This window comes from Pelobates fuscus, chromosome 1, assembly GCF_036172605.1.
Source record: "Pelobates fuscus isolate aPelFus1 chromosome 1, aPelFus1.pri, whole genome shotgun sequence".
NCBI classification, from domain to species: domain Eukaryota; kingdom Metazoa; phylum Chordata; class Amphibia; order Anura; family Pelobatidae; genus Pelobates; species Pelobates fuscus.
In genome coordinates, this window is record NC_086317.1 from 472,474,860 (window position 1) to 472,618,730 (window position 143,871).

The 143,871-nt window shown below is 43.1% G+C and overlaps 2 protein-coding genes and 1 long non-coding RNA gene across 4 annotated transcripts; all 3 read right to left on the reverse strand.

Annotated features, from left to right (window-relative positions):
- Positions 1-434: 434 nt before the first annotated feature.
- Positions 435-15,040, reverse strand: LOC134572745 (mitochondrial uncoupling protein 2-like). The gene is made up of 7 exons (XM_063431895.1): positions 14,941-15,040; positions 9,100-9,274; positions 3,836-4,043; positions 3,204-3,401; positions 2,700-2,801; positions 1,583-1,763; positions 435-1,060 (listed from the first exon to the last, which is right to left on the reverse strand). Exons 2-7 carry the CDS (start codon positions 9,223-9,225, stop codon positions 961-963), a joined length of 915 nt encoding a protein of 304 aa, XP_063287965.1. The 5' UTR covers positions 9,226-9,274; positions 14,941-15,040; the 3' UTR covers positions 435-960.
- A 29,851-nt stretch (positions 15,041-44,891) lies between these two features.
- C2CD3 (C2 domain containing 3 centriole elongation regulator) lies at positions 44,892-117,163 on the reverse strand. The gene is made up of 33 exons (XM_063440822.1): positions 117,080-117,163; positions 114,033-114,302; positions 113,375-113,532; positions 109,871-110,046; positions 108,831-109,006; positions 108,145-108,283; positions 107,918-108,049; positions 107,284-107,428; positions 106,820-106,971; positions 105,392-105,595; positions 104,995-105,101; positions 103,820-103,938; positions 102,332-102,463; positions 99,983-100,426; positions 99,387-99,538; positions 98,450-98,696; positions 97,500-97,674; positions 95,780-95,963; positions 91,049-91,221; positions 88,232-88,355; positions 87,784-88,052; positions 86,140-86,226; positions 84,431-85,057; positions 83,678-83,998; positions 81,961-82,099; positions 81,604-81,668; positions 79,836-80,041; positions 77,962-78,092; positions 73,062-73,217; positions 65,692-65,909; positions 64,585-65,575; positions 64,105-64,213; positions 44,892-46,409 (listed from the first exon to the last, which is right to left on the reverse strand). Exons 1-33 carry the CDS (start codon positions 117,129-117,131, stop codon positions 46,251-46,253), a joined length of 6,939 nt encoding a protein of 2,312 aa, XP_063296892.1. The 5' UTR covers positions 117,132-117,163; the 3' UTR covers positions 44,892-46,250.
- Positions 117,164-137,172: 20,009 nt separating this feature from the next.
- Positions 137,173-138,331, reverse strand: LOC134599724 (uncharacterized). 2 transcript variants are annotated; one of them, XR_010090344.1, is made up of 3 exons: positions 138,274-138,331; positions 137,927-138,117; positions 137,173-137,403 (listed from the first exon to the last, which is right to left on the reverse strand). It is a non-coding gene; the product is annotated as an uncharacterized LOC134599724 (long non-coding RNA). The 2 variants fall into 2 exon arrangements; XR_010090345.1 differs by having other exon boundaries at positions 137,923-138,117.
- Between the last annotated feature and the right edge of the window lie 5,540 nt (positions 138,332-143,871).

A 143,871-nucleotide genomic window follows, 5' to 3' on the forward strand; every position in this document is an offset into this window, starting at 1 on the left:
GCACTGGGTCCAAAACCAGCATCCGCCATCCATAAGGCCCTCGTTCGTTAACAGTAGTGCTGGAGGCAGAGATATATCAGCACCGATGTTTGGTCAGTAAGTAAACATGTTAGTGGAGATTTATAAAATTATAGCTAAAATTGCCAAGAGTCACTATGGAAACCAGTAAATTCAGCACTAACATTCCGCAGTTGTCCATTGCTCCACATTGAGGACGATGTCCTATATTCATGTTTTTTACACTTTTTTAAAAAATCCCCCTTAATGTCTTCAACATTCTCTATTTCGCTTCGATGGATCCACATACCTGTATATCTTATAGAAAGTCTGGGAACAAACCTGATATGTCATTTGGACTCCATTACAGCAGAGACCTTCTAGCAGCATCCTTTTTAGACTTTTTAGTCTACCACATATTGTACCATGGTACCCATATGGCACAGTGTGAAACGACATAATAACTTTTGACTAGATGTTTGCTAGGAATTCATATTATGTCACATGTAGAGATTTTGGAGTCAACATATAACCTGATTATAGAGAGACATGGTGGGTAGTACATAGAGTACCAACAATATTAGTTTATGCCTCCATTTTGAGTATTTTTCAGCTGAGCACCACACAGTAAATGTGTCCTTTGGTTTCAGTACTGGATTCCAAATGTTTTTAAGGCCACAGTTCTCCAGGCGTAGCACCAGTTTAGTTGGAAATATTCACACCCCGAAGAGTTTAAGCCATTCTATATGTAGCAACAAGTATCTGCAGGCTTCCTGTGCTTTCTAGATACTGTGACCATCGTATCATACGATTTCCCAGTGTTGCACACATAGCTGGACCTTGCAGAACCATCTTCAATTTGTTCACACGATGCACTGGACTCAAAGACCAGGTTTTGTTATTTCAGGAGTCACCCTTTAATGTCTCCAACATGAATGCAGAGTACTATACATCAGGAGCCGCTCAGGAACCAAGGCCCATCATCATGGCTCTCTTCAACTGCTCGTAGCTTACAAACATAACAATGTTCCAGGAGCCAAGTCTGAGGAAGGCCGGAACGAAGCTGTGGAGAGGAGAAATCGGTAAATTACCCACAGAAACCATTCTGACGAATGAATTGTTTTGTATTTATAATATGTTTATTGTGTAAACATTAAAACTCAAAAACACGTTCCATTTTTACTGAGATACTGCTCTACTCATCAATGCTACCATTAAAGCCATGACTTTCTTCACGTTCTCTTACCTTTGGACATAACGGGTATGAGCGAGACCAGAATCCTGACCTGGCCTACACTGACCTACACGTTAATACTATGGCTGAGCTGGATACTGGTGCTTGGTTGGACACAAACGATTCTGAGAATCCTCCAGGGTGTTATCCACAGCTGGTTCTAGAGTACAATTATGTGTCTAGTGTTAGCGTAAATTAACATAATATTGTGAAAACTAGTGAGATTTTTCTTATACTTAATTCAGTTTCCTCAATTTATCAGTAAACCTGACAAGATATGCCAACACGATTTGTTCTCTAGTTATTTCATATATAATATCTCATAAACTGAATTCCGAGCTTCTCACTTACCCCTTGTAAAAGGCAGTGCTCCCCTCCTTTACCATCATGGTAAAAGCACAGTTCAAGGCGTTCTTATATTGTCCGGATGTGGAATTCATATACCTTGTCTTCACCACGTCCACCGGGGATGCCACAACAGTTGCGCAGAATCCGGCACCAATGGCCGCCACAAAATGACACGGAAGGGTATCTGAATTAGGAAAGCAGGGGATAATGCTATAAACAGGATGGTTTCATATCAAATGTAAATTGGGTTTTTCTTCTACTCAAAATACAGTATGCGCAAAAACACTTTATGGGCTGTTTATAAATCTCTCCATATACAAAATGGGTCATGAAAAATCAATAATAATATACAATGAAAATCAAAATCAAAATCAATAATATACAATGAAAATATTAAGCTTTTTAATTAGCTTGAGTAATTAAATATTTTGTTAATTGGAACTGAACTAAATTTTTCCATAATTCTCACTAGTCATAAGTCCATCTTGGAGTACCACATGCATTTAGCGATATATGAAATTCTTAGTAAAAATAAAAAAATTTAAAGTAAAAAAAAAAAGAATAATAATTTTAAAAAAATCTCTCTCTTTCTCTCTCTCTCTCTCTATATGTATATATATAAAAAACATCTAAAGTACCACGGACAGCTCCCAGCTGCCACCATTGTGATTTTCAAATATTCTCAGATCATAATAAACACTGCGGGTTCTATTAAGCAAGGCAATTGGAAGGTAAAATTAAAAAAAAAAGTATGGACATTATACGCACTATTATTATTATTAGCATTATTATTAATTATATAGTGCCAACATATTCAGCAGCACTTTCTAATTATTAATGGGATTATAAGACAGCAAGTAATTGAGAAGTTAAAGGGGCACGTCAAGCACCATAACCACCACATCACTCTATAGTGGTTATGGTGCCAGGAGTACATGGGGCGCCCCCTATTGTAAGTAGTAAAATTGTTTTGTACAAACTCGTCCATCTGTATAGTTTTCTGACAGTGGGTGGTACACCGAGATGGTAAATGGAGTCCAACAATAGCCCAAGGTCTGTTGTCCATCACCGTTATTTAAGCTAGATGTGATATCTGAGTGTTTTAGGAATGCCGACTTACCTGTCATTAGGCTCTGCTTTAGGATGGCTTCCTTTATGAGGTCATACGTCACAAGCTCTGCACAGTTGACAATGGCATTACGGGTGATGTTGGGTAGGGTTCCTGGGAATAAAAAGATTTTCAGACAATTAATATCGTGTAACGCATACATATAACCCAGCCGTAGTCTCGTAACAGATATACAAGTATGACATTTTTTTTTTTTTTATGTGTGTAAAGTGCACCAAGCACTCACCGGTTAAACAATAGACCCTGAACCGTTGTCTGGTTTAACTGGAGGTAGAATGTGTGCAGAGGGGTAATAGGAGAACTTTGTCTCTGGCATTACAGACCTCTACCGAGTTTTGTTTTAGCCCATGCCTTATTACTGTAACACGAACCCCTAATGGGGTACTTTGATATAATGGTGTCCCTGACCTGGCACAGCCAGGTGTGTAAATTATAGTTTTATATCACTAAAAATGATCCATAATGTTTAGATTATTTGTATTGAAAATGTCCCACCTTTCCAGAGTCCTTTGAGACCCTCTTCTTTTGCTATAGTCTTGTAAGCGTCCACAGTCCCATTATAGCGCTTGTTACCATCTTCAATCTTGATATGCGCCTGGAATCGTACCTTCACCACGTCCGTTGGCTGAGCAAAGGTGACGGCCAAGGCCCCTGTGGTGCTGCCCGCCAAGAGCCGGCACATGATCCCTGAATCTAGAGCATAATAAAACGTAGATCTGGGTCAATAAAACAACATTCAATCTTGGCTGTGATGTTTGATAGTCCTAACATTTTTATTTATTTGTAATCAAAAAAGTTGATTTAAAAAAAGAGCAAAACAGAGAGGGGCAAAAAGGATTCATTCAAAAACGAAACCCAAAAAGTAACAAAGCTGCTTTAAGAAAAACTACACTCGGCAAACTTAAAATGGTTTGAATTTAATGTTTCTGTATTAAGAAGGAAGAATAGTTTTTACAGGGATTATAAAAAAAGTGAGGTCCCCGGTGTATTTTGAAAGGTGTCTCACAGACAAGTCCTGACCACTCTCAAATTTACTCTCTATAGATCGTATTATGTGAGGACTCGACTAGGGTTTGGGGAGATCTGACGGGTAAACAGGTTTATTAGTTCCTATTCTGAATACTCACTGTCTGACTGCCGGCAGTAAAACTGTTTCACAGAATCATAGAGCCCTATTCGGATGGAAGCGAAGCTCATCTGACGTTGGAGTCCAGCCACCAGTCCATTGTAGAGACTGGCTGCCCCTTCCGTCTTTACCATTGTGGTTATAGTTCCATACACGCCTTTATATTGTACAATCTTCACATTGCTTTCAGGCAAGCTCTCTCCTTGGATCTAGAAAAAACAAAGGGAGAGGTGAGCTGGTAGATGGTGAATAGTAATGTTGCCATCTATGCCATCATATCTATGTATGTTCTGTACAAAATAATCTTTAAAGGGACACCCAGAACACTTCAGCTCTTGGAGGGGGAAGCTATGGTGTCAGGAAAAAGAGTTTGTTTTCCTGGCACCATAGTTTCCCTTTAAAGAACTATTTTTTTTTAGAAATTCATGTATTAGTTATTTATTTTTATTGTGCTAGGAAGCCATCATTGTGAGACAGACTGTGGGCTGTGATTAGCTTATTATCACTAATGGTTTCTCTGTGTGTGTAGCATTATTTAAATGTTCTCAGATAAGGTATTCCACCTGGCCGAAATCACCAGACGGACAATCAGAACACAGCTTTGAATTCAAATGGTTCCATTTGTTTCATAAAAATGCATCTTTGCTGCCTCAGTGCAGCGACATACAACGAAAGGACGTGGCGTTTGCTGGTAGTCACTTCTAGGGGAGCTGTGCACAAAGAATGGCTTTTCCTCAACCAGCTCCTATAGTAACTGTGCCAGAAGTACACGGTCGGACATCAGATACCCTCCCTCTTCCTAGTGTGTGCCGTGTCAGCCATGTTAGTTGGATGTGTATATCACCAGAGGGAGTCAACATGCCCAATATGTGAACAATAAATACATGCTGATTAAGAGACGGTATTCTGTTGTAACCCAGCTATCGTTGCAATAGAAGCACGCAGTACTTGGGTCATAAGCTAAAACCAAGTCAGGCAAACAGAAGTTTCTGATAAATATTTAGCCTGAAGGTCCAAAGTGGAATTTAAAAAGTGATGGTTGGGCCGCACTCAATCCCAGCAGCCACCCGGTGCTCCGGAGCAGGACCAGCAATCCCACAATGATAAGGCAACAAAAGAAATTCCCAGACACTCAAGGTGTTGCAGCCGCAGGCAGTTTTAATGAAACAAAAAAGAACAGCAACGTTTCCACCTGCTAAGAGGTCTCAGCAGGTCAAAGTGGAATTAAAGACAACACTGGTGGCCAAAGAAAGAGCATTTTCATTCTGCTTGAAGAGCGTCAGTGGACGCAATGAAACGCAGAGAGGATGATGGGAATCTATCTGTTGTTGTCTATTGTCACGTTTACATAGATTGAGATGGAGCTCAACTGCAGATTTCTTAGGATTGAATTGATGATTTAGAATTTTAGAGAATAATATAGGAACTGGCAATTCAATATAGGAAAATACTGGTACTGTATCTTTAATTATTTGGTTGTAGGAGAATACAGGTACTGTATCTTTAAATACTTCAATGTTGGTAAGCAGCTTCCTAATTGCAATCTAGTACATTTGCTGTTGCAAGAATTAAGTTAATGAAGGAAGCTATAATGAAGTTAAAACAACAGTGATTTGTTTTAAGTTTAAAGTTAGCAGGATACGTTATCAGCTGGAGCCTGAAAGTTTAACGAGCAGGCTGCAGCAGAATTGATTGGAAAACTTGAGAGCAGACCAAAGAATGAATGCTCAGGAGTCCTTGAGAGAAAAAGTTCGTATAACAGATGAAACGATTAACTTAGCTTCCAGAGGGTGAAGTTCAGGTTCCAGAGTTCCCCTTCGGGGAGGTTCTTTAGGAGACAGGATGAGAGAAGTCCAGATAATAGCCGTGGTCGAGGAGAGGAGAAGGCGGTTAGATGAGTTCCAGTCCGGTTCGGTACACAGGTATGTTGTAGAGAGAACTTTCAGCCGGTTTGATTTCGCGGTAACGCTGTTCATTAATCCAGCGTCTTGTATCTGGCGCGGTCGCATTATGTAGCGTGATGAGACCGCGTCAGAGAGGGGGTGTGGCTAAACTCCGTCAACCCGGAAGAGACAGGAATTACTGGTAACTGGGCATGACATCTATGGGATCAGAGGTCTGCATTTGCATAATTGACCAGTACCTGTACCAGGGCCAAATGAGCTGTTACTGAAGATGGGTTCTGTCGGAATATGTGGTTCAGTTATCCATTTCTGGCAACATTGTTGCACTGGAATTTTTTTGGAAAAAAACAATGGTTTTAGGACACAAAGCTTCTAGAACAGTGATCGAAGTTGATTCTTCTGTTACTCACCTTATAACCTGGTGACAAAGTGGTTATAGAGCCCGGAGGTCTTCAGGATGCAGGCTGCTACAATTTGTCTCCTACCATTTTTTTCTGTGCTACACTCGTGATGATGGCAACCTATGTAGAAATTACACGCACAATGTGAAAAAGAGAGAGATTTCTGGCGCTTGCTTTTTGTATCTGTAGAAGCTCGAACTTCCCGAAGCAGAGTCTCTTCCTTCTGGTCGTAGATGAGAACAAATAAGAGAATGACGGGAAGCAGCGCTTTCAACTGAAGTCCTTAGTTCCAATGGAGCAATGTGTAGTATTTTAGGGTATAATATGGCAAATAAAGAAGATTGCACTTACAATTTTATGGAGCTCATGATCAGCTCCAGATCACTGCGCCTGGACGGTACAATACCAGTCTGTGGATATGTAGATGGTCCTGGTCCTATATATGAGGAGGTGTCTTTAGGCCAGTGGTTAGCGATGTAAGGTCAGCAGCGGTGCTCACATTCAATGTATTCTGGTTTGCCAGTACATAGTGCTCAAAGGAAGAGCAAATAAGTATTGCTCAATCCTAAACAGCATAGGTGGTATGTTCCCCACCAAGGAATATGGAGTCCTCCAGGTAAAATCCTCAAGGATGCAGATAAGAAGGTCCAGAAATTAATAGAAAGCTAGTTTTATTAATAAAAAAATTATAACATTAAAAAGTAACTTAAAATATTAATAACATATTTCACCTGTATAAAGGCTTTTTCAAAATGACACGCACAATTCCAACTACTGCTACAAGCTTCCCGACATGTTACATTTGAAGAAGGCGTATTTATTGAACCTGCAGAAGAACTGGAATGACTCTTGGTAGCACAGTCTTCATCTGTTGTGCAGGGCCTATTGGGCTGGTATCTCTTCTTGTAGCAAAATTTATGGGTGCTTCACAAGTAGTGACAAATGATTTATCTTCCACCCGACTGGAGAAGGCCAGAGTAGTTGAGGCAGAGTTTGATCTATAAGTCACCAACGATTTGACCCCAAGAGATAGCACAGAAAGTGAAGCCTTGATAGGTTGCATGCCAGAGGTTACAATTGAGTGCATAGAGGAACAAACGTATTCCAGCCGCAATTTATACAACACGCTTTGGCAGGACTTCAGTTCTTGTTGGTCTCGGTCCTGCAATGGTAAATGTGCCAATTGCAAGAGCAGTTGTGCAAGAAGTAGATATCAGAGGCGTTAGCAGATACAATACGTGGCCAATCACTGTTTCTATGCTGTCATCCAAGAGAGTGAATGTCGCTCCATTGGTTACCACCGCTTTCCTTTGGAGAAGGCTCTTGAGATCTTTGAAATTACTCAGCAAGGCCTGGGAGTGTAATTGGTGTAAAGGTGTGATAAGAATGACCAAAATTCCTGAATGTTGAAATGTATTCTTATGTTTTTTTACATTTTTTTTATTTATTTTTCTGTGCATCAAAGCAGGAACATAAGCACTTGCAATGCCACGACAGCATGGTCGAGTTATTCAATGACATACATAGTGATGTAAAGCATGGCATGTATAAACGTTGCACATTTTTTATAAATGGTGAGTCGTAGTAACAAGAGAGCCAGAAGTGTCTAGCTGTTAGGCTAAAGATCACTTTGCTTATTGAGATTAAAGTCTCGCGTATTGGGCTCCCGTGTCTCTATGGCGTCTAGGTTTAGTGCCCTCGAAGGGGATTTATAGTCGAATGTTAGGAGCCAGTCTGGTCACTCTAAGGCCTGTATGTATGTTTTCTTATTGTAATGTTTAATATTCACATTTTGTATTCATTAATAAATGTATTCACCTTATATCACATTCACTTATCACCTGTATTTAAGAAATACGTGTTCGTTAAGTCTAAAAAATTCATTTATATTTAGGACCCGCCACCTCTGGATTTCCTTCTGTCCTGGACTCTCCGTCAATCATTGTTACGGAGAAACAGACACATTTCTTGTTCTTTACTAAATCGAGAATGTCTGGCATTCAAAGTCAATTTAAAATTTAGGTTCAAAGTAGCCGAACGGGAAAAATTCTCCAAGTCAGCCCTGCTTCCAATTCAGTGACCTACGCCTTAAATTTGAAATTCACTTTGAATTTGTGACAATATTGTGACAATATATAACCAAATATTTCTGGTTTATGTCTGTTATTTATCCTCATTTGCAATGTTTACCTGGACTTAACTCGATTGCGATGTCAATTGTTAGATTTTTTATATAAATTTAAAGGAAAACAGAGTATCACACGAAAAAAGGTTAACACAAGTTATAGGTGTTTTTAAATGTTTAATAGTCGTTCGTGGGATGATAGTAGTACACAGGGTACAACTTTTATTAATTCAATATGCGTTATCAATATTATTATTATATTAATATTATCAATATTATTGTGTTTCTCTTTTTTCGTCCCACATTGCTTATTGCCTATTTGTAAGGGATATGTGATTTTTTTAAATTTCACACTCAGTAAATTTTGGGTCCAGTTACACATTAGATATGTTTTTGATCTATCTGGTTTCGTGATTAGTTGTAGGATATCGTGAAGACTAACGTCTAATGTTTTGTTACACAATATTTTAATGCTTTTGACTGTCCCTTTAATATTCTTTGCAGCTATTTATATACTGAGCAGCCTATACATTCAATCCACCGGATTTATTTGTTTTTAGACAATCTCGCTACAATTTATGTTTAATTGTATTGTACACAGATCATTAAAGAAATAATGGAAAATATTATCTTAAATGCACTTTACAATACATGACGCATTGATACGGCTATCTTGCTAATGGAACTTTGAAATCTTGGCTTCTATGAATGTCACACTAATTTCAACGTCACACACCATCTGTTTCCCAGTAACCGGTATTTCTAATATTGCTTTAATTATCCCTCCCCACATTTTGTATTAAGATCAGGAGAGTCCGCCCAGTAACACTCATACCTGTAGTCTGACTTTGGCGGTGTCCAGTGGGAAAGTGAATAGGTCAGCGATACAGGCTGCAGTGCCAGCCCCAATAAATTTAACCGTGGCGGTAGGAGGGAGATCTGTAGGCTTTAGTCCAACCATCTTTCTTTAGTATCACGGACTGTCACTCTCAGACCACTCAGCCGGTGCCCTGAATGGGAAAATAAATGTCATACGTTGATTTGTGAAAAGGCACAATCCCTTTTCCAGTTCAAATAAACACTAAAAGTACTCTGTAAGACACTTGTTTTGCTTCAGCACAGGTAGATTATATTAAAGAATGTATTTTGGTGGTTCCTTTCCTTTGTGACGTTTACGCATACCCAACATTCAGGGGTGGGGAGTAGGCAAAGGACAGGGCTGTTCTGAAAAAATGTAGTTGACATTCTAATAACAATTCATACAAGAACAATGTGTCTTATTCACACAGACTGATTTCTAAACACATTTATTGTAGTTTAAAGATACATTACTGGGAGTATTATCGCGGTGGAGCTCTGTGATACACTCAGACACATTACGGGGAGTATTATCGCTGTGGAGCTCTGTTATACACTCAGACACATTACTGGGAGTATTATTGCTGTGGAGCTCTGTTACACACTCAGACACATTACTGGGAGAGTATTATTGCTGTGGAGCTCTGTTACACACTCAGACACATTACTGGGAGTATTATTGCTGTGGAGCTCTGTTATACACTCAGACACATTACTGGGAGTATTATTGCTGATGAGCTCTGTTACACACTCAGACACATTACTGGGACTATTATTGCTGATGAGCTCTGTTACACACTCAGACACATTACTGGGAGAGTATTATTGCTGTGGAGCTCTGTTATACACTCAGACACATTACTGGGAGTATTATTGCTGTGGAGCTCTGTTATACACTCAGACACATTACTGGGCGTATTATTGCTGTGGGGCTCTGTTATACACTCAGACACATTACTGGGAGTATTATTGCTGTGAAGCTCTGTTATACACTCAGACACATTACTGGGAGTATTATTGCTGATGAGCTCTGTTACACACTCAGACACATTACTGGGAGAGTATTATTGCTGTGGAGCTCTGTTATACACTCAGACACATTACTGGGAGTATTATTGCTGATGAGCTCTGTTACACACTCAGACACATTACTGGGAGAGTATTATTGCTGTGGAGCTCTGTTATACACTCAGACACATTACTGGGAGTATTATTGCTGTGGAGCTCTGTTATACACTCAGACACATTATTGGGAGTATTATTGCTGTGGAGCTCTGTTGTACACTCAGACACATTACTGGGAGTATTATTGCTGTGGAGCTCTGTTATACACTCAGACACATTACTGGGAGTATTATTGCTGTGAAGCTCTGTTATACACTCAGACACGTTACTGGGAGTATTATTGCTGTGAAGCTCTGTTATACACTCAGACACATTACTGGGAGTATTATTGCTGTGAAGCTCTGTTATACACTCAGACACATTACTGGGAGTATTATTGCTGTGAAGCTCTGTTATACACTCAGACACATTACTGGGAGTATTATTGCTGTGGAGCTCTGTTATACATTCAGACACATTTCCGGGAGTATTATTGTTGTGGAGCTCTGTTATACACTCAGACACATTACTGGGAGTATTATTGCTGTGGAGCTCTGTTGTACACTCAGGCACAAACAATATTGAGCTCCTAGAAAAGAGGGACATTAGGTTAAAAAGAAAAGAGGGATTTGTGTCAAAAAAAGGGACTGTTACCCGTATTCTTAGAGACTTGAGATTGGATTTGATACACGCTCCTACACCGAACTCATAGATATGAGAGATGACACACACCTCTGGCATACAGCTCCGCACCTCGTAGACTTATATCATACACACCTTGCACTAACACCACTACACACGATAAGGACATAAAGGAGAAACCTACACCAGACAATACCGCTGTCAGCAACAACAACATGCACCGCTAGACTGGGACCACTCGCGAACCGGGTATCCTGCCGAATTAGCTAGTGCCCTCGACCTTGGCCGAACGCACCACCGAGAAAGGGTCGGGGTAGTCCCTCATACGGGCTCACGACCACCACTTAGAAACTAACCCGCACGACTGTAGCCCTGAGGGGATCTCAACACAAACCCAGCTGCACAGATACTCGATAGCATACCAGATGACTGCGACTTTAGCAACGACCCATGTCCCGATCACATTACACCACTCCCACACAATAGAGGATACGTGATCACCCTAGGGTGGATCGCAAACCCGCCTACACCGCGGGCCTGTGACCCGCTTCACCTACAACCACTCTGATTTCTGTTCACCATATACAATAAGGGTATATCCGGGCTGTTCACGTTTTATTATCATGGAGACTTACATGCCTCACTGCCACACCCAGATAATTCTTGCACATCGAACCCAATTCTGTTGCTGATGATACTGTACGCAACTCCTGTGTTCATCCATACAATGTCACTGATTGGTAAGGCCGTGTAACAGAAAATATATATCCATGCCTCCTAAAACTATTCACTAAACGTCTTTGCCCGAAGATGCGATATTTAACACACGATACGCAAATAGTGTTCTTGGTATAATGGTATACATGTCAGGAAGAGAAGACACTGGTTCATCACGTAATAATTTGGGTACACGGTTATGCTGTTGAACCTGGGGATGGTGGACACGTTTCTCCCCCCATGACTAATCTACTGTATGTTCTCATGCTTGTTTATGTTATTATGCGTATATCATAGAGACCTGCGCGTCTCCCCTTCTTGACAACAGCTGTTTCAGGTCCTGCATGACCTATACTGTCGTTATCTTGCATTATTGAAAGGTTTCTTCAATAAAAATATATTTACAAAAAAATAAAAAATAGGGACTGTCCCTCCTAAACAGGGATACTTGGGAGGTATGGTGTACGTCTTTGTCAGTGTGAAGATGTCAAGTCTTTAATGACCAGTGACCACACCATTTTATTGATCGAAACAACTACAGAATATTAATCAATATTGCATTCTATATTTTCAGAATTTATTACAGTTCATTTTATTCCGAGGGGAATCAGGGTCAATGAAACACCACTGGATCTGGGGCAAAGGGGAAATCTGTTTATAAATGTATCCCAGCTGTGCGCTGTGACTGTATCTGATGTCTTCCAGGTATTTGGGCCGCTGCGGTATGGGGTGAAGAGTCGTGGAAATCAATTTGAATATGAGAAAGTAATCGGATAGAAGATCGTATCAGTCTGCCAACCTCCTACATCATCAGCCGGCCAGCCTGCCAACCCCATGAGCCTGCCAAATTGGTACCCTTCCAGACTTTTAGCAGACTTTTACACTGCACCCTACAGGCCAAACTGATAATCACGCTTATATGCCAATAACTATCAATTCTACCAGTCTGCTACCCTAACAGCTCACTGATCTCGTGCTTTATATGAAAACATATATTTTAACCAGTATTATTATACACCAGCTGAAGGTTTGCAGGGAAATCTGAGCATTGTAGCGTAACGTTGAAGTCTATAAACTGACAGCCATATTCACTAAACAAATTGTGAAGAATTAAAAGTCACATTGTTTAGTAAAATGACCGGTATGTAACTGGAGCAAGATAATTTTTCCAAATGTGCAATTTTTACTAAAATTTGCTGTTTAGTGAATAAGCCTCACTGGTCTAAGAGCTGCAGGGCTGCGGGTTCCATGTTTTGTGAAGGAGCTTACAGGCCCTCATCGTGTTCCCATAATGTTATGACAACGCGTGTTGAGCCAAATAAAATTAGGATAATATTACCTCACAGCCGCTCAGCTCTCAAAGAACAATAACATTTGTAACACAAACAAAGACCTCGCACACAACAAGGTAATCAGAGAGAGACGCTATGTTCTGATATTACGTCCAGCTCTGAGACCACGTGATATCAACAGTCACCTCACTCGCCCAGCTATAAATATTGCACGGCTGCCATCTTGGATTAAACAGCCTTTTGCCCCATTTTTTTTCAGTTAAAAAAAAAATTAATTGTTACAATTTGGCATTTGGCGAATAAACTCCAAAGTGACTTGCTATCGATAATGCACGTAAAGTCCCCCAAGTGCTATAAATAAACTCTGACTCTGACTAGGAATGCAGGACCCCAGACATAAATATATCAATAGGGGTGCTGTGGTAATAAATAAACAATTATGGAAAGAGCATTTAATAGAAAAAATAAATAAATTGGTAAAAAAAAAACAACTCTCAGGTGAAGGCTTGTATATTTAGTCAGATATTATTATTATTTTATTATTTATATTGCGCCATCAGATTCCGTAGCGCTGTACAATGGATATTTGACTAATTACGATCCATCTGAGATAAATGCTTGTATGCAGTTTAATTGAATTATAGTTTGGATAACGTGTAATAAGAGAGTCCATTCCAGACGTCGCAGCAAGTTACGTGTTAGTAATGAGAAGTAACAATCCCAATCAAGTCGGTAGACAGTGAATTTACAATTTGGCTTTCAGTTCTTTACAATTTTGTGTTTAGTGAGTACCGGTAAACTCCGCAGGATTATATATTGAGCCAGAAACTGTCATAAATTGAACATGGAATGGCAAGGTTTAAGTCAAAATGGAAACGTAATTTGAGAATATTCCAATGTGTCTATTTTGACCTTAAAATGCAGTTATTTGGACAATTCAATGCTGTTTACAATCTTCATCTCCTATTACAGGTAAATCCCATATAATGGGTGAACCGCGTAGATCCAAGCTGTCTCCAAAGTGGTAGGACTCTATTAGGGTCCTGGTAAGTCCAATTTGTCATCTCACCAGCTTGGTGTCTCCTATGAACTGGAGAACTGCTTTAGTCATAACCATGCAATAACTTCCTCTATTATTCCGTACTTCTGGTAGAACCTAACTATGAGGTCTCACAATAACAGGGTGTAAGAGTCTTTTTGAGTTTAATGAGATATCTTTGCTGAGAGGTGAAATGATTATATCAAATTTTTTTTATGTGCAGCCATGTTACATTGGGTAGTGCTACGGAATCTGTAAAGACGTTAAGATTGAAAGATTTTGGTAATCTTTAGACAACATAAAAAAATGAATATATTTTAAAGGAAGGTGGGTGTCTGATGTATAATGTGACATCTTCACCTGAGTATAAAGTTCAGTGAAAAGATGGAACCGTAGGGCTGATAAATGCATGCTGAATTTGAACGTCAGAAAAAAATGATTTAGAAGAAAGAAAACCACAGTTTGTTTAAAAGGTAACACCATTGTATTTGATATAAATGCTGAAAGGTTAGGAATTACCAGAAGCAGGTTATAGAGCGCAGTCTCCTGTCTCCTGACATACATGTATTCACATCCTACTGCAGGGATCAATGTCTGATAAGAAAATGATTACATTAAGGGGACTATCATATAAGGGTCATTTAAAGAGGCTTTATTAACTAAACTGCGAGCATTAACTGAGAATTTAATTACACATTTTTGGTACAATGGCTTAGCTGAAAAAAATATTTAAATTGGAGAACTTTGGCCTAAAACTTGCATTTTTCTTCACAATTCTCCTCAATTCCTAGTTCAATCAATAAACCCCATTAATCTACAGCTGTTCCAACAGACACATGCATATTTTTGGCATGCAAATATTATTAAATGGAGAATTATGAAACAAAAATATAAATTTCTAAGTCAATAAGCGGTTGTATTTTTAGGTGCAAAATTAAATTTAAGAACAACATTTTTTCCCAGTAAAAATAAGATGCTTTTTGTCAGATAAATAAACCATGTGCCTGTTTGATGACACCCCTACCTTTTCTGCTGGTCTTATGATCCCTCCACAGAACCCAAGAGATGCAGCCAGCTACGTCCAGTGCTGATGGACTGAGCTGGTCCTTGGGTATTTATACCCAGTCACCTTATCCCTCACTGGGATCAAAACAAGAATCACTTGACTATATAGAACACTGTTGTCCCCTCCTGGTCAGACCCCTTAGGTCAGTCGTGTAAATCACAGGGGGTGACAGAAGGATTGAAAATGAAACTTGACAATTGTCCTTATATATAATTAGCCCTTTCACTGAAAGTATTTACCGCAATTACATCTATGCTTGTAGCAGGGCTATACAGGTTACCCAGCAGGAATGCACACCACCCAAGTGCCCCTGTTTAGGAAGACCAGTCCCTATTTTCTATTCTGTCTGCCTTTTTAAGGAATGCGTTTAATAGAATTATTCACTAAACTCCAAATTGTAGCAAAGTAAAATCAGAATGGCAAAAGTTAAAGGGACACTATAGTCACCTGAACAACTTTAGCTTAATGAAGCAGTTTTGGTGTATAGAACATGCCCCTGCAGCCTCACTGCTCAATCCTCTGCCATTTAGGAGTTAAATCCCTTTGTTTATGAACCCTAGTCACACCTCCCTGCATGTGACTTGCACAGCCTTCCATAAACACTTCCTGTATAGAGAGCCCTATTTAGGCTTTCTTTATTGCAAGTTCTGTTTAATTAAGATTTTCTTATCCCCTGCTATGTTAATAGCTTGCTAGACCCTGCAAGAGCCTCCTGTATGTGATTAAAGTTCAATTTAGAGATTGAGATACAATTATTTAAGGTAAATTACATCTGTTTGAAAGTGAAACCAGTTTTTTTCATGCAGGCTCTGTCAATCATAGCCAGGGGAGGTGTGGCTAGGGCTGCATAAACAGAAACAAAGTGATTTAACTCCTAAATGACAGTGAATTGGGCAGTGAAATTGCAGGGGAATGATCTACACACTAAAACTGCTTTATTTAGCTAAAGTCATTTAGGTGACTATAGTGTTCCTTTAAGCAACAATTGCTTATTTTGGAAATAATTCTTCAACTTAGCTTTAGGCCCAGCCTGGTTAATTACCATAGCCCAAATTGTGACACTCTGATTTTCATTTGCTACCGTTTGAAATTTTGTGCATAAATCGGTATTAGTATAATAGATCTCCACATATAAAAACTCTCTTTAAACTACAATAAATGTGTTTAGAGATTAGTCTAAATAAATCAGACACTTTGTTTTGGTTTTAAATTACATTTTCAGATACATAAATATTTCACAGTTTATCATGAAGTCACGTAAAGTGTTCTGGATTAGCGTAAACCCCAGCTGCGCTCCTGAAATGGAAGTGCCCCTCTTTGGCCATGTGAAATATTGAGAGTTATTATAATGTGTCTTAACCCTTTAAGGACCAATGAAGGAATAATTCCATCATAACGTGGCAGCCGCGATCCTGAGTCAAATTACAATTTCCCACTAATTTAAAAATAACACGTCTGTAACGCAGACATTGATTCCTATAGAATGTAAGCTCGATTGAGCAGGGTCCTCTTCAACCTATCGTTCCTATAAGTTTACTTGTAATTGTCCTATTTATAGTTAAATCCCCTCTCATAATATTGTAAAGCGCTACGGAATCTGTTGGCGCTATATAAATGGCCACAATAATAATAATAATTTCCATATTAGCCGTGTGCCAGGCCAGGGATTGGGCTGTTAGTGCCTGGTGGTGCTCTGGTACTTAGACGGTTAATTCTGTCGAGTTCTGTGTTTATTCTAAGAATGCCATTAACAGCACAGGAACATTTTTCACTCCATAATAAACAGGACGTGCTCATTGGCTAGTCAGCGACTTGCTCGTCCAATGAGAGCTGGGGGCTGGAGGAAGGCTTGGACTAGAAACATAATGTTTGGATGTAGAACAGCTTGTTTACAGCAGGATGTGGGGACGGAAACCTGAGCCGGCCGTTGCTAGTGAACATTATCTGTCCTTGTCCTAAAACAAAGTGCGGAACGCAGAGTCCTACGGGCGGCCTACATCCAGCACAATCTACTATACGGCAACATGAAGTCTGCCAATGCTGTACAGTGAAATTATATCCGCTTTCATAACCTGCCCTGAAAGAAATCAACTGTTACATTTAAATCTGTCTGTCAATCTGTCTGTCTGTCTGTCTGTCAATAGTCAGCAGACGAGAAACATATCTTTGTAATCTAACTCGCCTGTTTTGTTAGACAGGCGGCTACAATGTTTTTTTTTGTTGTTGTTTTTTTTTTAAATTCTTTATTTTCAGTTTTGGTGCAACATTTTGATCTTTACAGACAATTAAGAAATCATGGTTCTGTGTCGCTCTTGGTTCGCACCATTTTGGGTCAGGCAATAACAGTAGTGAACAATAGTAACATGTTAAACAAAACATAGTGATCAGCATCCAGATAATATGATGTTTTGTGCATCTTAGTGTTTGAGATGGGACTTCGTTGAGGCGGCTACAATGTTAAGTAATTAGAGAGTGATAGTAAAATCACTGAAAAGGTAACATAACAATACTTCTAAAATAATCAACAAGCAAGCTGGAAACAAATATTAAATCCCGTATCACGTAACGTTTGTTTACACGTTTCAATAGCGACCTGTTCTGTCAGCGCACACAGGATGGTAGAAAGGATTTATTTGTTTTGGTCTCCTGTTACTTCCACGGGGGTATTTTTGGAGCTTAATGAATAAACATTAAAGGGTTTGAAATCACAATTTGTCCTCTAAGTAAATTCATATCTACCAGGTTAACCTGACCATTCCAGCCGTATCACTGGGTGCGTGGATTGTGTTTTCCTGGAAGCCAGAACAAAATGTAGAATACTTTGCTGGTTAGAAGAAGGGCAGACGCGCATGTGCTCGGTCTAAAATTATTAGAAGAATTCTGGGATCAGCGGAATAAGTCGTCATAATAATAATAATAATTAGTAAAAGTGTATTCATTTTAAAAATGTCAACTTAAAAAAGGTGGGTGCATTATAGCAAAAATAATGTAACATTGGAACGAAATTGCACTAGGCATTAATGCACATAGAATGCAAGACAGATATTATCTTGCCTCGGAACGTCTTTTAATGTCAATCTTACTGTCAACCAAACACAGAACGCGGGCTGCATGGTCATCGGGCTGCAAATTTTATTTCATCTAAGAATCTTGGCATGGATTTTGCTATTATTATTAATAAAGAAGATACATTAGTTTTTACATAAATAAAATTTGTCTTGGCTCTTGTATTCCTGAGTCCTTAAAGGGACACTCCACATACCAAAACAACTTACAGGGACACTGTAGACACTGTAATGGCTTCATTTCATTGCAGTGACAATAGTGTCCGGAGTCCTTTAGCACCGTCCTTCCATTCAGAGTTAAAACTATTTGAATTGGAGAACTTTGGCCTAAAACTTGCATTTTTCTTCACAATTCTCCTCAATTCCTAGTTTAATCAATAAACCCCATTAATCTACAGCTGTTCCAACAGACACATGCATATTTTTGGCATGCAAATATTATTAAATGGAGAATTATGAAACAAAAATCTGAATTTCTAAGTCAATAAGCGGTTGTATTTTTAAGTGTAAAATTAAATTTAAGAACAACATTTTTTCCCAGTAAAAATAAGATGCTTTTTGTCAGATAAATAAACCATGTGCCTGTTCGATGACACCCCTACCTTTTCTGCTGGTCTTATGATCCCTCCACAGAACCCATTTTCCTGGCACTGCAGGTCCCCTCTCCCTCCCACCTCCCATCCCCGGTTGCTGAAGGTGTGAAAACCCTTTCAGTCACTTACCAGAGGCAGCGACATGTCCCACGTCGCTGCTTCTTCCTCCGCCACGGCTCCTCCCCTTCATTACGTCAGCCGGGGGAAACTGATCGCGCCCGCCGGCTGGGGAGACCTAATGCACATGCGCATTAGACCTCTCCGTAGGAAAGCATTTCAATGCTTTCCTATGGGGATTTTAGCATGAGGACGTCCAGCGACGCTATAGCACAAATAATCTGTGCTATGATCCCGGAAGTTCCCTCTAGTCGCTGTCTAGTAGACAGCCACTAGGGGAGGACTTAACCCTGAAAGGTAATTATTGCAGTTTATGAAAACTGCAATAATTACACTTGCAGGGTTAATGGTAGTAGGAGTTGGCACCCAGACCACTCCAATGGGCAGAATTGGTCTGGGTGCCTGGAGTGTCCCTTTAATCTGCTTTTAATGCAGTCCCAGCATCCTTTATGCCTTCTGTGATTCTTGGACTAATGAAGAGGCATTAGCCTGAGAAGAATCAGAAGGCTATGGTTGGCTATGAGTGTTGGATGATGATTTTTAACCTATCACAGTGGCCATTGCTGGTATGAATTGGTATGGCTAGAAAGAAGTGTGTAATCTCTGCTTTAGCCATACCTCCAGTAGGGGGTGGGTTATAGAAAGCCAGGGACCCTCATTCAGTGTTAAACAGCTCCAAATGGTTTAACACTGAATGGAGAGACAGCGCTAGGTGACTCCAGGAACTATACCAAAATCAATAAGACAGAATGGTTATAGTGCCTGCAGTGTCAATTTATTGAAGCAGTTTTAGTTCTTTTTCAGGAAGCGTGCAGTGAGGCTGTCTAAGTTGCATGCAGGGAGGTGTGCCTAGGGCTGCATAAAAAAAGTGAATTAACTCCTAAATGGCAGAGGATTGAGCAGTGAGGCTGCAGCGGCATGTTCTATACACCAAAACTGCTTCATTAAGCTAAAGATGTCTTTGTGCTTCACAAAGTTATCATATAATAGAATATGTCAACACTGTGACGGAGCTCCAGTACTCCAACCGAGAACCTCCACCAAGTCTGCTTCCTTGTAGCGATCAGGGACCCTGGAGCACTTCAGACCCCGCTGCCGAGACTTGACTTGGATCACTGAGGGCCTTTTCCACCCTGGACCAAACACCAGACGACACTTGGTGAAAATAAAATAGACATAGCACACATATTTTAAGCCTCCTTTACATACAATATAGCACTATAGTACAAGGAAGGGTGAGGTCGGCAGTGAGGAGGCAGGATTTAAAGCAGCAAGCCACTGGCTCAGTTACACAGATTTCATTGTGCAGTTCTTCAGAATGTCGCTAGTGGAGGGATCAGAGAGGGATGTTGATGAGAACAGAAAAAGACAGAAAAAAAGGAAGAAAGAACAGAAAAACAATGGAGAAAAAAAAATAAACAAATAAAAAAATAATATTAGATATACATATATACAAAGCAAATAAAAGTAAGGGCTGCGCCTGGTAAAACTAGGTGACTAGTCCAGATAAAATAAGTAGGTAAAAAGAGGTAAAAAAGGTCTCATCTAGAGACGTCTATTGAGGTCGTGTTGTATGGCAGTATTCAGTCCAGAACAATTTGTCCTTGTTATGTTCTTCCTTATGGATCAGCTCATATGCAAGAGATAAAAGATACATAGAGAACCAAATAGTGTAGTATATTTTGATAGTAGAGGTGATGATATAAAAAATCTTGAATGCAAACTCACATTTAAAAGAACTAAAACCCGCTCTGGTGTGAAAGGCGTGCAGCGGTATTAATCCCCGCTTATAGGATATGAGGTGAATTTCCTTCGTCTGTGGTTTGTTCCCTCCGTCCGTGATATAGTAAACACTCGGGTAGAAAGAAACAGCCAATAGTGTTCACTGTGTAAAACACTTTAAAATAAAATAATAAGATAAAATGGGTACTCACAAGATAGGAGCAGATCTACTGCTCCTTGATGATAGCGTTGGTGGTATGATCCCCACCTAGGATTACTTGGAGTCCGGAGTGATAAAAGGATGCCAGGTAAAAAGTAGATTAATGTGTATTAAAAGATAAATAGTACAATTAAAAGTAACCAAATATACTTTAATATTATAAAATACACAATATAATAACCATAAACGCGTTTCACCAATACAGCGTTATCAATATCAAAAACTGAGCTCCTTGTCTTTCCTCCTCCTAATACTGATCCTCCTCTTTCGCTCTCCCTCCAAGTTTGTGGTACCAACATCAGTCCATCCTTGCAAGCGCGCTGTCTTGGCGTCATACTTGACTCTGGTCTCACCTTTGAGCCTCACATCCAGCATGTTGCCAAATCCTGTAGATTCCATCTTAAAAACATAGCCCGCATCCGCCCCTTTCTTGCACCAGATACTACCAAGGAGCTTGTCCATGCTCTAGTAATTTCCCGCATGGATTATTGTAACCCTCTCCTGATTGGTCTCCCCAATAGCCGTACTGCACCCTTACAGTCCGTAATGAATGCTGCTGCTAGATTGATTTTCCTCTCTAGTCGTTTCTCTCACACCTCACCCCTCTGCCAGTCCTTACATTGGCTTCCTGTATGCTATAGGAGTCAATTCAAGGTACTAACTCACACCTATAAAGCACTGAACAACTCTAGCCCCTCTTATATCTCCTCACAGATCCATGGGTATGTCCCTTCTCGGTCTCTCCGTTCTGCCCGTGACCACCTCCTGTCCGTTGTCCGCACTCGTACGGCCAACTCGCGCTTGCAGGACTTCTCGCGGGCGGCTCCCTTCCTATGGAATAGCCTGCCTACCGCCATCAGACTCTCCCCTAGTCTTGCATCTTTTAAGAAGTGCCTTAAAACCCATCTCTTTAGGAAAGCTTATGGCCTCCAAGACTAACCCTTACCTCACATACCTGTCTCTTGCCCTCTCCTAAAGGGCAGCCCACCTTATTTGATTGTAAATTCCTGTCCTAATGTGTCTTACACCCCACCTCCTATAGAATGTAAGCTCGTTTGAGCAGGGTCCTCTTCAACCTATTGTTCCTGTAAGTTTATTTGTAATTGTCCTATTTATATTTAAATCCCCCTCTCATAATATTGTAAAGCGCTACGGAATCTGTTGGCGCTATATAAATGGCAATAATAATAATAATAATAATCAATATGGGGAAAGAACCGGATACCTGGCAGAAGAATCAATAAATAGCAAACCCAATCCTTTGAAATGCGCCAAAATGCAGGTGACTAATCACAAAAAGGGTTAAGGTTGATATAATAAAACCATAATAAAAACAGGAAATATACAATATATCAGAATAGAAATACATAATAGTAGCTTAGATATATACATATATATATATATATATATATATATATATATATATATATAAAACAAACAAGATATGTGCATAAAATGGGAAATAAAATTATTTTGAGCGCGATCACGTGACCGGCATAGGAATCGCAGGGATTGCTGGGAAAAGTACATATATATTTTAAGACTGGTGGGAAGGAGAAGGGATAGAGAGAATTAAACATTACTTCCAGCATTTTCCAATGGGATTTTTTGTTGTTGTTCTAAATTGTTAACTTAACTCTGAATTCCAGTTCACATTGTAGTGCATAGCTCTGCAGGAGAGAACACAAACGTGTTTACACCAAATGAAAAACACCTTTAAGTACGTTAATTGCTACAATTATTTCTTGTAATGAAAGATGACAGTCCATTTAAAGTGACAGCAACACATTTTTCACTGCAAATTCTCTAACTTCATAGAGTAAACAAATGTCCCCTTAAATTATCTAATTGAATGGAACTAATTCGGTCTGGGGGTCTGATTATGGGGGAATATATGTGGGTTACAAAATAACTTCAAACAGGAAGACATCATTCTGTAATTATCCTCAGACTCTCAGCTGGGTATGTCTGGTCAGCCAATCAGAATGCTCGGGCAGGGAGGTGTGTTCTCTCCTGTTATTTGGAGGCCAGGTGGGGCCCCGTCAGTTTAAGTAAACATGTTTATCTAACATAGGATCGTCCTTTTTTAGATCATCTGTTTCCGCCTGTGTGTTGACTATGCTACGTTAGGAACAAGCCTAGAATATGGCAGCTAAAGATAAAAATGAGCAAAAAGTAAAACTAAACTTTTGCATAAATTTATAAAATATTTTAACAATTGTATCTAAAGGCATGCATTGTCGCTGTACCCTTTGGAACATAAAATTCTGAGATTTGTTCTTTGGTATGGAAATGATTTCGATGTTTCTGTAGGGAGTGCGAGATATGAAATCCCCAGGTCGATTTTACATTTAATTTTATCCCCAAAGACTTTTCGTAGATTATTTGAATTTTAACAGAATAAACAGAAGATTTCCGTTCACATTGGTCTTCTGTAACCTTTGGATCAGAGAAGACATCATTACACCAATAGTAACATAGGCTGGGAAACAGACTCAGCTCCATCAAGTTCAATATTTAATGGATCAGTTTTTACTGTTGATTCAACAGTCAAAAAAACAAAGAGAGCTTGATGCCCTTTTCAAAAGTGCAAAAAATAAAATGTATTTTCTGACTCTAAAGATAGATTTCAATTCGGATTAACAAGCTATCATCATATTAGCTATTATAATGGTGAATATCATGTTTTGTCACCTAAAAACAGAATTGTTTGCTTAAAAATAACGGCTGAGGAATCTAAGCCCGAGGTGAGCTAGACCCAGTAGGTGACCTCCTGCCGACCCACAATACTACCCCAACGAACACGGGGAGACGCACTCAAAAAACACAGCCCGGCCCGTCGGCGGAGCAACCCGACATCGGAGCCCTACTGCAGAGGCAGGCGCAATCCAAAATGGCCGCGGAGGCCCCACAGGCCCCCGACACCGTCACGCTCTCAACCCCAAACGCCTGTACAAACAGAGGCGGACGGAGAGCACACCCTGACAACAACACAGGCGCCACCAGATAACACACTGGCCACTAAACAGGACCTACACAACTGGGTACAAGATATTAAAAAAACGCTGGCCACGGATGTGGGCATACTTAAAGGGGACTTACAAAACGTAACAGAACGAGTACGGGTGACAGAGGAGGGTCTCTCCCTACAAATGTCGACTCATGAAGACCGTGCCAGTCGCAACCACATTAAAATACGCGGGTTACCCGCCGACGTCACTACTGACAAACTGCCTCACTATGTGAGGAGGCTCCTTGCCACCATCCTACCACCTATGACAGCCAGAAAAACCACCCTTGATGGGATGTACAGACTCCCACCTTCGCCCAACATAAACCCGAGGGATGTCATCCTACGCTGTGCCACCTCACTGGACAAAACCAACATCATGTCATAAATACGGGGTAAAACTCCCCTGGACTTTGAAAATGCACTGTTACTATTTTTTCAGGACCTGACTAGAGCCACACTCCAATGGCGCCGAACACTGACCCATCTCACAAGCCAATTGCGCACCGCTGGGGTGCAGTATCGTTGGGGCACACCCAGATCCCTCTTGATCACCCACAACGGGACAACACACAGGATCTCAACGGACAAAGAAGCCCCTGCAGTACTTGCCAAGCTGGGACTACCAGACAGGAACCACACTGCAAGAACCCCTGCACAGACATGGGACCCGGACAACATAGTACCATTCACCCCGCAAACAATGGAACCAGTAAACCGGGCCACCTGATTGGCAAAGGCGCGAGAGAACTTTCCTAAACTCCACACGGATCCTGAGGAAGGGCAGCGCTAACGACTGCTTATGATACTTATGACATTTTTTTTTTTTTTTTAACTTTTTTCTCACGTTCATAGCTACTGTTTTGCTATCCTTACAGTTAAGCACTTATTGATAAGTTTCACACACCTGACAGCCTACACAACAGCGGGGCGAGAATCCCCCCCCCCGCCACCCTCTTGGTCAGGGGCAAACCAACTCCTTTGGGGACCGGTCTCCCAAAGCTCCACCACCTGAACCCACCACGACCCACTCACTCACCTAAAGCCTGGCTGAGATATCTTGCTACAAGACCTATCCCATGAGTTAGTCTGCGCAACCTTATTTCATCTTAGTATAACAGCACCTTAGCTCATATAATACCTTGAACCACCACAAGCCTGGAGACACACTACATCTGAGCACAGTTACCGTATAGCTCTCCAGACTAACATAACTACTTGTCTCTCCTCTACAATACCACCCATAACTAAACTCAGCATGTATACACCTGAAATGCCAAATCTGGCAATCTTGAAATACAGCACTGACACCCCCATATCTTGTTGACATACACATTCTCATTGAATGCCTTATCACAAAAAAAAATCTAAATGTGCGCAAACCTCAAAATGCCATAATGTTGTATTACTTGAACCGCTTGAATATTTTCATGCCTGCTGTTGTGGCAGAACAAACATGTGTGTAACCATAAGCACAACGCAAAAATAAAGAATAAAAAAATTAAAATAACTGCTGAATCTAAAAAGAGCAGTGAATTCCAAGTGTTTATTATTTCGTATTATTTTGTTTGCTGTAGGTAAAATCTCCTTTGTTCAAGTTTCGATGGATGACCACTTGTCTAAAATATCTCAATGATCTACAGAGAGGTGACATTTTCTAATTACCGTATTTATCGGCGTATAACACGCACTTTTTTCCCCTGAAAATAGGGGAAAAATCGTGGGTGCGTGTTATACGCCGATATCCCATAATTACTTACCTGTCCTGAAGCGTGGGCCGGCTTCACAGCGCGCACCGCGGTACAGGAACTTTTGTTATGGTACTTTTTAGAAGTAAACCAAAATGTTTAAATGTCTATCTGTTCCTGTCCAAATTAATAAAATTGAATTGCGTATATACGCTGAAGTAATTAAGTCTGACACACAAGGTTCAGGTTAAAATAACTTCGAGAAAGTTTATTGGCAAGTGAGTAAAAAGCGGGCGCGGGGGGGCGGAGCCAACTACCGAGCTGCTCAGACGCCATTTCTGACGGCTCTGATCTCGACTCTACAATCTCGTCTAAATCAGGAGTACCGACTCAAACTCCATCACCAAAGTCACATACCTCAACTCAGGAAGGTGCACTGCATCGATAGATGCCCTTCTTGGCGAAAAAGACGGTACCGAAGCGGAAACGCAAATCCGGGGCCTACCCCATACATACCCTGCCCGCCCTGGAGGCGCTCTTCGGCGGAGCCTACCAAGGCATCTTACACAGCCCGGACATTGGATCCTCTCCCAACCCAGGGACTCATATGCCTGCCATGGGACGACGTTCCCAGAAAGCTGGAACCCAGATGGAAGGGAGAGATATCGGGGCCATGCTCCAGCGGCCCACTAGGCCCAAACAGGCCTTGGAGGAACGCCAGCCCTCCCCAACACACACAGGACAGGCTGAGCAAGCAGAGGGTGGCAGCCTTTGTACAGCACCACCAGCACCCCCAGAGGGATCGCCACCAGCGACTAAGCATGACCTGCAAATCCTTTTACACGACTTCCACAAAATTCTCTCAAAAGAATTGGCAGGACTCACGGCAGACCTACAAAGCACAAAAGACAAAGTGCAGGCCATGGAGACTGACGTGGCAGAAGTCTCAACCAACCTGACTCATATACAAGACTCGGTACAAGAGCTCCAGAAATCACACCATAATATGGCCCTACACCTAAATGCCCTCGAAAACAGCCACAGACGCAACAACATAAAAGTAAGAGGCATCCCTATCAAGGTCACTGCGGAAGAGCTGCCGCATTACATAAGGCGATTACTAGCAACTATTTTACCTCCAGCGACAGCCCGCAAATTGGTAATCGACGGAATATACAGGGTCGCAGGTCCCCCACGAACATCACCACAAACCGCCAGGGACGTTATCCTGCGATGCACATCCTCCTCTGAAAAAGGACAAATCATGGCGGCACTGCGGGGCAAGACCCCACTATCTTTTGAGGACTCAAATCTTTCCTTTTACCAGGACTTAACAAGGGCCACCCTACAGTGGCGCCGATCACTCCACACAGTGACCCAACGATTACGAGCCGCCAACATAACCTACAGGTGGGGAGCACCGGGCTCACTACTGTCAACCCACAACGGGACTACCCATACACTGACCTCGATCACAGAAGCCTCATCCTTCCTGGAAATGCTGGGACTGACAACAGCAGACACACAAGTATCGGAGGGACGGGAGGAACCCGATGCCAGTGCTCCCTCGGCTTCCAGATCTGGCCTGACCCACCGCCCGGCCACTTGATAACAAAAACGTGACTGTTTTGCCTTGCTTTGTTTTGTTTTGTTTCCATGTTTATAAGTTAGACGTCATATTTACAAGCCTGTATGTTGCACAAAGTATCGCAAGTCCCACCCCCACCCTAGGTGACAAGGGACCTTACCTGAACTGCCCAAACTACCTGGGATCCCCCATAAGGGCGCCCAGACCTGCTTCGGCATCACCCACTGACCAGCCAATCACGAGATCACAACCCCCCCCCCCCGTAAACCCCCTTGGTAAGGGGTACAACCAACACATTGACAGCTAGTAGCAGGGGACTGGACCACCAACGACACAATGACACAAACTCACTGTGACTCCAATCCTAGTCTCAGACCCGTAGTCCGAAGCTTAAACACCTTCCATGAGTACTGACATGCTCAAGTTAACTTGAATGACATCCAATTACCCTTTGACATGTCTTATCACATGCTGTAGATACATCAAAATACGTGCGGTATCACCGATAGAAAATAATATTGTTACACGATCTTTACCTATGTTACACAAATGTATGCCTGTTTTATCGCACCACTCTGCTGTTGTGGCAGGAGGGGTGCGCCTGTTTAAAATGCGCACGACTAAATAAAGAATTAAAAAAAAAAAAAAAAAAAGCGGGCGCGCAGGCCCTTTTAAGAGGCATTTTGCGTCATCATTGATTATTAGAATATCAGCAAATAAACATCATCAATTGGATTAATTGTTAAGTGTCGGGGTTAGTGTCTTACTTATTGGTTCAAAAAATTAAGAGGTTAGTCCCGTGCCCACCCACCAGAGGTGGGATTGTTCTGGACACGGGTGGGGATAAGGGGGTCTTGAGCGTCATTTTACACGGTCAGTGATATCAGGCCTCGTGTCCAGGTGCAAGGTCTCTTATGAATAGAACATTTCATTACTACTGTGTTCTTATGGCCTTCAAACTATACTATCTTACAAGTTTAAGGAGTAGTCAGCAACTCCTGTGTTAATCATGTCTTTGCAGGAAATACAGTCTTTGTCTATTATACTAATTGGGTTGGGAAATTCAGTCACGTAAGGTGGTTTTAAAATGAACAAGTTAAGTTATGAGGACAAAATGGAGGATTGAAGAAGTCAGGTTAGGAGGACAAAATGGAGGATTGAAGAAGTCAGGTTAGGAGGACAAAATGGAGGATTTTCACAGTATAAAGTTAAAATGGAGTTAGTACAATAATTCAATACAAGTACAATAAAGATTTTTAATAATCCCACATCAGTCCCCCCTATGAAATGTTAGATTCTAAGAGATAAAACTTTATTTGTTAGTATCAGAAGACGTGTTAACCCAAAGGCACAGAAACCCCGTGGCCACTAGCTAGGTGTTAATGCAAAGTGCAAGTCTGTCCCTAGAGCTGACCCTAATAGGCTAACTCATCCGTCAGTATGGTTCTCGAACACTTCACACCCATGGGTGTCCCATGGCAGCTAACCCACCACTTCTCCACACGGGCCTTTACCATTCACTGACAGATGCTGTCCCTAAGCTAGTCCCTTCTTAGAATTCCTGCACTTTATCAACAAAAGGGATTGTTTGCAGCGGCAGACAGGGTGAGTTGATGTCTTGGAATTCTTGGTCATCAACTTCGAGATGGGTGAAAGTGGGTGCCGCTTGGTCAACAGTCTTCATGAGGGATTTTCTCAGACATGGGAGGATACAACAAAAGAGAAGAGCAAAGATAAAAAGGAAAATTAGTATAGCCATACCAATATGCATTAAAGCCTTTTGCCATCCTGTCATCCAACCAAACCATCTTTCCCAGGGATCTTTTATCCCAGAATTCCTTTTTAATTCTTCAGACAGGTCATTTAATTTCTCTATGGCTAATGTAACTTTACCATTAGGGCCTGTGTTTTCTGGGATATAGGTACAACATGTCATGGTGTCGGGCAAAATTTTACAAACCCCTCCTTTTTCGGCTAAGATCATATCTAGGGCCATTCTATTCTGGAAAGCCATTTGGGATGTGGCCTGCAGCTGTTCGGCCAACCCCTGGAGGGCGTCTCTGGTATAATTAACAAAACGCTGTTGATTATAATAAATGTAATTTATCCAATTTAAATTCTTGTTTGCGGTAACTATGGTAAAAATTGATTCAAATCCTGCAGCAACTTCATCCCTTGCTTTAAACTCATTGGGCACCCCCCTAGGCACTCCAATGGCATCAATATACACATGAGGATCAAAACTTCCTTTCACTGGGGCGTCACGCTTATCCTTAGTGTGCTTGGACCCATGGGTGACGAGGTGTGTGTCAGAGATGATATGTATAGGCATAATGGCTTTAGCCAGAGTACACTCCCCCCACCACTGCTTGTCCATTCTGGATCTTAGCTGTAAATCCCCACACAACCAGTAAATATCCCCTAATGACCTGGTGTGAAACTGCAACAAGTCCATAGAGACATTTCTGTAGGTAGCACAATACCCCTTAGAGAAGTTACCCAAGAATTTACCCATTCCATCGTAATTAGCATAACAAGTGTAATTACCTTTATACACGGTAATACCATCTGGGGGTTTGACATCCTGGGTTAGGAGAGGATACTCTTTTGTCCATGCAATACATATGGACCTGTTAAAGTTATAGTGATAGGCAAAAAGGCTTAAAACACATTCTTCTATATCTACTGGCAGGATTAAAGGCACAGTACCCAGGTGAGGCCGGGCACCGCCACACACATAGCATGCGGTCTTATTATGCTTATTAGCATTATATTTCATCCATTCTAACCATAGATTTACATTGTTAAAACCTGTTTCAGCGGCCATGGTATCTTCAAAGGTGGGGTTAGCAATGGCCATCATGTCTTGAAAGGTCTGGATATGAGGTTTTAATGGGTTAGGGACCATATGGGTGGCCCCTTGCCACTCAGAAGAGTTGCACATATCTTTGAGGTAGAAATGCCCTAATTTACGGTAGGTACCCTTTTTCCAATACATTCCCATCACATACTGGTCTGCATCTGTTGGGCTTGGATGCTCTATGTTAAGGATTAATTTCATTGGTGTACTCCCCCCAGGCTTTCTCAAAGTCATTCTCTGGAGAAGGGATCTACCATGATCATCTACTTTAGATACGGCACTTTTTGGTTTGTAACCCCAGGCAGGCCCGGCATTCCATCCCGCCGCCCCCCAATGGTCACAATTGTGCCCCCATTGCTTGTCAACTACACAAACATATGGGTCTTTTGAATGAGGGATATCTCTATAGATGCTCTGGATTTGTGGTGTGGGAAATGGGCATTCTACAATATCACAGTAGTCAAATGTATAAGTAGCCACCTGGGTGCACGATGAATTATACCAGAAGGTGTACCCACTAACATCTTTGGTAATGGCTACTTGCTGGGCCTTTATGAGGCTAATTAAGGAGAAGGTGTACCAGAGGTACATGCTTGTGCGGTATCCGCTTCCTCTGGGGCAGGAGATTTCTTGCAGTGGGAAGCGTGGATCCAATTTGGCCTACCGGCCAGTTTGACGGAGGTTGCGGTAATCAGGAGAACTTGGAATGGACCGTCAAATCTTGGTTCCAGAGTATTTTTCCGCACAAACTTCTTGACCAGGACCCAATCTCCGGGAAGCAGGTTATGGGTACCTGTATCCAATTCGGGATCTGGAATTGAAGAGAAAACTTGGGCATGTATTTTGTTTAAAGCACTTGCAAGTTCAATTACATAGTCTACTAAAACATCTGATTGGAGCTGCAACTGCTGTGGATAATAACAACCTAGTCTGGGTGCTGTCCCAAATAGAATCTCATATGGGGACAGCGAATGCTTCCCTCTAGGTGTGTGCCTAACACTAAATAAAGCTATTGGCAGGCTTTCTGGCCAGGGCATCTTTGTTTCTTGTGACATTTTTAACATTCTAGCTCATGGGTCGTCAACCTGGTCCCTACCGCCCACTAGTGGGCGTTTCGGGATTCCAGGTGGGCGGTAGGGATTTTCACATTTTTTTATGGATTGGGTGAGCGGGCGGGCGGGTGTGAGCCGGCGGTACCCCTGCGATCGGGTACCGCCATCACCACTTGCGGCCCCGGCGGCAATCCGCCGGGGCCGCATATAGAGGGGTCCATCGGGTGGCCCATGCTGTCAGGGCCACCCGATGGATGTGGATTGTGAGGGGGCCCGGTCAGCGCTGGGCGCTTTAACAGCGCGACCGGCCCCCTGTGATGACATCATCTCTGCTGGGAGGAAGTGATTCCCCGGTCACTCCTCCCAGCATACTGAGAGCCCGCGCGGGAGGAAGGAAGAGGAGGGAGTCAGAGTGGGAACTCTGACTCCCATCCACCTGAGCCACCACTGGACCCCAGGGAAAGTCACCGTCCTGCACCTTAAAGGTAGGAAACAGGAGGGTGACTTAAATATAATGTGTGTTTGTTTGTGTATGTGTCTTTGTATGTATGTCTTGTGTGTGTCTGTATGTGTGTCTTGTTTTTGTATGTATGTCTTGTGTGTGTATGTGTCTTTGTATGTGTCTGTATATATGTGTCTTGTTTTTGTATGTATGTCTTGTGTTTGTATGTATGTCTTGTGTGTGTGTGTCTGTATATATGTGTCTTGTTTTTGTATGTATGTCTTGTGTGTGTGTCTGTGTGTGTGTCTTGTTTTTGTATGTATGTCTTGTGTGTGTGTCTGTGTATGTGTCGTGTGTCTGTCTGTATATATGTGTGTATGTATGTGTGTCTTGTCTTTGTATGTATATGTTTCTTGTGTCTGTCTGTATGTGTGTGTGCCTGTCTGTATGTATGTGTGCCTGTCTGTATGTATGTGTGCCTGTCTGTATGTATGTGTGCCTGTCTGTATGTATGTATGTATGTATGTATGCCAGCAGGGCCGCCATCAGAAATTTTGGGGCCCCTAACACAGCTCATGTTCTTGGCCCCCCTTCAAGCCCGCCTCCGAATACACACACACACACTAACAGATACAAATACTGAAACAGACATACACACATGCATACACACTGGCATACACACAGTGCATACGCATACACTGACATACACTGGCATATACACATACACTGGCATACATACACACACACATACACTGGCATACATACACACACACATACACTGGCATACACATACACTGGCATACATACATACACACACTGGCATACACATACACTGGCATACACACACACTGGCACACACACACACTGGCATACACACACACTGGCATACACACATACACCTCATTTTCAGCCACCCTCCTCTCCCCTTATCGTCGCAGGAGGGAGGCTGGGGATGATGCGAGTCGGCTGCCTCTCCTCGCGGCCTTTCTCTCCTCCTTCCCGCGCGGAGTAAACTGGGAGGAAGTGACCGGACGTCACTTCCTCCCAGCAGCACTTGCTTCCGGCTGCATTTTTTTTTTTTAAAGGGGCCCGGTCGCGCTGACCGGGCCCCTGAAGATAATAGGGCCCATTTGGTGGCCCTAAATGCTTGGGACACCTGATGGGCCCCATAAGCGTGTGGGCCCCGGTGCAGATGCACCGGCGGCAGTTCCGCTGATACACGTGGGGCCCCCAGGGCCGCCAGGCCCGTGACAATTGTCACGGTTGTCATGCCCTGATGGCGGCCCTGTGTGCCAATCTGTTATACTGGGATACCTAGCTCAGCCTTCCTTCTGGGCATTTCTATAAGGAAGGTTAAAAAAGGGGGGGGAAAAAAGGTGGGGAGGGGAATTGAGGAGGGATAAGAGGGGAGATGACGCACAGATGAGAAATCCTATTATGCGCAAACAGAGAAGTCGTCTGAATATCACCGAAAGAGGAGACCTTTGTTTGTTCCTTACGAAAATCGAACCAGATATCAAATATTTAGTCTTGCATCATCAACCTCAAGGATCTCATTAATCACTAGTAAAGGTAATTTCAATTTACTTTATTGTTTTCTCATTAAACTTTATAAAGTTAAAAACATTATAAACATGCATTAATTGGAAATAAAAAGATAAATGAACGTACACGCTCCTTTCGAAAAACATTCCGCACTTGCGCGAAAACTGGTGGGCGGTAAGGGAAATTTTTCAACCAAAAAGATGCATTAGTGGGCGGTAGTTAGAAAAAGGTTGACTACCACTGTTCTAGCTTTTAGAGTGCCATTCATGCGCTCTACTTTACCACTACTTTGTGGGTGGTAAGGGGTGTGGAAGGCTAGAGTCACCCCTAGAGCAGTCCAAATTTCTTTATTCACTGTCGCTGTGAAAGCTGGGCCTTGATCACTTTCAATGACTTCTGGGAGTCCGAACCTACATACTATCTCTGTAAGTAGGCGTCTTGCGGTTGTTTTTGCAGTGATATTGGCCACTGGGTAGGCCTCTGGCCATCCTGAGAACATGTCCACTATGACTAGTGCATATTCATGGGGCCCACTCTTGGGCATTTGGATGTGGTCAATTTGAATTCGCTGGAAGGGGTACATGGGCTTTGCCAGGTGTTTTGCAGGCACCTTGATTGGTCTTCCTGGATTGCATTTTGCACAAATGACACAGGCCTTACAGAAGCTGCTGATCAATGTTGTGATTCCGGGTGCCTCATAATACTTCTGTATGAGGGCGGCCATCAATTCCTTTGACAGGTGCGCAGGCCCATGTGCCCATTGGACAACTGCTGGATACAAATTTCTGGGAAGACAAAATTTGAAGTTGTTGTAATATATTCCGTCCTTTGGACAGCTCCTTTCTTTTTCCATTTCTGGATTTCTTCAGGAGTGACTGCAGCTTGCTGTTCTCGTAAAATTCGCAAATCAGTAGGAAGAGTTTGCAGAGCAAAAATAGGGACTTCTTCTTCTTCTTGTCCGGACACTTCTTCATCCACTTCCTGCAGATCCCTGGCTGCTAGCTTAGCAGCCTGATCAGCCAAATGGTTGCCCTTTGCTTCATCTGTATCCAATTTCCCATGGGCCTTTACCTTCAAAACGGCCACTTCTTTAGGGAGTAGGAGGGCATCCATTAGCTCCTTGATCGCAGTATTATGCTTGACTGGTGTACCGGCGGTGGTGAGAAATCCTCTTGTCTTCCAAATTAGGCCGAAGTCATGTGCCACGCCCAGAGCATATCTTGAATCTGTATAGATGTTGGCACGTTTTCCTTCGGAAATTTTGCATGCTGAAGTCAGAGCCTGTAATTCAGCTTCTTGCGCAGACATTGCTGGTGGTAAAGATGATGATTTGATAACTTCATCTGTTGTGGTTACGGCATATCCTGTATGGTATCTTCCTTCTTCATCAGCATATCTTGAACCGTCCACAAACAGGGTAAAATCCGGATCTGGTAATGGATTCTCATGTACAGTTGGTAAGTGCACTGTTTCCATTTTCATCTGTTCGAAACAGTCATGAGGTGTTTCTGGGTCATAATCATTTTTTATGACCAGATCTTGAAATTCCTTTTCCAGGAAATGGCGTGGCCATGCTTCTAGAAGGTCAGTTGTTGAGTATTTGGCAACACCATTTTCCTGTAGTTGTTCTTCATTCATGGTGGCCCATAGCTTGGCCATGGGCCCAAGATCATTCCATGACCTTGTCTTCAACTTGGTAACAGGAATATGTGGGATAGCAATATCCCAATGGCGGTAGAGGTAGTTAAGTTGTTGAGGTAGTTGGACCAAGACCATGCTATTGCCTTCAGAGTCACAATAGAAATCTTGTGCAGTGAGCTTTACATCGGTCCAGTGGTAAAGCTCATCTTCATAGCAAGGTTCAGGAGTAATGTTCGGCTTGTACCACATGGTACAGAAGGCGTAATCCGGGCCTTCACAAAGAGGTGTCTCATCTTCATAAAATGACAAATGTGGATGCATGACTTTCTTGATACATCCACAGAGCAGGTAAATGTAGGTTTCATCCGTGATAAATCCATAATAGATACCCCCCTCAGGGAGTGGAAGAAGAGTGGACGGATTAAGCACTTGACATCTCTGGATGGAAATGTTGTCAGGCAAAAGAAGATGACACTGTAGGCGCAGGTGTCTGGCTGGAGACACGTGCTTGAGCTGGACTTGGTTGATGATGGCAGAAATGTCATGAGGGGCCAAAACAACCAGAGGGTGGCCAAGGACCAGGTCTGAGGTTCTTTCTATGAGCTCTCTTGCAGCAAAAACGGCCCTGAGGCAGGAAGGGGTCCCTCTGGCCACAATGTCCAGTTGACATAAGAAATATCCAATAGGCCTCTGGCGGCCTCTTAAGTCATTAGTTTGGGTGAGAACTCCTGTTGCATGGCCTTGTCTTTCAGAGACAAATAATTTGAAAGGTTTGGTGTAGTCAGGTAGGCCCAAGGCAGGAGCAGAAGCAATGGCACGTTTGAGAGCATTGAAATTGTCCAGAGCTTCATTGGTCAAACAGAACGGGTCAGACTTAAGAGCATCATAGAGAGGTTGCATAAGCAGAGAGGCTTCTGGGATCCATGCTCTGCAGTAGGAAATGAGGCCTAGGAAGGCATGAAGAGACTTTGAAGTCCTTGGAGGTGGAATGTCCAGTACAGCTCTTACCCGGTCCCGAGTAAGGTGTCTGGTGCCTTGGGATAGGCAATGTCCAAGGAAAATCACTGAAGATTGGCAGAATTGCAGCTTGATGAGTGAAGCTTTGCATCCTTGTTCTGCCAAATAGGAAAGAAGACTAATTGAACACCTTTCAGTAGTGGGTATATCATCTCCACAGAGCAGGAGATCATCCACATACTGGAGCAAGACAACTTCTGGGTGCTCAGCTTGCCATGGGTCAAGGATGGTACCCATGGCCTTTGCAAATTGACTTGGAGAATTTTGTGCTCCTTGGGGCATGACAGTCCAGGTATACTGTTGCATCTCATGAGTGAAAGCAAACAGGTATTGACAGGCATTGTCCAGTGGGACACTGAAAAAGGCATTGGCCAGGTCAATGACTGTGAAAAATTTTGCAGATGGTGGGACTCCAGAGAGCAGAGTATGGGGATTTGGTACAAGAGGGGTGTCCAGGACGGTAGCTTCATTAACAGCACGGAGATCCTGGACCATCCTGTACTTCTCTGGCTCACCTTTTGGAGTTTTCTTTTTCACAGGAAATAATGGGGTGTTGCATTCAGATTTACATTTTACCAGGGCACCCTTCTCTAAGAGTGCCTTGATGTGGATAGAAATGGCAGCAGACTGTGCTGGTTTTAATGGATATTGTGGCTTTCTTGGTAATTTAGCTCCTGGAATAAGCTTTACCACCACAGGGGGAACATTTAGGTGACCTATGTCCTCTGGGCCTGAGGACCATAACTTGGCGGGCACCTGTGTTTTCAATTCCTCTGGGAAATTGGACCTTAATTCTGCTGCTTCCTCACGGGGCTTTTCTAAATGCAGCATCAGAGGCAAGGAGCACAGGGCTGAGGTGTCTGATACAGATAGAGGTGTAGACATTTCTACCTGCCCGTCTGGGGTGAAGGTGATGGATGCTTGCAGGCGTGAGAGAACATCAGCACCTAACAGGTTAATTGGGCATGTGGAGGATACCACAAAGCGAGCAAGCAGGCTAGAGCCAACTCGTAGTGGAGTTGTTAAAGGGCTATGGCTTGGCTGGCCATCCACTCCAACACAAGAGACATCAATATTTGACAGGAAGGATGGGTCTGGCAGGTCTTGTTCTCGCAGAACACTACGGGCTGCACCTGTGTCAACTAGAAACGTGGTAGGGTGGCCTTCAATGGGCAAAGTCACTGTGGCAAGTGGCCCCCCCTTATCCCCTGTAGACACTGCCATGACAGGGGTTATGGACACAGGCTTGCCAATCTCCTAGTCATCGGGTTCCTCAACTATTGGAACCTGTTTGGTGGCTTTGGGAGCCGGGGCAGGCTTGGGTGGCTTTCTGGGTTCCCTTGGCTCCTTTTTTGGTTCTGGACAGTCACTTCTAAAGTGCCCTTTTGCTCCACAATTAAAGCAATGTCCCCCCTCCTCCGGTCTGGTACCTCTTGGGACTGGAGTGGAGCGGGATACCATGAGAGGAGCTGAAGAGGGTCTTCTTGGGGTCTGAGCAGATTCCAAACCTCTAGCAACTAAAAGCAGGGTATCCAGGGGAACAACCTTATATTCAGGGCGTGCAGCAATGATTCCCTTGCGTATAGAGTCTTTAACACCTTGGACAAACGCACCTGACAGCATTTGTGAATGAATTTTGTCAGTAAGATCAAACCCCAAATCTGTAAACATTTGATATAGTCTTGCATGAAACCTTTCCACTGATTCTCCTTTATCTTGAATAACATCAGTAAGGCCAGCAGCCTGATCTGCAAGTTTGTCCTTAGCCCATTCCCTTAATTGGGTGCAAAAGGTTACCCCGGAGGGGTAATCAACATCACTGGAAAGCAGATCTGTACTGAGGTGACGGGCCATGCTCGGCCAATATGCGTCCCCTGCTTTAATAGCACAAATGCTCAGTAAATCACGCCATGCGGCGGAATAAGTCTTTTGAATTTGAACTATCCCTCGGTAAAAAGGCATAGGTTGTTTTTCTGGGTCAGGGAGCGATTTCATTAATGCACTAGCTTGAGTGGGGTTAAAGGCAACATACTTAGGAGGGGTCCGTTCTCCCCGACCCTTGTGTCCAAAGGGATCATCGATAGAACGATGAGCTGAGGCTCCTGCAGCGGCTCCTGCAGCCTCCAATGAGTCCTGGGATAGCCTATCCTCCTCTTCCTCATCTAATTCTATGATCTGGGCTCTCTTGCGTGCAGGGCCCGGGTGAGGTGACAGGACCGGGGGATGAGAGGGGATCCCAGATGCAGGGGAGGTTAGCGGGTCATAACCAGATAGGTAGTCATCGGGGATTACCGGCATCAGGGCTGTACTGGGGGCCGCCATATTGGTGGCCGGAAAAGGTACTGCATTAGGGTTAAGGGAAGAAGTGGTGGCCATGTTGGATGTGGGCACATCCGGGGCAGACTGTGCCGGACTGGGCATGACCGGAACCTGGGGAGTGGCTTGGGGAAGGGGTAGTGGATACCCGGGATAGGGCAGGGCCATGGGATATGGGAAGGGGTAGGGCCAGGCTGGGGAGGGGAAGGAGGTGGGGTATTGGACTGGGGTGGAGATGGGAGGGGACGGAGAGGGATTGGTAGAGGTGGGTGTAGAGGGAGGAGCCGGGGCAAGGGTGGAGGAGGTGGTTAGCTGGGCGGATGAAGAGGGGAGGGGATCATTAACGGAGAGAGAATGTAGGGAAGGAATGGCAGATGAAATGTTAGGAGGAGGTACAGCAGGTAGCGTAGGGATGGATGAGGATGATGGGAATGTTAGAGACGGGGAAGGGGAAAAGAAAGATCCATCAGAATTCAGGACCGGGCAGACAGGGGAGGTGACGGGATGGGTGTTAGGAGGATTGGGAGTGGGGAACATAGACATTCCCTGGGCGCCATTTTGGGGCGCTGGCTGAGGGTAAACCCCAGCAACACAATTATTATGATACACAAACACTTTCACACCTTTGTGATTTATTTCTTCCTCAACCCAACCTTCTAGCTGAATAGCCTTCGCTACTCTGTACCATGCTTCAGCAGTCTTTAATAAACCATTATCTGTAAGTTTGCCTTTCTTTTCTGTCAGTAACCTACGCACACTTTCTGGTTGCAATCTTCCACATGTCGGTACGGCAATTTTACATACTTTTGCAATCTTTTCAACACCTTTAACCATCTCCTCGCCCTCTCTGTCCTCAACTAAATCACATGCTAACCAGCCCTTACTGGGCTTGCTTAAATCCTGCCCCATAATCCCTTTCCCCCTATACCAGCGTCCTAGATACAGGGAGAGAGAAGGAAAACTGAACAAGAACGTCTACAATGCTCGACTGCCACCCGAGAACCGTGGGACTTTCTCAGGTGCGTCTTCCCAAAACGTAGACTAGTCACTGAATCCGCCTACCCGGGGTGGTAGACACGGATTGGAGCGAGGTGAGAAGTGTGTGACCAATCACTTCTCTTTTAAGAGAAATAGGAGTGGATAGTATAATAATATAGGAAGTGTAGAAAAGATGAAAGGCAAGGAAAATCCTTAGAGACAGACACAGGAGTGCATGAGACTCCTAATTAGACAAACAAGACAACAATACAATTGAAATACAGTGCATGCATCACAGTTCAAATGAAATCAACAATAATCCCTTTCCTTTACTCGTGTGCTTACTCCAAAGTCACCTCCCTCAACCCCGTAGTGTCTCCGCTCGGAGAACGACTTTCATAAGTCTCACTACCAGCGGCCACGGAAAACAACTGACACCGGTCCGAATTCCGTCAGCCTCCCTCTACACAGCAGTCCACAAGAATGTGGCCACCTCTATCCTCACTCCCGTAGTGCCCCTATAAAACCCACTTATAAGTCTCACTACCTCGTGATGCGGAAAACAAGCAATGCCTACTTGAATCCCCCCAGGAAACAGAGTCCCCTGCCACAAGACTAAGTCCCCTACCACAAATAAACAGAAAAACTGGAATTCCACCAGCCCCAGCGCTCGGGGTTGTGGTTACCAAAAGAAAACTGGAATTCCCTCAGCCTCCACACTTGAAGCTGCGGGTTACCACGTGCACAAAGAAGCTAGCTAGGCTCTCAAAGTGACACAAGAAGGATCACAGGAAATTATGAGTCTACACAAAATCCACAGTTCCAACAATCCTCTTTTTCCTTACAGCCACAGCCACGAGGCTCCTAAAAGAGGTAAACAGGCAAAGAAGACCCCCAGGAACGCATCCACAGGTCAACCCCCCTTTTTCCCTACAACCACAGCACCGTGGTTCCTAAAAGGAGTAAAACAGGCAACAGAAGACCCCTAGGAACGCATCCACAGGTCCACCCCCCTTTATCCCAAAAGGGGTAAGATACAAACAGATAGACAGACAAACTGAAGACCCAGGCAAATCCCCTCAGGTCCACCCCCCTTTATCCCAAAAAGGGGAAAACAAGCAAAACAGAGAACCCCAGGCAAATCCCCTGCAGGTCCACCCCCCTTTATCTCAAAATGGGGAAACAGGCAAACAATTCAAACACACCCAGGCAACAGATAGACTAAAATGCAGGTAAACAAGTGAGTAACGAGACACCGGGCAAGATATTACCTGTCTTTGATGTCCTCCCGGGAAGCAGTCACAGACACGTGGACGGGTCAATCAAAGGGGCCGGAACATACCGGTGGCTCTGCAGAAGTCTCTACCGTGTACCTGGAGGTGATCAATCTCCTTTCCTTCCCCCTGGATTCCTCCGTCCACCCTTGTCTTCCTTGGGACGGCTCACCGGCCGGACATAGCCCGATGCCCCACGTTGGGCGCCAAGTTGTTATGGTACTTTTTAGAAGTAAACCAAAATGTTTAAATGTCTATCTGTTCCTGTCCAAATTAATAAAATTGAATTGCGTATATACGCTGAAGTAATTAAGTCTGACACACAAGGTTCAGGTTAAAATAACTTCGAGAAAGTTTATTGGCAAGTGAGTAAAAAGCGGACGCGCAGGCCCTTTTAAGAGGCATTTTGCGTCATCATTGATTATTAGAATATCAGCAAATAAACATCATCAATTGGATTAATTGTTAAGTGTCGGGGTTAGTGTCTTACTTATTGGTTCAAAAAATTAAGAGGTTAGTCCCGTGCCCACCCACCAGAGGTGGGATTGTTCTGGACACGGGTGGGGATAAGGGGGTCTTGAGCGTCATTTTACACGGTCAGTGATATCAGGCCTCGTGTCCAGGTGCAAGGTCTCTTATGAATAGAACATTTCATTACTACTGTGTTCTTATGGCCTTCAAACTATACTATCTTACAAGTTTAAGGAGTAGTCAGCAACTCCTGTGTTAATCATGTCTTTGCAGGAAATACAGTCTTTGTCTATTATACTAATTGGGTTGGGAAATTCAGTCACGTAAGGTGGTTTTAAAATGAACAAGTTAAGTTATGAGGACAAAATGGAGGATTGAAGAAGTCAGGTTAGGAGGACAAAATGGAGGATTGAAGAAGTCAGGTTAGGAGGACAAAATGGAGGATTTTCACAGTATAAAGTTAAAATGGAGTTAGTACAATAATTCAATACAAGTACAATAAAGATTTTTAATAATCCCACATCACTTTAATTTAAGGTTCCGGTTTCCGGCGGGACTGAAAGGAAGTGTGCACACTATTGTGCACACTTCCTTTCAGTCCCGCCGGAAACCGGAACCTTAAATTAAAGTTCCTGTACCGCGGTGCGCGCTGTGAAGCCGGCCCACGCTTCAGGGCAGGTAAGTAATTATGGGAGGGGAGGGGGAGGAAAGTACACTATGGGAGGGGAGGGGGGGAAGTACACTATGGGAGGGGAGGGGGAGGAAAGTACACTATGGGAGGGGAGGGAAGTACACTATGGGAGGGTAATGGGGGAAGTACACTATGGGAGGGGAGGGGGAGGAAAGTACACTATGGGAGGGGAGGGGGGAAAGTACACTATGGGAGGGGAGGGGGGGGGAAGTACACTATGGGAGGGGAGGGGGGGAAGTACACTATGGGAGGGGAGGGGGAGGAAAGTACACTATGGGAGGGGAGGGAAGTACACTATGGGAGGGTAATGGGGGAAGTACACTATGGGAGGGGAGGGGGAGGAAAGTACACTATGGGAGGGGAGGGGGGGAAAGTACACTATGGGAGGGGAGGGGGGGGGAAGTACACTATGGGAGGGGAGGGGGGGGAAGTGCACTATTGGAGGGGAGGGGGGGAAATACTATGGGAGGGGAGGGGGGGAGAATACTATGGGAGGGGAGGGGGGGAGAATACTATGGGAGGGGAGGGGGGAGAATACTATGGGAGGGGAGGGGGGGAGAATACTATGGGAGGGGAGGGGGGGAGAATACTATGGGAGGGGAGGGGGGAGAATACTATGGGAGGGGAGGGGGGAGAATACTATGGGAGGGGGGAGAATACTATGGGAGGAGGGGGGAGAATACTATGGGAGGAGGGGGGGAATACTATGGGAGGAGGGGGGGAATACTATGGGAGGAGGGGGGGAATACTATGGGAGGAGGGGGGGAATACTATGGGAGGAGGGGGGGAATACTATGGGAGGGGGGGGAGAATACTATGGAAAGGGGGGGGGACACTATGGGATGAGGGGGGAATACTATGGCATGAGGGGGGGGAATACTATGGCATGAGGGGGGAAATTTCCTGGAATTTCTTTCTAAAAATGAGGTGCATGTTATACGCCTGTGCGTGTTATACGCCGATAAATACGGTAATTTGTTTTAAAATGGAACAATAATCCAAGAACCATTGCTGTAGAACAGGTGTAGACAAATGTTGACCCCTCCTTGTTTGCAGAATATAGTGCCCACAAACCTTTGCTACATGCGGTTTTGTGAGTTGTAAGTAGTCTAGTATCAGCTGAGGGGTGACTAGTTATGATGTGAGTTATGCTTCATAAAATAAACTATAATGTAAAACAATGGATAATATAAAAGTGTCATACAGACAGGCATTATGAGATCACCATTGCAAAATACAGAAAAATTATAAAAATCATTGATTTTTTTTATCCCATTAATATAACTTAGCCCTTACCCTGGAATAATTAGTTGGTTATATGCATGGACTCATGCTATAGATAGAATTGATTGATAATGGATAGCAGAATAGACCTCCCACAGGCGGTTCTTCTGCTCTACACCCATAGTAACTACAGCACATGCTTTGTGGTTGCCATGGAAACTCCCTAGCGGACGTTGCAGTGCCGGCAAGGGAGCATAGGAATACAGTGACATACCGTCAGATGCTGGCAATGAAGTCAATGTGTCGGAGTCACTGAGAAGGTTTGCCCTATTTGGGGAATTGCCTCCAAGAAGGGCAAATCAGTGAACTGCAGAGGAGGTGCATGGGCAGAATGGAAAAGTGTAACACCCACCTCTCTAATAAGAAAGCAGTGGGGAGGGGAGGGGCCAAGGTAGGGGGTTACAGGTTCCCTTTAAACGAAAACTATAGGGTCAGGAACACAAACATGTATTCCTGACCCTGTAGTGTTAAAAACACCATCTAGTCCTCCTGCGACCCTAAATATTACAAAATCGTACCTTTATTGCAGTCTGCTGCTGCTGCTGCCTCTGACCTGCCTGCTTGGCTGACATCATCAGAAGTTGTGTTCTCAATGCTTTCCCATTGGATTGGCTGAGCTTGTCAAGGAGGCAGATCGGGGCAGAGCCAGCACAAGCCAATCAGAGCCCTGGCTAATCAGCATCTCCTCATAGAGATAAACTGAATCAATAAATCTCTATGAGGAAAGTTCAGTGTCTCCATGCAGGGGGTGGAGACACTGAATGTCAGTCACACTGTGAAGCACTGCCCCAAGAAGCACCTCTAGCAGCCATCTGAGGAGTGGCCAGTGGAGGTATTCCTAGTTTATAATATATAAACACTGCATTTCCTCTGAAAAAACAGTGTTTACGGCAAAAAATCTGAAGGGAATGATTCTACTCACCAGAACAAATTCAAAACTTAAATCCCAAAACTCCAGCTAACCGGTTACAATTCCTAAAAAAAAAAAAAAAAAAAATCTGACAGCCCCAAACACACAAGTAGAGTAATGAGTTACAGAAGTTGCAGTCTAACAGACAGATGTCTTATTTCTGATTTCCTATTAAGATCCCGTAACTCTCATTGAGCCCTCTGGCAGTAATGAAATCAAGCTGTGGCAATTTTATAAGATTTGTAAAGTCATGCTGACCTGGAATATTTCTTGGTCCTGCTTCCAGTGTCTAGTGACTAGTCTATAGCTCCATGTGTCTCTTGGGCCAAGTTTGGAGACTCTTCCTATGTAGTAAACACTCCAATACTCTGAGTGTTATGGATATCTTCGAAAGAATCTAGGCGACAGTCGTGGTGGGGTAGACAGGTAGATGTTGGCGTACATCGCATAGCATAGCTCACACGGTCAATCACTTGTAGCTTTGATAGTGTATCTAATGAGACCTTAAAACCAGGGGCGTAGTGGGAGGTGACAGTGACAACCATGTTTGTGATAAATACTGAATTCAGGGAACAAAAACACAGAACAGAATGAAGCATAAAATGGCAGAGGTAGCACTCCATATAGCTCAGGCTCCTAATGTACAGTCAGATGTACAAACAGACCATAGGGCACAATAGCTAGAAAATATATTACTGTTTTCTTTGCTTAACTATCTTATAGCACAACAAATAGCATATTTCATAGAAAAACACTAGCCAAAACCACCCAAAACGTATATGATGAAATAGCGCTTCAGCCCAAAGTAAATGGCAATATTATGATAGAAACCAGCCATTTCATGCTCTGGGTATTTGAAATAAAATAAAAAAAATAATAATAATTATAATGTGTTTGATTCCTGGGTTTCTTGATCAAGAACTGGATTGGACTTTTTCAATGTTCTCCGAATTCCATGTTGAAGTGCTCACAGCTGAAATGGGTTTTTCTATGATGCCCCCTTACATTCATACACCGTTATTATTAACTAAAATGAGAACTGTTTGCCTTGATGCACATTAGATCTTAATTTATTTTATACAAAGTGCTACAAGTTATTAGATTAGAGTCCGATGCCGTGGGTCTCTACCAGTATGTTTCCTATATACAGACCTCAGACTAGGGTTATTTTCCGATCTACGTACAGTGCCCAGGATAGGAACGCTACATAAGAATTGTTTAGTAAATAAATAAAGGCAAACGAGTCACTGAAACAGTTTTTAATAAATAATACAGAATACAAACATACAAAAACAGTAAAAAGTATTTTCACCCGTCATACCAAGGAGGAGAAAAAGCACTGAAATAAGTTAATTATAAAAATACTTTATATAAAAAGATTTGGTTTGACATTATTTGACAAGTCAGGTACAATGTAAGTTTGTATATTGTCTATCACAGGTTACATGTTGGAATAGCAAGGAGGAGTCATTTATGGTGTGTAGATGTGGATTGAAGTTACTATGTAGAGGTCACAGAGAAACGACAAGGAGTTATTCACTAAACCGAACTTTACATTTTCAGTTCTAGTAAAAAAAAAGAATAAAAAAAAAAGAATGTTCTATTGCACTATAATTGTGTCTGGTGTTCCCTGAATGTTGCAGATTACTAGGGTTGGGGGCTTTACAAAGATGTATTAATCAGAGTGCACACAAGACTTTCACCTGCCAAGAATTGCTGCTTTGGGTATCTGCTCATTTCATTCTGGTAAATCCTTGCAGAACCCCTACAGCCAGGCTGAATGACACGTGCTATAAGCTGCTCTGTAGAATCTCTCCTCTAACTCGGTAGCAGTGAGGATCCCACTGCGCAAGGCATTCACCAGTTAGTTCAAAGAGTATGCTGTCAATCAAACTACAAAATGGTCATTGTAAACATTTTCAAGGGAATTCCAAATTTAGCACAAAATGGATAAGCTGGAAAATGTTTACAATTTGCCTATCCTGGACCAACGTTCAAATTGCCATGGCAAATCCACACAATTCCTTCTTAGTACATAAACATCTCCGAGAATTGCCCCATCATGACATGAAGACAAACAACGAAGGTTTATGTTGGCTCCGCAGATGTTTTTCCACTACTGTTCCCACAATGCTCAGCTTTTTGAATTTTAACCCCCGGAGACCCAGATTAAGTCACTCCTCTAACACATCATGGATCTAGACTGCTCTTCTAAGACAGCTATTGGGGCAATTCAATAATCAACACAATTCGGTATAATGCAAACACGTTGCAGCAAACCCAGTGTGTGCAATAGACATCATGGAACAGAGTCTGTATGTGATGGAGTATTCACATGGAGCTGTTACAAGAGATGAGGAGCACTTCGCTAAAATCGGCCTCAGTTCACATTTCTATTTTTACTCCAAGACTGCTCATAGTTCTTAATGTTTTTGGTTGTTGTTGTTTTTTTTCAATTGCTATGGGAGCTTTGCAGGATAATGTTGTAACGTCCCATGATTTGGATTTTTAACTAATAATTATTTTATAATTTTCACTGTAAATGTCACAGTTTAAGACGATTCAAGGCACGGTAAGGGCATTCATTTGGGTTACCAGAATTCTAAAACCAGAATGCTACAGTGATAACATTTTGGTAATTCCTCTCCAAAGTGTGTCCACGATTTTCCAAAGTTATGGAAGCAGCACGTGTCTCACCATACACACTTATTCTCAGAATATTTTCCTGAGACTAGCAGAGAAGTATAATACAGATTACAAGCTAAACCTTGCCTAAATGGAGTATCACACGGATGGGTCCTTCGGTTTAGAAAACTTTGCAGCAAAGATTCTTGCGATCCGACTGGTCTCTTCCTTTGGAAGGTCGGCAGCTGTGAACTTGGGCTTCTGGCGAGGATGCCTTCGAAAGGGAATTCCCTTTGTGATCGGAGAGTTGGTTTCATCCTAAAAGAAATAAAATAAAAAAATAATGTTGAATGGCATTGTATCAGAGCCCAGGTTTGTTATACTTGAACCAGTACTTAAAGCTACAGTGATTATGAAGCTTAGGATGTTTCTTTAAAACGGAAAATAAATGGAAAACCAAAAAGATAAGATTTTCAGCTACAGTTACAGTCAGAGTTCAAGGACCCATTTCCTATTTTTCCTGCACAGTGGAATGTTGTGAGCTTCTCTGCAAATCACAGACTCTGATTGTTCACAGCACATGATTTCCGCAGAATAATTTATTGTAGTTGTTCTGGTGAGTATAGCATGTCCTTGCATGATTTTCAGAAAAAAAGGCAGTGTTTACATTACAGCGTAGGAACATCTCCAGTGTCCCCTCCTCAGACAGCAACTAGAGGTGCTTCATGGGTCAATGCTGCACAGCGTGCATCACTGAGGTTCAACGACTCCACGCTCTGTATGAAGACGCTGAACTTTCGTAATAGAGATGCACTGAATCAATGCATCTATATGAGAAAATGCTGATTGGCTGGAGTGGCGTCTGGCTCCGCCTCCTGGAATATTTAATTGGCTGAGAACATCAGAATTGACGATCTCAGCCAATCCAATGCTTTCCTATGGAAAAGCATTGCGATTGGCTAAGATCATCTATTCTGATGTCAGCCAAGGAGGTGGATTGGGGGCAGAGCCACCGCCGGTGGACCTGTGCAGCTCTGGAAATAAGGCGAGTTTTTACTATAGTTAAGGAGACTCAAAGGGAGGCCAGGGACCTAAATAGTTTTTATTTTTTAACACTATAGGGTCAGGAATACACATTTGTATTATTTTTTACCAGTAACAGTCACTGAGGGTTTGAAAACTGTGATGCAATTGGAAGATGGCCATTCCAGGTAGCTGTCTGGAACACTTTATTGTATTGACATGCGGTTATAACAAACAATTCAGCTCAGTAATCTGTCAACAGGACACTTCCTGGGATATTTTTACTACTCTCCTTATTGAAGAAAAATGTATATTGTAAGGTGTGAAAAATAAACTTAAAAATAGAAATCCACATATCTCTACCCTGCAGCCAGGTGCCTCCATCTTAGCTATTTGTTATAAACTATTTCTACTCTTCATTTGCAATTAGTGCCCTGGCTGTGCCTGCACCGAACTGGATTGTGATGTAATTTGCCATTATAAATGTAAAAGTCAAAGGCTAATACAAGTTAAAGGTGGTTTTCAATGTTTTATTTACGGTGTCATTTCCCTTGAAGAATACATTTAAAAACAATTCTATTTTCTAACAGAGACAAATAGACTGTAGTGTGCAAAATAACGGGATACTGTCCTTAAAAAAACTTAAGTTTTGCAAAAAAAATGAGTTTAGTAGGCTGTTTTATTTCCTTATTTGTGAAAGACAGTATTAAAGCACAAATATTTTCAACACGTTCAAGGCCCATATGGAGAACTCTCACGAGAATATCTCAGTCAGGCGCATGTAAACAGACACGTTCCCATGAGAATACAGTAAGACAAGTCAAGCCGACAAACTATAAAACTATACAACTATGGATTTCCCAGTAGGAACAATAAAGAGATTGGGCAATATGTTTTCAAGCTAGACTCGATTAAAATAATTCATTTGAAATTTCTCCTGGGAGAAATGCGATCTATCATTTCTTACGAAAAGAAAATACAAGATCACATTTCTCCCTGGAGAAGTTTAGTGTTAATTATTGAGGAGGAGACAGATAGCCGCACAATGCAAAACGAAAGCACAATAAATGTTTCATTATAGTAATATTCGTTCTATCCTCCTCAGCATTCTCCACGCTTGGACCTCCACCCGAGAGTTCATGGGTAAACACAGGGCTGTCACAGAACTCGTCCGCACAGACACACACAGATCGTTGTCATTACATCTGCCACACAAATCTTTGTGTATATAGGGAAATAAATAAATAAATAAAAGCCAGACATTCTCAAACATTGCAACGGTCTTGTTATAAATAAATACATTTCTAACATTAGTGTTTCTCTTTTTGAATTTAAATGGTGCCACAACCCCACCCCCTTGCCGCATCCCAAAAGGTTAAAATAGCGGAAGACTCGCGTTTTCTCCAATGTCGTTATGGTCTCTGTGCTGCAGTCCCTCCTCCTGACTGATGATCTCAAGTCACTCCAAAGCAGCTCATAGAGAAGCACTGGGGCCCTACAGGTCATTCGCAGGAATTGACAAGCTCAGCCAATTGGATGCTTCTCTTGAATCCAATGTTTCTCTGTGAGAAGCATTCAAAGCGCTCCAGTGCGTCATGATATGTGTAATGATAACAAATGTTAAGACTCTATAACAGGGGTAGGTTAGCTTCGGCACTCCCAATGTGGACTACATCTCCTACAATGCTTACAGCCATAAGGCTGGCATAGCATCCAGGGAGACGTACTCCACAACATCTGGAGTTGGCTGCCTACCTATACTGCAGTGGCTACCTGACTGGATGATTGACAGCCACCAGAAACACAATGATTACATTAGTCAGCCTGCAGGCACAGTATGTAGGCACCAAGACCGATACATTGAGCTGTAGTGGTTTTGGTGCTTAGTGTCCCTTTAAGATCACAGACTTAATAAACACATCACGTATACAGAAATGTGTTTTTAATATAAATCAAATGATAACGTCAGTCAGTTCTCTACTGGCTAGCATTGAGCACAGTGACAGTTATTCACACATTTATGAGTGAAAAACATCAAGTCCTTGACGGAAACTTTAGATGAACGCCTGTCTCCGGTTTATTGAGGTCTGCAGCCTAGGATATGGTTATATTTAGTAAGGACGGTGAAGATGTGGAATGAACTGCCAAGAAAGGCTGCACAGTAATACCAAGTGCAACATGAATGATGTAAACTGGTCAGTCAGGCCCTCTGAAACTGAGGACGTCATTATCAATCATTGAAAGACACTAGTGCAATAAAACAGGACCTGTAGGCTTTCCAGGTGTAAGATTCTCATATAAAAACAATGCAATCCATGGACCTTCAATTCTACAGATATATAGGGATCATAGCAGCCAGGATTTACAAACGGTTTAGTTGTGTATATATTAACCGCATAAAGTGTTTGATGGCTAGTTCGAGAAGTTCGGATCTTTATAAAACCATCAGTGTGCACATTTATATTTACTAGTCCATTACCAAGGGCCCCTCTAATGACTATTAAAAATATAATCTGTGCATATTCCAAACCCCAAGCAAAACATCATAATTTACTTACATTCCCATTTAACTGGTAAATATTCTGAATTTTGAAATCTTTACTAGAAACAGGATTATTCGTTAATATCCACATTTTTGCAAATTAAATTGGAACGCCAATACACAGGCAAAAACAGTAAAGCCAAGCAGAGTGTGAAATTTTTTATTAGACCCCAATTACCGTATATACTCGAGTATAAGCCGACCCGAATATAAGCCGAGGCCCCTATTTTTAACCCAAAAAACTGGGAAAACTTATTGACTCGAGTATAAGACTATAGTGGGAAATGCAGCAGCTACTGGTAAATTTCTAAATAAAATTAGATCCTAAAAAAAATTATATTAATTGAATATTTATTTACAGTGTGTGTATATAATGAATGCAGTGTGTGTATATAATGAATGCAGTGTGTGTGTATGACTGCAGTGTGTGTGTATGAGTGCAGTGTGTGTGTATGAATGCAGTGTGTATGTGTGTGATGCAGAGCCTTGGTGGGGGGTGGGAATTTTTAATAAATTTTTTATTATTATTTTATTTTTTTTCATTATTATTATTTTTTTAATATTATTATTATTATTTAATATTATTATTATACAGCGTTTTCATCCACACATTTCAATTTTTTTGCTGTGGATGGCAAATGAAGTGGAAATTATGAACTCTGTTAAAGTAAATCTGAGCGAGTTAAGACAGAATTATCAGATCCATTTGCAAATAAATAAGGTTATTAGCCAAGCTTTTCCAAGGAACAGTAGAAAACGTGTGGTAAAACATACATCTTCCCACTCTTAGGCTTATTAGTGGAAACAAAATGATTCTTTATGAGAATCTACATTTGGTGATGTCAACATATATGTCTTCCAAAGCAAAGGAAATCCTTCAACCGGACTGTATGCATAAAAGTTATGATGGCGAAATCACAAATGCAGAGCCAAAAAAATTTCCGTCCCCCCCTCCCTGCTTGATACATGGCAGGGAGGGGGGCTCTCCTTCCCTGGTGGCCCAGTGGCATTGGTAGTTCAGTGGGGGGGAAGAGGGGGGCTGGCAGAGTTTACTTACCTCTCCTGCCGCTCCTGTTAGCTCCCTTCTCCTCCGCGCCGGTCCGTGCAGCTCCTCTGTCAGCTCACACTGTAAGTCTCGCGAGAGCCGCACTATGACCCCGCGGCTCTCGCGAGACTTACACTGGGAGCTGACCGAGGTGCTGAACAGACCGGCGCGGAGGAGGAGAGAGGTGACAGGAGCTGCAGGAGAGGTAAGTAAACTCTCTGCAGCCCCCTGTCTGTATTATGGCAATGTAAATTGCCATAATACAGACACTGACTCGAGTATAAGCCGAGTTGGGGTTTTTCAGCACAAAAAATGTGCTGAAAAACTCGGCTTATACTCGAGTATATACGGTATATACCAGGGAGTATATCAGTCCAGACTCTGGCACTCAAACCCAAAATGTTTTTTATTATGTGTAAGTATATTACCAGGGTGCCTCCAGGCCCGTAGATATGAAGGTAGAAACAGGAGCACTCACTTGGATTTTTCAAATGTGTATTAACAGTCTTAACACAAATCTACATCAACGTTTCGACCCTTCAGGGTCTTTATCAAGACGTTTGAAAAATCCAAGTGAGTGCTCCTGTTTCTACCTTCATATATAAATATATATAAAAGAGAAAATGTTCTTGCACTCACGCATGAAATCCCTTAATGACCGGGTGCTAGCAAACCATGGCTAGTAGTATCCATCTTTGTAAATAGGAATCAGCACTCTCGGATTATAAAAGTCCAAACTTTATTTAGTTCAAAAATAAAAACCATCAACGTTTCAGTCCTACATAGAGGACTTTCATCAGGATCAAAATACCAATTTTATAGATTACTCCAATTCATGGAATTTGTCCTAATTGTGGGAAGTGTTCCACTTTAAAATAAGTGCTAAACGGAAATAAATCAACATGACACAATGTTTATACAGGAAGCAAACTGCTAATTGGGGATAAACCTACCGATTGATAACAGGGAGTAGATAAACAATGACTCACATACGGTAATTGATCACAAAATCTATTCCTACAGACTATAGTTCTAATCAGAATGTCACCTTTCACCCAATTAGTCTGTTTACCTGTCCCTGGGTGTACAGCATTTATGGAAACTCCACCACACACACCGTATTGTGTATTCTGGGGCACAGACCGTCCTCACACAATGGATGGCAGTTGTTGTTGACTTAGTGGAAAGTAATAATTATGTAGAAATGTTCTATACTGCATAGAAATACCTGGTGAGAAAACCTGCTAGCGTAAAGATGAGAGGGAATTACTCCTCTAGCAATGAAAGGGGTATAATGCATAATGCGAAACTGGAGCTAGCTGTCCATCGTGGCTCTGCTTCTTTTTATGGACGTTTTAAGGAGGTTCTGCAAAAGCTGGAAGATTTATTGTACTATACAGAGTACAGGGATCCTAATAATAACAAGCAGAGTGCAATAAACAACATACATGACAAGAAATATTACCCAATCTCAGCAATGTTCTATTCTGATACTATGTGCTATGAACTCCTTAAAGGACCACAATAGGCACCCAGACCACTTCAGTTCAATGAAAATCACAGTGAGAAGACGCTGACGTCCATAGGAAAGCATTGAGAAATGCTTTTCTATGGACTGACTGAATGTGCACACGGCTCTTGCCGAGCGTGCACATCCGGCGGATGACGTCTGAAGAGGAAGGAGAGTCCCCAGCCCGGCGCTGGAGAAAGGTAAGAATTTACCGGGAGGGGGACCCAAAGACCCTTTAGAGGCAGGAAAACAAGTTTGTTTTCCTGGCACTATAGTGGTCCTTTAAGGACGGAGCCAATTTTACAAGTTCGAATCAACACAAAACCTAGAATTTGCACTATATGTCTGTTCAGCCACAATTCACAAATTTCATATTAAGTTCACCCACACTTATTATTATATCATTTTGTTTAGGAGAAACAGGGCTTTCATATAACATTATATATTTATATAGGAAACATAATTCAATATGAATAAGACCTAAAAGAAATTGAGAATTTTTTTTAATTTTTTTTAAATTTCTTAAGTTCTGCGCGGCAGTTTAACTGTGAATGTCATAATACTGTTAGCTTATCTGCAATATAATACACATATTTGTGTTCATCAATGTCTCACAAGCACAACAGTACCCCCATGTACAGATTTTCTAGAGTTTTGGAAAGTCACAGGGTTACAGTCCGTAGAAGCTAATTACAGCGGAGGTAAGTACCGCGGACCTCCTGGTGCTGAATCCCTGAAAGCTCATTAATATGGGGACGGCATGGAATGCCGTAACGGCGGGAAGGGGTTAATAAGAGGAAGGTATGCTATTCAGGTGATGATATGACAAAGAAGAAATAAAATAAAGTGTTCTTACATGAGCCAATAACACAGATTTCGTGTGTGGACAATAGATGCTAACAAAGGTTGTGACAATGTTACTTCTAGTAGCAGGTCCGTCCAATAAGTATCCCACCTCCCCTTATTTATGACCTTCTGTATTCCTCCTGGTGGTTCATTGTTACTTCCACACACTGCTGTCTGAACTACATGTGGCGGTGCTATGAGCTACATAGAAACATAGAATGTGACGGCAGATAAGAACCATTCGGCCCATCTAATCTGACCAATTTTCTAAATACTTTCATTAGTCCCTGGCCTTATCTTATAGTTAGGATAGCCTTATGCCTATCCCACACAGGCTTAAACTCCCTCACTGTGTTAACCTCTACCACTTCAGCTGGAAGGCTATTCCATGCATCCCCTACCCTCTCAGTAAAGTAATACTTCCGGATATTATTTTTAAACCTTTGTCCCTCTAATTTAAGACTATGTCCTCATGTGGCGACTCTATGAGCTACATGTGGCGACGCTATGAGCTACATGTGGCGACGCTATGAGCTACATGTGGCGACGCTATGAGCTACATGTGGCGACGCTATGAGCTACATGTGGCGACGCTATGAGCTACATGTGGCGACGCTATGAGCTACATGTGGCGACGCTATGAGCTACATGTGGCGACGCTATGAGCTACATGTGGCGACGCTATGAGCTACATGTGGCGACGCTATGAGCTACATGTGGCGACGCTATGAGCTACATGTGGCGACGCTATGAGCTACATGTGGCGACGCTATGAGCTACATGTGGCGACGCTATGAGCTACATGTGGCGGTCTTTATGAGAATTCCATAAAGATAAAACTTTATGACGGTGTTGGAATTTCAGTCAAATGATATACTGAGACAAAGTAGGGACTATTTTGTTTTTGTATATTTACTTCACTTGACAAAAGGCGGAGGTACTTCTGTCAGGTTGTTTTGGGGGGGGGGGGGGGGGAGGAAGGGGAGAGGATCCTATATAGACCTCAGATTTGTACTCATGACAAAACTAACGTGGGCCCCTGAGAGATAATGCGCCAGGAACTGAAGACCAGCAGGAAGACCATAATTGAAACTCACCTTCCCCTGCACCTAGTGGCCAACAGACACCCAGTGGAGCAAAATATGCAAAGACCCCAGATGGTGACAGAGTCACTTATGTAGATTAGACAGGCCATGAAAGACCACCAAGGTCCAGCAGTTATGTGTGTCCCAACAGAAATCAATATTTCTTAAAGAGACACTGTGTTGAACCATGGTTAATGAGAGTTCTCGGCATCCCATCTGTCCTGCTCAGGCCAATAGTGAAGCATTAGCCTTCGTAGCAAAAGGTGGTGTTGATTGGATGAGATTGTCAGCTGACCACTTCCAGCCTATCACAACCACCCATTGCTGGTGTGAATTGTGTAATCTTTACATTGGTGATAAAAGTGCAATAAGTGAATGATTGGCACCAATTATTTTTATATGTATACAAATATATATATTTCGAAAATAGAAGCAAGCAACCCAACATTAAAACCCTCTCATTAAAACCAATACAAAAAAAATATTTATATTGTATTGTCCCGTCCCCCACCCATGAGCGGCGGGTGGGGCCCTAGTGGTACAAGGGGGGGACCTATTCCCCTCCCCCTCTATTGTCCTGTCCCCCACCCATGGGCGGCGGGTGGGAGTCCTAGTGACAATAACTCTTAACCAATAAGAGTGCTCGGATAGGTAATTCTTGAGCCTTGCAAGTGACCAATCAGGCCAGGCTAAAGAGTTATCAGAGCACTCTTATTATTTGGTTGAAACCAAATGTCTTTTAAAAAAAAAAAAATATATATTGCACTTTATAACATAATAGGATATATGTTTAAATGCACAGCGAAGCTAATTTTTCTGTAATCTCTGCCTTAGCCATACCTCCAGTGGGCATCCAAGGACCCTAAATACAGTTATTAAACTACTCAACACAGTTTAACACCGAGTAAAAGGAATGCCAGAAGACTCCATGCACAATAACTAAATTAATCAGATATGATGGTCATAGTGTCTATGGTGTCCCATGAAATCCTGGATTAAGAACCATTAGCCGTATAGCCAGGACACACAATATAATAAGCACATGGCATACACAAAAACCACGTCAGTTTGTATGAAACCACCTCTGAGCTTTGGCAGCAGAATCCATCACTTTGCTGGGAATGTTTGCAATTGATCTGAATGTTATAAAAACAGATCACTGGTCGTATTCCAGCCAGCTTCCGAACTGTAATCATAATATGAAAAGACTATGGGGGAACCCAGCAATGAAGGTGTTAATGTCACATTACAGAAGGAGGCTGCCATTGAGTAACATTCGCAGGAACTCTCAAGGCTACAGTAACACAGTTAATTTCAGCCCGGGATTAATCAGCAAAGTCAGCAAGACTGAACCAGTTCTTGTTTATCGCTGCCAATGAACTTTGTACGCAGTAACGGACGGTCTTATATCGAAGTACAATCTAATGAGAACATGATCCGTCTGGAAAACTTGTGTCATCAGGCAGCAAAGCAATTTACCAACTCTGAACCAATAACACAAGGGTATTTTGTCTAAAGAGCTCACACTCTTGATACATTAATCTATGTGGCATCCAAGTCAGTAAGAATAGCTAGTAGAACTGTGTGTTATTCAGAGACAGAAAGAATTCTTTGTAACATATAGCCCTGCCAGCATCCTATGTGTCTGATTAGACATGTTGTTGTTTTTTTTCTCCCCTATCGCAGGCACCTGATGGGAGTTTAGTCTTTACACTAGATCAAGCCACTTCAATAGTTTAAAAGAACACTATTGTCACCTAAATGACTTTAGCTAAATAAAGCAGTTTTAGTGTATAGATCATTCCCCTGCAATTTCACTGCTCAATTCACTGTCATTTAGGAGTTAAATCACTTTGTTTCTGTTTATGCAGCCCTTGCCACACCTCCCCTGGCTATGATTGACAGATAACTTACAAGTATATCTCAAACAATGTACAAACAAATAACAATATAAAAAGCAATAGTACTTAGTTTATAAAGATGCGTGACAGCCTACCTAGGTCGCTACCCAAACAAGCGACCTATGTCATACATAGTGTAAACCAAAAAAGAGGATTCGGGATATGGTTATAAAACACAATATTTCATGCGCAGCAATCTTTTGCACTCACAAGATGTAGACGATAAAAGCGCTCTTAGGGTGCCTTCCCTGATGTAATGGGGGGCTAGCTGGTATTTCTTATCACCTCTGGATCCTTGTTTCACCAAAAGACATCCACAGGTCAGGGTTCAGTAATAAAAAATGTATTCAAATAAAAAGTGTAGTCACCATTTCAGCATAGCATAGAAGTAACAAAAAGTTGTCCTACGCGTTTCGTTCTGTAAGAACTTCTTCAGGGACCTAAGGAAGTTCTTACAGAACGAAACGCGTAGGACAACTTTTTGTTACTTATATAAAAAAAAAAACTTTTCTAGGGTGCATAACAAAGTGATTTAACTCCTAGATGGCAGAGGATTGAGCAGTGAGGATGCAGGGACATGATCTACACACCAAAACTGCTTCATTAAGCTAAAGTTGTTTTGGTGACTATAGTGTCCCTTTAACACATCCCCTCTAGTTACCGCCATTAGAAAATCTAAGACCAATTTTACAAATGTGATCTTTGGGACATCTTCACGATGCACACCCCATTCTACTATTCCCTTACTATGTTAGCCTTCATTGCCTCCACTGGAAGGTCATTCCAGGTATCTACTACCTTTTCTGGATCACATTTACAGAGTAATGCTTCCCCTCAAAGGCCTTTCCATCTATCACTGCAGTATTTATATCAGATGGACGCTGATCCAGACACACAAAACCTTTTTGTAAATCGAAAATCAAGCTCTCCTTTTTAATTCCAAGGCCAACAATGCCACTGCAAAATGATCCTCCATAACTCTGTTTACCTGACTTTTGTTCCTAGACATCCGTGTTAAAGTCCAGATCATAAAACAATATAGCCGTTTTTTAAACCCATTTTCTCTGCAACTTGATAAGAACGTAAGGTTACAATGCTTCAAAATCCCTGCTGTAATTACAGTAATAAATTCCTACAAAATATGGAATGAGATCAAAGACTATTTCCAACAGGCATTGCGTGAAAACAAGAGAAATACCTTATTTTTCCAGGTAAATTATTTCATAAATAGACAGAAAAAAATAGTCATTAATCAAAATTCAATTATAAGAGTGGGCCCACACCACTCATTCTCTTTAGCCGTTTCGGCAACTTTCGCTTCACTTAAAACTCAGGCTTCCCCAAACTCCGGCCCTCCAGATGTTGCTGAACTACAACTCCCATGATTCTCAGCCTATCTAGTTCATTCATAGAATCATGGGAGTTGTAGTTCAGCAACATCTGGAGGACCGGAGTTTGGGGAACCTTGACTTAAATGGTCAACTTGCAAGGCAACCCTAACACTGCTTGCATTGGTTTTCTTTTTGAAACAAAGTGGTAATTCAGTAATCACGTCTCTTTAAATGGGATTCATTTAAATAGAGTGGTGATGTTCAAGGCAGTATCATAGCTAATTAATGGGGGGGGAGGAGAAAGGTAATATGAAGCACACATGCATGCCCCATTAAATAGAGGGGACGATGTGGAGGATACATGCAAGACCCTTAAAATAGAGGGGTGATATACAGAGGACACATCCATTCCCCTTTAAACAGGGGTAATTTGGACAATGGTGTGGCATGAATAATAAATAAGAGGAGGTGATGTGGATGTGATTACATTTTTCCTATAATAGTGTTTTTGGTGAACAGCAAAATGAAAACTGAAGCAAATCTATGCAATTACAGGCAGACAGAGGTATCACTAGAACTGGATGAGTAACCATGGAGTTACACGACCCTGGGCCGAAACGCAGAGGGGAATAGTGTGAAACGCATTGTATACAGGTAAATGGGTGCTGTGCCCAGTCCGCCATGTCTCACCCAACCAAGCAAAGCCAGGCTGCTAGACATTTGTTTATGTCAATATTAGAACCATTTTTATTGTACATTTTCATATTTACTATCAACAACTGTCTAGAACCATACGGGGAAAGTTTCCGAACATTATACTGCGGCTGCCTGGTCTTATACGGTTTGTTTCTTGTATCTCAGCTTTCTAATGAAAACTACTAAATCTTTATCGCACTGAGATTTGCAATGAAGAAAATAATACCTGTGAAATATCCCCTAGTCATTAGAATATAGATGTTCCTTAAACACACATCACAAACCGAGAGCTAGCCAGGGGGATTGCCAACCAATAAGTAAAAAGTAACCCACAGGAGGAATGTCTAGGCCAGGGGTCCTCAAACTCCGGCCCCCCAGATGTTGCTGAACTACAACTCCCATGATTCTTTGAGTTACAGAGATAGCCAGAGAATCATGGGAGTTGTAGTTCAGCAACATCTGGGGGCCCAGAGTTTGAGGACCCCTGGTCTAGGCAGACCATCCATCGCGGCTCACAAAACAGGCCGCAGTGTTGTTTGTAACAGAAAATAACCCCCCCAAAACAGTGACATCACTGCTGTGCATATTACAGGGCAAGACCACTCTGCCTCTAAACACTGAACTGTAACCTAAACTGCAAAATGTAGAATAAAAACAATTAATAGCGGCTCTGTGACTATAGCATTCTATAATACTCTGTACTTTCCATTTGTTCCAAATTCTATGATATAGGACATGTTCTACCCAGGATGTTGCTGTTTGAATGGAAGTGTCACAAGTATCTCATCATGTCTCCAGACTGATCAGCTGTCAGAGTAACAGATCAGGTAATGGCAACAATTCTCTCCAAACCAGAAAAACACTTATTCTTTTGCTAATGACACTTTAAATTAACTTTTTTCAATGTGTACAAAAATGGAGATAAAAGGACAGCAGGGCGCAGCCGCTGTTTGTGACTTTTACTGTGTCGAGCCTGTTCAGGAAACAATAGCATAAAAAAACATGTTTACAAAACTAAGAATAGGTGCAGCTCCTATCCTGCAGGGTTAACAAGCAAGGAGGCCTCATCGCAAGCCACATGTCAGCTCCCTGAATATCACACATGTTTACTGCATTCTTGGACAGAGAAACCGCCCAAAGCCAGCGCAAGCCTCAGGCACCAGCTGGGACATTTGTTATCAAGGAGGGGGGCTGAGATTCCACATATTAACGCCTGGCATACAGCAGCTGCACTGTCATAGTTACCCAGGGCTTCTACGTCAAAGTACATCACTAGGACTCACAGTCCATGCTAGTGCGTGAGATACGGATACAATTACATTTTACACCAACATAAACAAATTCACAAACTTAGCATCTTTGGCCATCTCTTACTGATTCCTGCACCAGTCATAAAATAAATGGAAAGTTTTACATTATTATTATTTCTATAGCGCCATCAGATTCCATGATGGCAATAAGAAGCCAATCAGAATAAGATAATATGCACAATGGGGAATAATACTTTGTCCTGTGTGGCTTCTCCCAAGTGAGATCTGCAACTGGCTGACACAGCCCTCCTGACCCCTCTACTGCCACCATGTTGGCGGGTTTACAAAGAAATGCTTTCTATACGTTCTAGTAATCTCTTTAATGTAACTGCAGAACTATACCAAGGGAAATCCACATAACCTAAAGTTGTATACCAGTTATGCCTACTCCTTGGCACGGCAGACATTTGAGATCTACATTTCCCATCATGCTCAGCCAGCCTTTTGGCCATCAGTGAAATATACTGTCCATCCTAGGATAACAACCACTGAAGGATCAAGTTGGAGTAAAATAATTTAACAATAAAAATAACTTGGGGGGGGGGGGGGGGGAATAAATAAATGTCTTGCCCTGTGATTATATAGATCATTCGGGGTTTGCATTGTAATAAAAAAAGCTTCATAGGAAGTAATAGACATTAATGACAGGTGATAAGTGGTTTTCTAATCTGTACTCTAGTGTATAGCGTAGGTATTGCAAGCTTTGATGGCACACTGCTGACACCTAGTGGAACAAGGCTGCCACACTCATGCTATTCGACACCAGTAGGACAGATTGGGACCTATGCTGGGGTGCTAGAAGAATTATGGAGCAGGTGTGTTGCGGACACTGGACAGAGGCGGCTCATATAGATAGACCATTGTTTGAAAAGATGCTGGCGGCAGTTTTTGGTTACAACGTTTCAAGGTCTTGTGGAAGACATTTTATTGTGTGGAGATATTTTCACCTCAATGGCAGAAATGATTACAATAAAAATAGTTTAACACCCAAAATAGATGGCGACAAACAGCCTGTGTTGTTCTTCTAATCAGATAAGTCAGTGATTGTTTACAGCAGGGGCCCAAATATCCCATCATTCTCAGCCAGTATTTTAGAATGATTACATTTCCCATCATTCTCAGCCATTATTTTAGAATGATTACATTTCCCATCATTCTCAGCCAGTATTTTAGAATGATTACATTTCCCATCATGCTCAGCCATTATTTTAGAATGATTACATTTCCCATCATTCTCAGCCATTATTTTAGAATGATTACATTTCCCATCATTCTCAGCCATTATTTTAGAATGATTACATTTCCCATCATTCTCAGCCAGTATTTTAGAATGATTTCCCATCATTCTCAGCCATTATTTTAGAATGATTACATTTCCCATCATTCTCAGCCATTATTTTAGAATGATTACATTTCCCATCATTCTCAGCCATTATTTTAGAATGATTACATTTCCCATCATTCTCAGCCATTATTTCAGAATGATTACATTTCCCATCATTCTCAGCCATTATTTTAGAATTATTACATTTCCCATCATTCTCAGCCATTATTTTAGAATTATTACATTTCCCATCATTCTCAGCCATTATTTTAGAATTACTGCTGTTTTAGTGTCGGGTTTATCGTCCTTTCTCGCTTGCTCTGAGTGCTTCTCATAGAGAGGCATTGCTGGCGGATCGTGGTAATGGCTGCTCATGCATCGTATGAGCCAATGCTGGACTGGCCGAGAGACCATCACTAGACCATCTCCAGAGGTGGAGTTGCTGTTCGGTTTCATTTAGCAAATGATTTTACTGGAGCAATGAGGATCATTTTGAAAATAGCAGAGATCCATGCACCTCATTGTGGTTTTAAAGTCCGTGAATAAAATGAAGCTCAGAGGAATTTCAGCAGCTGAATTCAAGATAACTGAAAAACATGGCCGAGCCGCTTTTTAAAATATCATTTTGTTTTATCAGCTAAATGGAATGCTCACAAATCTTACCTTTTATATGTTATAATTATTTCTTTCTTCGGGTCTGCTTCTATTTAGTGACAAAGGCTTTCTCTAAGAGCAGCAATTAACAGATACGTGAAACAGAGCATCATGGGAGGTGTCGTAAATGCAGGTGGAATGCAGACACTAATTACACCTGATCAGAATGGATAGATTTTGTGAACAGAAATAGTTCAGCCAATTAAAACCTATGTATTTAGGACAAGCATGGAAAAGTGTACTTCTTTAACCACAACTCACCATGACTGGCCCTTATCGGAATATCACCACCAATGAGGGTTAGATAGTCTTTTCCAGGAGTCAGTGTGACATTAACCGGACAATGCATGCAACAGATGATGATTTGTTTTAATGAGTCAATCAGCATCATATAATGAATTGGAAGCTATGGGAAACGTTTAAACCTTAGTTGACTGCCGGCATAGATTCTGATGGAATGTGGTAAACATGTACTGTACTCAGCTGGTATGGCAAGCATGAGGACATGAGTTCTCTTTGTACCATCTCTTAAACAGGTTTATCATATTGTTCGCACGAACTGTGTGTAAACAGTGAAAACGGAAAACAGTTGAAAGACAACACATTTCAGAAGGCAAAGACGATAATGTCAATCTCATCGAATATTATATTGCCATATAATAGGACAGCACGACCGCTTAAAGTTGTGATGGTAATCTTGTCAGAGCTTTATGAGAAAGGTAATTCAGTAATGTCTGGAAGTGGGATGACAAGGTTAGACATCACTGTCCTGATGGCTTACACTCTCTCTAGAAACAAACAATCAATGTATTTAAATAACCGATGCAGACACATTTACCATGGTGAAAATCCAGTTTTCCACTATATAATTAACAACAAGTACAAAATGTATAAATGAATTCCATCTCTGCCATCTGTTCCCTCATCACTCCTTCCTAAACTTCTCACATATTCCAGACTCACACTTCCTTACCACCTCTGGTGACGGCTGCAGAGATATTAGTGGTGTCTATGGAGGATCCGGCAGTCTACGCCATAGACGTCAATGCCGTACTCTCGCACATGCACAAGTGTACAGCAGTGATGTTGGCTCCTGGCCTGACTGAGGAAGACGGCGGCGCCCGCAAGGGACAGGTTCAGGTAATAAATGTTCCCATTTCTGAGATGTTGGTGACAGTGCCGCTTTAAACTACTCATCCATCTGCACGGGAGAAAGATTTAGGCCATTTGCAAGCCCCCTCCGAGTGGTAGGCTATAATATGTTGTAATACAAAGCCTTGCATGTGCATAATTCACAAAACACTATTCCGCTGGTATATCATTCCTTTAAAGCTTTAGAAGGTGCACCGGAAAACTACAGATCTATTTGAAAGGATTGCAGCAGACGTGTACTGACATCCACTGCTAGTGGCTAAACTGCAGCCCCTCTAGAAGGCAGTCTCCTCACTACCATAACTAAATCGTTTCGCTTGATCTGTTGTCACAGGTAATTTACATAAACCAGTCAATACACTGGAAAAGCTTCTTTAACCCCTTAAGGACTGAGCCAAATGTACACATTTTGATCAAAACAAAACGTAAATATAACTTGGAATTTGACTATATGTCTGTTCAACCATAATTCATATTAAATGCACCCATCCTTATTATATATCATTTTATTCAGGAGAAATAGGGCTTTCATTTAACATCAAATATTTAGCTATGAAATATGAATAAAATATAAATAAATGGGGGAAATTAAGACATTTTGTTATTTTTTCTTAGTTCTGCAAGGTATTTTAACTGTGAATGTCATAATACTGTTTGCTGTTACTGCAATAAAATACACATATTTGTATTCAGCAATGTCTCACGTGTAAAACAGTACCCCCTATGTACAGGTTTTATGGTGTTTTGGGAAGTTACAGGGTCAAATATAGCATGTTACATTTTTCAGTTTTTTCACATTGAAATTTGCCAGACCGCTTATGTGGCCTTTGAGACCAGGAATGAGAAATAACCCCATGATGGCATACCATTTGCAATAATAGACAACCCAAGGTATTGCAAATGGGGTATGTCCAGTCTTTTTTAGTAGCCACTTAGTCACAAACACTGACCAAAGTTAGCGTTCACATTTGTTGTGTGTGAAAAATGCAAAAAACTAATTTGAACGCCAATTTGGCCAGTGTTTGTGACTAAGTGGCTACTAAAAAAGACTGGACATACCCCATTTGCAATACCTTGGGTTGTCTACTTTTGCAAATGGTATGTCATCATGGGGGTAATTCTAATTCTTGGACTACCATATGCTCTCAAAGGCAACATAACCAATCTGGCAAATTTCAATGTGAAAAAACTGAAACACAAGCCTTATATTTGACTCCGTAACTTTTGAAAACACCATAAATCCTGTACATGAGGGGTACTGTTATACTCGGGAGACTTCGCTGAACACAAATATTAGTTTTATTTTAAAAAAGTAAAACGTATCACAACATGTTAGCAAGTAAGAAAAAAAGAAAAAAAAGGAGAAGTTTTCATCCCCAAAGATTAGAGTTTCACCCCGCTTACCAAAGAAAACATACATCAAGTTCAGGAGCAGGCAACCTTCAGGACTCCAAATGTTGTGAACTACATCTCCCAGAATACTCTGACAGCCAGATTGCTGGCAAAGCATCATGGTAGATGTAGTCCACAAAATCTGGAGTACCGAAGGTTGCCTACTCCTCATCCAGGAAGTGTAGGAATAGGGCTCACTTACCTTCAGAGCTGCAGAGGACTGACGAGCAGGCAACTGGCTCAGGAATCTCATGGAGGCCTCCAAATGCTGGGGTGGAAGGAAGAAATTTGGAACAAGAACAGGATCCGATCTACACAAGACAAGTTAAGAATAGAAACAATATACTGTGCTATAACAGTTTAAATGTTGATCTTCTTTCTACCAAGTGCTGATGGTCAATGTTTCTGCAAGGTACAGAATGTGTGAACCTCCCGCTAGATTCATTACCACACTCACCTCCATAATTAGATACATAAATTGCAATTAAAACTTGATTGATGGCTGAAGTTAGCCAACAGTCAAGTTACACACTGCCATATTAATTCTCTCCACTTCACACACACGTCCTGTTCAGCACTAATAGTTTAGATGATAAAATAGCGCCAGCCATGTGCTTACAGGAAAAGAGGGTATGACACATGGAAACTTATCAAGTGTTGGAAGCCAACAAGAAAAGGATACAGCAAGTCACTGGATTTGGCATTTGAACTTGATGGCAAGTTAGACAGCTCTGTAGCGCCCTCATCAGATGGACCAGTGTGAAGTGAAAGTGAAGGTACACATAGAGTATCTGACTCGGAATCACCTGGCTCAGGAGTAATAGAGGAGTCAGATCTACTGGTAGAACTTAAACCAACAGGTTCAGTCTTCTCAGGGTCACTACTACTGCCCGATGTTGAATCAGTGCGATCCGTACAAAGTACAGGGAGCGGTTTAATGCATTCCTCTACGTTATTATCCACATTTCTTTCCAGTTCTTCCTCTACCCTTTGCACCCCAGTTGAAAGTAGTTGAATGTCATCTGGCGCAGTGGATTCTTGATTAATATTTGATGGACTTGCGTCTTTGACTATGGAATGTTTTTGATCAAACTCAGATTCATCACAGCCAGCACTAGGGCTGCTGATTTCCTCTACAGGGTAGAATGAAGATCTAATATCAGTTTCATTTCTGTAACTGTCACTGGACCAAATACCAATAGGTTGTCCACGACCAGCTGTTTTAATGGGATCTTCGTCAGGATCCGTGTCTGATAAGATGCTGGACCAGGGGCTGGTCCTATCAGTCATGGTTGTAATTTCATTGAGAGTTCTTGGTTCAATAAAGTCTACCTCAAATTCTTCATCGCTGACATATTGAAGCTCTCGTTCATCTAAATATTCTTGTGGTTCTTCTTCAAGTAATTGATCTTCTTCACTTGTACATTTTTCTTTCATTAGATCATGTATGTCTTCCTGAGGTGGTGGTGTATCCCTCGGGGAGAATGGTGGAGAAGCAATATTGGGGGATTTACTTTCAAAAAGCTGTGTATGTCCAAGACCTAAAGAACTTCCATCTTTATTCTGAGAGGAATGCAGGTATTCTGGACCTTTTGTATCTAGATGCTGAATATTAGGACTCTCTTCAAGTATGCTGGATGTTGATCTTGCACTTTTAGGTAATTGCTGGAGATCTAATTGAAACAAAATTATGTATTTGATACTTTAATCACTTCATCTAAAGCAAACGTAACCCTCTAGATTTAACATGTTTCCCCTGAGGTCTTCTCCTAAAGACTTTTACTATTACCTGTAATAAAGCTGCTGACTTGGGAAACCAAAAGGCTGGACTTCCTCAGCAGAAGCTTGGTATCGGACTCATCTTGATTTTGGGCAAGGCTTGGATGCGTCTCCTGGACCCTCTCACTCTGACAGGAAGAGCTCTCTTGGGTGTTTTGACTTGAAAGAGATCTGTACAGCTTCTGGTTGAAGTATTTCTGAATATCATCAAGCTCACTTAGATTTTTCCTGCAGGAAAATGCAAATATAACGGTTTGTTGGAATACTTTAGAACATGCATCACTTGACCTAAAATTGTAGCAAGGCAATAGGTTGTAAAACAAACACCATTCCTAAATGCTTGGGGAAGGGCGTTCATTTGTGAAACAATATAGAATTCCATGAGTGGAAAGTAAAAGAAATAACAGTAGTGATGTCCCGAACGGTTCGCTGGCGAATAGTTCCCGGCGAACATAGCTTGTTCGAGTTCGCCACGGACGGCGAACATATGCGATGTTCGGTCCGCCCCCTATTCGTCATCATTGAGTAAACTTTGACCATGTACCTTACAGTCAGCAGACACATTCCAACCAATCAGCAGCAGACCCTCCCTCCCAGACCTTCCCACCTCCTAGACAGCATACAATTTAGATTAATTCTGAAGCTGCATTCTTTTTTTTTGTGTGTGTTTGTGTTTATTATACATTATCCCCCCATAGCCAGTAAGCTATGTTTATTATACATTAATCTCCCATAGCCAGTAACCTGTTTTTATTATACATTATCCCCCCATAGCCAGTAACCTGTGTTTATTATACATTATCCCCCCATAGCCAGTAACCCGTGTTTATTATACATTATCCCTCCCATAGCCAGTAACCTGTGCTTATTATACATTATCCTCCCATAGCCAGTAACCTGTGTTTATTATACATTATCCTCCCCATAGCCAGTAACCTGTGTTTATTATACATTATCCTCCCATAGCCAGTAACCTGTGCTTATTATATATTATCCCTCCCATAGCCAGTAACCTGTGCTTATTATACATTATCCCTCCCATAGCCAGTAACCTGTGTTTATTATACATTATCCCTCCCATAGCCAGTAACTTGTGTTTATTATACATTATCCCCCCCATAGCCAGTAACCTGTGTTTATTATACATTATCCCTCCCATAGCCAGTAACCTGTGTTTATTATACATTATCCCCCCCATAGCCAGTAACCTGTGTTTATTATACATTATCCTCCCATAGCCAGTAACCTGTGTTTATTATACATTATCCCCCCATAGCCAGTAACCTGTGTTTATTATACATTATCCCCCATAGTCATTTATCGTTGGACCTAGGCAGCATGATGTCTTAGGCTGGCCCAGAGAGTGAGTGAGTGAGTGAGTGAATAATATAATATATATGTTCAGAAACATATTAGTAATATATGTAAATCGGGTTCATGCAAAGAGGGTGAAAAGGTATTAAAGAAAAACACACTTATTGCATCAAATTTACAAAGCCACATTTTTAAAAGCTTTCCTCATTTCTTTCTCGGGATGAGGAATATATTGGTTGTAGACTGAGGATTTCCATCTGCCCAATCTTTTAATAATATGCACTGGAGTGTCAGTGTTGAAGGAGACCGAAGCTGCCCCTATTCTAACTGAAAGACCCGAGACATGGATACAACCCAATCTTAGGAGTAGTGTTCTGATGTAGAAGATGAATTTAGCCGTAGTCCGAGGGATTCAGTGAGAGTAGTGGTGAAATGTTGTGGCATGACTGAGTGTGGGTAAGTAAGAGTCAAGTATTTTAACTGGGCACTAGTTCTAGGTGGGATAAAGTGGTATAGCGGATGGATGAGTAGTTTGGTTAGTTTTAGAGGTTTGTAGAGAAAGTATATAGTGATCATGATTTTTTGCGATATCCAATATTTTTAAGGTGGTCTCAAACAAACATAAAATGCTATATAGAATTTGTGGGAATATCGAATAGTCGTGTACAGTAAATCAGAGAGGGCTCCGAATATCGAACCATCGATCGGTAACCTGGATGAAGTAGGGGGTCTATCTGTTTTATTAAATACACGGTAATATGCTTTTAACGGCATAGGACGTTAGGAAAGGTGTGTGATTGGGATAAGTGGTTGTGGCTGTATTTACCTTATCCTGGGACCGACCTGGCTCCTAAGCTTGAGCCGCGCGTGGCTGGATCACTCCTGCCTCCACACGAGCCGCATGCGGCTTGATCTCCTCTTCTGACTTAGCTGCGTGCACTGACCGCAGTAATCGGTCACGTGGCCCGCCTGGCACTAGGAGCACGGCTCGAGTCACGAGCTTGCTCTTAAAGGTACAGTGGGAGCCATAAGTTGATTCAGGCTCCCATTGGTCAAACGTCATTCCAGCACCCCCACACACGAACGTTTTGGGGGCGTAGGCATGACGTGGGCAAATCAAATGTTAAAGGATATTTAAACTTCCCTAGCCCTATCCACTTTGTCCTATCGTGGTTTCTGTGTCAGTACCCTTTAGTGCGTTCCTTGATCTATTTTATTTATTTTGGTATTGACCATGGCTTTGTTCTTGACTCTGAATTTATCTTTAACCCTTTCCTGTCTTGTTTGCCCGTGTGACTGATTACCATCTACCTGACTCTGGCTTGTTCTCGTTTTCGTAGTCTCTCTGTTACCATGACCTCGTCTCGTTTCTGATTACGCTTTATCTCTGTCTGACGTTTAGTCTGGCCATTCTAAGTCCAGGTAATAAGTTATATCCTAGTATTGTCCCTTGCTATCCTAAACTCTGCGTGTTGGGGTATTACATCATGACATTATGATAGGACCATGGGCCCTGCAGGTTTAGGACAGCAAATGGCCTCCTATGAGGCAAGATTTTAAGAACAGGCTCACCGTATGGACCAGATTGCCCAGGCCAATCAGACACTTTTGTCCAGAAATGCTTATTTGGCCCCTGAGACACTGGTATGCGTACCATCTCAACCAGTACCTCCCATTCTAGAGGCATCTATCCTGACTAGAGATGTCCCGAATAGAGATGTCCCGAATAGAGAATAGTTCGCCGGCGAATAGTTCCAGGCGAACATAGCTTGTTCGCGTTCGCCACAGACGGCGAACATATGCAATGTTCAGTCCGCCCCCTATTCGTCATCACTGAGTAAACTTTGACCCTGTACCTCACAGTCAGCAGACACATTCCAGCCAATCAGCAGCAGACCCTCCCTCCCAGACCCTCCCACCTCCTGGACAGCATCCATTTTAGATTCATTTGGAAGCAGCATTCTTTTTTTTTTGTATTATTATTATTATTTTTTTGACAGAAGTGTGTTATATTTGAGCATGCTAGGCTGAACATGCGTATATTATGACTAGTTGCACTGAGGGTATGAGTATGTAGCAGTACATTGTTGTGAAAGATGGCTGTCATGTTTAGGGTGTAGCTTGCACGTTATCAACTGTGTATTTATATCAGCAGCTCCACCACTAGTTATAAATCAAGTGTGAGTCGCCCCATGAGATGAGACTAGTGAATAACATAATACATGAACGGTTAAGGTAAAGGCATGTAAGGAACTACGACAATAAACTCTTTAGGAGGTGAAATAATGACATGTTTAAACGCTTGCTACTTTACGATTAGTTATTGTGCAGAGAGCAGTTCATGTGATCAAAGGCATGGTGTGGAGGATCGGCTATAGTGGGACATGCTTGGCAGGCTGCTGTTTACTGCTTGTGCTTATCCGATCCCTTCTGGGCGCCAGTTGCAGACCCTGGGAGTCCCTGATACCTGGAACAACAAAGGCAAGTCTCTGACTGAGTGCCGGGTTTGCAGCATGAGGTGGTGGAAGCTTGTTTTGTCGGGTGGCCGGATCTGTCCCGGTGGTGCTTCACGTCCGGTGCGGGATTGTGGTGGCTTAAGGTGGAGGCGAGTGCTTGACGTGGGGCAGGCTCTGCATTTCTGTTTGTGCCTCTGGTCCAGTCTTCGACACCTTTTGCGTTGGTGGATTTTAATGGGGACTGCTTCGCTTAGCTATGGTGGAGCTTGTTGGGGCTGTGGTGGAGCTTGTTGGGGCTTCCTGCTTGTTATTTGATTCCAAAATTGATTAAAGAGTCTGTCCAGCTTAGACTCAATATCCTGCCATGCTTTGCTGGTACCAGGAGGACACGCGGCTGCCGCCATATTGGGAGAGTCGCAGATGAGTATGTCAGCCTGGGCGGTTGTGCTCTGTGCGTCCATTAGCTCCCAACAGCCTCTCAGGGGTGGAACATCAGTCTGCTTTTTTTTTTTTGTCTAATCTAATTGCAGTTGCCTGCCTGCCAGCGTGTGTGTCAGGCTCACAGCGTATACTGTGCCCACTTGCCCAGTGCCACCACTCATATCTGGTGTCACAATAGCTTGCATTAAAAAAAAAAAAAAAAAAAAAAAAATCTTTTTTGACTGTAATATAATAGCAGTCAGTTTCCTTCACACGTGTGCGTTTCAGGGCCTGCCAGGGCACAGTGTCACACCAGTGCAACTCATATCTGGTGTACATTTAAAAAAAAAAAAAAAAAATACAGGGGGCTTGTTGTCACCTTTCGGGGACCCTTGATGTTGTACGTGGCTGGGTGGAGGAAGAGACCTTCAATGACATCAGTGAGGACAAGGAACGGGACATGCTAGCTTGGTATCCAACCTTGTGCAAATGGGGAGTTTGCGGTTGTGCAAATGGACTGTTTGCGGTGCGTTAAACAGGGAGTTTAGTCTGTCACTGTGAAGCGGGCGTAACCCTTACACTACCTGAAAGCACGTTATTCCAAACAATTTAGGAATGTTAGGTGATTTATGCCCTTTATGGATTAAAACCAGACTCTGCATCAACTATGTAATTTTCCATGGGAGTTTTGCCATGGATCCCCCTCCGGCATGCCACAGTCCAGGTGTTAGTCCCCTTGAAACAACTTTTCCATCACTATTGTGGCCAGAAAGAGTCCCTGTGGGTTTTAAAATTCGCCTGCCTATTGAAGTCTATTGCGGTTTGCGAACATTTGCGGAAGTTTGAAAATGCAAATGTTATGTTCGCGACATCACTAAATAACAGCTATTACGTAGAATGCAATACAGCTGATCAGCTTCTCTGGAGGATTTCTGTAATTAAAAGGTGTTAACGTTTGAGTAAGAAGGACAATTTGGAACCTGCACCTGGCTCTTTTGGTACCATCATAAATCAGAGCAGATTATTAGTCTAAAAAAAAAAAAAAGACAACACCATGACACAAGGTGTGTGTGTGTGTGTGTGTATATATATATATATATATATATATATATGTGTGTATATAATACACACACACACAGTATCTCACAAACGTGAGTACACCCCTCACATTTTTGCAAGTATTTTATTATATCTTTTCATGTGACAACACTGAAGAAATGACACTCTACTACAATGTAAAGTAGTAAGTGTACAGCCCGTATAACTGTAAATTTGCGGTCACCTCGAAATAACTCAACACAAAGCCATTAAATGTCTTAACCGTTGGCAACAAAAGTGAGTACACCCCTAAGTGGAAATATCCAAATTGTGGTTTATTTCAGGATATGAATGCTCCCCCCGTTCGGTAGTTCATATTTCCCAAACGTTGTTCGTGTAGGTGGTTGGGAACTGGAACGGGCAGTTGTTTAAGGTTTACCGGCCTTCACACGAGTGCCTAGCGGAAAAGGGTTCCAGGCACTCGACGACCAAGTAACGCTGCCCACGTTTGGGAGACAAGATGGCTGCCATGCTCTCTGCCACATGTTTGGTTATACGAAATGGCGGCCACCCAGGGGAAGCACTTAATTGTTTCCCTTGCGGTTTCGTACTTAAGTAGTTGGGGTCAACATTCTAATAGTTCACAGGGGTGGCCCTCATTCGGGAGACGAAGGGATTCCATTCGTATGCCAATCACCTCCTCATTCCCTTTACATGCGATCAGCTGCTGCAGTTATACTATTAACTCTCTCTGCTATCACATACAAATCTCTCTGCTACCTCTTGTCTCATCTCCCCAGTTTAACCTTTAGATTGTAAGCTCACGGGCAGGGTCCTCTACCTGTTGTATCGGTCTGTTCTTATTGTGTTTGTCTTTTTCCCCAATTGTACAGCACTGCGGAATTTATTGGCGCTTTATAAATGCCAGTAATAATAATAAATAATAATAAGAATGAAGTCCTCCGAATGGCCAAAGAGGAACCACACAAAATAACAGGGGGAAAACACACAAAAGGTGGAAGTTCTGTTAAAGGGGGAACGGACAGCCGAAAAAGGGGATAAAAAAGGGTCTAGCAAGCGTCCATTCCGCTACATGTGTATTTGTGTTTAGCAATGTATTAACTATATCTATATTAACAGTATTTAAAAACTGACAGTCTCTATGGTCTTCCCCGCTTCTGTGCAGGGAGTAAAACAGAGAAGACCATAGAGACTACATGTCGGCTTTCAAACACTGTCTGACCCAAGGTGCATTTATATGGCTGAATGATCTTCTCAGATACTAAAAGTATTTTATTGATTTATTTTTACATATACTTCATTGAAAAAAATGATAGATTTCCTTTCAGTACTTGATGACAGGATTCTTATATTGAAGTCGTTTTGAGGTGACTATTGTCCTTTAAGGATTAAGAAAGTCTGCATTTTATAGCCGACTGGGGACTGCCATGACTTCATTCTTGTCTGTGCATGTTTCTGGTTACTGACCAGGACTTAAATTCTAGCATGGTAAAAACAAAAAAGGGAATAGGGGGCACACCCGGAACCGGCATCAGATTTTATATGTTTTTCATTGAATTTATCACATTAATTTTGCATTATATTTATTCACAATGCTCTTACAAACAGATTATTTAAATACACTGCAGTTTATTTAGCACTATTTGTCTCCCACGTTTGGCATTAGTGTAGGACCCATCGATATTGGGGTACTGTGAAGTAGTGGTGGGCTTAACACAATATTGCCATATGGTGGAGCAGAATCCCCACATCGGTTTGCTGAGATTAGAGATTTTAGGTAGCTTTATAGAATTTAGAATGTATTTTATGAGCGCACTGTTCCTTAATCTGTATTATGGAATTCTAGTGTGATCCTAAATGGATGAAAGGCAGCCAATACGGATACAGATTTGTTTGGAAATAAGCAAGTCACGAGTCTTTTCTCATGTGTATTTTTACAGCTCTCTGTATCTGTCAAGTCTGCTAAATACTGAAACGAAGACTGTTACTGCAACGTTTCCTGAGCAGTTGGTAAATGATTTATTTAAGTAAAGGAAATACATTTGTTGCACTTTATCTTAAGGAGTTCTAATCAAAGTGACAAAAAGAAGAAACTCGTTAAACCTCAATTCTGAGTGAGCGATTCCCTCACCTGAGAGTGGCTAGCAGTGATGTACGAGAGGACTGGCTGAGCAAATCCAGATGTGCAGCGCAGTGGGTGTTGCGTTCGGCCTGCTGCAATGACTCATGGAACCGCCGCACGTTATTCATGTGCTCCTCATGACGCAGAGGACTAGACACCTCATACCTACAAACAAAACAATTTCACTTTAAAACAACTCACAATAGCGTGGGATTGCAACCCACTACTGACAAAAAGGGTTTTGTGATAGCAGTCACTACAATCCTTTAGAATTTTACATCACAGACAGATTTTTTTCTTGAGGTCTTTTTACTAAGGAGACAAAAAAACATTTGTGCAATCATCAAATAATAGAATGTATATGCCTCCTGGCAAAAAGATTAATTATATACGAATTGTGACTATACTCTGTCTAGATATTATTACAGACAATTGAATATATTTAGACAAAAAATGGAATTTGATCTTAGTCTAGACCAGCCCTCTATTTACTAGAAATATATAGAGTTCTACCGATTATTATTAGCACAAACTGATCAAAGTCATAAAAATACAATGCATATCATGCGACACATTTTAAAAGTTTATTTGTGACACTCTGGATTTGTGAAATTCACACATATACAGGTAAATGTACAGAAAAACAGAATCCTATTTCAGTTCAAAACGTTTAATGTGCATTTATGTACATTCGTGTGATATACCCACTTGGCAAAGGTTTAATACGTGAACTGGGAAAAGCCTGGGATGATAAGTGTGACAATGACATAAAAATAAGATAGGATCAGATCCCAGCACTGGCAATGGAGCAGATCACGGACTAGTTTGTGAAATCACAGGATCTGCGCAATGCTACAGCTCAAATTAAAGGACTGAAGGGTCTGCCTCCTAGCTGACCATACCCATTGTCAATTTAAACAACGCACTGTGTAAGTCGAAATGTTTCGCACATTTAGTTGTACAACGTCTCTTTGGCCTTCAAAGTCTCCACTCACAAACTATTCGGTTAGAACATTTTAAAGAAACACTATAGCATTAGGAATACAAACATGTATTTCTAAAGTTATACTGTTCTACTAAGGATTTGTGGGTTTAAATCTGTGACCGTTAAATCTAATAATACAGCAATGTTTTACATTGCAGGACTAAAACTAAAGGAGCACTTCATTAAGTGGTCTGGGTGCTTTTAGTGATCCTTTACGGCATGGCCTTTATTCAGAAGGGTTATTCCCTAAACTGAGATTACGGCATGGCCTTTATTCCGAAGGGTTATTCCCTAAACTGAGATTACGGCATGGCCTTTATTCAGAAGGGTTATTCCCTAAACTGAGATTACTGCATGGCCTTTATTCAGAAGGGTTATTCCCTAAACTGAGATTACGGCATGGCCTTTATTCCGAAGGGTTATTCCCTAAACTGAGATTACGGCATGGCCTTTATTCAGAAGGGTTATTCCCTAAACTGAGATTACGGCATGGCCTTTATTCAGAAGGGTTATTCCCTAAACTGAGATTACGGCATGGCCTTTATTCAGAAGGGTTATTCCCTAAACTGAGATTACGGCATGGCCTTTATTCAGGAGGGTTATTCCCTAAACTGAGATTACGGCATGGCCTTTATTCAGAAGGGTTATTCCCTAAACTAAGATTACGGCATGGCCTTTATTCAGAAGGGTTATTCCCTAAACTGAGATTACGGCATGGCCTTTATTCAGAAGGGTTATTCCCTAAACTGAGATTACTGCATGGCCTTTATTCAGAAGGGTTATTCCCTAAACTGAGATTACGGCATGGCCTTTATTCAGAAGGGTTATTCCCTAAACTGAGATTACGGCATGGCCTTTATTCAGGAGGGTTATTCCCTAAACTGAGATTACGACATGGCCTTTATTCAGAAGGGTTATTCCCTAAACTGAGATTACGGCATGGCCTTTATTCAGGAGGGTTATTCCCTAAACTGAGATTACGGCATGGCCTTTATTCAGGAGGGTTATTCCCTAAACTGAGATTACGGCATGGCCTTTATTCAGAAGGGTTATTCCCTAAACTGAGATTACGGCATGGCCTTTATTCAGAAGGGTTATTCCCTAAACTGAGATTACGGCATGGCCTTTATTCAGAAGGGTTATTCCCTAAACTGAGATTACAGCATGGCCTTTATTCAGAAGGGTTATTCCCTAAACTGAGATTACTGCATGGCCTTTATTCAGAAGGGTTATTCCCTAAACTGAGATTACGGCATGGCCTTTATTCAGAAGGGTTATTCCCTAAACTGAGATTACGGCATGGCCTTTATTCAGGAGGGTTATTCCCTAAACTGAGATTACGACATGGCCTTTATTCAGGAGGGTTATTCCCTAAACTGAGATTACAGCATGGCCTTTATTCAGAAGGGTTATTCCCTAAACTGAGATTACGACATGGCCTTTATTCAGAAGGGTTATTCCCTAAACTGAGATTACAGCATGGCCTTTATTCAGAAGGGTTATTCCCTAAACTGAGATTACGACATGGCCTTTATTCAGAAGGGTTATTCCCTAAACTGAGATTACGGCATGGCCTTTATTCAGAAGGGTTATTCCCTAAACTGAGATTACGGCATGGCCTTTATTCAGGAGGGTTATTCCCTAAACTGAGATTACGACATGGCCTTTATTCAGGAGGGTTATTCCCTAAACTGAGATTACGGCATGGCCTTTATTCAGAAGGGTTATTCCCTAAACTGAGATTACGACATGGCCTTTATTCAGGAGGGTTATTCCCTAAACTGAGATTACGACATGGCCTTTATTCAGGAGGGTTATTCCCTAAACTGAGATTACGACATGGCCTTTATTCAGGAGGGTTATTCCCTAAACTGAGATTACGGCATGGCCTTTATTCAGAAGGGCTATTCCCTAAACTGAGATTACGGCATGGCCTTTATTCCGAAGGGTTATTCCCTAAACTGAGATTACGGCATGGCCTTTATTCAGAAGGGTTATTCCCTAAACTGAGATTACGGCATGGCCTTTATTCAGAAGGGTTATTCCCTAAACTGAGATTACTGCATGGCCTTTATTCAGAAGGGTTATTCCCTAAACTGAGATTACGGCATGGCCTTTATTCAGAAGGGCTATTCCCTAAACTGAGATTACGGCATGGCCTTTATTCAGAAGGGCTATTCCCTAAACTGAGATTACGGCATGGCCTTTATTCAGGAGGGTTATTCCCTAAACTGAGATTACGGCATGGCCTTTATTCAGAAGGGCTATTCCCTAAACTGAGATTACGGCATGGCCTTTATTCAGGAGGGTTATTCCCTAAACTGAGATTACGGCATGGCCTTTATTCCGAAGGGTTATTCCCTAAACCGAGATTACGGCATGGCCTTTATTCAGAAGGGTTATTCCCTAAACTGAGATTACGGCATGGCCTTTATTCAGAAGGGTTATTCCCTAAACTGAGATTACGGCATGGCCTTTATTCAGAAGGGCTATTCCCTAAACTGAGATTACGGCATGGCCTTTATTCAGAAGGGTTATTCCCTAAACTGAGATTACGGCATGGCCTTTATTCAGAAGGGTTATTCCCTAAACTGAGATTACGGCATGGCCTTTATTCAGGAGGGTTATTCCCTAAACTGAGATTACGGCATGGCCTTTATTCAGAAGGGCTATTCCCTAAACTGAGATTACGGCATGGCCTTTATTCAGGAGGGTTATTCCCTAAACTGAGATTACGGCATGGCCTTTATTCAGAAGGGCTATTCCCTAAACTGAGATTACGGCATGGCCTTTATTCAGAAGGGCTATTCCCTAAACTGAGATTACGGCATGGCCTTTATTCAGAAGGGTCATTCCCTAAACTGAGATTACGGCATGGCCTTTATTCCGAAGGGTTATTCCCTAAACTGAGATTACGGCATGGCCTTTATTCAGAAGGGTCATTCCCTAAACTGAGATTACGGCATGGCCTTTATTCAGAAGGGTTATTCCCTAAACTGAGATTACGGCATGGCCTTTATTCAGAAGGGTTATTCCCTAAACTGAGATTACGGCATGGCCTTTATTCAGAAGGGTTATTCCCTAAACTGAGATTACGGCATGGCCTTTATTCAGAAGGGTTATTCCCTAAACTGAGATTACGGCATGGCCTTTATTCAGAAGGGTTATTCCCTAAACTGAGATTACGGCATGGCCTTTATTCAGAAGGGTTATTCCCTAAACTGAGATTACGGCATGGCCTTTATTCAGAAGGGTTATTCCCTAAACTGAGATTACGGCATGGCCTTTATTCAGAAGGGCTATTCCCTAAACTGAGATTACGGCATGGCATTTATTCAGAAGGGTTATTCCCTAAACTGAGATTACGGCATGGCCTTTATTCAGAAGGGTTATTCCCTAAACTGAGATTACGGCATGGCCTTTATTCAGAAGGGTTATTCCCTAAACTGAGATTACGGCATGGCCTTTATTCAGAAGGGTTATTCCCTAAACTGAGATTACGGCATGGCCTTTATTCAGAAGGGTTATTCCCTAAACTGAGATTACGACATGGCCTTTATTCAGAAGGGTTATTCCCTAAACTGAGATTACGGCATGGCCTTTATTCAGAAGGGTTATTCCCTAAACTGAGATTACGGCATGGCCTTTATTCAGAAGGGTTATTCCCTAAACTGAGATTACTGCATGGCCTTTATTCAGAAGGGTTATTCCCTAAACTGAGATTCATGGTAAAGGGAGAAGAAATGTAAGGTCAAAAACATTGAATTGGAAGACATTTTTCAATTATTGTGGCAAATTAACAGTAATTTCCCTCAATTCTCCGCAATGCCTGGTTTAATAAATCAGCCCATATTATCTGTGATGCTTTATTCGTGAGATCATTCTCACATTTAATACGTATTCATATGATATAAAGCAGTTTACCTGGGATGAGCATGGGATCCACTAATCAGATTAACGGAGGGATTGACCAGGTCCTCTGTATGGCTTGCGGTGTAGCTGGAGAAAGCATCACAGACCAGATTGGGGTAAATGAAAGATCCATGTGATGGCACCTGACAAAACGAGGGAAAGTAAATTAATGTTCTGACATTACAGTATTAGGTATAGCAAAACTATCAAACCTGTGACATTAAAGTATGTGCAGCAGATTCACAGATCTTATAATAGGATGCACAATGGCTATACAGAAATGAAAGTTTCATACCTATAACAGATATTTTCTTATTTAGTTCTTGCACACGGGATAAATCTAAGGTGGATCATTACATAATTAAATGGAATTACAGCATTTAACACACAGCACCAGGAAGTAGCAGAACAGGGACCAGCCGGCAGCATGTCCAGGGCTTATAACAGTCAGTAACATGACCAGAGATTATAACAGTCAGTAACATGATCATGGATTAGAGTAGCTGGTAACATGACCAGGGATTACAACAGTCGGTAACATGATCATGAATTAGAGTAGCTGGTAACATGACCAGAGATTATAACAGTCAGTAACATGATCATGGATTAGAGTAGCTGGTAACATGACCACGTAATATAACAGTCGGTAACATGATCATGGATTAGAGTAGCTGGTAACATGACCAGAGATTATAACAGTCGGTAACATGATCATGGATTAGAGTAGCTGGTAACATGACCAGAGATTATAACAGTCGGTAACATGATCATGGATTAGAGTAGCTGGTAACATGACCAGAGATTATAACAGTCGGTAACATGATCATGGATTAGAGTAGCTGGTAACATGACCAGGTAATATAACAGTCGGTAACATGATCATGGATTAGAGTAGCTGGTAACATGACCAGGGATTACAACAGTCGGTAACATGATCATGAATTAGAGTAGCTGGTAACATGACCATGGATTATAATAGTCGGTAACATGATCATGGATTAGAGTAGCTGGTAACATGACCAGAGATTATAACAGTCGGTAACATGATCATGGATTAGAGTAGCTGGTAACATGACCAGGGATTATAACAGTCGGTAACATGATCGTGGATTAGAGTAGCTGGTAACATGACCAGGGATTACAACAGTCGGTAACATGATCGTGGATTAGAGTAGCTGGTAACATGACCATGGATTATAATAGTCGGTAACATGATCATGGATTAGAGTAGCTGGTAACATGACCAGGGATTATAACAGTCGGTAACATGATCGTGGATTAGAGTAGCTGGTAACATGACCAGGGATTACAACAGTCGGTAACATGATCGTGGATTAGAGTAGCTGGTAACATGACCAGGGATTACAACAGTCGGTAACATGATCATGGATTAGAGTAGCTGGTAACATGACCAGGGATTATAACAGTCGGTAACATGATCGTGGATTAGAGTAGCTGGTAACATGACCAGGGATTACAACAGTCGGTAACATGATCATGGATTAGAGTAGCTGGTAACATGACCAGGGATTACAACAGTCGGTAACATGATCATGAATTAGAGTAGATGGTAACATGATCAGGGATTATAATAGTCGGTAACATGACCAGGGATTACAACAACTGGCAACATGACCAGGGATTATAGCAGCCTATTACAGTGATATGTGCAGTGTATTATAACAGTCACATGACTATAATATCCAGTCATCTGATCAGGGAATTACAGCAGCAGGTCAGATGAGAGTTATAATTAAATTCACCTTTTAACCCCTTAAGGACACATGACGTGTCTGACACGTCATGATTCCCTTTTATTCCAGAAGTTTGGTCCTTAAGGGGTTAAAGTAGCAAGTTAACTGTTGCATTGTTTAAATCTCACTAACCTGCGTGCGTGCAGTGGTGGTCTCCTTCTTGGCTCGTCTTTCCTCTTTTAGTTGTGCAATGCTCTCCAGAGGGGTGATAGATACTTTAATTTGGCCTTGGCATTGTCCAGTGAAGTCCCCAATATTATACCAGCCACAAACTGATTGGAAACCAGACAGTAGGGGCGAAAGGTCTACAGAGGCGAATCCCAGGACTCGCTCCACATCTAAAGAAAGACACACACATTCTCGATCTTCATGGTAGTGTCAGGTAATGCATTAGCAACAGGTTAAACTCAGGCCCTTCATGGTTTATTATGCCATTATACCGTTTATATTCAGTAGTGACAGAAATTGTGCTGTGACATCGTTAATTATATAACCTGATTACAGATTCTATGCCCCTAATTGAGCCGTTTTCATGGTCTTATTCTACGTGCCAAATACATAGGTTACATTGTTTATATTTTAGGGCTAAATCAGTTAGTGCTATAAAGGTAAAAGTAAAAAAAAAAAAAAAAAAGTATATACAGGATTTAAAAAAAAAAAAAAAGATTTTGTAAAAACATTTTTTTAAATAATACATAACTCACTGGCAATACAAATCTTTGCGTTGTCTTAATGCACTTAAAAAGGACTTGCAGTGACAGCTATTATATTGGAGACCGTTTTCTGATTTGACACTTAAATAGCCTAAATGCAGAGGCTTGCAATATATATTTGTTTTACATTATAATTCAATTATTATTATTTATTATTCATTAAACAGGCCATTGGATTAGATTGAATTGACCTTGGCTTGTTTGCCCATCATGGGAACTGAAGTTCAAAATTAATCTAATAATCTAGCCAGGATTTCCAGGCCTCAATTACATTGAACACAGACAGCATAAAGATCCAATTTCTATGTTCTAGCACAGCTTAATGTATTCCGAGCACTTCTTTATCTACATGAAACGTGTGCTAGATCATATTAAGGCTGCTAGGACTGGATATTAGTAAATCGGTCCATTTAAGGCTTTTCCTGTGCTCACAGAATATAATAATGTGTGTGGTTCTACATACACATAGGATGCTGATGGTAAGACTGTGGCCAGGTACATTTATATTCAGCCGATAATCACACGGCCTGTCAGCCATCTTTTACAATTGTATAAGGAATGACAATCCATGGATTGTACCAACTGGGGGTAAGGAGATTGTCATCAGTTTCCTTGCAAATCACTCCGTGATATAGAGTGTCCAACTGGCCACACCAACCACAGCTCATCACTTAAGATGTGCTATACGTATCCAATGTTAGATCCAAATAATTATTGAACAGTAGGCTGCTATGAATACAAGTTGTATCTGGATAATAGCTCTAAACAAGATATGTTAAATAAATTTTTAAACTGAAAGAGGCAGAGAAAGGATAATCACAAAAAAATGCCTGTATTTATACAAATACACAGAAACATAAAACTGCCCATACACAATAGGATTCAGAATAAAGAATGCCAACAGTCACCTTTGTTTGTGGACAATGTATAATGCAGACCTCTCAAACAAAGTTTTAAAATGCACAGTGTATGTGACCACGCCTGCGTCTGCTTTAGACATAATACGAATGATCTGCTATGTTTAACTTTCTACACAAAACCACTTTTCTTTTTTTAGTAAATACCCCACCAAACCAGCCCAGGAGATGTCGGATCTCAGGGTGTTTTGATTGCTGGGATTAACCAAGATCATGCGGCTTATACAAAGATCACAAACAGGAGGAGTTATATGCAGAAATCAGATTTACCGGTTTTGTGCCAGACTTTGAAGACTAAGCTTTGCTGTGGGTCCAGGAGAAGTTCATTAGGCAGGCTGTGGAAATGATGAGAGATGGTTAAAAGGTTTTTTTGTTTACCTCATTAAATTTCATTACATTTCCATGTGAGGGTCAGTAAAGAGAAATTTCAGAGCCCACTCTACCTTGCGTCTAGTGAAAGTCAATGATGATATTCCTCTTGCTTTTGTGGCTCTATGACTGACAGATCCAGTCTGTGATATTATGTGTGGCTCATTCATTTTACCTGTTACATGTGGGCTCGATGCCGGCAGTGCGCAATGTTTATGTTGCCCTTACGTCTCAATAGGCAAAGAAAACTGGACTTACCGCGTCTGGTTTTGGAAGCTCCATATTGGAGAATCTGTGTTCTCAATTACAGGGGTACTGACAGGGGTGGCACTTCCTGCCACAGGAAATGACACGCAGCAACTAGGTGTGGACACTTCTCGCTCAGTTAAAGGTGTCCCTGTAATAAAGAAAGGAAATGTCATTGATTCATAGACAGTACTGTAAATGCCAACTCCCATAATGTTCCTTATAAGGTAACGTTCTTTATAAGACCACGTTTCACAGTCAGAGGGCTGCACGCTTTATGAACAAAACCAAAAATGTTAGACAGGTCTTCTCAAGGTGTTCTTGCACCAATGGCTATCTGCTACTTAATATCCAATTATCACATATACAAAGCACTACAAAAGAACCCTGCCGAAAAGTGAGATAGGATCTGAGAAAGTGACGCTTAATTAATTCTTTATTTCTCATCTCCTGCCCCGTCTGCTAGACCCTGCAGGATCCTCCCGAGTGTGATTAAAGGAACACTATAGGGTCAGGAACACAAACATGTATTTCTGACCCTATAGTGTTAAAAACACTCACTATCTAGCCACCCTGGTCTCCACTTGCCCCCCTAAATATAGTAAAATATTACCTTTATTCCAGTCTGCTGCTGCTGGCTCTGTCTCACATGTGCCAGCTTGACTGACTTCATCAGAAGTATTGATCTGAACCAATCACAATGCTTTCCCATAGGAAAGCATTGGATTGGCTGAGACTGTCAAGGAGGAAGAGCAGAGCCAGCACAATTCAAACATAGCCCTGGCCAATCAGCATCTCTTCAGAGAGATTCATTGAATCAATGCATCTCTATGAGGAAAGTTCAGTGTCCCATGCAGAGGAAGGAAACACTGAATGTCAGTACTGCACAGTGTGCAGCACTGCCCCAGGAAGCACCTCTAGTAGCCATCTAAAGAGTGGGCAGTGGAGGTGTCACTGGGCTGTAATGTAAACACTGCCTTTTCTTTGAAAAGATAGTGTTTACTGCAAAAAGCCTAAAGGGACGGATTATACTCACCATAGCAAATACAATAAGCTGTAGTTGTTTGGGTGACTATAGTGTACTTTAAAGTTCAATCTACAGAGCAGGTGATAAAAACGTCTAAAGCAAAGTAACATTTAATTGGAAATTTTACAAATTTTCATGCAGGCTGTGTGAGTCACAGCCTGCATAAACAGAAATGAAAGTAATTTAACTTCTAAATGACAGAGGATTGAGCAGTGAGTCTGCAGAGGCATGATCTATACACTAAAACTGCTTCATTAAGCTAAAGTTGTTTTGATGCCAATAGAAAGCCTTTATACACATTGTACGAACTTTAATTCATCGTTCTAAAAAGTCACTACCTGACAACTCTATATGTTTATAATACTTTGCGTAATGGCTTAACACTGAATGAGAGTTCTCGAGTGCATGCAGCCCATCCTATCTCTGCTGCTCGGTCTTACGCTCCCAAATTAGCAAGAGCAGGATGGGTAGCAGTGACTGGCGGAGAGTGTCTGCTGACTACTCTCACTATCACTGCCACTCGTGCTAGTATGAGCAGTGGTGTAGCCAATGGGGGCCAGGACTGTGGGCAAAGACTGTTTAACACCAAACAGTGCTAGGGGATTCCAGGCAACATAACCACTAAAATGAGATTAAGTGGTTGTGGTACCCAGAGTGGCCCTTTAATACGTGAGGTAAAGCATCTTTTGGGTTGATTCTTACCTTTTAAGCTTAAATGCATTGCCCTTTCAATCACTATGTTCACAGCAAATGTATTTTCCAAGTCTTCACCCAGAGAATGGCTGTCTGGACTTTTCAGTGGGACATTAGGTGAGGTTAATATCTGGTGACTCTTCATGGAAAGATCAGGTTTTTCTTCACTGTGGTCTATGGAATCCTCTTCTTCACTTGGACTCATCTCCTCAGTGTAGCTCAATCTCCGGGCTGCCACAGATGGGTGATAAGCCGAACTCAGAGCAAGATGAACTCTTACTGCTGCCCCCCAAAGGTTTGATACGTTGCGTTTAAAAAGTGGGTAAACTCCTATGAATGTAAACAGCAGAGTGAATGTAAAGTACTTGCTCCATCTATGTATGAACAATCTACAAGAGAGTTGGGCAACAAGCAGGGATTCAGAATCTGATTGGGCTATAACAGGATCTCAAAGACCTCCAGTGGGGCAGAATCATCTCACACAGATCTCTCATTGGCTGAGCTTTGTATGCACTCAGAGTACTTCTAATAAGGTAGCTGCATTGTGAAAGAGGTGTGACCAAGGGGCCATGGGTTACATTGCAGCAAAGTGCAGAACTATTTTTCCCCAGAGTGCCCTTTTAATCATTTCGGGACACGTAGTTTGGCCTAAACCTTGATATAGGAGATACTATGCTCCTTGATTAGAAAATCCAAACCATGGAGAGAGCTAGCATGTATTTGCAATTAAATTGTCAATATATTTTCTGTTTAAACACTTACCACTGATAGTGAGAGTACGAGAAGTGTTTTCTGAAAGTGTGCCAAGAGCCACGTAAGCACATCCAAGAAGACGGTCTGAATCTTGAGGTCTTGGACCACTGGTGTCTTTTCCATAGGAGCGCCAGACCTGTATTTCCAGCCTCTCCTCCCTCAGGTACCACACGAGTGGCTGATGCTTCATAAGCTCCATGCTTTTGGTCTGCTCAAACATGACAGTGGCCTGCTGCCCATCTTCTGACAGCTTTGGCCTGACAAGGGTGGAGCAGAATGCTTCTCTATCATAGAACTTGTATCTAAGGTAACAGTAAGTGCTTCTGTGAATGTGGTTTTGCCCAGCCAGCAGCAGGCAGTGGACTGGAAGCCAAATCTTTGGAATTGTGACAGACAGTGTAATCAGATCTTCTTTTTGCTGCCACTCATCCTCTCCACAAACACTGACTTCATGGGTGTCTTTTTCACTCTCGGTCCACCCAAGACCTCGAGCAACTTCCAGGACACGCTCCCTGTCTGAGTGGTGGGAAAAGCCAATAGAAAGCTCTAGGCCTCCCACAATAGTTTGTAGTATGGATGGAGCGTCAGCAAGTTTAGCATCCTCTTCTATAGTTATTGGGTACCAGCCACTGACACCTAACAAGTAAGCACACAGTCACATTAAACAGACTATATAGGGAGTGGGAAATAGAGCCTAACAAAAGTATATAAATGGTGTAGTGGGTCCTGGGTAACCCGGCTGGTTACCCCCCGTTATTAGTGTATTAAGAGACCAATTGGAGAGGGGGTTTGCCGCCCAATCAGGAGAAATGGCATAAAAACCCTGTTGGCACGGTTGCATTTGCTCTGACTGGGTGCTGGCTCCTTGCAGCAACCAGTCAGCGCTCCCTCGAGTTGACCAACCAGGAGAATGGTGCAAACCCAGTTTGAAGGGGCGTTCCTTCTCCCATTGGTCGGCACAGACTTCCACACGGCCATCGGGGCCCTATGGCCGGAGTGCCCCTGTGTGGTTAAAAAGTAGTTTGCATGATTTAATGTGAAAATTACAGAAAGGGGGGAAATTAAAAAGGGAAAAATATACATTCCAGGAGAGCACATCCACACATAGGAGAGGGCAATTCACAGTTAGGCAGTGGTCCTGCCACAAATGGCTTCTCCCAGGCACAGAGACTTGCTCAAGCTTAAACCCATCATGATAGCTTAGTTAGATGAAATTACAATTTATTTCCTGGTAGTACTACTTTAAAACTGATAAATTAGATCATCTTCACATTTCGGGCGAGTGGAGGTGACCCTGGGCTACACCTTGGAGGCTTTCCTGTTGCAACAGGGTTACAGCGCACTACTGCCAGATTATTTGGAAGATAGGCTGATCTGGGTTCTAAGACCAGGGCTTACTCTAGCATCAGTCACTTCTACTACCCAATAGAAGTAATGATTAAAACATGGTTTAATTTGTTGAATTTTAGGTTTCCTAATCCTGCCTCTCTCTATTGTTTCCTCTGGGTATCTGCTCACTATATGAATATTCCAGGGGCCTACTGGTTGGATTGCTCTTTTGGTTACAAGATTGTTTTTCTTCCTCTATACCTTAAAATGTGCAGCACATAGTCATGTTATAATGTTATACCTAAAACCTACTGTATGTCACGGGATAACGTGGAACTGATTTTACCTTTGCACAACAACAATAAAAATCTATAATGACGAATGATTACCTGATCGCCTGGTAAGAAGTTCTTTAGCTGGAATCCTCACTACACCCAAGTGGTAATCGCGGGCTGGTTGGGTTCTACTTGAAGTATCTGTAACAGTCATCAAAACCAGTATTTTTCATTTACAGTCATGAGAACACCAGATTGTTTCTTGATCAGAAATACTATCCAAGTTCAAATAGTGGCAAAAATATTGGCAGTAAAACAGAGACATCTGTGGCATAACTAAATTTTGAAGGCTTTGCCCCAGCCCAAGTACAACATCCTTGTTGAATTAGATTCTATATGAAGTTACAGCTACAGTTCCAAAAAAAAAAAAAAAAAAAGGATATCCAAATCCTATTTTTCATCAATGATATAATTACAGTTAGATCTGTTGATTGGTAATTGTGTAGACAGCAGAATGTATGACAAACTATAGATATCATTTTGGCATTTTCAGTACTCTTATCTTCTGCCACAACAAACGTTTATATGAATATTCTGCCAGTATACACGTTATACAGCTGTGAATCTGCCAGTATACACATTCATACAGCTACGGTTCTGCCAGTATACACATTCATACAGCTGTGAATCTGCCAGTATACACATTCATACAGCTACGGTTCTGCCAGTATACACATTCATACAGCTGTGAATCTGCCAGTATACACATTCATACAGCTGTGAATCTGCCAGTATACACATTCATACAGCTACGGTTCTGCCAGTATACACATTCATACAGCTACGGTTCTGCCAGTATACACATTCATACAGCTACGGTTCTGCCAGTATACACATTCATACAGCTACGGTTCTGCCAGTATACACATTCATACAGCTGTGATTCTGCCAGTATACACATTCATTCAGCTACGGTTCTGCCAGTATACACATTCATACAGCTGTGAATCTGCCAGTATACACAGTCATACAGCTGTGAATCTGCCAGTATACACATTCATACAGCTACGGTTCTGCCAGTATACACATTCATACAGCTACGAATCTGCCAGTATACACAGTCATACAGCTGTGAATCTGCCAGTATACACATTCATACAGCTGTGAATCTGCCAGTATACACAGTCATACAGCTGTGAATCTGCCAGTATACACATTCATACAGCTACGGTTCTGCCAGTATACACAGTCATACAGCTACGAATCTGCCAGTATACACAGTCATACAGCTGTGAATCTGCCAGTATACACATTCATACAGCTGTGAATCTGCCAGTATACACAGTCATACAGCTGTGAATCTGCCAGTATACACATTCATACAGCTACGGTTCTGCCAGTATACACAGTCATACAGCTATGGTTCTGCTAGTATACACATTCATACAGCTGTGATTCAGTCAATGCAGACTCATACTGATTTAATTCTGCCATTACACATATTAATGCAGATGTGATTGCGTCTTAAGTTGAAGCATGATCACTTTTGCTGTCATGATGAAGTTTAGCAGTTCTGAATCTAATTCTATGAGATCCTATCTGCTGATACAGATCTAATTTCAAGGCAGAAGCGACAATCGTTCCAGGTAAAAGACTAGGTGAATCTATCTAGATGTGCAAAGCCCACACAGCAGTATCCATAGCGCCAAACAGATCTCTTACTGAACACAACTAAAACCTGAGCCTATTTCCCCTCACCTGACATTACACTCTGGTGATGGACAGAAAACACGATGTCCGAGAAACTCAGGACCTCGGCCAAGCTGCTTGCCTCCCCGTTGCTCCTTTGGATAACCAGGTTACAAGGGAACTCGGAGTGGTGGTCAAACTCTGGGGAAAACGTCCGTGCCACAGTCCGAGTAATGCGCCTCTCTGCATCTGGCAGGAAAGACGGCTGAATCGTGACGAAGGCATTCACCCCAACATCTGCGTTGTATTGAAATGAAACATCACGCATTGCAACCGCTCTAAGAAAGGAGGGGGAAAAAGGATTAATTGTGAATTAGTTTAATCTGACTCCCTCTATATTTTAGAAGCACATTATTGAAGACAGGAATAGACAAATAAACAGTCTGACTATACTCGGTTTGGGCAGGTTACTGCATTGTAAGAACAGATGAACAGTAAATGGAATAATTGGTTCTACCTGGCAGCCGCCTGCAGACCTGAGGCTCGATGTATTTGCACTGAAATGGACGCCATCTTTGTAGCCAACATTCCTATGGCATTCCTGACAGAGCGTCTGTAGGTCACATTCACATTCAGCAAACCTAAACACAATGTTCTGTTAATTAAAAAGGACACAATAAAAACAGTAATTTCTAACTTTAAGTAGCTAACACCAATGGAAAATAATCCCATGTCCAATTCCAAATAAATGCGATGTCAATTCTTTGCCATTCACAGACATATCCGCAAACAAATAGCCCCAATAATTTGGAGGGATTAAACAGATCTATATTTTTCTCCACACCATGGGACAGGTAGAAACACTGAAATCTTTTTCTGTCAGCTTGTGCAATAGAACGTCAGTGTTTCATGGCTTATATACTGGTCCAGTTGTGGGTGGTTACACCAAGGAATGCATGGAATAGCCTTCCAGCTGGTAGAGGTTAACACAGTGAGGGAGTTTAAGCCTGCGTGGGATAGGCATAAGGCTATCCTAGCTATAAGATAAGGCCGGGGTGTCACGGCAAGGGTGCAGAATTTAGTATTACATTATGAAATATTATCCTTTAATGCCATTTGTGTAGTAAATGGCACAAAAGGATGCCATTGCTGAGGTCAACAGGGGTTACATCTTTTGAAGCTGGGACCCCCACAGAGGTCGGATGACAGAAGGGGAAGTGTGGATGGCATAGCAAGGTTGAAAGGGTTTTACTAATATGGATGTGAAGTAATCAAGGCTCTGCAAGGTGTGAGGTTCTACACTTGGGAAAAGTCTGAATGTCTCTTCATCCATTTGGCCTGTACCATTAAGTGCTGAGTAAAACTCTTTGAAATGTAAATACCATTTTAGCTTTGCTCCAGTATCATACCCAAAGGAAGGACAAAAACATTCATATTTACCCCACAGAATAATAATAAAGCCTAATTTTTTATTATATTTGGAATGGGACAAGCCCAATCTTTTAATTAAGCCTAAACATGAGTTGCACAACTTAAACCGTGTGGCAGGAATTGTGATGTCTGTCCTATTGGATCGCAGGTGGGGCGTGCAACGTGTCTATGGAATGGGAAAACAGTAACAAATTCATAGAGGCAATTATTATTTCTATGGCAGGTACAGTAGAGGAGATAAAACCAAAAAGTTTATATTTGGCTTGCTGTTTCTGGAACAAAGGAGGTGGTCACTTGGAATCACTATAGGTACGCCCCTGGGTGGGGTGTGATAATTCCACAGGGTATATCTCCTGTAATCCGGAAGGGTGGTTTGTACTTGCTTGGGGCCAAGATCTAATTTTGAGTGAGTCACCATCTTTCCTTGCCAGAGACCCCCTGGACAGAAGTTGTACTTTGAAAAACCTAAGTGAGTAATTAGGACTTCTGTTATTTTATCCTTTTTGTTTTTATCTGTTGTTGGTGTAAATAACTTGTTTATTATATATTGTTATATGCACTGTGACTATTTTTGCTCATAATAAACATTCATTTATTAAGTTCTACCTTTGTCTGGTTAAGAATCACGTTACCTGAAGAGACTAGTTAGTATTTTTGTAATTACATAGATATTGTGCTAAGTAATATTTGGTGGGTTTTATTGTTGATTTACCTGGGGGACCAAGGCACCCCATTTATAAATTGTCTTGGTGGTGGCAGCGTTAAGATAGTAATAGTTACATAATTATGTTTAAGTGTGGGTGGTGTTAAAAGGGGGATTTTGTCATTATTTCCGGTCTAGTGCAGACAAATAGTGTACTTTAACCCTTTCACCACCACAGCTACGTCACGCACACTCTTGGAGTAGGGTGCGTTTGTGACACAGGGACTAATGAAAGTATTTAGAAAATTGGGCAGACTAGATGGGCCGAATGGTTCTTATCTGCCGTCACATTCTATGTTTTACGGTTTTCCTAAGGGATGGCCTGTGAAAGTTTGGATCCACAGAAGCCCTAATGAGAAAGCTGGGAGCAATGTGCAAACGCAGAAGAATAATATAATATACAGGGGGTTCCTGTAGCCCTTTGTATAGAAGAAAAAGGCTTATTATGGCATGGAAGGTAATTATACGAGTCAGGCGTTGTGGGTTTTGCCCCTGACACATTTGCTAAAACATTTAGATTGAAGTAAAAATCTCTTGAAATCCCCCCCTTTTCTTCTTTCTTTGCTTTCTAATCCCTTTCTAATCCCCCCGTTTCGGTAAATGGAGACGGGGAGAACACGGAAGGTCTACATACACATTCCAAAACAACGGTGCACAATCACACAACATGAACCAAAACACACCCTACACTCAAATCGAGTTGCAAGATAGGTACACGGAAAGGTACGCCAGGGTAAACCCCCTATATTAAGGGACGAGGCAACACTATCAGGTTACAATGCATAAGGTTATATGTTATATTTAATATTTAACATTGTTTTTTCCAATGGTTACGCCAGCACAATGTAATGTGGACTTCTAAAAAGAAAAACCCCCTGGAGGACCGAGACAATGATGACATCAAGCCTCGTGAGAACTAGTTAAAGTTTTTATGTACAGTTAACGTGGATGTTATTCCTTTATCTATGTTTCGTGGCTTCTGCGTAAGCCCGTGCAATGTTATCATATCACCTCGTCCGGCAGGATGCAAAAATAAAGTACTTAAAAAAAAAAAAAAAAAATCTCTTGAAATCCCCTGCCCAATGCAAAGACCCAATTATTAATGATATCACACCCCGGTTTTCCAAGTCCTAACTGATTCCCCACACATTTCTGTGGACTGACTGTGTCCATTACACCAGGACTGTAGATGCTGGCTACCTGAAGATTGTGAGTGTTTGTCTCCAGGGCTCTGGCTCCTTGGAGTAAGTGGCAGACTGAATGCTTGGATGCCCACATCCTCTCGGTGCTGCATGGTCACCATGGCACAGAGACGTGACAAGGGTAAAACTCCTGTTGCAACCATCTGATCCCTGACATTGGGGTAATAGTACCTGCAACAACAGAGTGCAAATAAGTAAGAAAAATGTTCATCCTGGAGAAACAGCTGTATGGAAAGGAACTCTTCATATGAAAAGGAAATATGGAATGCAAGTATAGTCTGAATTACCAACAGAAACCGTGACAATCGCACGACAGGTACATGTTTCCCTGCTATACCCAGGTGATCAGGATACAGCAGAACAGGATGCTTCTGGGAAATCTGTGTAACCAAACGGAATGTCTCCGGTATCATCCATCTAGATAGGCTATTCACCAAATAGCCAAACTGGAAAATTCTCCAAATCATCTATGTTTCCAATATGACAATGTTTGGCTTAAAATGAAGTGAATAAAACACTTTAATAAAGTGAGTGGGCAATATATTTTTGACCAAATGGCTACTAAAAAAGACTGAACATACCCCATTTGCAATACCTTGGGTTGTCTACTATTGCAAATGGTATGCCATTATGGGTGTAAATTTTATTCCTGGGCTACTATACAGTCCCAAAGGCAACGTAACCAATCTGGCGAATTTCAATTTCAAATGTAACGTGCTATATTTGACCCTGTAACTTCCCAAAACACCATAAAACCTGTACTGTTTTACACGTGAGACTTTGCTGAATACAAATATGTGTATTTTATTGCAGTAAAAGCAAACAGTATTATGACATTGACAGTTAAAATGTCATGTAGACCTCGGACACCTTGAGTGCCATCGTCACCGTCCTCCCAAAAGAAGGCAAGGACCCCACCAACTGCGCTAGCTACCGCCCCATCTCGTTACTGAATGCCGACTTGAAGATATTCGCTAAGGCAATGGCGCTCCGAATCACCCAAGTCCTACCTGGTCTGGTACACCCAGATTAGGTTGGTTTCATTCCAGGGAGGGAGGCTAGGGACAACACCATCAGAGCCCTCAACATAATCCACACGGCCAAGCCTGGCAAGCGGGAGGTAATGCTCTTGTCAACAGACGCTGAAAAAGCGTTTGACCGGGTGGACTGGGCCTTCCTCGCGGAAACACTACGCCATACGGGATTCGGCCCCAACTTACGAACATGGGTGGCCGCCCTATACACCAACCCAACGGCACGCATCCGGGTCAACGGAGCCCTGACAAAACCGTTCAGCATCCATAACGGCACCCGCCAGGGCTGCCCCCTGTCACCCCTTCTGTTTGCCCTCACTCTCGAACCATTTCTGGAGGCGGTCAGACAGGACGGGGGCATAGTGGGGATCCGGGTGGGCGGAGCGGAGCACCGAGTCGCGGCATATGCTGACGACATGCTCTTCTTTATAGAACAACCAAGAATCTCGGCTCCAAACTCCCTGGAGGCGTTCAAGCAATATAACATAGTCTCTAACTTAAAGCTTAACTTGGAGAAGTCGGAGGCAATGCCATTAACGCAGGACAGAGCCCTAACACAACATATCGAAGCACACTTCCCTTTCAAAATTTGCACGACAAAGCTCCGGTACCTGGGGATCTGGCTGCCGAAAGATCTAACGCAGATATACCTATTGAATTTCGCACCTCTACTGCTGACGCTACAACAGGACTTAAAACGATGGACGTCCAAGTACATATCGTGGTTTGGCCATATAAGCGCTATAAAAATGAACATAATGCCACGTATCCTATACTTGTTTCAAACACTGCCTACCACCATCCCCCAAGTCTTTTTCCAGACGCTAAAAACAAACGTCAGACAGTTCGTTTGGAGCCAACGGCCTACACGAGTCCGGAGAACAATACTGGAACGCCCAAAAAGCGAAGGGGGAATGGGACTCCCCTCCGCACTCATGTACTACCAGGCGACACATCTACATAGGCTGGTCAACTGGCACGCCAATCCAAACACCAAGCAATGGGCGGACATGAAGCTTCAACAGGCACAGGGGAAGATCCCGGCACTCTTATGGCTGGGCGAGGCTACACTCAAAGATATGAGCACGGGCAACCCGATGATAGACGCTACTCTTAGGTTCTGGTGCGGGATACGGTACGCCAAACAGCTCACCACGTCACCCAACCCGCTCACACCTATAAACCAACAACCCGAAACTAGCGGGCGGCTTAACCCCTGCAGCCCTCAAAAATCTCCAGGCGACGGACTGGGTACACCTACACCAATGGTGCAGCGGCCGGAACCTTAAACCCCTGAGAGACTTGATACAGGACCGTGCAGTGACCGGGCTGGATGAATTCCATTACCACCAAATCAAAACCTACTATAACGCAATCAAGGGTAAGGACCATGTACACCGCCCACTCCTACACCTGGAACAACTATGCGCAACCAGGCAACACCTCTCGCACGGCGTATCAACGTTATACTCGGCACTAATGAGTAGCGGAGACAAGGGCGCCCTAGGCTTCACGGAACGAAGGGAGAAGGATCTTTCAACTGACGCACAAAGGGACCATCAGCTCTAAGTACCAAGAGTGCAACTATAAAATCCTGACGCACTGGTACAGGACCCCGGACATCTTAAAGCACATCCATGACACGATTCCCGGCGACTGTTGGAGATGCGGAACCGAGAAGGGCACGGCCTACCACATCTGGTGGACTTGCCCACGCATAGCCCCGTACTGGCAAAAGATACATCGCATAATAAAAGAAATCACGGGCACCGAGCTACCTCTGCAACCCCTGCCGATGTTACTTAACCATACGCATACGCCTCTAAAGGCATACAAAAAAGTGCTCACTATACACCTGCTCAGGGCGGCCAAAACGCTTATCCCCACACACTGGAAAAACACGACAGTGCCCTCCCTTGGGCAGTGGATCGCTAGGGTGGAAGACATTTACAACATGGAAATGATGACGGCCCCGCTGCAGGGACGAGCTGACAAGTGTGCGCTGACCTGGTACCCGTGGCTGGACTACGTTGCTAAGGGAGCTGCGGCGACTGGACCGGGCAGGGGGGCGGGGGCTGCGCGTGTCCCGGTGGGGCCGGAGGCTGGAGACTAATACGGATCAGGCTTACACGAACAGGAGGACGACTCACAGGTGACAACATGACTCAGGTCCCTGCCCGACCAGCCTGCAGATGGGCACAGACCAGGCACACCACAAATAGAGACGGCTGACACCCTACCATGATTGTGGCCTGACACAGAGCCGAATCCGAACCTCAGGGGACACAGGCCCCACTTGCCAAGGAACAAAACGCTGCACGCAACCGAGGGGGCATCCCAGCCACACACGACAACTGACACAACAGACTAACCGAACTCTATACTCAGCGCCCACATAGGGAAACCCGTGAACGACCGGCAGCCGATACTCACCGAACATGATACACCTCCACAGGGGGTACTGGGGTGGGGGCCGGTAGGAGACAGGGACAGGGGCACATGGACCGACAAAGGACTACAAACAGCCCATGACGGTGAGGATGCGCACCAGACAGACAAAGGATCCAGGGTCACAACGGATCCAGGGTCACAATAGAGGCCCAGCTCGGGAAACAGAGAACCCGCACACACACGACACACGATAGAAGAACGAGGTAGACAAACCAAATCACAAGCTCAACACAATAGCTACCAGGTAACACGAGATAAGGACGCACAGTTCTACACTCAATGGGGCTTCCCCATAACCCTCATCCGCATGACCAGGACAATAACGACAGAAACTGGGGATGCTGGGGGGGGAAATCCACACGACCACACGCGCCTAATCTGGGACGGGGGCACAGACACCCCAATACAGGGGGGTACTTAGACCTCAATTATCCTAGAAGCCTAGCCTCAAAACACCTGAGGCCATCTCACTGATCAGTTACATACGACCAACGTCAGGTCTAACCCAGACGATGCTCCCAGACACGCGGAGCATGCACTAACTATTATAACACCTAGCATCAGCAATACCATTAGAACAGGGACAAACAAGCGGAATTTTGACACGTAATATGATAACACTACTTTGTCCGATTGTCAAGACACTTCCTGTCCGATGTATCATTCAAACTGCATGTAACACATCTTTACTTTTCAATAAAAATTTGATTGACAAAAAAAAAAAAAAAAAAAAATGTCATGTAGAACTAAAAAAATAAAATTTCTTATTTTCTCCCATTTTTTCATATTAAATTATGTTTCATAGCTAAATATTTGATATTAAATGAAAGCCCCGTTTCCCCTGAATAAAATGATATATAATAAGGGGGGGTGCATTTAATATGAAAGAGGTGGATTACGGTTGGACAGACATATAGCGCAAATGCCAGGTTTTGTTTACGTTTTGTTTTGTTCACAACTTGTACATTTGGCTCAGTCCTTAAGGGGTTAAGCAGTAAGACAGTGATATGGAAACACAGTCAGCTCGGAGACTAGTACCAGCATAATCAAATAATAACTGATCTGTTAGACCAAGGGATTGCCGAACACAGATCTCAGGGCGTTATGTTTTAATGCTTGAAGAGTATCCTGGGAGGGGGATTTCTCCAGCAGCTAGGGATCTAAGTTTTGCCTTCCTTTAAACCTGCAATCCTTGTAAAATAATCTTCACAGTTTTGAGCAAAAAGAGAGTCGCTTGTTCTCACCTGCACCAGATTTCAAATGTCACCCCTCCTCCTCCAGATAAGCCCTGCTTGGAGTAGGCATTGAGCAGTAACCTCTGCACGGGGGTATCAGCTGGAGCCACCAGGGAATGGCTCTGCCGGTCATTGAACACAGGATCCGGCACACACAGGGTTGTGGATGTACGTACAGGCTTCAGACTAATACCTGAGATAAGAGCAGAGAGAATGGAGCCTTTACTAATAATATGATTAAAATCTACATTGATAGTAGTTTGTGGCAAATATTCTCCCAGGCTGCAGTACACGCTGTATTTATAGTCTCCCAAGCTGCAGTACACGCTGTATTTATAGTCTCCCAGGATGCAGTACACGCTGTATTTATAGTCTCCCAAGCTGCAGTACACACTGTATTTCTAGTCTCCCAAGCTGCAGTACACACTGTATTTCTAGTCTCCCAAGCTGCAGTACACACTGTATTTCTAGTCTCCCAAGCTGCAGTACACGCTGTATTTATAGTCTCCCAGGTTGCAGTACACGCTGTATTTATAGTCTCCCAGGATGCAGTACATGCTGTATTTATAGTCTCCCAGGCTGCAGTACATGCTGTATTTATAGTCTCCCAGGCTGCAGTACACGCTGTATTTATAGTCTCCCAAGCTGCAGTACATGCTGTATTTATAGTCTCCCAGGATGCAGTACATGCTGTATTTATAGTCTCCCAGGATGCAGTACATGCTGTATTTATAGTCTCCCAGGATGCAGTACATGCTGTATTTATAGTCTCCCAAGCTGCAGTACATGCTGTATTTATAGTCTCCCAGGATGCAGTACATGCTGTATTTATAGTCTCCCAGGCTGCAGTACATGCTGTATTTATAGTCTCCCAAGCTGCAGTACATGCTGTATTTATAGTCTCCCAGGATGCAGTACATGCTGTATTTATAGTCTCCCAGGCTGCAGTACATGCTGTATTTATAGTCTCCCAAGCTGCAGTACATGCTGTATTTATAGTCTCCCAGGATGCAGTACATGCTGTATTTATAGTCTCCCAAGCTGCAGTACACGCTGTATTTATAGTCTCCCAGGATGCAGTACATGCTGTATTTATAGTCTCCCAGGATGCAGTACATGCTGTATTTATAGTCTCCCAGGCTGCAGTACATGCTGTATTTATAGTCTCCCAAGCTGCAGTACATGCTGTATTTATAGTCTCCCAAGCTGCAGTACATGCTGTATTTAGGGCTGTGAGCTGTCGTAACACAGAGATCGGTCTATTACACCTGTATCTTTACCTGGTATGTGTTACCCAGTAATACATACTACTGACCAATATGTACTGTTATACTTAAAGAGCCCATATGGTTGTGCTGTTGGCCAACCTCTCAATGTCCTTACCAATGACCACTTCACCTATTCAATTCTCTCCTGAGTTAAACATTTTTTTCTCCTATCATTTAGGCCCAGTGTTAACTTTGCAGCATGACCTTAATCTGGTAATAAAATTCCTTCAGTTCCTTTAAAGTGAATTTCAATTGTAGCGTCTAAATAGCCAAACTGAAAGCATAACTGTCTTTTTTCTAATTTGGCTATTTTGACTTTAAATTTTCATTTTAGTGAATAATCCTGATTATTAATTATTCGAGATCTGGGGTGGCAAAAAGGTGGCTATCTGGTTGTTCTTTTTGCCACCCCTAAAGTAGATTGTAGAACAGCAATTGGTACAGCAAAAGGTTCAACATACCACCCTCAGGCAAGTCTACTCCCGGGCCGGAGTTTGGAGAGTACATGGGAAAATAGTACTGGACGAAACAATCAGCTTCTCCCCATACGGTAGACTGCAGAGGAGTGAGACCTCTCACATTCTCCACGTGGACTTCAAAAATGTGGTCCATCAATCCTTCCTGTGGACGAGACGTCTGAGAAGAAAACAAATGAACATTACCCCAAGATTTGAGAGGAAGAGCAGTGTTTCCCCATGAAAGCGAGTCAGCGCCAAAGCACTGCCAGTCTTCATAGGTTGCTCCTAGGTTTGCCATTGCTTTTTTTTACAGGAATGCATTTTTCTTAACAATAGTTATTTTCAGATATTAAAGGGTCACTCCAAGCACCATAAGCTAGGCAGTGGTTATGATACTAGGGGTACCTGGCGCTCTGATACTCTGCCAGACTGTTTACCAACGGTTTTACAATTACCTGGCTCTGTTACCCACAGTCCTTCAGTCAGCCAAAACTCTCAACCAATAAGGGTGTGATAACTCAGAAGTATGAACTTTCACTTTACCATATTTCATCATGGAATCAGCAAAGGTGCCTGACAGAGCCTGGTAAGTGTCAAACATTAATAAACAATAAACAGCAATGTAGTGGTTATGGTGCTTAACTTGCATCTTTCATTGTGGGCAGATTTAGGACATAACTTATATCAACATTGCTAAACAAATTAGCTGAAGCCACCAGGGGATTTCTATATTCCATTATATCATGACAGCCTTGGAAGACATTGGTCATGAAAAGGTGGATTTTCCATAATATAGGATTTTGGTTCAAAACAGCTGTATCGTTTCTAAACGGAGTTCATACTGTTAGGTCCTTAATGTTTAACCTTGTAAAATCTGATTAATTGAACACCCGCAGATACATCATTTCTCTGTAATTGTTACCAATATCTGCCATTTCTGGTTCAGGGGGTACCTGTACGGAGGACTGCGGTGAATCCAAAAAATGAGCTGGCCTTGAAATTTGTTTTTTCAATGGTGTTTCCCCATCCTCGTGTTTTAAACGCTGCAATGCCACAACCTGGTCACCTGATCCCATGGCAAGTAAAACTTTGATCCTGCCCTTCTCGCTGCCGCTGAAAACATCCGTAATCGGCACATAACTGTCTACAGCGACCACAGGATACTGAGCCTGAAGCAGCAGCAGGGAAATCTTGGGGTCTCTGAGTAAATAGGGACATATGTCAATGTACATACCGATATAAATTGGTAATAACATTTTAATGTTGCAGCAAACTAATTACCAATAATTCATTCTTAGTCTTGGAGGACACTTTCTTCTTTGTTTTACCCTTTCTGCTTGTCAATCAAATCCCAATCCAGCATGCAGAAAAGTTTCAATTTACTTCGCAATGAAAACAAGATTTTAAAATAAATAAATAAATATATAAATATATATATATATATATATATATATATATATATGCCCCAACAGAATTGTGGTGGGGAAAAAAAACCCTTCCACCTGTAGTAATGGATAGTGAATACATTGCTAAACACAAATACACACACATTTCCAAGATTATGGATACAATGTAACCACTAATAATCTATATTGGTAATCTGGCTGGTGAGAATATTAGGACTATATAGCAGGTAAAGATCATGATGTTGAGTAAGGGATCACGCTGACTGACAGCAATGCAAAGACCAGGATAGAACACAAAATTTCATTCATTTCTTATTCTTTGTGAAGGTCGTTAAATAAAGCAGTGGGTGCTCTGGATAAACTCAGATGGTATTATTTCTAGAATACATTGTCTCTATCAGATGTCCAGGTTATTGAGCTGAAGGCTGCAGGATAAGATAGATACAGCACTCCCAATGCTCAGGCACAGTGCTGAGCTCATTACCTGAATGACATGTAGAACTGGTTCAGGGGAAGTTTTGCAAGTCCGAGAAGCTGGTCCCGGCCAGGCCCGGACACCTTATTCCAGACCTCAATAACCATCACGTTGTTATTCAGTCTCTCTAGGAGTTGGTTTGTCAGAGAGACTGGAGCCACCTGAATGAGCACACAGTACAGTTACATATAAACCCGCCCAATGACCCTGTGCAAAAGGGCATTATACAGTACTGTATAATATAACAAGGGGGATTCGGAGTATCAAACTCATACATCTTGGGTTTATTTACTGGGGGGTCGCACTAATCCCAGTATAGACATACAGATCCTGGTTCATATTTACTGTATAGTCCTTTATAATAATACAAATGGGGGTGTCAGCATAAAGTTCCCATTTACTGTACAATCCTTTATATTCATACAAATGAGGTGGGGGGGTCGCACTAATCCCAGAATAGACATGCAGATCCTGGTTCATATTTACTGTACAGTCCTTTATAATAATACAAATGGTTGGTGGGGAATAAATAAGGTTTCCATTTACTGTACAGTCCTTTATATTAATACAATCAGGGAGTGGGGAATAATTAAGGCTCCCATTACCTGTGTAAAGTTAAAGATGGGCTGCGTGGTGCCCCACACTACAGCAGAACGAGTGGCTTCTGGAGAGGAGAAGAGTTTGCAGTTCAGGTAGGAATTGCAAGAGGCGAGTGAATCATTGCCAGCAGGAATTAACCCCCTCCCTTCCTGAACCATTAGTACAACATGCAGCAATAGCCCACTCTCCTCGATTGCTTGCTGCTGGGATAATGGTACTCGTGGTCCTTCAGCTGCAATATGAGGGGGGGCATTGACCTTGGCTGCTGGGATGTGGGATATTGGCTGAGTCTGTGAAGAATGCTCACTGGCCAAAACTGCAGGAATTTCTGGTTCTGCGAAAGTCACGCTATGATTGACTGAGGATTGTGGGGTTTGTTTTGTAGATTCATTGTTCCCCGAAGCGGCACGTGTAAGTTCTTTGCTTTCACCAGCAAGCTCTACAGAAATCTGTGGCATTGGAAGACAAACACCATAAGGGAACAATCGACACTGACGAGTTTCTGACAAACCATATTAAATAAATGTAAATGACCAAAGACAGTGCATGCCATAATAACAATATTTTCTTTAAATAGATCCTATTCCAAAACAGAACCGCCCATTAAATTAAAGCAGGGCTGTCACTTTCAGGGGTCTTTGCATATTTAGAAAATACCCCTGAAGGTGACATCTCTAGTTAAGTTAAGGTGGCCATGGGTAAAAGGTAGGTTTACTTACCTAAAGCCGCCATCTTCTTTCTGCAAACCTGCTTTAGCTCATGGTGCTTCACCTGCCAGGCGCTGTGTGCCGGTGCGTTTCACTTTAGCACGCACGAGAGGACAACCGCGGAGGGCCATGGAGTCTCCATAGATCATCTCATGATGAGCGAGACGATATCTGAATACCATAGCTGTCACTTGTGACACCTGCCTGGACTGGAGAAGCATGTATTCCTAACGCTATGGTGATTTCCCCCCCACCCCCCCCAATATGAAGATTACCTCTACTCAAAACAACAGCAAAATAACTGCACGCAGACCACTTCATTGAAATAAGTGATCTGGGTGACTTAATGGTCCTTCAAGTTACTAGACTCCTCCGTCGTTATTTATGGGGTGAGCTGACAAAATATAGTGTGATACAATAAGAACATGCCAGACAGACAGTGTAAGCACATCTGTAGGCTGGGATATATCTCTCTCTCACGTGTGAAACATATGTAAATGTAGCCTGGCTATTACATTGCTTTGTATTAGGAATGTGTGAGATACATAATGAGGTTGTTGATGTCTAATTCTTTTTTTATGTCGATGAAAAAGTCAATTAAAAAAAATTGAAACATAAAACACATAGAGCGGATATTAAAGTAGTATAGAAGGATATCGCACACTCTGTCTTTCCAGTTTATGATTTCCATATACTAAAGGTTAATATTCTACAAAGGTGACATTCTACCTGCTAAACACACAGTCCTAACAGTTAGAGCCAATCCACTGCGGGGTTCCATGAAATGTGAGTATTTAATATTCACAAGATTACCGCATCCACCTATAATACATACCGTATCACACAATATTTTATTTTGTTATTTGTGCCTCCTTTTATCAGTTACCAAATAGTCAATAAACCCTTTAAATAAGGAGGAGCAGGTGTAAAATCGTTTTACAGCTACTTCACTGTATTTAATACAGCATGATTTTTGACGAGTTAACTTGTGGTGTTGTAGCTGCTGACAATAAGTCTGTTTTTTAGTACAATAAGACTGTTTTTAGTACATTTAAAACACCTGTCTCACAAATTTCACCTAGTTTTACAATTGCTTTCATTTAGAGAAAATGACCAAAAAGCAGCACCGTCACCTTAGAACTATTCACAAAGATGGAATTCCCAATATGATCACTAGATATACATTGTACAAAGTAGCAATTACTTTGTCTCATGTAGGATGCACTATTTGGCAAATTGTGAGAAAATGCGAGAACATCCACAGACAGTCTAATGAGATCTTCTATAGACCCCCTTTATGTACTCAGTCTCCTGCAAGAACAATCAAGTGATGTGCTTCTAGCAAGTGAAACCATCAGGAACTGAAAAAGATATGTGGGTGCCAAATAAGGTCAATATTAGGTCATCAGAACCTAAACTAATTAGGGCCACCGTAGAAGCAGACATGTCAGCCTGGGGAAGACTTAGCTATAAGAAACCATTGTGGAACATTCAATAAGCATCTTTATAATAAAAAGGAAAACCAAATCTAGAGGTCCCATTTCCAGAACTACAGATTAAAATACTTAAATTACATTACATAACAAATTATCCTGGGGTAAGTGACAGTAACACTATAATAAAACCCCCATTCAGAGTTAGTGATACCTGCAATGGTCCCACGTCTGAGGTCTCCTGTTGTGGCTCTGTTTCGTGCACATCAAGATTGCAGCTTACAGAAAGACCCTGAGACAGCAGAACGTCACGTAGAGGAAGGTTAGCGGAGCCCACAAGTCCTGGCTGGAAAGGAAAAGACACAGGATGTTACACTCCAGAGTCATAATCAGCAAAAATAAATAAATAAATGAATGAAAAGTATGTAACCATCATCGAGTAATATATAATATATAACCATCTCTGGGAGCTACATGTGGTTTCAACTGTGCCAGATTGTCCAAGCTGGACGTCTTTGAATGGATAATACAGAAGTAAAATTGCTGCATGATCTGAGTGCCTGTATTGACGATAATTGTGGGATCTGGAATAACTTTAGTTTTTGAAAGCCAGCTAAAAATGACAGATACCTTTGAAATACTATTGATTATAGGCAATACAATGTGCTGCCTCTTTAAGATCTAGTTTTGATATTTATCTTTAAATGCTCCAAAGTGCCAAAATGCATTCATATAGTATAGGAATTTGAAGCCTTGCGTTTTGCCTGTTTTCTCCAACTAGAGTTACTTACGCACTAACCAAAATCATGATGCACATTTAAATAACGGGAGGTTTATTGGCATCGCTCCAATGGCCATTTAAGTGTAATCTCACTTGCCAGGGTCAAGTCAAACCTCTCAGGTGAGTCCTACGCTAACAATTGACCTTGCTGTTTCTAGCTAAAAGGTAAAATCTCCAACGAGACAGAGAGGGATATTTTAATAAACAGCTGGTGTGGCCGCCCACACCATACCCATGTGTACCTTATTAATAATCAGTGTGTAGAGGTTTATAAAACATATCTATATAGATATATTTACATTATATGTATACACTATATATATATATATATATATATATATATATAAATATAAATATATACACACACGTGTCAAATAACATAAAATTGGGACTTGGGAAAACCTCCCTTTCTCCATCACTGGACTATTACGGGTACAACCTCTACTCTAACACTATATATATATATATATCCTCTGTTCTAAAAGAAGAAACAGAACAAGAAAACAGACACGTGGATGTGGCAGTACCCAGTGGTTAGAACATCAGGAAGAAGGAACATGAGAAGATGGACATATAGCAAGGACTGAAAAAAGAGCTAGAAAGGATGTGGAAAGTGAAGGCAGTATTAGTCTCAGTTGTGGTAGGAGCACTCGGGGCGGTCACTCCCAAGTTAGGAGAGTGGCTTCAACAGGTTCCAGGTGGAACATCTGAGATCGCTGTCCAGAAGAGAGCAGTTCTAGGAACAGCTAAGAAACTGCGCAGAACCCTCAAGAAGGAGGAATAAAAACAAACCACCCAGGAGGGGTGAGAGAATCGAGAAAACACACACACACTCACACACACACACACACACACTCACACACACACACACACACACACACACACACACACACACTAACTGTGGCTGTGAGAGTCTCTCACCTTTTTCTGGGCTCCGTTACGTAGGAAAATTTTGAATATTAGGTCTGTGTTCCACCAATGCTCAATCATCCTTCCACTGAATAGGACTGGAAACACGAATCGCTGCTGGAACTTCACAACTGGAGCAACAGAAAGACACTGTATTACACTGTGTGAACTGGTTATTGCTGTGATTAAAATGTTCACAGGTTGTTACAATGAGTGCTGCGTATTACTTGGTAAAAACTAGGCAGCACTTAGCAAGGACTACAAAATGAGAAAAATATTACAAACTACAATAGATAAAACAGGTCATCGCATAAAGCTGTATGTTTATATCCCCCACATATGAGTACAAACACCAGTACATCAATATATAACGAACCTTCTGTGTATTATTATTAATTAGTATTAAAGGGCCGCTAAAGTCGCTCAGACCACCTCATCATCAGAACGTGTTCTGGGTGCAGTGATCCGGAAGGTTTAACTCTGCAGGGTTAAACTGCAGTCTTCCAGTAAAACTCGGTCACATGAGGTTGCAGTTCACAGGAAAGCATTGAATTCAATGCTTTCCCATGAGAATCATTTGGATGCACGAGCGGTACTTGTCACGCATTGCCATCAGTGTCCAATGCTCCTCTATAAGGAGCATTGGATTAGCCATCATAGAGAGTGATGGATGATATTGTGGGTAAAGTCTCGGCACTAGAGAAATGGTATGAAAAAAAACCCTGTTTTTTCTTCATGGTTTTAATTAAAATGTGTGTGTGTGTGTGTGTGTGTGTGTGGGGGAGAGGGGGAATGTATTCCCAATGCTAATGTGTTCGTTAACAAAATGCCAACACAATCTGCATAGCTGTACTACCTGGGAAGCAGACAATACAATATACACATACCAATACAAGTAACAGAGCACTCTACTTATGAGCTTAACTTGAGTTTACACCACTTTTAAAATAACTTAGCAAGATAGTTTGTGAGCTATGGGACAATACTAGCCACGTCTACCTTCTGAAAGCCCTGTTGAAGTGTTGAAGTGATATGAAACTGTCTGACAGGTTTTGTATGTCAGCCGAAAAGAGAGCTGCGGTATATTAGAGCAGTTCAGAGGTAAAACATGGAGTAGCCCTGCCTGCTCTTACTCTCATGCATTGCAATACAGAGAGCAGGTGACAAGGTGATTAATGAGCACTTACATCCGCTAACAATCTTGTTTGAGACCAGTCGAGTAATTTCATTTGCCAGGGTAATGTCTCCTTTTGTTTTCGAAGAAACTGGGAAATGGAATTCCACAAAAAATGTTCTGTGGACAAAAATATACAAGAAATAACAGTTCCATTTGAATTCTATGATATGCAGGTTACTTTAACCTCAGACAGCAAACTGTGGCTCTACCATTCCCTGCAACTCAAATCAGCTTTACAATAACACAAGATTTCTGCGATCGGTAAATCACCACACCATGGAGCAGTTCTATTTATGGTAATGGCTGGAGAGATGGATAAAGCGGTGCACAATCCTGCCATCGCTGTATGGTTGTAGAACACCTTTTACTGCCAAGGTAAGATCTAATTCACTGATAGTCCGTCTTACCGTTTGATGGATGTCGCTGGGCGAGGTGGTTTCCCTTTGCTGTTTATCTTGCTCTCTATAGCCCATTTGTCTGGATGAATCTTTAATGTGTCCACAACAACTCGAGCAACATGCATCCGACCTAACTGCGCCAATCGGTCCACTGTTAAATCCACAGAATTAGATTTTACAGAGTTCTTCAATGACCGCTCAGGAACCGTGAGACTGGCAATGAAAGGTTAAAAAAAAAATTTTTTTAACTTAATAATAAACAAAAGAAGACTGTATTACCTTCATTTAGCTAAAGAATAAGTATTGCATACTTCATGCAGCTAGATGGAAAATGCTTCATGGTTTTTGCAAGTGCCCAGCTAATACCCTCTCTGTGTTATCTGGAGATACACAGACATAATTTTCTTTCAGTCAAAGAGAAGCTGCCATCCGACAAAATATTACAGTAACCCAAGCTGTAGAAATTATATATATATATATATATATATATATATATATATATATATATATATATATATATGAACAAAATGTATTGCGGTCATTATTTTAACTTTTAATACCGTTATCACATTTTCATCTGAAGTTCAGAAAGATGATAAGTACAGAGCACCAGCACTTTACCATTGATCCAGCTACCTTGGAGATTTTGTTGATGGGCTCTTTACTATCAATGATTTTGTAAGTGTGTCTAATGAAGCACTCTTGTTCAGTAGTTAACAGTGTTGCCCTATATTTTTATATATTTTTCCACTGCTTTTTTCTTACATGTGCTTTCGAGAAAACTGAAGAGTCTTGACTACCGATACCACCACTAATTTGTGATGAGCCTGTATTTTATCATACACCTGTGAGTCTAACCTTGAATTTTAGTTACCAAGTGTATTTTACATACTACCCTATTTTTGGTCCCTGTCTTTTTATATTTTGTAGATACATTTTGTTCATGTATTTGTATTTTTGAGGAGTTCTAGAGGAATCCTTAGGTTTTCTACAATATTTTAATTGGATACTTACATTTATGTACTGTTTTATAAGGTGAATATAATGCTTTGGTTTTTCATTCTTAGAAACTATATATACACCTGTGGAATCCAATGTTATCATTACAGCTGTTTTTGCACTACATTTCCCATAATTCTTTGCCCATTGACAGATAGGAAATATTTTCGAAGAGGCTAAATGATGGTGACTGGGTGACTATAGACCCTGAGGGTGAGGGTCCCCCAAGGATGACAGTGTCCGGAAAACAAGTTTGTTTTCCTGACACTATAGTGATCCTTTAACTTAGAGTCTGGAGTTTCCCTTTAAATGATGTGTAGAAATTCTATTTCTTTTTACGTGGTACATTGTCAGGCTTTTACCCAGAATTCCTTGCCCCTAGGTAAATGAAGACTGTTTGTGGCGGCAGCTGCATACTTTGGTAATGGATTTATTTACCCAGAATTCTCGAGCAATATGTTTTCTTTGCGAGCAGCTTGGTCCAGCTGTGGTCCTCGATGTTTGACAGTGATTCGCTTAGACTTCCTTCTCAGAGATTCCGTGGGATCATCATCATCGCTGACGAGGTCACTGAGGCTGCTGTCTGATTTCTGCACAATATTAACAGGACGAGATTCATTAGTGATTGACTATTCAGCTGGTTGGACACTGGAATAGTGTCCCTAAAGAAGGATGTGCACTGCTTGGCAGCTATAAAAAGTGCTACACAGGCTTTGTACATGTTCTATATGTGTGATATATACATTACACACCGCCAATCACACTGCACACCGCCACACCTCCAATCACACTGCACAATGTAAAAAAATAAATAACAAAGTCAGCCCCTTGCTCTGTGACTACAGTTAAAGAAAGAAGAGATGTATAATGTATTAAAGAAAGAGAGGAAGTATGGTACTTACATGCGCTGTATAGAAAAGGTTCTCCAAAAGGCTCAGGTCATACTGTGGGTCGTTGAACTCGCTTTCATTGTACATGTCACTCCCGGATATGGATTCTGGGGGTGATCCTGTTCCATCCCAATAGTAGCCAGGCGACAAAGAAGAGCTGGGGGAGCAAATAGGGGGCAATAGCTTGAAATAAAAGCGGACATTATTTTTACAGTTTGGTTTAATATAAAAAAACCTTTGGATACTGAAGAAGAAAAAAGTACAACATTAAAAATCTTTCACGCCATGCCTGACAAAACAAGGTTAGACAACGCACTGGTTCCCTTTCTATAAAAGGAAAAAAAAAAAGGGGGAAAAGCAAGAAAACACAAGTTGAAAACATGTTGCTAAATATTTGTGTGGCAAAAACTCATTTGACTCCACAGCCCCTTAGCTCTGTCCCTCAAATGAATGTGTAACTATTGATACTTCATTGTCTTCTACAATGTCCGGGAACATTTCCTCAAAACTTGTGCAGAATGACTTTCCAGCGACATCTCATGCTCAGGTAATGTTCTGACATGAAGCTGCAGTAAGAGGTTATGTTATAACCACAATACCTCAAAATCAACCACATCAAATCGATAAAGAACACTTAAGAACCCACCTGCCCAAGATCAGTTCTATTGCCTTGGACTCACTGGGAGTCTCTACGTCCAGCACGGTGTTCCTCCCTTGATGAAGGAAAATACCCTTACTTGATGGAGAATTATGGATCTTTAGAACGTCTGAGTGACCTCTGCAGATTGGTTAGAAAAGTAAGAGTAAATGTCTGATTCAAGGTTCCATCAATCCACTGCTCATTAAAAGAGACCTGCTGGGACTCCAGCTTACCTAGTTCTAAAGAAACTATAGAGATCTTTATTCAGCTCAGGCGATAACTTCAGGTCCACATCAGGGTCATCAATGGGATCGGATTGGAGGGCAGAAACAACCATGGCATCCCTCAGTTTGTTTCCTTGGTCCAGAAGAACTGAATACAAATGTAGAGATTACACTGGCACATACTTGAAGATAGGTTCATGTATATGGACCCTTGAGTCCACAATTGACACAACGAGGTAAAATATATAACAGCACAGTAACATCCATCAGTAAAACAGGACTGCCCTAGGACAATGATGGATAACCATGGTGCCCAAGACATTTCCTATGATTCCCAACAAGCTTAAAGGAGCCAAGGTAAGCCCGATACACAACTTTTGGTAGCATCTATAATCCATTAAATCCACAAACACACTAAATCCCCTCTCTAAACATTATCAGTAGCAAAAATATTGTAAATTGGGTTTATCCATCGAGTAAAAATAAATGAATAATAATAATTAAAATGAGAGAGGACTGAATGTGGCTGAATGTGGGGCAGGTCTGAACTTACATATGCTTCCTGAACATTATGTGATTTGAATGTGCACTACCACTTTAAAATCTAGCTTTCTGTGGGCAGTCAGTGGTCAAGTTTCCCACCCTTAGTACAATACAGCCTTTTCTCACCATCGAGAAGTAAAACCCACGGTTACCTGAAATTAAATCCTTTGTTGCAGGTGCAGAGGATGGACTCTGTGTAGCACTCCGGTTTTCATGCATGTTAGGAGCAGCTGTGATTGGATTCTCTGTCCGCATCAACTCATGATAACCTTTTAAGGACAATTTATTGGGGTCTGCATTTTCTTGGAAGTACAAATAATCTTTTCCTCTGAAAATTACAAAAGGATAAAAGAAAACCGTACAGACTGGAGTTAAGCTTTGAACACCAACTGCATGACTGTTCACCTAAATGGTAGCAGTGAAATAAGTGAATACTAACATTTTACATATCTATCTGCTGCTGCTTATCCAAAAGACAACCCCCCACACCCAAAAAACTGACGTAAAAATAGCAATCCAGCTATCCTGGATACTCAAACTATTTTAAGACACATTTCTACTACAGCCTTATATGTCCCACTACTCGGAATAAAACAAAGCATCTAAAGTACTTAAAAAAGCAAAACACATTCTCTGTGGATAAAATTCTAGATTTCTATCATTGAAATCTCTTAAAGGGACACTGTAGGCACTGTAGGCAGTTCACTGTCCCTTTTGCACTTGGTGCTGCAATGTTAAACACTTACATTGCAGCACTAAGTCTGCCTACAGAGGCAATCTACCAGACAGCCACTAGAGGGCTTCTGGATTAATACGGCGCTGGAATCAGGTAAGTAAATAAAAGGGTTTTTAACACTTTATTTACCGGGTGCGCGAGGGAAGGAAGCGCAACAGTGCCAGGAATACAGCTTTGTATCCCTGACACTGGAGTATCCCTTTAACTTCTTCAAATGTTTATCTGTGCAAGTCTACCCACCTAAGAGGTCTGCCTTGACGTGGCAGGTGGGCATAACCTCTCATGGCCATTGGAGGTAACGAAAAACCTCCATGTGTTTAAAAATACATAGGGATGGTTTTGTTTTTTCTCAAGTCTACATATGGTTTGATGCTTTTTTTTTTACATTATACTGCTAGGATTAGTGTGCTCAGTTTGAAGGACAGGTGTCATTTTTTCATGTAAAATCTCACTTACCTGGGTGTGGAGGCCCTGCTACTCTCAGATAATGTCCTTGTTTGTAATGGATTTTCCACCTCAACTTTACGGTTACACTTTCCTACAGACAGAGCAGTGTCCACACTTATGTCTGTATTTTGAATAGAGCTGCTACTGTCGTACGTCTCAGACAATGGCTCCAGAGCCACAGACACCTAAAACGTCCGCAAGGAAGGAAATAAGTGACTAAATTATAATAGTTCAATGGTACAAACGATTTAAACGGTACAAAAAAAAAAATGCAAAAGAAAGATTAAAAACCACAAGTGGCAAGAAAGACACTTGCCTTGTAGTTTGGGAATGGGTTACAGAGGTAAACAGGGCATAACACGAAGATACAAATATTATGAACTAATGAGGTTGGGTTACTCCTAAAGTTAAGGAGAAAATCCAACCCCCAAAAAAGCACATACAGAACAACATAAATATACACAGGCAGGTGAAAGTGCAACCTATAGTGGAATACTAGGTAGGAAATGTAAAAGGAATGGACACTTGGTGGTAGTTTAAGAGGCTACTAGATATAAACAAAAATAAAGGAGTTGTAACTCAATATAAGTAAACTCCAGAGAGACAATTTCCACCTACATAGATACAATATAGCGAACAGCTGTCAATAATGTCCCTTTAAATGGGGATGTGGGAGATGGTTGATAGCAAAATCATTCAACGAGATTCCAAAAATGTGACCGATAGCAAGGGACACCAAACCTTTAAGTTGCAATTTGAAATACGTGGGCAAACCTTTTCGTCATTTTAAAGAAAGAATTAAGGAACATGTAAGGTCTCCGAAAAATCGCCTTGAAACACCTATATACAAGTAGAAAATACTCCACCCCATGGGACTCAATGAAGGTTTCTCCTTCTCCCCCTTCATTTGATTTGGATTTCTCTTTCCCCCTCATCTTTGCCCTACTAAATTTGGCTTATCCTGCTTTTTATATTATAATTCATTTCTACGTTGGATTCTGATCTTTATCAATTTCATGGTAATTTTCTAACATTGATATTTTCGGATGCATCCATATACATCTTTAATGCCCTCGTGACAGGTAATACCTCCTCCTATCAAATATGTGTCTATGTTAATATTCATATTCTCCACTCCTTGGAGTTCATTAAAGCTGTCTCTGTAGAACCTTAGACAAACACATAGATGGGTAAACGGACACCGTCTTACGTGTCACAGAGGTTTGTGACTATACATAGATCATTGATGGAGTACATACCAAGTCTCTACAAGTATCTGGACTTTCTTGCCAGTAAAGGTGTGCTCTTTACTATATAATCTTGCTCCTTATTTAATGCTGGAGAGTTTTGGAGCTTCATTCAAAAAAAATGGCTATTTCGGCATGTTGAGTTTAGACTCCTCCCTCCCCCTTTTTTGAAGTAGACTTGTCTCCGGCGCCTGCCCATTAGACGGATTACGTAATTTTTCCCTTCGAGCTTACTCTGCCTACGTAATTGCGAGGACATCTCTGATTGGTTCATCACTTTTCAAATATCAGGCTTTCCATGGATGCCGTTCAGCTCTTAAGAAAGGCGGTTCTTTTTTTGTTGAAACACGCGTTGGGCTGCCGATGTACATACTTTTATTTTAATAGTTACACTTAGGATTGGTATTTTGATTTTTGCTTTACTTGGACTTGGCGATTTCTAAGTTTAGGGGGGCTGCCTCGAAGCAGTAGGGGGGAGGCATAGTCAGCAATAGGGGTCTCGTTGAGCACTTCACCCACTCTATATTTGGCTGTACGCTCTCCTCCCAGTCTACTTTACCCCCTAAGCTTATTAGGGCTGTGTTTCTATTTACTGACACGTTCCTATATATCTAATTAACAGCCTTTTGCGTTCTCTATCTGCCCATGTCCAATGGCTACCTATTATTATTAGGATATGACTCTTTATATGTATATTCAACTTACTCAATCCTTTGACTCATATATTTAACTTCTAATTCAATATATCCTACTATATCTACTTTTATCCCCATTCAAAGGGACATTATTGACAGCTATTCGCTATATTGTATCTATGTAGGTGGAAATTGTCTCTCTGGAGTTTACTTATATTGAGTTACAACTCATTTATTTTGTTTATATCTAGTAGCCTCTTAAACTTCCACCAAGTGTCCATTCCTTTTACATTTCCTACTTCGTATTTCACTTTCACCTGTGTATATTTATGCAGTTCTGTATGTGCTTGTTTCTAATAAAAGGTTATTACCCTATATTGTATTTTAATTGGAGGCAGTTTTTGTGGGGTTGAATTTCCTCCTTAACTTTAGGAGTAACCCAACCTCATTAGTTCATAAAAATTTAAAAAAATCTGTATTGCAATAAGTGAAAGGTATAATCTGCTAAATTTGACATATTTGGAACCAAAGTTCCAAATATATTGCCACGTTTCACGTTACTTTTAGTCTTTAATTACTAGCTTTCAGACTACTGCATGCCATGGGAAATAATAAATATTTAAATTACTCTTAGAAGACAATATGTTGGTAGACATTGCCTTTTGCATGTGCTTCAAACGTTGGCATGAAAACTATGAAAATGTCAGCCTGTTAAATTAGCTTCAATGACCAAGCATTCACAGGCAAGCCAGAAAATCCAAGCATTGATCAGTCAGCTAAACAAAGTCTTAAAGTGGCTCTGACACCAAAAACTTCCCTTTCTACTATCGTTTCCTCTTCTCTTCCACAATCTGATCTTATTTTCTCATCTTTTTCTCTTTACAACATTGTCCTAGGCTTGACAAACAGGTGGAGATTAAGTAATTTCCACTTCCTCTGTCACAGAACATTTTCTCACAATGCTCACCTCTCTGTCCTGTCCTCTGTTGTCTCCTAAGATCTATGTGCGTCATCTCTACTGATAAATGAATGCCCATTCCCACTATCCTGCGAGTAGAGGCATGTCTACTAGACAACGAGCAGCCAACTATTGCTGCCCAGTCGCTAATCCAACAACAGGTGACGTACCCCCATACCTAAGAAAGTAATTAACTGGGTTGGAACAGAGTCTCCCTGTGGGCTAATGGACTAAAAAATAATTAAATAAATTCATTTTAAAAAGGGGGTGGGGAGGAAAGTGAACTGAAAAAAAGCAACAACAAAAACACAAGGCAGGAGGGTAGGATTATGGGAAGGGAACCTAAAAACTAAATATAAAATTTAATAGTTTTACACAGCCAGTTAGTTATTTTATTAGGTGCACCAATAGCTGCAAAGTCTCTTGTCTTTTTTTAAAGCAGCGAGCAGCCACTGGCCAATCAACACAAGAGCTTGAGACAAGCATACAAAATTGATATAGTTTTTAGATTATGGCCTAATAATAAACCTATATTTTTTTGCAAGATGTTTTTTTTTTGCATACTACATTTTGTGGCATACTGCACTTTAAATCCAGCTCCTGCTTTTATAAGGCGTTAAAAAATAAAAGCAATGTAATCAATGTGCAGCAGGTAATAATGATCAATTCTCACCTGCAGCTCTCCTAGTTTCTCAGACGTTGGTGACACAATAGTAAAGAAGCCTCTGATTGGTTGGGATGGGGAAAGCCGAGAAATCCCATTTATTTGAACGCGGCCAATTGGAAGATGACCCAGTTTGGTCATTATATCGAGTACCATGGAGCCCATATCTGCAGAGATAGGGAGAGGGTCAGTCACATTCACTGGATATTACAGCCTTTTAGAATAGAAGAAATCATTAGAATAACGCAAATAGGAAAAGGAAAAAAAATACATAGAAAACACAATGGTTTTTAATGGCTCAGCTATTAATTCGATTTAGAGAGCGGTGTTAATGGGCTAAAATAACTCATTTATCTCAAATTCATTTATAATCAAAGTTTGGCTAGATTTGACTCAATTTTGCAATTTGGATTTAACTCCCTAAAACTGGAGATCAGAGGAAATCCTTGATAGAATCGTACATAGGCCACAGCTACATTTTATTCCAAATATAAACTGTCCAATCACTCATTAAATGAGTACTTTCACGATATTAACTGGGATACACAGTGTCTACTGTACATATCATTAAGGGAGATGTTTGAGCATTGATCTTAACCAAGCATTAAATGTGGGATATCCCCATGGCTCTGAGATAAGACTGTATGCAACTGTTTCAGTACTTCACCTGTCAGATAGGAGCTAAACTGTTTGGGACCACAGCGAACAGCATAACGAGTAGTGGTTTTAACAGCTTTATGTTCCGTCTGGGAGTTGACTCTTGGTCTGAAGATGGTGCCATTTGAGGTCTCCCCCCACCAGCGAAGTCTCACGAGCACTGAAGAAGGGGGATTGAGTACAGTCCAGAGGACTTTACTGACTGTCACAATTAGGAAACATCGCAGCTGGCCTTCTACCAGAGGAGGAAGACTTGTGGAAGGAGAAATGTCAGTGGCTCCTGCAAGAATGAAATACATACCAAACCGTTAGCCAAACCTGTAGGAGATTTGCAAGGATTATCAATGGTGGAAGACAAGAGTTACAGCTTCACCTAACAGGGTTATTTACTAACCTAAGAATTAAAAGTGAATTCCTAATTTTAAGTGGATCTAACCCCCCTCCCTCCCCCACAAAATAGTATTTAATTTAGACAGAATTATTATAAAATACTCCTACTGACTGTGAAGGAATTTCACTGAAAAAGTATGGACTTTTTTGCCTCTGAGTATTTCCTACACCTGACACTTCTAGACACTGGGCAGAGCTACTGGTGTCTAGAAGTATCAATCCCCACAGCTCTCACCAGTGAAGGCTGCAGGTAATTGGCTTTTTTTTATGGAGGATCCCACAGTCTCAAAGAATCCTCGGATCCTCCATAGACCTCAATGCTGTTCTCTCTCACATGTTCAAGAATAAAGCAGTGACGTTGGCACCTGGCATTGAAGCGCCAGGAGCTGAAAAGGACCTGCCAGAAGAAGATGGCAGCGCCTGTGAGGGAAAGATTCAAGTAAGCAGAACTAACCTTCCCCTTCTGACCAGCAGCGGCAATATCACCATCTGCAGAGTCCTCAGACAGTGGAAGTGCCCCTTTAAGATCAAAATAGCTGAACTTGAAAAATTATCTAAGTCAGCTATGCTTTCAGATTGGCTACTTGGCCTTAAATTTTAAATTCACTTCGAACTCTATTAATGACTAACTCATATTGCAAGTATTCTGCAGCTATTATCAACAAATGTGAGGAAGACAGGTCCATTTAGATGCAGAATATAACTTTATCAGTACTTTATCCAAACAAAATTATCAGAAGAGGATATGTACGTTAATATTTCCATTTACTAAAGATTGTATCTGCTTCCAGTGAAGTCTGGAAAGTATCAATGTGCTTTGCATTGTGGGATGCCATCCTCTCCCCCAGCTCCTCACTCTCTGTCTCCATCCTCTCCCCCAGCTACTCACTCTCTGTCTCCGACCTCTCCCCAGCTCCTCACTCTCTGTCTCCATCCTCTCCCCAGCTCCTCACTCTCTGTCTCCATCCTCTCCCCCAGCTCCTCACTCTCTGTCTCCATCCTCTCCCCCAGCTCCTCACTCTCTGTCTCCATCCTCTCCCCCAGCTCCTCACTCTCTGTCTCCATCCTCTCCCCCAGCTCCTCACTCTCTGTCTCCATCCTCTCCCCCAGCTCCTCACTCTCTGTCTCCATCCTCTCCCCCAGCTCCTCACTCTCTGTCTCCATCCTCTCCCCCAGCTCCTCACTCTCTGTCTCCATCCTCTCCCCCAGCTCCTCACTCTCTGTCTCCATCCTCTCCCCCAGCGCCTCACTCTCTGTCTCCATCCTCTCCCCCAGCGCCTCACTCTCTGTCTCCATCCTCTCCCCCAGCGCCTCACTCTCTGTCTCCATCCTCTCCCCCAGCGCCTCACTCTCTGTCTCCATCCTCTCCCCCAGCGCCTCACTCTCTGTCTCCATCCTCTCCCCCAGCGCCTCACTCTCTGTCTCCATCCTCTCCCCCAGCTCCTCACTCTCTGTCTCCATCCTCTCCCCCAGCTCCTCACTCTCTGTCTCCATCCTCTCCCCCAGCTCCTCACTCTCTGTCTCCATCCTCTCCCCCAGCTCCTCACTCTCTGTCTCCATCCTCTCCCCCAGCTCCTCACTCTCTGTCTCCATCCTCTCCCCCAGCTCCTCACTCTCTGTCTCCATCCTCTCCCCCAGCTCCTCACTCTCTGTCTCCATCCTCTCCCCCAGCTCCTCACTCTCTGTCTCCATCCTCTCCCCCAGCTCCTCACTCTCTGTCTCCATCCTCTCCCCCAGCTCCTCACTCTCTGTCTCCATCCTCTCCCCCAGCTCCTCACTCTCTGTCTCCATCCTCTCCCCCAGCTCCTCACTCTCTGTCTCCATCCTCTCCCCCAGCTCCTCACTCTCTGTCTCCATCCTCTCCCCCAGCTCCTCACTCTCTGTCTCCATCCTCTCCCCCAGCTCCTCACTCTCTGTCTCCATCCTCTCCCCCAGCTCCTCACTCTCTGTCTCCATCCTCTCCCCCAGCTCCTCACTCTCTGTCTCCATCCTCTCCCCCAGCTCCTCACTCTCTGTCTCCATCCTCTCCCCCAGCTCCTCACTCTCTGTCTCCATCCTCTCCCCCAGCTCCTCACTCTCTGTCTCCATCCTCTCCCCCAGCTCCTCACTCTCTGTCTCCATCCTCTCCCCCAGCTCCTCACTCTCTGTCTCCATCCTCTCCCCCAGCTCCTCACTCTCTGTCTCCATCCTCTCCCCCAGCTCCTCACTCTCTGTCTCCATCCTCTCCCCCAGCGCCTCACTCTCTGTCTCCATCCTCTCCCCAGCTCCTCACTCTCTGTCTCCATCCTCTCCCCAGCTCCTCACTCTCTGTCTCCATCCTCTCCCCAGCTCCTCACTCTCTGTCTCCATCCTCTCCCCCAGCTCCTCACTCTCTGTCTCCATCCTCTCCCCCAGCTCCTCACTCTCTGTCTCCATCCTCTCCCCAGCTCCTCACTCTCTGTCTCCATCCTCTCCCCCAGCTCCTCACTCTCTGTCTCCATCCTCTCCCCAGCTCCTCACTCTCTGTCTCCATCCTCTCCCCCAGCTCCTCACTCTCTGTCTCCATCCTCTCCCCCAGCTCCTCACTCTCTGTCTCCATCCTCTCCCCCGGCTCCTCACTCTCTGTCTCCATCCTCTCCCCAGCTCCTCACTCTCTGTATCCGCCATGATTGTGTCGGTGTGCTGTACCTGGTTTGTGCCGGGCCCCCGGCTTGCTGGTCTTGTTTCTCCGGTTCTTCATGCTGTCCCGCTATCTGCTCTCCCTCCCGGTCATTCCAGTCTATCTGCGGCCGCCATACGTAAGCTTCTCTCCGGTATCCAAGCAACGCACCACTTCCGGCCGCCGCAGCCAATCAGATGCCGGGAATGTGGGGGCGTCGGCCTATGGGAGAGCGCTGTGTGGAAGTGACCGTTGGCAGGAGTTCTACGCACTCGAGTCCCGCACTGGGGGGATCACTGGGGCCTGGCTCCAACCTGGTGTCTGGCTCCATCCCTCTCCAATCTCCACTGTATTCAATAAACTGCGAAATAAACATACGGGAAATACGACGCTCACTGCCGGCAGCGTTATTCACTAAAGTGAGAATTCAGGGTGAAATTTCCATTTAAGGCCAAAATAGCTGAACTTCAAAAATTCTGAAAGTCAATTATTTGAAATTCACTTTTATTTCTCACTTTAGTAAAAACAAACCTGCTTGAGAATGTTTCTAATTCGGCGAATCTGACCATAAATATGAAAATCACTTTGATTTCACTTTAGTAAATAACCCTGTTGGGGAATGATTGCTCCAATTTGCTGGATCCATTTTGAGTTCTTTCGTTGTTATTATTATTATTATTATTATTATTATTACAGGTAATTATAAAGCACCAACAGACAGTTGAGTGAATTGTCAAACATTATGGTAAATATCCTCAGTAAGCCTGGCTGGTATAGGAGCGGTGAATGGAGAGATAGCTCTGTGAAGATAGGGGTAGGAGGATAGGAGGCACCAGCTGCAGACAGGATTACTAGGAGCAGAAGAAGTAACACCATTGTGGGAAGTAGGACGGGGAAAATATGCATTGTACCTGGGCTGAAAAGGTTGTAAATAGAGTTTATATACTCACAGGCTTATTCAAGGGTTATTCACTAAACTCTGCATTGTAGCGGTTGCATACCTTCCAACAGTGGCGGGACTAATGCACAGAGGGCCCCCGGTGCAAGGAATTATTTTGGAGCTCCCCTAGCACACACACATATTAAAACATATACCTACACAGGCACATACACATACACATACTGATACACATACAAACATATATATACCTACACACACAAACAGATACACACATACCTTCATACACACACTGGCACACATACACACTCATACCTACACACTGGCACAAACACATACCTACAGATACACACACTGGCACACGGACACTCACAGAGACACACACACAGATACACACACATATACACAGTGACACACATACCTACACACACACAAAAAATTTAATTTACGTAATATTAACCACCCCCCTGCTTCCATGCCTTTTAATTGCAGGGAGGTTACTTTCGAGAGCTGGCTGCTGCTGCTGGTAGTCTGAGACTCTCTGTCTTCAGTGCTCCTTCCTCTATACCTCCTCTGTATTCTCCCAGCCTGTGCGGTCTGTAGGCTGGGAGGAAATGACAGATAGTCACTTCCTCCCAGCACTCTCTGCAAACCTAAAAATGCTGCCAAAGGGCCACAGCACTCGACCGGGCACACGATGAGACTTCCTGGGGGGATTCCTCTCAACATTGTCAATACTACAAGGGCCTGGTCAGGCTCTTAAAGGGCCCTGGCACCTGACCGAGCCCCTGTTTACAAGTAATACCCATCGGGTGGCCCCCAAGGTGTGCGGGCCCCGTTGCAGCCGGCAAAATGTTCTGCCACTGCCTCCCAGCATTGGATTTCCGAGAAACAGGATTCTAGTTGGAAGGGTGTAAAGGTGGACCGTCCAGATAGGGGGTGGATTTCTGGCAGGTCAGTCGGGCATGAATGCACGCACTGCATGCAAGCCTACTGAGAAAGAAACCACACCGTGAGTGGTAAAATCGCAAATAAGTTAATAAATAAACCACGCTGACAATCCCAACAAAATTGTGTAGTTAGTGTTTTAAGAGGTATACATATAGTGTAAGACCCCTCTTAGTGGAAAATACCAAACATAGAAACATGTACAAATAAAATGGATCTAGAAGAATTCAAAGAGGAACCAATTATTGCTGTAATTTTAAATCTTTACAATCTTTAATTGCTTAAAATTTTTCACACGACCATATTCTGTAACGCAGATTCAACTCAACAGAAGACAACACAGAGGGGAGATACGTCTACCGGACCTTAGAATGGCCGGACTCAACGTATATGAGAGGAGTACAGAGTCAGGAGCGATCCGAGGTCAAGGGCACAAAGAGACAGCGTAAACTAAGACTAGCCGGGGTCTGGTACACAGTAAACAGCAAGCCGGCAAACAGAACAGATAAGGATAAAGAGATAACGTAGTCAGAAACAAAGCCAAGGTCAAGTACGAAGGAACACAACTGAACACAACAAGCGCTAAAGGGAACTGAAACAGAAACCACGATAGGGCAAGGAACTAAGGGAAAAAGGTGAGTATATATACCTTAACATCTATTTTGATTGGCCCCTGTCATATCCACGCGCAGCAGCAGGACCGCGCGCGGCTTGAACAGAGGACCCTGGCCGGCCCCTGGAAAGGGTAAGTACCGCTACAGTAACCCCCCTGAGGACACGCCCTCTGGGCGGGGAGGACCAGGCCTGGCAGGAAAACGAGAATGGAAGGAACGTACAAGGCGAGGAACGTGAACAGCGTCAGCGGAAATCCAACTGTTCTCCTCAGGCCCATAGCCCTTCCAATGCACCAGGTATTGAAGTCGACCTCTAAGGAAACGAGAGTCAAGAACAGCAGAAACTTCAAACTCCTCATGACCCTCCACAGAGACAGGAGGGGGAGGAGGAGTATGCCGGGTATAGCGGTTGCGTACGTAAGGCTTCAACAACGAGGTGTGAAAGACATTAGGAATACGCAGATTCTTAGGAAGACCCAAGGCATACGAAACAGGATTAACTTTATGCAAAATACGATAAGGACCAATAAAGCGGGGGGCCAATTTCATAGAAGGCACCCGGAGGTGAATATTTCGCATGGAAAGCAAAACTCTGTCCCCCACGACATAAGAAGGAGCCGCCCTGCGACGCTTGTCAGCCTGCACCTTCTGGCGAGCAGCGGAATCCACCAAAGAACGCTGAACCTGCTCCCAAGTATTATGCAAACCAGCCAAATGCTCATCTAGAACTGGCATGCCCTGTGAGGAGAAAGCAGCCGGAAGAACAACGGGATGCTGGCCATAGACAACGTAAAAAGGACTTTTGCCGGAAGAATCATGAGTAGCGTTATTCCGAGCAAACTCAGCCCAAGGAAGAAGGTCAGCCCAATTGTTCTGATGGTGGGATACGAAACAACGAAGGTACTGCTCCAGAGATTGATTGGCATGTTCAGCAGCTCCATTAGACTGGGGGTGGTAAGCAGAAGAAAATGAGAGAGAAATACCCATTTCCGAACAAAAGGCTTTCCAGAACCTGGAAATAAGTTGGCTACCCCTATCGGACACAATAGATACGGGAATGCCATGCAACCGAAACACCTCTCTAGCGAAGATAAATGCCAGTTCCCTAGACGTGGGCAGCTTGCGAAGAGACACAAAGTGAGCCATCTTGGAAAACTGATCTACTATCATTAGGATAACTGTGTTACCATTCAAAGGGGGTAATTCAACAATAAAATCCATTGACAGGTTAGACCAAGGTCTCTCGGGAACGGGTAACGGATGCAACAGACCACAAGGAACTCTACGAGAAGATTTCATACAGGCACAAGTAGTACAAGCACCTATATAGTCGGTGACATCCTTGCGTAAGGAATCCCACCAAAAATACCGAGAAACAGCTGACACCGTTTTGGAAATACCAGGATGTCCAGCAGTCTTAGTGTCATGATACAACGACAGAATATCCCGTCTCTCGGGAACATCAACGAACAGTTTATCATTAGGCCTGTTGCTAGGTGCCATGCTTTGTTTTTCACTTGTATGGCCTGCAAGAGGGACGAGGAAATAGACAAAATAGTAGTAGCTATTATCCTGTCTGGGGGAATGACAGGAGTAACATCAATCTCCTGTTTGTCAGCAGTTTCGAACTGTCTGGACAGAGCATCTGCTTTAGTGTTGCGATCACCTGGCCTATAGGTGATAATATAATTGAAATGAGACAAAAACAGTGACCACCTAGCCTGCCTAGAAGACAATCTTTTAGCCTCACTAAGGTAGGATAGGTTCTTGTGATCTGTAAATATGAGGATGGGATCCTTAGTTCCTTCTAACAAATGTCTCCATTCCTTAAGTGCTAAAATAATAGCAAGGAGTTCGCGATTACCCACATCATAATTCTTTTCTGCTTTGGACATTTGTTTGGAAAAGAAGCCACAAGGATGCAATGGCTTGTCAGGCGACTCTCTTTGGGATAAGGCAGCACCTACCCTGATATCGGAAGCATCAACTTCAAGCATATAGGGCAGTGAGGGGACAGGATGCTGTAAAATAGGTGCAGAGGCGAACATAGTTTTAAGAAATTCAAAAGCCTGAAGTGCCTCGGGAGACCAGACACGAGTATTGCCATCCTTTTTTGTCATACGGGTGCTAGGCGCTGCAATAGAGGAAAAACCTTTAATAAAGCGTCTATAATAGTTAGAGAAACCAAGAAAACGCTGAATGGCTTTCAAACCTTGTGGTAGAGGCCATTCTATGACAGCAGAAAGCTTCTGGGGATCCATACGAAAACCTTTAGCGGAAATCAAATACCCCAAAAACTGGACTTCGGATTGGTCAAATGGACATTTTTCCAGTTTACAATAAAGACCATTAGCAAGAAGGGTCTTCAGAACTGTTGTAACATGTCTGTGATGAGTGTGTAAATCTGTAGAGTATATTAATATGTCGTCCAAGTACACAATTACAAATGTGTGAATAAAGTCTCTTAAGACGTCATTAATACATTCTTGAAACACTGCTGGGGCATTGCATAGACCAAATGGCATAACAGTATACTCGTAATGGCCACATCTAGTGTTAAATGCCGTCTTCCATTCGTGGTCTTTCTTAATACGTATTAAATTGTATGCACCTCTAAGATCCAATTTAGTGAATACAGTAGCATGTTTGAGCCTGTCAAATAATTCCGTAATTAAAGGTATAGGGTATGCATTTTTGATGGTGATTTTATTTAGACCTCTATAATCGATACACGGTCTTAAATCACCCTCTTTCTTCGATACAAGGAAGAACCCCGCTCCAGCCGGAGAAGAGGATCTCCTAATAAACCCCTTTTCTAGTGATTCCTTAATATACTCCTCCATGACATGGTTTTCTTGAACCGATAAAGGGTACACCCTGCCCTTTGGAGGTATAGTGCCAGGCAATAAATCGATAGCACTATCGTAGGGTCTGTGAGGCGGTAATTTGTCAGCCTCCCTCTTATCGAAGACAGTCTTGAGAAATAAGTACTGAGGGGGTATAACAGTAGACAAAGGAGGAGTAGTAGGAACATTAATAGAATTCAAAGGGGTGATTTCAATAGTACAAGATTTGTGGCAGGCTTCGCTCCATGATTTTATTTGCCCTGACTCCCAGTCGAAAATGGGATTGTGAGTACGTAACCATGGGTACCCTAACACGACGTGAGAAGAGGGAGAGGTGATGACCTGGAACCGAATGGTTTCAAAGTGTAAAACCCCTGTATACATGTGTAACGGTACAGTTTCATGGGTAACAACTGGAGAACTTAATGGTCTGCCATCTATGGCCTCAACGGCCAAGGGTATCCCCCTTTCTCTGATGGGAATGTTGTTTTTCTTAACAAAACCAGAGTCTATGAAATTATCAGCTGCCTCGGAGTCAACCAGAGCTTGTATGTGCTCAGCTATGCAACTCTCTCCCATATGCAAATAAACAGGGAGAAGCAAATGGTTAGGAGGCAATTTAGGAGACTTAGATATTACACCCAAGGCCAGTCCCCTATAGGGTCTTAAGTGCGAGAGTTTCCCGGAAGCACGGGACATTCTTTTATCATATGGTCTCTCCTACCACAGTATAGGCAGAGTCCGTCCCTTCTCCTATGCAATTTTTCAGTATCAGAGAGTTTGGCAACCCCTAATTGCATGGGTTCCTCCTCAGATACTTTAACACTCTCAGGTTTATCAACTCTGGGGTTAATAGGTGTAACCAAACGTCTATTCCTGTTTTTAGTATAGAGCCTGTCACGAATCCTATTATCTATATCAATTAGGTAGTCAATAAGGTCCTCTAATGCAATAGGAAGCTCCCTAGCTGCTACCTCATCCAATATAGTGTCAGATAAACCTTCCATGAATGCATGTGGTTAACCCATTGTTGGTCCAATCTACCTGTGAAGCAAGGGTACGAAACTGAATGGCATAGTCTGCAACAGACCTAGAACCCTGTTTAATTCTCATTAATGTTCTGGCGGCATTCTTTGACCTTTTAGTTGTGTCAAAAGTTCTACGAAAATCTGTAAGGAAACTATTGAAATTATGTACCATAGGTCCATTAGCCTCCCAAATAGGATTTGCCCACTCAAGTGCTTTATCGGTAAGTTGGTGCATAAGGAACCCTACTTTAGACCTATCTGTGGGAAAGGAACGTGGATACATTTCAAAGTGGAATTCTATATGATTAATGAATCCTCTGCAAGTCTTAGCTTCTCCTCCATACCTAGGAGGGGGTGTTAAATGGGCTGAAGCATTAGGCAAAGTAGATACATCAGGAAGAAGAGGAGCAGGAGGATCTGGTACGGTTACTGAAATAGTTCTAGATAAGAGCGTTTGGAGAGCCTGGGCTATCTGATCCATACGGTGATCCTGCTCTACAAATCTAGCCTCATGAGAAGCAATCTGCTGAGCTAAATCTGCCGGGTCCATGGCCCTATCGTAATGTAACGAAAATATACCCCAACACGCAGGATTCAACTCAACAGAAGACAACACAGAGGGGAGATAAGTCTACCGGACCTTAGAATGGCCGGACTCGACGTATATGAGAGGAGTACAGAGTCAGGAGCGATCCGAGGGCACAAAGAGACAGCGTAAACTAAGACTAGCCGGGGTCTGGTACACAGTAAACAGCAAGCCGGCAAACAGAACAGATAAGGATAAAGAGATAACGTAGTCAGAAACAAAGCCAAGGTCAAGTATGAAGGAACACAACTGAACACAACAAGCGCTAAAGGGAACTGAAACAGAAACCACGATAGGGCAAGGAACTAAGGGAAAAAGGTGAGTATATATACCTTAACATCTATTTTGATTGGCCCCTGTCATATCCACGCCCCCAAAAGGTAAGTGTATGGGGAGTGTGGCATGACAGGGACCAATGGGAGGCCTTTGCCAATTTAGGCTCCCACTGTCCCTTTAAGAGCGCATCCGATACCCGCGGCACACTCTTAGAGTCAGGTGGGACATGGGACCGCTTCTCGCGGTCACTGCCCGCCTTCCTGTCACAGACGGCGGATGAGCCGTGCGTGGCTCGTGCAGCAGCAGGACCGCGCGCGGCTTGAACAGAGGACCCCGGCCGGCCCCTGGAAAGGGTAAGTACCGCTACATATTCATGGCCTCACCCCAATCCTTGTCTGTCTCTTTTGCCCCTTCTCTAGACCCTGTGTGTCTCTTTATCTCCCATCCTCTCTGTGTCTCTTTCCCCCCGAGCTCCTTTAGTGTGTCTCTTCCTCCCTTCCCAGACCCTCTGTGTGTCTCTTCCCCACAGCACCTTGTCTCTTTCTTCGCCCAGCCGTTCTGTGACTCTTCCTCCTCCCAGTCCCTCTGGGTGTCTCACCCAAGCCCCAGTCTGTCTCTTTTGCCCCTTTCCCAATCCATATCTCTCTCTTTATCCCTCCAACCCTTCTGTATGTCTCTTTCAACCCCTGCCCCTTTTGTGTGTCTCTATCTCTTGTTTCCAAACCCTCTGGGTGTTCCCCCCTCAGCCTCTGTCTATTCCTTTTGCCTCTTCCCCAGGCCCTCTATGTCTCTTTGTGTCAGCCTTCCCCCCCTCCCATAGCCTCAGTCTGTCTCTTTTGATAAACCACATCAGTTTAAACCCTGAGAGAACTGTGGGGGATAGAAACCATAATGTGGGGTCTCAAATATTCACTAGAAGGATCCCAGTAAATTACCCCATTTTCCCCCATCCCATGTCCCTTTACAATCCCTCCCCCATGCCAGCAAACCTGTAGCCACAGACCAATGTAGAACTTGTTACCCTCTCCCCGGTCTGATAGGAAGCAGTTTAGAGCTCTCTGTCATTACTTCCTTTCAGATCGGGAAGAGGGAAACAAGCTTCACTACCTCGGTCCGCGGCTCGGCCACGCTACAAGGAGTGACTGGCTGGAGGGGAGTGCTGTGCTGTGGTCAGTCCCATCCTGCAGGCCAGACGAACATTGGATGTGGTTACCGCTGCAGATCTCACGCGGGTCGCACCTCGTTGTCCGGCGGCCCGCCTTTGGCCCATTGGCACATTGTAACCGCTGGTACCCATATTTACCACTATAAAGTATTATTACAGCATAGAATTTAGCAGGCCTGCCCGTACAAATATCTTTAGCCATAATATTATATAGTTAGATATACGAGTTTCTCTATGTAAAATATAGTAATAATTTAGAATACAATAAACAGTAGGGATAGTTGTGGGAGCAATAACGTTTTGTCTTTTAAAATATTTTATGAAATATAAATAAATATAGACATATAAAAAAACGTAATAATCAGTTATATTAATATACACAGAGTTTAAAAGATTAAAGTATATGCTTGCAATATCAGTAAAACAGAGTAACATACCCTCTTGTCCATGAACAAGTTAACATCCCATTCTTGTAAAATGCAGCAGCATCTCTGCTCCCAAGTTCTCCCCTTTGTCCTTAATATTAATAAGTACATATTTATACCCTAGATTTTCAATTAGGGCATGTTAGGAAAACAGAAAAACAAACCTAATCTACCTTACCTTGGCAAAGAGACGAGGCCATGACCATTAAATGACATAGCCTTGATTTGTTAATTTCACATGGGAAAATTAAAGAAAAACATCTTAATCAGTCTGTTGTCACGACCTAGACATCTTAATCTTAGTTTGGGCTAAAATGATGTATACAAGGCCCTGACTTGGTGTCACATTAACCTAGGACAAAATGGAATCTTAAAGTCTAAACATCTTCTTTACGTATCTGGGCAAGAAGTCAGTTTGATAAGTAAAGTAACACTGGATTAGGAACAATCATTTCCATTTTTGACAACCGGTTAGTTTGCACAATCTCTTAAAGATTAAGCACAAAGTTTAATAAATATAACTTTTCATTCTAAAAACCTGCAATAATAAAAAATATCCACTACGAACCTATGTGTAACTCACTGCCCAAAAGCCTTACATTCAGTTGGACAGTTTCACCATGCTGGGTTTGTCCTGTTTGTTCCTAGGTTTGTTTTCGGTGTCTTGTATAAAGGCTGCCCTGAATACTGGGATCAGTAGAGTTGTACATTGATAACACCTCATATCTAGGGATACCAGGGAAATATAATCAGATATCAATTCATGGTCGAGCTGTGTATCTAAGGGCACTCAGTGTATGCAAGAGAGCTTCAGAAGTGTTCTGCTCATGGTCTACCCTGGCTGTGGCCAATCAAACAGATTGACATGCCACCTTTACTTTATCCCCATCTCCCCCTTGTAGCCCTTTCGCCACCTGTCCCATGTCCATACCTCCCTGTGAAGCCAATACGACCTAGACACAGAATTAGAGGAATGAAGGGACTGATCCATTCATGGTTATGTCAGGGTACCTGTGGTCTCTACCTCCAAAAGAGGTAGAGACTTAGCTGTTCCACCATCCAGACGGTCTGATGACTCCCTTCCCCGCGGTCTATCCGGTCATGCAAGGCCGGCCGCGAGGGAGTGACTGCCTTTTACACCATCTAGGCAGGAAGTCATCATCAGGACACTCCCCCGGATCGACCTGTCAGTCAATCGCTGCAGGACCAATCAGGACGTCTCGGAGGTGTGGTTACTGCTCTGAACAGGGTATTTAACAGAGCTTCCTTCATTAGCTCATTGCCCTGTCGTGGTTCTAGCTTGTTCTAGTCACTCAGTGCTTGTGTATTCTATTATCCCTTTTGGTTTTGACCCGGCTTGTTTACCTTACTCTGCTTATCTCTGTTACCCTTGATTCGGCTTGTCTCTCGCTTACCTGTCTTCTGTTACCCTCGACCTCGGCTTGTCTTTGACCATTCTATACGGTACTACTTACGTTAGTCCGGCCATTCTAAGGTCCGGTATACGTATCTGGCTACTGTTTGTACTCTGCGTGTTGGATCCCTGTCCCGATCCTGACATTACGACAGGGCCAATGGATCCTGCAAGTACAAACAGTCAGCTGGCTTCTCCTGATCCTAGGTTTGAAGCCATGGATCACAGAATGGATCAGATGGCGCTTGCGCTACAGGCTCTATTATCTCATGCCAATAACCCACCAGAGGAGATACGTAATACCCCTGTTTCTCCTGTCAGTTTAGGTCTAGAGGTAGCCACAGTGGGTGCTTCTTCTCGCATTACCCCCCCAGTACGCTATGGTGGGGCTCCTGAGAAGTGTCGTGGTTTTTTAAACCAAATTAGTATCCACTTTGAATTGCAACCCCGCTCTTATCCTACAGATAGGGCAAAGGTAGGATTTATTATCACCCTACTTATTGAGAAAGCTCTGAGATGGGCCAACCCACTATGGGAGAACGATAACCCATTAGTGTATAACTATAACGCATTTGTAGCTGCTTTTAGAAGAACATTTGATCCTCCAGGTAGAAAGGTTAATGCAGCCAGATTACTGTTGCGCCTGAGACAGGAGAACCGAACACTGGTGGATTATGCACTAGAGTTCAGGTCTCTGGCGTCAGAAGTCAAGTGGAATGAGCAGGCGTATATGGATGTATTTTTGAATGGCCTATCTGAAGTAATCCTTGATGAGGTTGCTACCAGAGAACTCCCTGAGAATTTAGAAGATTTAATTTCGTTCATCTCTCGTATAGATGAACGTTTAAGAGAGAGACAGAACACTCGAGAGAGGAACCGGAGACCTTCTTTTAGGTTAGCCCCCGCTTTTCCAAGTCCTGACTCCACGGTATCTTTGCTTCCTGAACCTATGCAGATAGGTTATACCCGCCTCTCTGAGGAGGAAAGACAGTACAGGAGAAGAGAGGGTTTGTGTATGTATTGTGGAGCCAAGGGTCATTTACTCTCGAACTGTCCTAACCGTCCGGGAAACGCTCGCACCTAAGTCTCTCTAGAGGACAAGCCTTGGGTGTTTCTATTTTGTCCTCTACTCCTAATTATAAAGATCACAGGCTTCTGCTACCAGTTTCCTTAACTTGGGAGAAGGAAGTAGTAAGGGCTATGGCATTGATAGATTCCGGTGCTGCTGAGAATTTTATCGACCAAGCCTTTGCTATTAAGAACAATTTTCCATCCCAGCTAAGGGAGACACCCTTGGCCGTTGAGGCCATAGATGGTAGACCACTACTAGACCCTGTTATCTTTCGTGAAACCATACCCATTAGTTTAAATGTTGGTATCCTACACGTGGAGAATTTATCTCTTTTGCTCATTTCATCCCCTTCCGTTCCCATAGTTCTGGGGTACCCATGGTTGAAGAAACATAACCCTATTATCGATTGGGAGTTAGGGGAGATACTCTCGTGGGGCCAGGGTTGCCAGGATAGGTGTTTATGCAAGGTTTCTCCATTAGCTAATGTTAACATACCTGAGACTCCTATTCAGTCCACAGAAAGACAGATACCAGACCCTCACCTAGACTTAAAGGCAGTATTTGACAAGAAGAATGCCGATTCTTTGCCGCCACACAGGCCATTTGATTGTAAAATTAAGCTTCTACCTGGGACTATGCCTCCGAGGGGCCATGTATATCCTTTGTCTGTTCAGGAAAACTTGGTTCTAGAGGAGTATATTCGGGAGAATTTAGAAAAGGGATTCATTAGGAGGTCTTCTTCCCCGGCCGGGGCTGGGTTCTTTTTCGTTAAGAAAAAGGATGGCACGCTGAGACCTTGTATCGATTACAGAGGCTTGAATAAAATAACTGTCAGAAATGCCTATCCTATTCCACTTATTACCGAGTTATTTGATCGTCTTAAGGGCTCCAAAATCTTCACCAAGTTAGATCTCAGAGGGGCATATAATTTGGTGAGAGTCCAGCAGGGACACGAGTGGATGACGGCGTTCAATACTCGGTACGGTCACTATGAATACACAGTTATGCCGTTTGGACTTTGCAATGCTCCTGCAGTATTTCAGGATCTGATTAATGAGGTACTTAGGGAGTTTCAACATGATTGTGTCATTGTCTACCTAGACGACATACTGATACACTCTAGGGAGATTGAAACTCACCATAGACAGGTCAGAGCGGTATTACAGAAACTTCTGCAACATGGTCTATACTGTAAATTGGAAAAATGCAGCTTTGATCAGTCTCAGATAGATTTTCTTGGTTACGTGATTTCTGGGGAAGGTTTTAAGATGGACCCTGACAAACTCCAGTCTATTTTAGATTGGCCATTACCTAAGGGACTCAAGGCTATTCAGAGGTTTATTGGTTTCTCCAATTATTATAGGCGCTTCATTAAGGGTTACTCGTCTATTATTGCGCCCATTACCAATATGACCAAACAGGGGGCAGAAACTAAGACGTGGTCTCCTGAAGCTCTCGCTGCTTTCAAGAGGCTCAAAGAACTTTTTGCTTCTGCTCCAATATTAGTCCATCCTGATACGACTTTGCCGTTTCTACTCGAGGTCGATGCCTCTGAGACAGGAGTAGGTGCGGTTCTGTCACAAAGATTAGGGGTAGATAAACCATTACACCCGTGTGTTTTTTTTTCCAGGAAACTTTCTGGGGCTGAGAGCAGATATGACATCGGAGACAGGGAACTGTTAGCAGTCATTAAAGCCTTAAAGGAGTGGAGACATTTGTTGGAGGGGACCCTACACCCTATTACGATTTTGACAGACCACAAAAACTTGTCATATATTGGGGAGGCTAAGCGCTTATCCTCTATACAAGCTCGTTGGTCCTTATTCCTGACTCACTTCAATTATGTACTGACTTACAGACCTGGTTCTAAAAACTCTAAAGCCGATGCATTATCTTGCCAATATGAACCTTCTACTGTACCTGAACCAGTTCTTTCTTCTATAGTTCCGAAGTGCAATATCATTGCTAATACGAATCTCAGGATTCATTCTCCATTACTGGCCGAGATCATTAAGTTGCAACATCTCGCACCTAAACAGACCCCTGCGGGTTGTCATTTCGTTCCTCCTGCTTTTCAACTGGAACTTTTACAGTGTTTACATAATAGCAAGATGGCGGGACATCCTGGTATTCGCAAAACTTACGCCTTGATCTCTAAGGACTTCTGGTGGTCTACTTTACGGAGGGATGTTGAGGAGTTCATCGCTGCATGTGAAGTTTGTACTAAAACCAAACAACCCCATACGCTTCCATGTGGACTCCTGCAACCCTTGGAGGTTCCAGAGAAACCATGGTCCTCTTTGGCCATGGACTTTATTGTCGATCTACCTATCTCTAAAAGACAGACTGTTATCCTCACCGTGGTTGACAGGTTTACTAGGATGGCACACTTCATTCCCCTGCCTAAACTTCCGTCTTCTCCCGAATTGGCAGAGATATTCGCCAAGGAGATTTTTCGCCTACATGGGATACCCTCTCAGATTGTATCGGACAGAGGCTCCCAATTTGTTTCCCGCTTTTGGAGGTCCTTCTGCTCTCAACTTGGTATTAAATTAAACTTTTCTTCTGCCTATCATCCTCAGTCTAACGGAGCTGCTGAACGTACCAACCAGAAAATTGAACAATATTTACGATGCTTTGTTTCTGAACACCAGGATGATTGGGTCGGTTTGATTCCTTGGGCGGAGTTTGCACACAACAATCTCGTTTGCGATTCTACTCATTCAAGCCCCTTCTTCATGAATTATGGTTTTCATCCGTCTATTCTTCCTTCGGATTCTCCTTCCCAGGGGGTGCCGTCGGTTGATGTTCATGTTGCCAATTTGAGGAAGTTGTGGGATCAAACTCGACAAATCCTTGTGCACAACTCTATGTTGGTCAAGAAACACGCTGATAAACGTAGAAGGGCGGCTCCGGTCTTTGTTCCAGGTGATAGGGTATGGCCGAGCACGAGGAACATCCGTTTAAAAGTGCCCTCCATGAAGTTCGCTCCTCGTTATATTGGACCCTACAGGGTGCTGACCCGTATCAATCCGGTTGCGTATCGTTTAGCTCTTCCTAATACCTTACGCATTCCGAACTCGTTTCACGTTTCATTGCTGAAACCACTCATATGTAACAGATTTTCCTCCACAATAGCCCCTCCTCGCTCCGTTCAGGTGGAGGGTCAGGAGGAGTATGAGGTCAACTCTATTATTGATTCTCGAATCTCCCGGGGGAGAGTACAATATCTGGTTGATTGGAAGGGATATGGTCCTGAGGAGAGGAGTTGGGTACCTCAGGAGGATGTTCATGCTCCCCGTCTCCGCAGGGCGTATCACTCTCGCTTCCCATCTCGTCCCGGTTCATTCCGCCCGGTGGGCGTATCTGAGAGGGGGGGTACTGTCAGGGTACCTGTGGTCTCTACCTCCAAAAGAGGTAGAGACTTAGCTGTTCCACCATCCAGACGGTCTGATGACTCCCTTCCCCGCGGTCTATCCGGTCATGCAAGGCCGGCCGCGAGGGAGTGACTGCCTTTTACACCATCTAGGCAGGAAGTCATCATCAGGACACTCCCCCGGATCGACCTGTCAGTCAATCGCTGCAGGACCAATCAGGACGTCTCGGAGGTGTGGTTACTGCTCTGAACAGGGTATTTAACAGAGCTTCCTTCATTAGCTCATTGCCCTGTCGTGGTTCTAGCTTGTTCTAGTCACTCAGTGCTTGTGTATTCTATTATCCCTTTTGGTTTTGACCCGGCTTGTTTACCTTACTCTGCTTATCTCTGTTACCCTTGATTCGGCTTGTCTCTCGCTTACCTGTCTTCTGTTACCCTCGACCTCGGCTTGTCTTTGACCATTCTATACGGTACTACTTACGTTAGTCCGGCCATTCTAAGGTCCGGTATACGTATCTGGCTACTGTTTGTACTCTGCGTGTTGGATCCCTGTCCCGATCCTGACAGGTTACCATGGAGTTGCCCTTAAAGTGGAACTGTAACTTGTGAGATTTTTACACATCCCTGATAGCTAACTCAATAGTAATGATGTAGAATTATTAAAAAATCTTTATTGTACTTGTATTGAATTATTGCACTAACTCCATTTTAACCTGATGCTGTGACAAATCCTCCATTTTGTCCTCCTAACCTGACTTCTTCAATCCTCCATTTTGTCCTCATAACCTGACTTCTCCATATGAAAACTACATTACATGACAGAATTGCTCAGCACATCTAACACAATAGACAAAGACTGTATTTTTCCATAAAGATATGACTAACCCAGGAACTGCTGAATTTCCCCTAACTCGCAACATAGTATAAATTGAAGGCCATGAGAACACTGTAGTAATGAAATGTTCTATTCATAAGAGACCTTGCACCTGACCACGAGATCTGACATCACCGACCGTGTAAAATGACGCTCAAGACCCCCTTGTCCCCACCCGTGTCGAAAATAATACCACCTCTTGGTGGGTGGACACGAAGCTAACCACTTAGTTTTTGATCCAATTAATAATATTGATGGGTGGACACTGATATAGTCACATAACATTTAATCCAATTAATGATGTTTATTTGTTATTATCTGATATTCAATGATGATGTCATTTTGCCTTTAAAAAGATCTGCATAACTGTTTTCCAGTCAGATTGCATTAAATTTTCTGAAGTGCTTTTAACCTGAACTCCATGTGTCAGTGTGAGCTTACTTCTGCGTATACGCAATTTAATCATCTCAGATTTGGACAGGAACAGATAGACATTTAAACATATTTGTTTATTTCTAAATTAATCTACATCAGTAATAGTAATTCTCAAGGTTTTTTTTTTTTTAGTTTTTAGTGTGCATTAATTGTTTCAGTCCTGGATCCAGCAGGGCCATCCTGTTTTCACACTCTTGTCATATTCTGCCATGCCAGTTTTGGTTCCTTGGTGTCCCATATCCATGATTACAAGGGAAGTGTTCAGTAGCCGGCACCGTCATTGGGGTGTCATTAGCCGGCACCGTCATTGGGGTGCCATTAGCTGGCAACGTCATTGGGGTGTCATTAGCCGGCACCGTCATTGGGGTATCAGTAGCCGGCAACATCATTGGGGTGTCATTAGCCAGCCCGGGACTAGAGTTCATGGCTGGCTAGTGTTATTTCTGTGCAATTTTCATTGGGGGCGACCCAGGTCCCCCATTACCAGGGAACCTGACCAGTGTACTCCTCACAAATCTTTAATGTTTATAACTGATGAAGAATTAGCACTGCGTATTTTTTGCTGCTGGTATAACATCCAGTAACCATGGACTGTGCAGTTACTGTCTGTGTACGTGTTGTCATGTTTGTTTTGACAGATAAAGTTATTGTGGGAGAGAATCTTGCCGCTGTTCTGTCAGATCTCTATACCTTGTCAGAATGCTATACCGGAAGTGACGCAGCCGCACCGGAAGTGACGAGGCCGCACCGGAATTGACGTTTCGGAGCTGGAGGAGGAGGAGCGCATGCGCAGAAAAACAGGTAGGTGAAAATTTCACACAGATCGGGAGCGAATGCCACCTAATGCGCATGCGCGAAACCCACACTGCGCCTGCGCAAGTAGCTACAAGGGAGGGGGGATGGAGGGGATTTAACGTGCCAGTGCGCACGCGCGCCTAAGTACTCCCGTCGGGCACAGACAGCGGGATACAGCGCGCGTGCGCACCAGCGGGCAGGGAGATCGATTCAGCCGAACATTCATCCGATCTCCCTGCCCCACACTGCGCACGCGCCCACCAAGCCAGGACAGCCTCGGACACCGCGCATGCGCACTAAGGGGGTATAGAAATCTGATGGCCATATCTTCTAAGAAATCTCCTACCCCCTGAGTGCGCATGCGCGGTGTCTGCACTGTATCCTGACATCTCTCAGGTAAGCCTCGCTCACAACACTCTCAGCCATCAGGGGGGACTGTGCTGTATGGAGGGGGTGTATGTACAGTATTGGGGGGGGGGGTCTGTACAGTGGTGGGGGTGTCTGTACAGTGTGGGGGGGTCTGTATAGTTTGGGGGGGGTCTGGACAGTATTGGGGGGGGTCTGGACAGTATGGGGGGGTCTGGACAGTATGGGGGGGGTCTGGACAGTATGGGGGGGGTCTGGACAGTATGGGGGGGTCTGGACAGTATGGGGGGGTCTGGACAGTATGGGGGGGGGGTCTGGACAGTATGGGGGGGGGTCTGGACAGTATGGGGGGGTCTGGACAGTATGGGGGGGTCTGGACAGTATTGGGGGGGTCTGGACAGTATTGGGGGGGGACTGTACAGTATGGGGGGGGACTGTACAGTATGGGGGGTCTGGACAGTATTGGGGGGGTCTGGACAGTATGGGGGGGTCTGGACAGTATGGGGGGGGTCTGGACAGTATGGGGGGGTCTGGACAGTATGGGGGGGGGTCTGGACAGTATGGGGGGGTCTGGACAGTATGGGGGGGTCTGGACAGTATTGGGGGGTCTGGACAGTATGGGGGGGTCTGGACAGTATTGGGGGGGACTGTACAGTATGGGGGGGGGGGTCTGGACAGTATGGGGGGGGTCTGGACAGTATTGGGGGGGTCTGGACAGTATGGGGGGGTCTGGACAGTATGGGGGGGGGGTCTGGACAGTATGGGGGGGTCTGGACAGTATTGGGGGGGTCTGGACAGTATTGGGGGGTCTGGACAGTATGGCGGGGTCTGGACAGTATTGGCGGGGTCTGTACAGTATGGGGGGGACTGTACAGTATGGGGGGGTCTGGACAGTATTGGGGGTCTGGACAGTATGGCGGGGTCTGGACAGTATTGGCGGGGTCTGTACAGTATGGGGGGGACTGTACAGTATGGGGGGGGTCTGGACAGTATGTGCAGTATTGGGCGGTCTGTGCTGTATATTGGGGCGGTCTGTGCTGTGTATTAGGGGGCTGTGCGTTAGATGTGGGAGGCAGTGTATTAGGGTGCTGTGTGTTAGATCTCAATTCCAGATCAAGTTTCTGTTTGATGTGGGAGGCAGCTTAAAGCATTATACACTAAATGCATTTTCTGTATTTTAGATCTGGTGTCCCAGTACGGGATAGAGACCATCGTTCTGTTTAACAAGAGGATAGTTGTGCATCATCTATGACTGGCGGCTCAGCAGGAATTCAACAGGTTCTTGAAATGGAAACCTCTGTTGCATTAGACCCAATTCTGATATTATGACCGAACCCTAAAGCACTTAATATTTTTATGATATTTTATTTATGTATTTTGAATGTTGTGCAAAGACCCCAGATGGTCACTGTTCCACTTGTATTCCAGTGGCCATGAAGGGCAGGTGAAGGTAGTTTTTAATTGACTTAAAACCTCTGTATGCCTCTGTATGCATCTTCTTTCTCAAGGTCCTCTTCAGCATCTGGAGCGTTAATCTGCAAATATGTAGATTGGAATATGCGTTCTGGTGAGTTTTAACTTAATTTTTTATTTTTACAGCTCCCGAGGGAAGGAGCAAACCGCCTTGAGGAGTCCCTGCATAAGAGACTATTGGATACAGAAGGCTGTACTAAAGGAAGATCTCATCCCAGCATCATCTAAGTCCTAGTCAGGAGTATATGAGGCATCTTAAGAGTATAGAGCGGCTAACAATATCTGATAATAGTCCACGTGCAATTATTATGTATGTAATTGATGTACAACATATTTTTTCACTCTTTTGTTACATTAGAAATTAACAAATATTGTTAGACTTTTTGTTTACTGCTGTTCCCTGCAAAAAAAATAATATTAAAACTCCAAACAATTTTGAAATGTGCAGTGAAATGTGTATCTGTAATCAACGGTAACCTGCTAATTACTGTGGGACAATGGAGAGCAACCCCAAACTGGTACTCTATCAAACAATCCAGGACTGTTCGGAAATATGGCTTTGTATCAAACTATGATAATTTATGGTGCACATAGGTCCTCTTGTCACTGTGCCTATGGAAAGTTTTGCTTATAACAGTGATGACTTTCAAAAGATAGCAATAAGCAGAGTAAGAAGTTGCTCTTTAAAGGGACACTATAGGCACCAAGACCACTTCATCTCGCTGAAGTGGTTTGGGTGCAGTGCCTATGTCCCCTTAACCCTGCAATGTGAAATATTGCAGTTTCTGAGGAACTGCAATAATTACCTTGAAAGGTTATCTCATCCTCTATTGGCTGTCTACCAGACAGGCACTAGAGGCGCTTCAGGTCCTTAGCGGAGACCAACTACGTGAAATGACACTGGACATCCTCACGCTTTGCATGAGGACAACCAGTGTCTTTAAAAACGCTATAGAAAAGCCTTGAGTTAATGCTTTCCAATGTGGAAGCCCAAATGTGTGCGCAGGAGGGACCGGATGTTGGCGGAGCCTGACCTAACAATCAGGTAACTGACAAAAAGGCTGAAGAGGGTGTTAGAAATACAGTTTGATATTCCTAGCACCATAGGTTTCCTTTAAAACAAAGAGTCTTTACCCCATTTCTAAATTTATATAGGTTCCCAAAACATCTATAACGCCAAAAAGGCACTCCAATCTGTGTTCAACAATAAAACCTGAAGTCTTTGTTTTTTTGTGTTTTCTCCTCTGAAATCCACCATCTCATCACCCTGCTGTAGAATTGCAGTGATGTCATACAATGTGACACAGCAAGCGCTGTTATTATTTATAGCTAAGTAACACAAATAGCATGTTAAGGTGTCAGCAATATACTTTATTTATTCAAAGTTAATATGCAGTTTACACTTTATATGTATAGTGAAAAAAATATAAAAGTCAATGCGGAAACTGGCTAAAAAAAACAGTGTCGTATCCAACATGGAGAAAGTTCAATCACCTGTACAGAAAGGCTGTATAGCATTAGGAAGGCAGTATCTTTATAATAGAATAGTCTCTCTCTATCTGGGCCGTCCAGGATTATTAATCACTGGAAGATGAAGGTTACTTCATGTCTGCAGCATGCGTTCCGAAGCAGTCATATGGAAGTTTTCTGTAGAAGAAGGTAATCTCTTCTGTTTCAGCAGGTCTAGGTTAATGGTGGTGGGTTTTTCTCTGGCACTGGAACCATCAGTAAAGGAGTGTAAAATTGAGAGGATCACCTTGTTCTTCCCACAAATCTAAGAAAACTCAGAACAGAAGATTGAGGATAGTGGTTAACAATTTAATGAAACTGCAAACACGAAAACTAACTTGAAAAAAATAACATTCACAGTGTAAGCAGTGTTTAGGAGATACAGTCACAGTGTAAGCAGTGTATAGGAGATACGGTTACAGTGTAAGCCGTGTTTAGGCGATACGGTCACAGTGTAAGCAGTGTATAGGAGATACGGTTACAGTGTAAGCAGTGTTTAGGCGATACAGGCATTTAATTCTCCCTAGTCACGGTATTTATGGTTACCTCATAAGTATTACAGTGACTCACATCGGTTGAATTGGCACATGGATACACATGTGAGCAGTAACGCCACGTCAAGGCTTCAACCCTTGTTACTGACCATTCACACAGAGCATACTTTTCATTCATACGCATTCGGTATTCCAGAGGTTTTGGACTACACCTCCCATAATGCTTTGCCAGCATTATGGGAGATGTAATTCACAGCATCTGGACTGCCCAAGGTTACCTACCTCTGAACTAGGCCGTGATCACAGTACACAATGTTGAAGTTGCTGTGCAAACAGGAGCAGCTTGTCACGTGTCAGATGCCACTTCATTACTTATAAATTAAATTCTCCACCCTGGAGACGAGCATCAAACATGGGCTTCTTCATTCCTCTTCATGTACTTCGTGTCCCATAGGAGAACATGCTTGTCAGAGCTGTGACACACACAAAAAGAAATAAACAGGTTAGAGTGACTGGCATAACAGACACAGTGCATGCAGACTTGCGTGCCACATACATACAGCAGACAGACACAAAGATTGTGGGAGACACACCGGATTAAATATAAGAATTGGGAGTACCATACATACAGAATGGACAAAGAGACGGAGATTACTGAATTCGGTGACCGACGGATTTGGTTGCTGATGTAGGGGCAGTCCTTCTCGCTGGGGTGCAGTTTCTCATCCTTCTCTGGCGAGTGACTAGATGGCTGCGGTTTCGTAGCAAAAAGCATGCCATGGCATATGATACCTAGGAAATAAATATTTTTCTGTGAAACTAGGGTTGTACACATCTAACGCACAGCCCACAAATATAATACACTACCCCCCCACATGTAACGAACAGCCCCTCCATCTAACACACTGCCCCCCACATCTAACACACAGGCCACCCCAATATACTGCGCAGCCGCCCCAATATACTGCGCAGACCCCCCAATATACTGCGCAGACCCCCCCAATATACAGCGCAGCCCCCCTATTATACAGCTAAGTCCACCCATCATATTGCGCAGCCCCCCCATTATATTGCGCAGCCCCCATCATACTGCGCAGACCCCCCCAATATACTGCGCAGACCCCCCCTCAATATACTGCGCAGACCCCCCCAATATACTGTGCAGACCCCCCCCAATATACTGTGCAGACCCCCCCTCAATATACTGCGCAGACCCCCCCAATATACTGTGCAGCCCCCCCCAATATACTGTGCAGACCCCCCCAATATACTGCGCAGACACCCCCCCAATATACTGTGCAGACCCCCCCAATATACTGTGCAGCCCCCCCCAATATACTGTGCAGACACCCCCCCAATATACTGTGCAGACCCCCCCAATATACTGTGCAGACCCCCCCCAATATACTGCGCAGACCCCCCCCAATATACTGTGCAGACCCCCCCCAATATACTGCGCAGACACCCCCCAATATACTGTGCAGACCCCCCCCAATATACTGCGCAGACCCCCCCCAATATACTGCGCAGACCCCCCCCAATATACTGTGCAGACCCCCCCCAATATACTGTGCAGACACCCCCCAATATACTGCGCAGACCCCCCCCAATATACTGCGCAGACCCCCCCCAATATACTGTGCAGACCCCCCCAATATACTGTGCAGACCCCCCCAATATACTGTGCAGACCCCCCCCAATATACTGTGCAGACCCCCCCCAATATACTGTGCAGACCCCCCAATATACTGCGCAGACCCCCCCCAATATACTGTGCAGACCCCCCCAATATACTGTGCAGACCCCCCCCAATATACTGCGCAGACACCCCCCAATATACTGCGCAGACCCCCCCCAATATACTGCGCAGACCCCCCCAATATACTGTGCAGACCCCCCCAATATACTGTGCAGACCCCCCCCAATATACTGTGCAGACCCCCCCCAATATACTGCGCAGACCCCCCCAATATACTGCGCAGACCCCCCCCCAATATACTGCGCAGACCCCCCCAATATACTGTGCAGACCCCCCCAATATACTGTGCAGACCCCCCCAATATACTGCGCAGCCCCCCCAATATACTGTGCAGCCCCCCCAATATACTGCGCAGACCCCCCAATATACTGCGCAGCCCCCCCCAATATACTGCGCAGACACCCCCCAATATACTGCGCAGACCCCCCCAATATACTGTGCAGACCCCCCCCCAATATACTGTGCAGACACCCCCCAATATACTGCGCAGACCCCCCCCAATATACTGCGCAGACACCCCCCAATATACTGCGCAGACACCCCCCAATATACTGCGCAGACCCCCCCAATATACTGTGCAGACCCCCCCCCAATATACTGTGCAGCCCCCCCCAATATACTGTGCAGACCCCCCCCAATATACTGCGCAGACACCCCCCCCCAATATACTGCGCAGACACCCCCCCCCCCAATATACTGCGCAGACACCCCCCCCCCCCCCAATATACTGCGCAGACACCCCCCCCCCCCAATATACTGCGCAGACACCCCCCCCCCCAATATACTGTACCCTCCCCTCGGATGGCTGAGGGTGTTGGGAGCAGGGAAAGACTGACCTGTGTCCAGATAAGTTTGGAGCTGATGATGTGAGTCCGCGCGTGCGCAGTTGAGGGGTAGGTACATTTTATGGCCATTTCTCCTGTGAAATTTCCCTACCCCACATTGCGCACGCGCGGTCTATTGGGTCCGCGCACGCGCAGTATAGGGGTATGGAGATTTCACAGGCGAAATGGCCATAAAATTTACCTACCCCTCAACTGCGCACGCGCGGTGTGTGAAGCGCTCTATGCCCAGCAGTGCGCACGCGCGATGACCCTCAGACGGGAGTACTATGAGGCGCGTGCGCACTGTGGGCTTAATGTCCCCGTCTTGCTGTAAAATCACCTACCCAGTCGTTGTGCGCTTGCGCGGCGGCGCACACCCCCTCCGAACGTCACTTCCGGTGCGGCCGCGTCACCGGAAGTGACGAGGGGTATGTCTTTTTCACGGGGTATGTCTTTTTGATAGAACACCGGTGTTCTGTCAGAATACTATACCTCGTCAGATTTCTATACCGGAAGTGACGCGGCCGCACCGGATGTGACGGAGCCGCACCGGACCTGACGTTTCGGAGCAGGAGAAGGAGGAGCAGAGCGCCGCGCAGGCGCAGAAGAACAGGTAAGATTATTTTTTTATCACAGTAAAGAGATGAGGATGCGTACTGCGCATGCGCGAAGAACACACTGCGCCTGCGCTTGGAGCCACAAGGGGGGGGAGGTAGGGCATCTAATGGGACAGCGCGCGTGCGCACCAGCGGGCAGGGAGATCGATTCTGCCGAATATTCATTCGATCTCCCTGCCCCACACTGCGCACGCGCCACCCAGCCAGGACAGCCTCGGACACCGCGCATGCGCACTGAGGGGGTATAGAAATCTGATGGCCATATCTTCTGCTAAGAAATCTCCTACCCCCGAGTGCGCATGCGCGGTGTCTGCATTCTGACATCTCTCAGGTAAGCCTCGCTCCCAACACTCTCAGCCATCAGGGGGGACTGTGCTGGGGGGGCTGTGCTGTATTGGGGGGACTGGACAGTATTGGGGGGGCTGTGCTGTATTGGGGGGGGGGGGGCTGTGCTGTATTGGGGGGACTGGACAGTATTGGGGGGGGGGTCTGGACAGTATGGGGGGGCTGTGCAGTATTGGGGGGGTCTGGACAGTATTGGGGGGGACTGTGCAGTATTGGGGGGGTCTGGACAGTATTGGGGGGAACTTTGCTGTATTGGGGGGGACTGTACAGTATTGGGGGGGCTGTGCTGTATTGGGGGGGACTGGACAGTATTGGGGGGGTCTGGACAGTATTGGGGGGGCTGTGCTGTATTGGGGGGGACTGGACAGTATTGGGGGGGTCTGGACAGTATTGGGGGGGACTGTGCAGTATTGGGGGGGGTCTGGACAGTATTGGGGGGGACTGTGCAGTATTGGGGGGGGGACTGTGCAGTATTGGGGGGGGGACTGTGCAGTATTGGGGGGTCTGGACAGTATTGGGGGGAACTTTGCTGTATTGGGGGGGCTGTGCTGTATTGGGGGGGACTGGACAGTATTGGGGGGGTCTGGACAGTATTGGGGGGGGACTGTGCAGTATTGGGGGGGTCTGGACAGTATTGGGGGGGTCTGGACAGTATGGGGGGGGACTGTGCAGTATTGGGGGGTCTGGACAGTATTGGGGGGGCTGTGCTGTATTGGGGGGGACTGGACAGTATTGGGGGGGTCTGGACAGTATTGGGGGGGCTGTGCTGTATTGGGGGGGACTGGACAGTATTGGGGGGGTCTGGACAGTATTGGGGGGGACTGTGCAGTATTGGGGGGGGGTCTGGACAGTATTGGGGGGGGGACTGTGCAGTATTGGGGGGTCTGGACAGTATTGGGGGGAACTTTGCTGTATTGGGGGGGCTGTGCTGTATTGGGGGGGACTGGACAGTATTGGGGGGGCTGTGCTGTATTGGGGGGGACTGTACAGTATTGGGGGGGTCTGGACAGTATTGGGGGGGCTGTGCTGTATTGGGGGGTCTGGACAGTATTGGGGGGTCTGGACAGTATTGGGGGGGGCTGTGCTGTATTGGGGGGTCTGGACAGTATTGGGGGGTCTGGACAGTATTGGGGGACTGGACAGTATGGGGGGGTATGTGCAGTATGGGGCGGTCTGTGCTGTATATTGGGGCTGTCTGTGCTGTGTATTAGGGGGCTGTGCGTTAGATGTGGGGGGGGGGGAGGGGGGGCTGTGCAGTGCAGTTTGTGGGGCCTGTGTGTTATATGTGTACAGCCCTGGTTTGACTACAAATCATTTTGTTTCAGAAATCTCAGACGCCATGGCCTGCTTTTTGCTAAGAAAGCCCAGCTATCTAGTCACTCACCAGGGGTGGATGAGAAACTGCACCCCAGCCAGAGGGACTGCCCCACATCTGCAACCAAAACTGTCTGTCACTGAATTCTGTAATCTCCGTGACATTGTGCATTGTGTATGTATGGTACTCCCAATTCTTATATTTAATACGGTGTGTCTCTCACAATCTTTGTGTCTGTCTGCTGTAAATATGTGGCACGCAAGTCTGCATGCACGGTGTCTGTTATGCCATTTTACTCTAACCATTATATTTTTGTGTGTGTCACAACTCTGCCAAGCATGTTCTCCTATGGGGCACGAAGTACATAAAGAGGAATGAAGAAGTCCACGTTTGAGGCTCGCGTCCAGGGTGGATTATTGAAGTGCCATCTGACAAGTGACAAGTTTCTTCTGTTTGCACGGCGACTTCAACATTGTGTACTGTGATCAGAGGTAGGTAACCGTAGGCAGTCCACATGCTGTGAATTACATCTTTGCCAGCATTATGGGAGGTGTAGTCCAAAACATCTGGAATACCGAATGTGTATGAATGAAAAGTATGGTGTGTGTGAATGGTCAGTAACAAGGGTTGAAGCCTTGACGTGGCGTTACTGCTCACATGTGTATTCATGTGCCAATTCAACCTATGTGAGTCACTGTAATACTTATAAGGTAACCAAAAGTACTGTGATTGTGGAGAATGAAACGCCTGTATCACCTACACACTGCTTACACTGTGACCTTATCTCCTAAACACGGCTTACACTGTGACCGTATCTGCTATAGACTGCTTACACTGTGACCGTATCCCATAAACACTGCTCATACTGTGACCCTATCGCCTAAACACTGCCCATACTGTGACCGTATCTCCTAAACACTACTCATACTGTGACCGTATCTCCTAAACACTGCTCATACTGTGACCGTATCTCCTAAACACTGCTTACACTTAATTAACAGGTTATCGTTAATTCAAGACAAATTACTGTAAATGTAAAAATTGTTAAGAGTTTTAATCTTTTTAAAAGTTGCAATATACAAAAGTCAAACAATATTTTATTTCCAATTTAACAAAAAAGTGAAAAAGTATGTTATCCATTAATTAATTACATAATAATTGCACATGTGGCCGAATATCAGATATTGTTATTGTCAACCCCCTCTTACTCTGTCACCCCCCCCCCCCTCTCACTTTGTCACCTCACCTCATCACCCCCTCTCACCCTGTCACCCACCACACTACGTCACCCACTCTCACTCTGTCATCCCTACTTTCATCCTGTCCACCCCATATCTTACTGTCACCTCACCACCCCCTCTCACCCA

What these genes read in the sequence shown, in the direction of transcription:
- LOC134572745 (XM_063431895.1), bottom strand. Translation starts at nt 9,225, where the DNA reads ATGGTTGGACTAAAGCCTACAGATCTCCCTCCTACCGCCACGGTTAAA. An exon ending in CCGCCAAAGTCAGACTACAG is followed by an intron (nt 4,044 to 9,099) that starts GTATGAGTGTTA and finishes TGTTTTTTCTAG; the next exon opens with ATCCAAGGAGAGAGCTTGCC. An exon ending in TCTCAAAGGACTCTGGAAAG is followed by an intron (nt 2,802 to 3,203) that starts GTGGGACATTTT and finishes TTTTATTCCCAG; the next exon opens with GAACCCTACCCAACATCACC.
- C2CD3 (XM_063440822.1), bottom strand. Translation starts at nt 117,131, where the DNA reads ATGAAGAACCGGAGAAACAAGACCAGCAAGCCGGGGGCCCGGCACAAA. An exon ending in CAAACACTCACAATCTTCAG is followed by an intron (nt 88,356 to 91,048) that starts GTAGCCAGCATC and finishes CATTGTGTTTAG; the next exon opens with GTTTGCTGAATGTGAATGTG. An exon ending in AGTCCTCTGCAGCTCTGAAG is followed by an intron (nt 46,410 to 64,104) that starts GTAAGTGAGCCC and finishes TATTTCTTTTAG; the next exon opens with GATGAAACCAACTCTCCGAT.